Source organism: Myotis daubentonii, chromosome 3 (genome assembly GCF_963259705.1).
Source record: "Myotis daubentonii chromosome 3, mMyoDau2.1, whole genome shotgun sequence".
In the NCBI taxonomy this organism is placed as follows: Eukaryota; Metazoa; Chordata; class Mammalia; order Chiroptera; family Vespertilionidae; genus Myotis; species Myotis daubentonii.
The window spans coordinates 183,722,700-183,844,595 of NC_081842.1; the positions used below are offsets into that span (position 1 = coordinate 183,722,700).

General features: G+C 38.7%; 1 protein-coding gene and 1 long non-coding RNA gene across 14 annotated transcripts; one reads left to right on the forward strand and one right to left on the reverse strand.

The window, feature by feature from the left end:
* The first annotated feature begins 10,141 nt into the window (after positions 1-10,141).
* On the forward strand, positions 10,142-117,648 carry TUT4 (terminal uridylyl transferase 4). Of its 13 annotated transcripts, none has more exons than XM_059689567.1 (31): positions 10,142-10,158; positions 32,232-33,112; positions 41,651-41,814; positions 48,090-48,206; positions 50,662-50,839; positions 52,861-52,949; positions 55,963-56,014; positions 60,139-60,208; positions 61,525-61,651; positions 65,001-65,120; positions 65,275-65,487; positions 66,597-66,771; positions 69,590-70,287; positions 76,566-76,716; positions 80,942-81,028; positions 84,048-84,151; positions 90,631-90,688; positions 90,783-90,886; positions 91,163-91,252; positions 92,749-92,862; positions 97,422-97,499; positions 97,647-97,824; positions 98,098-98,145; positions 98,232-98,314; positions 103,485-103,586; positions 104,506-104,621; positions 105,483-105,706; positions 108,606-108,706; positions 112,482-112,929; positions 115,027-115,185; positions 116,996-117,648. In XM_059689567.1, the coding sequence occupies exons 2-31, from the start codon at positions 32,329-32,331 to the stop codon at positions 117,082-117,084; spliced, it is 5,121 nt and encodes a 1,706-aa protein (XP_059545550.1). In that variant the 5' UTR covers positions 10,142-10,158; positions 32,232-32,328; the 3' UTR covers positions 117,085-117,648. The 13 variants fall into 13 exon arrangements, with proteins under 13 accessions (XP_059545550.1, XP_059545549.1, XP_059545552.1 ...); XM_059689566.1 differs by lacking the exon at positions 10,142-10,158 and adding an exon at positions 10,515-10,695; XM_059689569.1 differs by lacking the exon at positions 10,142-10,158 and adding an exon at positions 10,515-10,695 and having other exon boundaries at positions 108,609-108,706.
* A 2,502-nt stretch (positions 117,649-120,150) lies between these two features.
* LOC132231084 (uncharacterized) lies at positions 120,151-121,598 on the reverse strand. The gene is made up of 2 exons (XR_009451984.1): positions 121,010-121,598; positions 120,151-120,774 (listed from the first exon to the last, which is right to left on the reverse strand). It is a non-coding gene; the product is annotated as an uncharacterized LOC132231084 (long non-coding RNA).
* Positions 121,599-121,896: the final 298 nt, after the last annotated feature.

The window sequence follows — 121,896 nt, forward strand, 5'->3', positions numbered from 1 at the left end:
AGAAAATATTTGCAAATAATATATCTGAAAAGGGATTAATATCCAGAATATATAACAACAACAAAACCTGATTCTTTTTTTATTTTCATGCAATAAACATTAATATTTCAAGAAAAAATATTTTAAATATAATGATATTGCATGCAATAAAAATTAATGTTTCAAGAAAAAATATTTTAAATATAATAATTTTACCAAAACAAAACCAATCAATGCCTCTCTCTCTCTCTCTCTCTCTCTCTCTCTCTCCCCCCACCTCCCCACTTCCTCTATCTCTAAAGAAAAAAGAAGAAAAAATAAAAAAATATCCTCAGGTGAGAACACTGTGTATTCTTTAAAACACACAGTACATTTTTATGTTTCCTCTGCCTGAGAATAGGAATGTTAAATATCTGTCCTGTTCTAGTGCTCTCCCATTCTGCATCCTTGGCAGAAATGACTAATTCATCATTCTGTCTTATTGCTTCTAGATTTATGCTCTTTTTATTAATTTATTTTTTAATCCTCACTCAAGGATCATTGATTGATTCTAGAGAGAAAGGAAAGGAGAGAGAGAGAGAGACAGACAGACAGACAGACAGACAGACAGACATTGATTGGTTGCCTCCCAAAAGTAATTGACTGGAGATCAAACCCAAAACCTGGATAAAATCCTGACCAGGAATCGGACCCACAACCCTTCATTACATAGGATGACACTCCAACCAACTGAGCCTCACTAGCCAGGGCTAGACTCCTTTTCTAAACTGCACACCAACCATTACTAATTGTTCAGAGTTGGCACTAATGAAAGCTCTCTGGACAAGAATGACCTCTTCCACATGAGAGCCTTCGTCTCTACCATGTACAACACATTTAATAAATCATTTGAGTCTTGTTGATTCTATCATTGTAACATCTCTCCAATCTGTTGCTTTTTCCATTCCCACTGTGTCTGCTTATTTCAAGCTATTATAATCTCTCATCTGATTTTCCACAACAATCCCATACTGTTTTGCTTGCCTTCAGTTTTGGCTCCTCTAGTCTTTTCTACACACTGCTGATTACTCTTTTAAAATATCTAAATATACTACATCAGCCTTTAAAAGACTGGTTAAGCCCAGGTGCTTAGCACTATATTTACTGTAGGCCTCATCTCTCCAGTATCATCGCCTATACTCTGCCCTCCAATATGCTAACTACTTGCAGGGCATGTCCTGAAACATGCCCTGTCCTTTTTCTCCTCTACATAGTAAATGCTCTTACTCTCCTCTAGTTAGTTGTCTAAGTCTCATTCGCCCTTCAAGGATATTTCATGGATATTTATTATCCAAACTTTTGTTGATCATTCTTCCCCTAACAAATGATTAGTGTCTCCCAGGGGAAATTAATGAATCCTTATTTGTGTCCGAATCATACTTTATACATATCCTTATTATGGCAATAATAATGTTGTATTGTTATCTGTTTACATTTCTGAGAGCTCATTGAGGAAAGAGAGCTTTGCAGCTCCAGAGTGCAGGACATTTATTTTTTAATTTAAAAAGATGTGGTAAAATACACATAAAATTTACTATCTTTACCATTTTAAATGTAGTTTAGTAGTATTAAGTCCACCCATATTGTTGTGCAATCATCACCACCATCCATCTCTAGAACTCTTTCTCTTACAAAACCAAAACTCTATACTTATTAAACAATAACTCCTAATTTTTCTCTCCTCTCAGCCCCTTCGCAACCACCATTCTACTCTCTGTCTATGAATTTGACTACTCTAAGTACCTTGTATAACTGGAATCATACAGTATTTGTCTTTTTGTGACTGGCTTATTTCATTGAGGATAATGTCTTCAAGGTTCATCCATGTTGTAGCCTGTGTCAGAATTTTCTTTCTTTTTAAGGCTAAACACTCCACTGTATGTATATATCACATTTTGCTTATCCATCTGTCAATGGAAACTTGAATTGCTTTTACTTTTTAGTTATTGTGAATGATGCTGTTATGAATATAGGTATACAAATATCTCTTTGAAACCCTGCTTTGAATTCTTTTGAATATATGCCCAGAAGTGTAATTGCTGGATCATATGGTAATTCAATGTTTAATTTTTTGAGGAACCACTGTACTGTTTTCCATAGCAGCTAAATCATTTTACATTCCTATCTACAGTGCATAATTTCTGCACATCCTCACCAACCCTTGTTATTTTCTAGGTTAAAAATATATAATTTTTGATCCATATGGGTGTGAGGTGATATCTCATTGTAGTTTCGATTTGTGTTTCCCTGATAATTGGTAATGTTGGGTATTTCTTGATGTATGTATGTATTAGCCATTTGTATACCTTCTTTAGAGAAATGTATATTCAAGCCTTTTGCCCATTTTTGAATCAGGTTTTGTTTTGGTAATATTATTATATTTAAAATATTTTTCTTGAAATATTTATGTTTATTTCATGAAAATAAAAAAGAATCAGGTTTTATTGTTGTTATATATTCTGGATATTAATCCCTTTTCAGGTATATTATTTGCAAATATTTTCTTCCATTCTGGTTGCCTTTTTTACTCTGTTGATGCTGTTCTTTGATGCATAGAAATGTAATTTTCATGAAGTGCAATTTGTCTATATGTTCTTTTGTTGCTGGTGCCTTCGGTAAGATATCCAAGAAATCATTGCAGAATCCAATATTGTGAAGTTTTTGCCCTACGTTTCCTTCTAATAATTTTATTGTTTTAGGTCTTACACTTTAGGTCATGAATCCATTTTGAGTTAATTTTTGTATTTGGTGTTAGGTAAGGATCCAACAGTATTCTTTTGCATGTGAATATACAGTTTTACCAGAACCATTTGTTGAAAAGACTGTCTTTCCCCCATTGAATGGCTTTAGCGCCTTTGTTGAAAATAATTTAACCATATATACAAAGGTTTATTTCTGGACAGAGTATATGACATTTTATAGGATACAAAGATGAATCAGAGTACAAACTGTCCTAATGCATTAGAATTGGTCATAGGGAAACCGTTAGAATGGAATTGAATCTCATTTTTGTTTTAGAGAAAGAAAAAGAGATAATTTGATCTAGAGGAAGGTAAAATAGCTAACTTAAAAAGAAGTTCATGTCAGAGTTATAGAATTTTAGACCTGTTTCCTGCCCTAGTTCATCTAATTCACATCCTTATTTTTATATGAAGAAAAAGAGGCCTGGTGTTACTTTTGAGGTCAGAATTACGCCCCCACCCCAATATTAAATAAAAATAGACATACAGAAGGAAGAATTCAGCTCAGAGAAGGAAAGAACTTTTAACATCTAGGTTAGATAGATCTGGGAAGGAATGAGCTCTCTATAATTACAAATATTCAAACAGAAGTTGGATGACCACCCATAAATTGTGCTGAAGAAGGCAGGTCTGGTCACCTCTCTGTCTTACTTGTGAATGTTCTGTAACTGCCCATTAACTTCAGAATAAAGGCCAGCTTTTAAAAATGGCATACATGGTTCTTATACTGTGATCCTCGTCTAGCTTTATAGTATCATCTCCTGCCATATATTTATGTTCTTGACGTACGCAACTATATGTGAATTCTGTCCTTTTTTTTAAAAAATTAAATCTTTATTGTTCAGATTATTACATTTGTTCCTCTTTTTTCCCCCCATAACTCCCCTCCTCCCAGTTCCCGCCCCATCCTCCGCCCTCACTCCCCACCCACTGTCCTCATCCATAGGTGCACGATTTTTGTCCAGTCTCTTCCCGCATCTCCCACACCCCTTTCCCCCCCAAGAATAGTCAGTCCATTCCCTTTCTATGTCCCTGATTCTATTATGATCACCAGATTATTTACTTGATTCTTAGATTCACTTGTTGATAGATGCATGTTTGTTGTTCATAATTTTTATCTTTACCTTTTTCTTCTTCTTCCTCTTCTTAAAGGATACCTTTCAGCATTTCATATAATACTGGTTTGGTGGTGATGAACTCCTTTAGCTTTTCCTTATCTGTGAAGCTCTTTATCTGACCTTCCATTCTGAATGATAGCTTTGCTGGATAAAGTAATCTTGGTTGTAGGTTCTTGGTATTCATCACTTTGAATATTTCTTGCCATTCCCTTCTGGCCTGCAAAGTTTCTGTTGAGAAATCAGCTGACAGTCGTATGGGTATTCCCTTGTAGGTAACTGAGTTTCTTTCTCTTGCTGCTTTTAAGATTCTCTCTTTGTCTTTTGCTCTTGGATTTTAATTATGATGTGTCTTGGTGTGGTCCTCTTTGGATTCCTTTTGTTTGGGGTTCTCCGTGCTTCCTGGAGTTATAAGTCTATTTCTTTCACCAGGTAGGGGAAGTTTTCTGTCATTATTTCTTCAAATAGGTTTTCAATATCTTGCTCTCTCTCATCTTCTGGCACCCCTATAATTCTGATGTTGGTACGCTTGAAGCTGTCCCAGAGGCTCCTTACCCTGTCTTCGTATTTTCAGATTCTTTTTTCATTTTGCTTTTCTGGTTGGGTGTTTTTTGCTTCTTCACATTTCAAATCTTTGCCTTGATTCTTGCGCTCCTCTGGTCTGCTGTTGGGAGTCTGTATAGTATTCGTTATTTCAGTCCGTGTATGCTTAATTTCTAGTTGGTTCTTTATCATAACATCTAGGGTCTCATTAGTTTTCTTGAGGATCTCACTACATTTATCGGTGGCTTCTAGACAGTTCTTAAGAGACCTTAAAAGTGTGGTTCTGAACTCAATATCCTCCATTGACAATTTTGTCCTGTTTCTTTGTCTCCGCATTTTTTATGCTTTCTTGGTACACCCCCTAGTGGTCTTTGTGCGCAGTCTGGTTGTAGTTAAGCCTTGATTGATGTCGGCAATACCGGGGGTGATTTGACCTCCAGGCTAACTGGCTATGAGAGTCCGCTGTGTCTGCAGTGGGAGAGCTTCTGTGCTGTATCTCTAGGGCGGTGCTAATCTAGTGTTTGCCCGAGGCTATTCGGCAAATGGCTCTGCGCAGGGCTTGGGCGGGGCGGGTCCCTGGGGATCTACAGTGCAGGCAGAGCAAGCAGTTATGGCTGCTCTCAGTTCCGTCCCTAGGGGCTCTGCCTCACAGAGTCCCAGCAACCGCTGCAAACCTCGGAGAAAAAGCTGCCTTCGAGTTCCGACCGAAGCCAGACAGTCCCGCTTCTCCTGTTTGAGTCTGGGTCCCTAGAGGCTTGCCAGGATCTGGAGCTCAGAGTCTGAAACTCCCTCCGGATTGAAAACAACAACCGCGCCCTCCGCCACCAGCCCACTCGTGTGCACTCCGCACCTGAGTATTTCACTTCAGCACTGCGCCTCCTCTGAGTCTGGGTATGATATTCTCTTTCCTCCTAGTTGTAGAATTTCCACTCAGCCAGCCTTCCTGTGGTTCTGGATGATGTCCGTTCCGTCTTTAGTTGTTTTTCTGAAGTGGTTGTTCGAGGCAGCAATCTCCGGCGTTAACCTATGCCGCCATCTTGGTTTTCTCCGAATTAATTAATCGAATTCTGTCCTTTTTACTCTTGGATTTTATTCACATTAAAATATGCTACCTTAAAAAAAGACACTTTCTAATGTTTAAAGGAAGTAAGCTAAAGGGTGTAGCTGTAGCTTAAAATTCCACACAAAGAATCCTCAGAACAAATTAAATAGAAGCAATGGGTAGCAAGTACATACATGTGCTAAGGTGAGTCTAAGGGCACATGAAATCTAAACTGGGGCAGAGGAGAAGAAACTCGACTTCTATGTAATAGGCATTTAACATATTTTAATTTATTTGAGAATGCAAAATATCAAAAATAGATCCCTTACAGTATCCTTGAGGTGAGCATATACCTTAGGAGCTTTGGTGTTGTATACTATTTGTAAGAATCACAAAAATTTTAAACGTTGAACAGATTATCTGCTCTATAGATAATGTAGAATGCCAACCAAGAATTCCTAGGTACTTTCTATGTGTCAGAATTGTTCTGGGTGCTGGAATACAACGGTGAAGAAGACATTGTTAGGACCCCATCATGGAGGTGATGCATTCTTTTAAACTTGAGCTCACAATCAGCTAGTGTCTATAAAAGGTATATGGGGGAAAAGGAGGCTCAGAAAAAATCTTCAGCAGATCCGATCATGTCTCTCTCTTGCTTAGAACTGTTCAGTGACTTCCTTTATAATCTACCAGCAGATCTACTTGGCTTGAGCACACTTATCTCTGAGATACCTTTCTTTTTCTTTTTTAAAAATATATTTTTATTGATTTCAGAGGAGCAGAAAGAAGGAGAGGGGGAGAGAGAGAGAGAGAGAAACATCAATGATGAAAGAGAATCACCGATTGGCTGCCCCCTGCACGCCCCCCACTGGGGACTGAGCCCACAACCCGAGCATGTGCCCCCGACCAGAATCGAGCCCGGGACCCTTCTATCCGCAGGCGGGTGCGCTATCCACTGAGCCAAACCAGCTAGGGCTGAGATACCTTTCTTGTTCTTATTTAATTTACCCACCACATCACCTTTTTATCCAATATGATTATATTTGGACTAGGTTTTCCTATCATTTAGGAAGAGAATAGAATATAAATATTGATCCACTGGGAAATTATATTTCCTATTATATATGATGTAATAAGATTTTCACTGTAAGTAATTTTGCCGGGAGCCGGTCCATCCTTGCTGTTTCAAGGGACCTGGCATATATGGCATACGGTTCTTAATATGTTTGCTCACCTTCTTGGTGCTGTGTTTTAACCAAGGTCACCTCTCCGAGAAAGGTTGTTTCTCCAGGTAGGAATTTTTCCCTGAAGTCAGGGAGGGGATGCCTCTCCTAGAAAGGTTGTTTCCCCAGGTAGGAATTTTTCCCTGAAGTCAGGGAGGGGATGAAACTACTTAACTAAGTGCCAGGCAGGTAGTTAATCACTACAAACAATCATGCTTAAGCTACATAATCTTTACTCCCTGGAATGGAGATAAGAAACGCCCTAACCTTTGTAATAGAGATTGATAGGATTGAATCAACTGGTATAAATACAGATGTAACAAGACAGCAAGAGACAGAACTCAGAACACAGAACTGAGAACACAGGGCTTGGAAGACAGGACCAAGAGAGACAGAGCCTAGGCACAGAACCTACACAGAACGTTCTCTAGGGACAGAAGAACTTCGCTGGAGAGAGCATGCCGGAGGATCCTGGACAGGGACTGGCCTCGGAGCCTAGAGACAGAGCCTAGCGGCAGAACATGGCAAAAGATCCTGGACAGAAACTGGCCTCAGAACCTAGAGACAGAACCTAGCGGGAGAACATGGCAAAAGATCCTGGACTGAACCTGACTACAGAAATTGGCAGGAGAACCTGACAAGAACCTGGTGACTGAACCTGTCTGGAGTACCTGGACAGAACCTGGCTGGAGATCCTAAGCAGAACCTCTCTGGAGATCGAGACCAGAACTTGGCTGGAGATCCTGGCTAGGCTGCTGATGAACTGAACACTGTCTCTGAGTCTTTCCCTCTTCGCCGACTCCGTCCACACCTTTGGGGACCCCTGGACCCACTGGGGCTGGACCCCGGCATAATTTTCACCTGAGTTTGGGTGAAATTGAGTTCCCACAACTTCCGTGAAAGGCTAAATTTGGAGGCAACCACAATCATGAGGTCTTTCTTGCAAGTATCAGATATAAGTCCTCAGTGTATTTTTACAAAGTAGTCAGACATTTCCCATTTTATTTCTCAGTAAGTTCTTTGTGATTCAATGGAAAGAACCGAGTCACACAGGACTGATATTCTAGTCCTGCCTGTGACTTACTGTGAATTACTGGCCACTAATTAAACCTCTTATTCCCAAAGTTTCCTCATTCTTAGGTAGAACTAATCCTTGCTCTATACATACTTTGTTGTGATAAGATTATACTTGCTAAAATTTTCAGCGCAACGTGTAGTTTTTACTAGTACATATACTAGAGTGAGCTCAGTGCATGAATTCATGCACAGGTGGGGTCCCCTGGTCTGGGGGGGTGGGGTGGGGTGGGAGGGGGAGGGACCGAAGGAGGTTGGCTGTGGGAGTGGACTGACCACCAGGGGGCAGCTCCTGCATTGAGCGTCTGCCTCCTGGTGGTCAGTGCATGTCATAGCTACCAGCTGGTCATCCGGTCATAACAGTAGCTTAGGCTTTTAAATATACAGATACACATACACACACACACACACACACACACACACACACACACATATGCTAAGGTCTATATTCTAATTGGGTCAGACTCATAAAAAAGTAACATGTAGAGGTTCAGAGAATCGAGTTATCACATTTCATGGAGTGGTGGTCAGGAAGATGTAATAAAGGAGGCAGGATTTGAGCTGGGACTTTAGGAATAGGAAAGGTGGTAGAAGAGAGTTATATGGAAGGGATGAGAGCAGAGAGTCACTGGGATTCTCAGTATAGCCTGGCTTTTGTTTTTGGGCACATTCTCTTCTGCACACTCCAGACTAAATTATGTTCTCTGAATCACATATATGTGTCTGGCACAGAGCAGGCAAGCCTGCAAGGTCCAGCTTCTACCTCTTCCCATTAAAGCCTCACTCAAGTAGAATTCATCACACTCTCCTCTGTATTAGCTCAGACTTTGTTCACATGACCTATTGCTTTTTATTGTAACTCAATAGAACCGCCTTCCTTGCTCATTGGTGAACTTTTGGAGACAGGAATCTGGTTTGCTTTTGTATCCCTAGGCACCTAACTCAATGCTTTGCTCTTAATCAGGAAATTTTATTCAACTGAGCTTGCTCCAAGGACACTGATATGACTCACTAAGGTGAAGGGCATGTTGGTATTATCTTAATGTCTCTATAGATTTTAACTTTTGTGTTCTGTTGTTTTCCTCACATCACCCTTGTGGGTTTTGTTTTTTTTTTCTTTCTTTCTTTAAAAACCTATGGATGAGGAAACTCAGAGGGTGCATTTGCCCAAAGTCATGCAGCTGATAAGTGCTGCAGCCAGACAGGGCTCTTTTGACTTGAAATACACTACTCTATGCTCTATACTGGGGCCCTGTGGCACCAGACAGGTTGGAGTAATGTGCACTTAAGCTCAGAACTCTAGTTTTCTCATTCGTAAATAGGAACAATAGTTCCGACTTCATGGGGTTGTGATGAGCATTAAATGATGAAGTACGTGAAGTACCTTCTAAAATGCTTAGCACCTAGTGGGCAATTCTCGGTCCCTTCTCACCAAGCTTCCCATTCCGATGGGCGTAAACGAACACATGAGGGATCCGGTTCTGGGGGAGAGTGGGGCGTAGAGGGACTGCGCAGAGAGCAAATGTCCTTCTCTAACCTCTTACAGGTTCGCCTCCGAGTCATCTTATAAGAAAACTTGCTAAGGCCTTATCTTGTAAATACTTAGGGCTTAGCATGCTCCAGCAGTCACTCCCCCGCTCCCCGCATCCTTGTCATACATATCCTTTTCCGGCCCAGCATTTGTCAAATGCAAGGATCCTAGTTGTGTGAGTTGTCCAGCTTTGTCGCCAGAGCTTGGTTGAATAATCTCCAAGGCTGGGGTCTTTTTTTTTTTTTTTTTTTTTTTAAAAAAAACCACGTACCAAACCATAGTTCTCTCGGATTGTGACTGAATAACTACGTGCAGGGAGCTAACATACTACAAACGAGGCAGGTAGGGCAGGCGGCCCAGGGACGGTAGTTGACTCCAAACCCACGTGAAACTAATGTCTGACTAGAACCTTTTCCTGGGGTGATGCTCCTGAGACTTCCCTGCTGAACGCCTTAACTCCCGAATGTCTTTGATACAGAAACGGATCCAGCTTTTTGGGGTGCTGGTGGCAAAGGTGAATCCCGAGTCTTCCAGTCGGGCTTCCCGCTGGAGCTCAGAGGGCCGCGGGGGAGCCCGGCCCGGGGTGCCCGCCCACGGCCGGGTTTCCTCTCGGGGACCACTCTCTGAACGAGGCGCGGGGTGGGCTTCGGGATCTTCTTCCCCTTTGGGGGGGGGGGGTCTCGGCGGCTGGAGCGAGACCTGAGCGGCGCGGCAGTGCGCGCGACCCCCGCCTCCTCGCGCCGCTCCCCCGCGCGGCCCCGGCGGGGGCCAGGCCTCCGGACCCCCGCTCCTAGGCCCCGCCTCTCCCCAGTGACCGCGACCCTCCCCCGGCCGCGAGCCTTCCCGCGCCCGTCCCGGCCCCGGCGTGAGGGTGAGTGCACCGCCCTCCCACCGCGCCCTCCTCCTTCCATTGTTTCCAGCCGCCGCCACGAGCCCCCGAGCGTCGCCCCTCCCCCACCGGCGCGCACAGCCCCCGCCCGGGTTTCGCTGTGCGCAGGGGCCCCCAGAACCCAGGGAGGGGGCCCCCCGAGCGCATTCCCCTGCATCTCATCCGCAGGCCTCCCCCCCACCCCCGGCGGCGTCGATCTCCTATCCCACCCCGGGGCGGGCGTCCACGCGGGGTTCCGTCTCTCTCCCCTCCCCCTCCCCATCTCCCGACTCTCCTTCCACGACCCCCTCCCTTCAGCGGGCCCTCCTCTCTCGCTCCCTCCCCCCTCCCTTCCCCTCCCCCCCACAATGCAGTTCGCGGCGCGGCGGACATGGCGGTGGAGCCCTGAGCTCGTCGTGTCCCGGCCTCCAGCGGCGGCGGCGGCGGCGACGGCTGCAGCGGCGGCACCCGCAGCGGGAGGCGGAGGGGGAGCGGGAGTCCTTGCGATGCGGAGGCGCCGCGCGCGCCTGTAGCTCGCAGGTACGGGGGTGCCCGCCGCGGCGGAGCCCGGGGCGCCGAGGGGGTGTGCTCGGGGAAGGCCGGGCCGCCCCCCGGGCGCCCTCAGGTGCCGTGCCTCGCAGGTGTCCGCGGCGCGGCCTGGCCCGAGCGCCTCTCGGCCGCTCCCCGGGGGCCCGACGCTTCTTTCCTGGCCGGAATGGGCTCCGGGTGCCCCGGGGGGAGGCAGAGAGGAGGGAGGTGGGGCGGCGGCCTGGGAGGCCTGGGCGGCCCGAGGAGGACATTGGGGCGCTCGGGGGCCAGACTCCACCGGGAGCCCCGGGCCCAAACCCCTAGACCCGGGAGGCGGCTGGTGGGTAACGGAATCGGCGTGAGCATTTTCCCGAGGCCGGTGCGACTCCTTTTCCTCTCGGCTGTGCCGATGGACGCCCGTACATAACAAATACCCGCGCACAACATCCTACATATTCTCCCTGGGCTCGCCCTGGTCGGCAGCAGGGTCTGTATTTCGTTCCTCGCCCGCCCGCCCGCCTTCTCTCTCCCGCGCCCCCGGACCCCGTGGAATGGTGGTCGTGGACGCTTTTGACGTGGGAAACGGCGAGATTCGTATTTGTAAACACACAGCCCTCGCCGAGGGTGCTGCGCGCCTCCACGAGAGGGTTCAGGTCCTCTTGGTACAGGGATTGCAAAAGAAGGAGACATTTAGATCGGAAAGCAGCACATTGTCGGGATTCCAGGTCGTACCGGCATGGGATGAATTACTGTTATGTTAACAACGTTGATTAAACGTTTTCTTTGCAGAAAAAAATTTTTTTTTAATCAGATGAATTTTGTACCTTGCACGAGATCTTAGTTTCGGTATAACACGTTTCTTCATTTTTGATCTATTTTGACGTTCCACTCATTTGGTAAACTTCTTAGTGAACTGAAAGGCTATTAGAATTGTGTATTGTTGGCATCCAGTAATTAATTAGCTGGAGTGGATCACATTACCTTTTGTTTCCAAAGACTGACACCCCCCCCCCCCCCCCCCCCCCGGTCTTGTAGTAGATGGGTAACACTTGGTGAAACAGAACCTATCCTGTTTCTGATTTTAAAGTGATGAGAACTATTAGCTAATAAAGTTGGATAACCCCAATCGGATATTATAACTTAGAGAGAATGCCCTACCAAGGTGGCGAATTGTGAGGCGTTTCTTTAAAAGTTGACTTTTTGGAGGGTTAGTATCAGTGGCATATTTTGTATGTGAGTCAGTTGTGTGCCAAAGTTTTCTTTGGGCCCAGAACTCGTCTATATCTCCTTAGAAATTGCTGCACTACACTGCATCCTAGTACTGATTAGTCACAACTTGTAAAATGATGAACTATTGATTCATTTAGAAAGCCGCGCTTAAGGTAATGAATGCACTAGTGTTTAGTGTGCTGTAATGCTTTTGTAAACAAAATTTAACGAGGGCTTTTTAAAAACCGTATACTTTGGAGCCCTGGCCAGGTAGTGGAGTTGGTTAGAGCATCATCCCCAGGTGCTAAGTTTCAGGGTTCTATCCCAAGTCAGGACACATACAAGAAGCAACCAATGAAAGCATAAATAAGTGGAATAACAAATCAATGTTTCTCTTTCTCTCAAGCCAATAAACAAACAAAACAACCATATACTTTGGGGAAGATAAGAATTTTAAGTCATTTATGCTTTAAAATGTATGTAAAATAAAAGAAAGCTATTTTTTAAAAAGAGCTCATTTAGATAAGTTTTCCTGCTGTTAGCAATTTTTCATTTGACTAGTGTGGAAAATGAAAAAAAATAAAGCTTCTTTGAAATAATACAATAGTCTTTTCATTGAACTAGGTTAAGTTGTTAGTAATACAGATAAATTAACAAGTCATTAACATGCACTAAAATTTAGTTCAATTTTGTAAATTCTAAATCACACCTAGAAGTACATTTATTTTTAGATAAGTTAGCTAGGACAGTACAGTGTCTACATTATAATTTTAGACCTTTTAAAGTAAAACTTTGTAATTGTAATTTTAAATATCTCTGATTAATAAAAAGCTGTTTAAAGAGAATTTTTATTCTCAGAGCAGATTTATTTTAATAATAGTAATTAGAGAACTTTTTTTGACCTCAAAGTTAACCTTGACATGCATAATAAGCACCATTAACTGTGTTCTTTATAGAAGATAAAATCAGGATCTGTGGGTAGAGATAGGTGTTTGAATTTGTTTTCTACAGAACGTTTCTAGTTTCAGGGAAAGATTAAGCAAGACGTACCTTTAAATTTTGTTTATCCTTAAAAACAAATCAGATCACTTTGCTATAACAATTCAGTGAGATGTATTACTTTCTAAAGTAAACTACAACTGCTTGAATTTATAAAATAATGTTACAAAATTCAGTTGGAGTCATTACTGTAGATTTATGTTCTAAAAAAAAAAGAACAGTTCTAGAAGGACCTAAAACAGACAAGGGAAAAGGACACTAGATTGAAGCTGAATATGTAGATATTGTTCTTAATTTTAGACAAATTAGGATTATTTACACTAAACTAAGTTTTAATTTTAGAATCCTAGATAATTGCATAATTTGGGGAAATGTTCAAAAATCAGCGTAATGTTTCCAAGTGTTTCTTAGAATTCAAAAATAAGAAAAGGTATATAAATGCAAAGATGAACAATTTAGATTTCCCCCCCTTAAATGAGAGATTTAATTTGTGTGATGTGTTACAGTTTCCAGATTGTTTTCATATCAAATTATCTGATTGAATGCCCATAATTATCCTGTGAGTTAATAGGGGAGAGAAAAGGGAACTATCATGTATTTGAGTACATGTTTTGTTCCAGGCACTATTGGAAATTTAGGTTTTTGGTTTTTTTCACTTGCTCATTGTAACAACCCTATGAAACCTGTTTTGTAGATGAAGAATGTCTGACTTAGAGGTTAAGTAATTTGCTGAAGATCATAGCGTTAGATTCAAAGCAGCTCTGTGTGCTCTTAAAATTATATAGGCCATTTTACTTCTCAATATGTATCAAGTATTTTCTTAATTTTATAGGAGAAACTGTTTAAGGTTGCTCATTCATTCATCATTTAATTATTAATTTCATCAAACTTGCATTTCATTTATACTTCATGCTAGATGTTGCTAGGCTGTAGAAATACAGAATTATTGGAGACAGTTTCTCCTTTCAGAAAACTCAATCTACATATAATACAGATAAATCACAGCACACTACATCAGCAGTTTTCAACCTTTAAAAAAATTCTCATAGCACACATAAACTAATTAGTAAAATTCTGCAGCACACCAAAAAATATATTTTTTGCTGTTGTGACCAAAAAAAAAAAAAAAAAAGTATAATTTTGATTCATCCACACTGGACGACTATTGTGTTGGCTGTTATCATTTTTTAATTTGCTAATGTAAGGGAAAAGAGGTCAGTGCCCCTAACTAGTCAGGTATTGCATGTTTTAAAAATTCTTGCAGTACACTAGTGTGCCTGCACTGGTTGAAAATCACTGCCCTAGATAGTGGGAGTTCAGAGGGAAGAAGCTGGCATTTGAGGGATGTATAGGAGTTTGCTGGGTGAAGAAGGGGATAGACGAGATCATTCTGGAGATAAGGAATAATATATGCAAAGATAAGTTGTTACGGGGCTTGGTGTATATATAGGAAAAAGTGAGAAATTCATTGTGTCAGGAATTGAGGATTTATGGATAGAGCAGTTGAGAGAAATGGTTGGAAGTAGCAGTCAGATTATTGTGTATGTTAAATTAAGGCATTTGGATTTTTTTTAGATTGGGATCATCAAGTGAGATAATGGTTGAGCTGTGATCAGAGATATGCATTATGACTCCTAGTTTAGTATTTCTTTCTCCTTGGCTTCCTTATCAACAGCTTTTACCTGTTTTCAGTGGATAGTAATGCCATCTTTTCCATGTCACTCTCCTGTCTTCTCTATAGTTACTGTGTTCCAGACTGTTTGTTTTGAGAATCCTGAATTCAAATCTTACTGTCTAAGAATGTTTACTATTTTAGAAGGTTCTTTTGAGATAATAATGCCTTTGGGAGAAATCAGCTTGTTATAGTTACTCAGGAAGTTTTTTCACTCCTTGGTCTGGGTTCCTAGAAAGCAACCTAGATAAGGCATTGGGGCGTGTGAGCTGGAAAGGAGGAGAAACATTCATGCAAGTGCAACAGTCATCAATAAAGATGAGCAAAGTCCTAATCTTTACACAAAGTAGCCTGTACTATCAGAAATAAGTAGGTATGTTTGTAAGCACATAATAGTCTGGTAATTTTAAATAGATATTTGATTTACAATGCCAATAGGTAATTTACTTCATAGTTGCTTTGTGCTAATCCTATATAATACAAAACTAATATACAAATTGACTGAACAGCGGAATGACTGGTCGCTATGACACACACTGACCACCAGGGGCAGATGCTCAATAAGGAGCTGCCCCCTGGTGGTCAGTGTGCTCCCACAGGGGGAGCGCTGCTCAGCCAGAAGCTGGGCTCATGGCGGGGGAGCGGGCCTAAGCTGTCAGTTGGATATCCCCTGAGGGCTCCCGGACTGCAAGAGGGCGCAGGCATTCCCCCCCCCCCCCCTGCCGCCAGTGCATAAATTTCATGCACTGGGCCTCTAGTTTCTTTCTGAAGGTCTTAGAAGCATTAACTCAGTCCTCACAAAACCTTTTTTATGTTAACTTTATTTACAGGTGAGGAAAGTAGGGGTAGAAGGGTTTAGGACCTTGGACAAGATTTCACAGCTAGTTTGAATTTGAATTCCAGGTTTCTGATTCATAGCTCTTAATCACTATACTGTGTTGCACCTCAATTTTAGGTTGTCAGAATTTAGTATGCAGAGGGTGTTAAATTTAGTATAATCATATGGATTGTCAAAAAAATATTTTTCAAATTTTTAACAATAAAGATTTAAAAATATTTTTTAAGAATCTAAAGTAGCCCTGGCCGGTTTGGCCCAGTGGATAGAGCGTTGGCCTGCAGACTCAAGGGTCCCGGGTTCGATTCTGGTCAAGGGCATGTACCTTGGTTGCAGGCACATCCCAAGTGGGGGTTGTGCAGGAGGCAGCTGGTTGATGTTTCTCATCGATGTTTCTAACTCTCTATCCCTCTCCCTTCCTCTCTGTAAAAAATCAATAAAATATATTTAAAAAAAAGAACAGGTTCCTCAGCCTTTTCTGTAACAAAAAAAAAGATTATAAAAGAATCTAAAGTAGAATTAAATTGTACATAATGAAACCTGATTGCATTTTTGTCAGTCTGAGCTATACATTGTAATTTAAATAATTATCATTAACCCTTTGAGTGCCAACCAATATCCTAGAAACTATGCTAAAATTGCCAAGGCATTTTTGCTGATTTTACAGCAGTTTAGGGAAAAAATTATGAATCGCAAGAAAATGAAGTTACATACTCAAAAACTTAAGGAAACCTTTACTACATTTGTTTTCATCTTTGACATATATTGTTTGCTGATTGTATTATAAAGTACTAGTAGAATAAAAAGTTTGAACAAAACATATAATGTTAAAATAGAGGGACACCCTTCTCCAATATCTTCCACAAAATCGTCATCTTCACAGCAAGAATTGACATATTTAGCAATATCATCATCACTAATAAAAGCAGACTTAGAACTGGACGCCATTTCGAAACTTTAGGGCAGTGATGGCAAACCTTTTGAGCTCGGCATGTCATCATTTTGAAAAACCCTAACTTAACTCTGGTGCCATGTCACATATAGAAATTTTTTGATATTTGCAACCATAGTAAAACAAAGACTTATATTTTTGATATTTATTTTATATATTTAAATGCCATTTAACAAAGAAAAATCAACCAAAAAAATGAGTTCACGTGTCACCTCTGACACGCGTGTCATAGGTTCGCCGTCACTTCTGTAGGGGTTAAAAATTGATTAGTCATTAAGTGTTTAAGCTCCAATCTTGTGCTTAGTTTAGGCCAGTGGTATTCAAACTATGGGGACTTTATAGGGGGGCGGTGGTCTCTGAGTTACAACTGTTTTTGTAGTAATAATAAGACAATAGTTGCCTTTTCCCCTCTTCTCTCATCTGGAATGTAGAGTAATGCCTACACAATATGTGAAAACATTGCTTTGGTGGCTAATGGAAAGTGTTACCATGTATGCTTTCTGTCTCTTTTTCTTTGAGATGTAATTTATAATATCATAAAACTCACCCTTTTAGCCCAGCCCGTATGGCTCAGTGGTTGAGCATTGACCTATGAACCAGGAGGTCATGGTTCGTTTGATTCCCTTTCAGGGCACATGCCCGGGTTACTGGCTCGATACCCAGTAGTGGGTGTGCAGGAGACAGCCAATCAATGTTTCTTTCTCATCATTGTTGTTTCTATCTCTTTCTCCCTCTCCCAAATCAATAAAAAAAATATTTAAAAAACTAACCCTTAAAAAGTATACAGTTCAGTGTATATTTGTAAGGTTATGTAATCATCACAAGTATCTAATTTCAGAACATTTTCTTTTTTAAAAAATTGAATTTATTGGGGTTACATTGGTAAATAAAATTATATAGGTATTAGGAGGACAGTTCTATAATACATCATCTGTATACTGTATTGTGTGTTCACCACCCCAAGTCAAATCACCATACCATTGTCTGTCTGTGAGGATATGTTTTTCTTAAGCCCTTTACCTTTTTCACCCAGACTCACAACCTCCCTCCCTTTTGACAGCTGTCAGTCTGATAATTCCAGAACATTTTCATCTTAACAAAAAGAAACCCTGTGCCCATTAGCAATCACTCCTTCGCCCCCACTCCCCTAGTCTTTGGCAATCACTAAATTACTTTCTATCTATGGATTTGCCTATTCTGGACATTTCATTTAAATAGAATCATACAACATGCTTTGTTCCTGGCTTCTTTCACTAAGCATGTAATGTTTTTAAGGTTCATCCATATTGTATCACATATTAGCACTTCATTCCTTTTTATGACCGAACTAGTGGCCCAGTGCACGGATTCTTGTACATTGAAAGAACGTCACATTCAGAATGTTAACAAAAACAATAAAATTCACGACCCACAATGACAGATCGAAACACATGTGTGATTGGCATCAGCGAGAGCTTTATATGTATCGCGCATACAAGAGTCAATGTTTATTTTTATTTATTTATTTTTTTAAAATTAAATCTTTATTGTTCAGATTATTACAGTTGTTCCTCTTTTTCCCCCCATAGCTCCCCTGGACCCGTTTCCCACCCTGCCCTCCACCCTCACCCCCATCCCCCACTGTCCTATCCATAGGTGCACGATTTTTGTTCAGTCCCTTCCTGCATCCCCCACACCCCTTTCCCCCCTGAGAATAGTCAGTCCACTCCCTTTCTATGCCCCTGATTCTATTATAATCACCAGTTTATTCTGTTCATCAGATTATTTATTCACTTGATTTTTAGATTTACTTATTGATAGATGTGTATTTGTTGTTCATAGTTTGTATCTTTACCATTTTCTTCTGCCGGGGTCCAACCCCAGCGGGTCCAGGGGTCCCCAAAGGTGTGGACGGAGTCGGCGAAGAAGGAATGACACGGAGGCAGCCTTCGGGTGATCATCATAGCCAGGTTCCTCTAGCCAGGATCTCCAGCCAAGTTCTGGTCTGGATCTCCAGGGAAGTTCTGTGGCCATGTTCCCTCGCTAGGTTCTCCAGCCAGGTTCTGTCCAGGCTCTCCAGTCAGGTTCAGTGTCCAGGTTCCAGTCAGGTTCTCCTGCCAATCTCTGTAGTCAGGTTCAGTCCAGGATCCCTTGCCATGTTCTCCCGCTAGGCTCTGTCTCTAGGCTCCGAGGCCAGTCCCTCTCCAGGATCCTCCGGCATGCTCTCGCCAGCGAAGTTCTTCTGTCTCTAGAGAACGTTCTGTGTAGGTTCTGTGCCTAGGCTCTGTCTCTCTTGGTCCTGTCTTCCAAGCCCTGTCTTCTTGGTTCTGTGTTCTGAGTTCTGAGTGTTTCTGTCTTGTTACAACTGTATTTATACCAGTTGATTCAATCCTATCAATCTCTATTACAAAGGTTAGGGCGTTTCTTATCTCCATTCCAGGGAGAAAAGATTATGTAGTTTAAGCATGATTGTTCGTAGTTAAAGGGATTAATTACCCGCCTGGCACTTAATTGAGGGGTTTTATTCCCTCCCTAACTTCAGGGGAAAATCCCTACCTGGGGAAAACAACCTTTCTCAGAGACCTTGGTTAAAACACATAGTGCCAAGAAGGTGAGCAAACATATTAAGAACAGTATGCCATATATGCCAGGTCCCTTGAAACAGCAAGCATGGACCGGCTCCCGGCATTCTTCTTCCTCTTCTTAAAGGATACCTTTCAGCATTTCTTATAATACTGGTTTGGTGGTGATGAAATCCTTTAGCTTTTTCTTATCAGTGAAGCTCTTTATCTGACCTTCAATTCTGAATGATAGCTTTGCTGGATAAAGTAGTCTTGGTTGTAGGTTCTTGGTATTCATCACTTTGAATATTTCTTGCTGCTCCCTTCTGGCCTGCAAAGTTTCTGTTGAGAAATCAGCTGACAGTCGTATGGGTACTCCCTTGTAGGTAACTGATTTTCTTTCTCTTGCTGCTTTTAAGATTCTCTCTTTGTCTTTTGCTCTTGGCATTTTAATTATGATGTGTCTTGGTGTGGTCCTCTTTGGATTCCTTTTGTTTGGGGTTCTCTGCGCTTCCTGGACTTGTAAGTCTATTTCTTTCACCAGGAAGGGGAAGTTTTCTGTCATTATTTCTTCAAATAGGTTTTCAATATCTTGCTCTCTCTCATCTTCTGGCACCCCTATAATTCTGATGTTGGTATGCTTGAAGCTGTCCCAGAGGCTCCTTACACTGTCTTCATATTTTTGGATTCTTTTTTCATTTTGCTTTTCTGGTTGGGTGTTTTTTGTTTCTTCGCATTTCAAATCTTTGCCTTGATTCTTGCGCTCCTCTGGTCTGCTGTTGGGAGTCTGTATAATATTCTTTATTTCAGTCAGTTTATGCTTAATTTCTAGTTGGTCCTTTATCACAACATCAAGGGTCTCATTAGATTTCTTGAGGGTCTCATTAAGGTTATCGGCGGTTTCTAGAAAATTCTTGAAAAACCTTAAAAGCGTGGTTTTGAACTCTATATCCAGTAGTTTGCTTTCCTCCATTTCTTTCATTTGTGTCCTGTTTCTTTGTCTCTGCATTTTTTTATGCTTCGCTGTGTCGATAGAGTGGCTTTCTGCGCTAGGTGTCCTATAGGGCCCAGTGGCTCAGCCTCCGCAATTACCTGAGGTGGACACTCTTGGTGCACCCCTGTGTGGGCTTTGTGCACAGTCTTGTTGTAGTTAAGCCTTGATTGTTGTAGGTAACACTGGGAGGGATTGACCTCCAGGCCAAATTGGCTGTGAGAATCAGCTGTGTCTGCAGTGGGAGAACTTCTGTGCTGGAGACACCCCTCCGGTGCAAGACTTGCTTCAGTGGGGCTTTGGTGCTCACTGCCCCCTGAGTGTGTCCTTTATGAATCCGAGTAGCTGCAATCTGGATGGTCCCACTCCGACCACCCAGCACACTGGCTCCTGGATCTCTAAGGAGGTGCTAATCTAGCCTCTGCATGAGGCTATCCAGCAGGAGCCAGCTGTGAAGCAATGCAAGTTGCCCTGGGGCCTTGGGCCAGCTACAGTTTGTTAGGTAATTATCAGATTGCAAAGGGCCAGGTCTTTCATATGCAAAAGCCTCATGGCTTGGGTGGGGCAGCGTCCCAGAGGATCAACAGGGCGGAGCAAGCAGTATGGCTGCTCTCAGTCCTGCCCTCAAAGGCCCTGCTTCTCAGTGTCCAGGTAATCACTGCAAGCACCCCGGAGAGAAAGCTGCCCTCGAGTTCCGACTGATGCCAGACAGCCCAGTTTCTCCCGTATGAGTCTGGGTCCCCAGAGACTCACCTGGAATTGGAGCTCAGAGCTTGAGACTCCCTCCCGATTGAAAAAAACAACCGTGTCCTCAGCCGCCAACCCTCTCCGCATGCGCCTCTGTACCTCTGTATTTTACTTCTGCACTGCACCTCCTCTGAGTCTTGGTATGCTTTTCTCTTTCCTTCTAGTTGTAGAATTTCCACTCAGCCAGCCTTCCTGTGGTTCTGGATGATGTCCGTTTTTTCTTTTAGTTGTATTTTTGAAGTGGTTGTGCGAGGCAGCAATCTCCAGTGTTTACCTATGCCGCCATCTTGGTTTATCCTCAATGTTTATTTTTAAATTGCCAGTGTGCATCATATGTACTGGCTGGTTGGTCGGACTTACATATGGTCAGTCACTTAGCCTTTCATATATGTGGAAGATAATATTACATTCTATGGAATGTATTCTATAGAGATACCACATTTTGCTTATTCATTCATCATTTGATAGACATTTGGGTTGTTTCCACTTTAGCTGTTATGAGTATTGTTGCTATGAGTATTCATGTAAAAGTAATTGTGTAAATGTATGCTTTCATTTCTTTTGAGTATATACCCAGGAGTGGAATTGATGGGTGTTTTGATAAATTTATGCTTTCCCTTATGAGGATCTGTCAAACTATTTTCTAAGAGTTTGCTGCACCAGTTTCTATTCCAACTAGTAATGTATGAGGGTTCTAATTTTTCCATATCCTTATCAACACTTGTTATTATCCATCTTTTAAATTTTAGTCATCCTGCCCTGGCTATTGTGGTTCAGCAGTGAGAGCGACAGCCTGCGCACTGGAGGGTTGGGGATTCCATTCTCAGGTCAATTGCAAGTTCCATCCCCAGCCCAGTTGGGGCATATGCTGGAGTCAATCAATTGATATGTCTCTCTCACATCCATGTTTCTCTTTTCTCCCCTCTCCCCCACTTCCACTCTCTAAAAAATCACTGGAAAAATATCCTTGGATGAGGATTAACAAAAAATTGTAGCTATTCTAGCAGGTGAAGTGGGTATTGTGTTGTGATTTTGATTTGCTTTTTCCTAATGACTAATGAATATTGAACACCTCTTCATATTCCTATTGGCCATTTGTGTATCTTTTGTTTTGAAGATATTTTTAAATTGAATTTTTAGAGAAGAGAAGGGAGAGGGAGAGAGAGAAAGAAGCATTAAAGTGAGAGCAAACATCAATCAGCTGCCTCCTGCATGCCCCCTGCCTGCAACCTGGGCATGTGCCTTGACTGGGAATCCAACTGGCAACCTTTTGGTGCAGGGGACTACACCCAAACAACTGAGCCACACAGGCCAGGGCATCATTTGTGTATCTTATTTAGAGACATGTTTATTCACCCTCCTTTGCCCAAATCAGAAATACATGTCTAAAATGAGGAAGCAAAGAGCAAGAATGCAAAGGATGGGGAGGTTCAAGAGTACGTGTAGGGAAGTTCTTTTTGTGGGTTTATTGTGAGGCTGAGTGTAGTTGTTTAAAGTGCTGGGCTGAAGAGTTTTAATCTTAATTATTTTGACCTGTTTTCATTTAACCTTAAAAAATAAGCATTTCTCGTGTTGTTATATAGTCTTCATAACCACTTGTGTTTTACTAAAATAAAAATAAGTATTTTAAAACGTGTTTTATTTTATTCCTTTAACAATTTTGTTTTCGTTCCCTTAGCATGTTTTTTACAACTTCTAAATCTTTTGTAAAATTATTTTTACTAAATTACTTTTATGTTAATAAACATTTAGTTCCCTGATTTTTCAGATACTTAAAAATAAACATTTCCTGATTATAATAGTATTATATGCACTTTGTAAAAAATCATAGAAAATATAGGAAAATATAAAGACTATAATAACAGTAACAATAGACCACAACCTCACTATTTTAAGATTATTAATAGAAAAAACTTTTTGGCATGTTTCCTTTAACGCATTTTTTAATTTATCTTTACTGTTGGAAGTATTACAGATGTCCCCCCTTTTCCCCATTGAGCCTTCTAGCCCACACCCACCTCCCACCCTAGGCCTTTTACCATAGTTGTAGTCACACTTTGTGTATAACTTTTTACTTAATGTTTTATAAGTATTTGGCCACATCATTAAGAATTATTTGTAAATGTAGTTTTAGAAGCTGCAAAATAGCACACAAGAGAAGGTGCCAGAGTTTGCTTAACCAGTTCCTTATTGTTAGGCATTTAATTAGATTGGGCATTTAATTTTTTACTGTTATAAATAATGCTTTTTGCATAAATGCATAAAGCACTATAACTTCCCACTCTGGATGCCTTTTATTTCTTTTAATTGTCTAATTTTCCTGGTTAGTACAATCTATAATAATAAAAGGGTAATATGCTAATTAGAATGAACATCCTTCCAGGTGTCATTCCAGATGTCCTTGCAGATGAAGCCAGGGCTGGAGGGAAGCATCCCGGGTTCCGGGTGCCAGAGGGAAGCTGGTGCCGGCAGCCAGGGGAAGGAAGGCCTACTCTTGAATGAATTTTTGTGCATCAGGCCTCTAGTGTTGAATAAAAGTGAAAACAGCAGACGTTTTTGTCTTGGTTCTGCCCTTAGAAGAGAAAACATTTAGTCTTTCACCTTAATGGTGAAATAAACTGGTGGGTTTTTCTTATTAGATGCCCTTTGTCAGGCTGAGAAGATTACTTTCTCTTCCTAGTTTGTTGAGTATTTTTTATCATAGATGGGTGTTAGGTTAATTTTATCAAATGCTTTTTTGGTTTATTGAGATGACTACGTGATTTTTGTTTTTTATTCTTTTAGCATGGTGTATACATCAATTGATTTTCATATGTTGAGCCAACCTTGCATTTCCTGGAATAGATACCCCTTATTCCTGGCATATAATCCTTTTGTTGCTGGATTTGGTTGGTTAGTATTTTGTTGAGGATTTTTACATTTATATTCATAAGAGACTTTAGTCTATAATTTTTTGTGATATCTTGTCTGGTTTTGGCATTAGGGTAATATTGGAATCATAGAATAAGTTAATATATTCTTGTATTTGAGAAAATTCTCCGTTTTAAAATCTAGTGACATAAATCTCAATAGCAATAACCCACACATACACAAAAGTTCTTTGGATTCTGGGTAATTTTTTAAGAGGATAAATATCCTGAGATCAAAAAGTTTGAGAACCACTGGTTTAGGCTAAGAGACGTGCTCTAGGACCAAAAATTGGGACTTTTGTTTCTTGTTAGTCATAAACCAGTCCCATTTGTGTCATTTCATGCAAGTCATAAACTCAGGGTGCCTCAATCTTACATAATAAAAGCCTAATATGCTAAGTGTCAGGTCATCCGGTTGGCCATTCAACCAAAGTGTATTATGCTAATGATATGCTAAGGCTGCTCAACCGCTCACTATGACATGCACTGACCACCAGGGGGCAGACGTAGACTGGTTGACCAGTTGCTATGATGTGCAGTTACCACCAGGGACGCAGACACTCTGACTGGCAGGTTAGCTTGCTGCTGGAGTCCAGCCTATTTTTTTTTTAATATATTTTATTGATTTTTTACAGAGAGGAAGGGAGAGAGAGAGAGCTAGAAACATCGATGAGAGAGAAACATCGATTAGCCGCCTCCAGCACATCTCCCACTGGGGATGTGCCCACAACCCAGGCACACGCCCTTGACCGGAATCGAACCTGGGACCCTTCAGCCCGCAGGCCGACGCTCTATCCACTGAGCCAAACCGGTCTCGGTGGAGTCCAGCCTATTGGGACTGAGTGAGATGGGCCTGACACGCCCTGGAGCCTCCCACGGTCCCTCTCCGGCTGCTCAACCTCCCGCATCCCTTCCCAGCCCCGATCATGCACCAGTGGGGTCCTTGGCTTGGCCTGCACCCTCTGACAATCCAGGACCCCTTGTGGGATGTCAGAGAGGTGGTTTTGGCCTGATCCCACAGGCCAGGCCAAGGGACCCCACTGGTGCAGGAATTCGTGCACCGGGCCTCTAGTAATATATAAAATGGAAACACAACAAGACTGTGTTAACTTCGCAGATGCATAAAATAAATGAATACTAGATATATATTAGCTGATGCTGAATCATAAAAATATATTTTTAAATTGAAATATTTATAAGAGCTTATGTAGGAGCTTGTGGTATTGTTATGTGACAGTATCTTGAATTATGTCATATAGATAAAAATTTGTACAGTGGGGCCTTGACTTACAAGTTTAATTCGTTCCAAGACCGAGCTCATTAAGGAGCTCGTTAACTCAAATTACTCTATCAACTCAATGCAAAAAATCAGCCGAGAGACAGCTGGTATCTCAAAAAACTCGTTAGTTGGGACACTCATAAGTTAAGGCCCCACTGTATTTGGAACTTGTATTTAAGCTTTATGTGACAGTACCAGTTTTCAACCAGTGATTTTTATACTTCTTTAGGAAGGTATTTCATAATCACTCTGTAAAGCCTTATAAACCACTCACCAGATATCCTCTCTCCCCTCATTCTTGTGTTCCGTTTTATATTTTTGGGAGGCTATAAACCACTCACAGTTACCCTCTTTATATTTATTTTTCAGAGGTATTGGAATAGAAAATAGGTTGAGAACCACTCTAAATCTTCTCAGGGATGTACCTTATTTTCCTCACACCTGTTTCCTCAAGGCCAGGAAACCAGACCCATATTTTTCTACATATTGTCTGTTTATTCTTCTGTTCTCCTGTAAAGTTCCTCTTTTTTTTAAAAAAAAAATGTATTTTTATTGATTTCAGAGAGAGGAAGGAAGAGGGAGAGAGAGAAACATCAGTAATGAGAGAGAATCATTGTCTCCAACATGCTCCCCACTGTGGATCGAGCACATAACCCGGACATGTGTCCTGACCAGGACTCGAACTTTGACCTCTTGGTTCATAGGTTGATGCTCAACCACTGAACTACATTTGCTGGGCTGAAATTCCTCTTTTTTAAAAACTGGTTCCCTGCTGTCTGTATATCTAATGCTGTTTGTTTAGTTTAGGAATCTGTAGATCACTCTTCTTTACTCACTGATACTTTGGTGTAATTCTTGACATCATATTGGGCAGTTGGGATCGTTACATTTGAACCTCATCTAGCACCTTAACTTTATTTTTTCTTAATTTTTGTATTGCAGTGATACTCAAGTATACTTTTCTGGACATACCTAATCATATGGTTTGAAAATGGTTCTACTTCCAACCAAAATCTGCTAAATATCTATATGAGCATTTTTCTTGTTTCTTTAGTTTTCTGATTTATTCTTTATCTCTCTATATGTCGTCTCTCTTTGGCTTTATCCTTCCCCCAACCAGTACCATTACTGTTGTGTTTCCTTACCCTATTGAAATATTCATTGTCAATTTCCTGCTTACTATGAATTTAAATAGCTGCAAATTGTATAAGCTAGTAGACTGGTGTTTTATATTTAGTTAGCTTCTTATCACAGCTTGAAAGCGTTTTAGATTTCTTTCCTGCTCCTTGCATTTGCTGTTGTTTTACCTCTGTCTTAAGCCCTCTGCTGCCCTCTGCTTTTCTCACTCAGTTTCGTAGAACAGTGTTATAAAATCTGTTTTCCTTACGCTTCTTTGAGATGTGTATCGATAGGTGGTCTTGGCAAAAGAGGCTTCTTCTAGGCAAATGTTGTAAATTATATCTGTCAGATTTATCATGCTCATTAGCATATTGAGAGTCTGAAAGTTCCTCTGGAAAGCAACCCATTTAACTTTAATACAGCTTCTCCCTCTCCCCAACTTAACCGAAATTGCTTGTGATAAGGCCCTAAATAACCTCCTAATGCTTTTTACTATTATTGGGAATTACTGTCATTTACTTTACTAACTCATCTCCTTTTCTTCACCACTCTGTGCTTCTGTTTTACTGACGTTAACCTAAAACATAAATTATGCCACTCTTCTGCTTATAAATAAACTAGAGGCCCAGTGCACAAAATTCATACACTAGGGGGTGGGGGGAAGGGTCCTTCAGCCCAGCCTGTACCCTTTCACAGTCCAGGAGCCCTTGGGGGATGTCTGACTGACAGTGCCACAGGGAGCAACCTAAGCCGGCAGTCGGGACATCCTTAGTGCTGCTGTGGAGGTGGAAGAAGCTCCCACCACCACACCACTGCTGTGTTCGCCAGCTGTGAGCCCTGCTTCTGGATGAGCAGTGCTCCCCCTGTGGGAGCGCACTGACCACCAGGGGTCAGCTCCTGCATTGAGCATCTGACCCCTGTTGGACAGTGTGCATCAGAGCAACCTGTTGTTCTGCCGTTGGGCCGAAACCAGCTCTCCGACATCCCCGAGGAGTCCCAGATTGTGAGAGGGCGCAGGCCAGGCCGAGGGACCCCACCGGTGCACAATCGGGGCCAGGGAGGGATGTGGGAGGTCGGCCAGCTGCGAAGCGACTGAGGGAGGGCTGCAGGGCATGTCTGGCCCATCTCACTCAGTCCTGTTCGGCTCACTCAGTCCCAATCTGCCCCAGCAACAAGCTAACCTACTGGTTGGAGCATCTGCCCCCTGGTGGTCAGTGCATGTCATAGCAAGCAGTTGAGGGGCCTTAGCATACATATCATTAGCATATTACTCCTTGATTGGTGGCTTTGGTATTTTAGGAATCAAGATTAATCTCTGCATCTCATTGGAATAAAAACAAAAAACAACTGGCAATCTGAGGCTGTTTTAACCAATAAATTGCTTATGAAAAAAGTATTATTTATACTTCCTTTGACTACTGCTGTTGAAGATCCTAATGTATAATAAAATGGCCAAAAAGGCTTACCAAATGAACAAAGAAGGAAAAGGCTTGAATAATCAAGGAAACCTAGATAATCAGGTTGTGGGTTAGTATCTAGGTAATTAAGTTTAGAAATCTCATTTATTCACAAAACTGGCTTTGAAAGGGGAGGAACAGTTCCACTTGCCTTTGTTCATAAAAAATTCTGTCTGTTGATTTACCCATATAAAAAGTTATATTCTCTAAAACCTTTAGCTATTTTCAAGAGTGATTAATGTTTAAAATATGACATCCATGATACTTTTTATATAATCTTAATGCACATTATTTTGATTAGAATGTTTTTGAGTTTAAATTTTTTTTTATTGTGGTAAAATATACATAATATAAAGTTTACCTTTTTAACCCTTTTTTAGTGTACAATTCAGTGGCCTTAGTACATTAACAATGTTGTGTAACCGTCATCACTATCTAGAGAACAAGTCTATCATCCCAAACAGAAACTTTGTACCTGTTAAGCAATAACTCCCAATTTCCCTCTGCCCCCCAGCCCCTGATACCATCTGTTTTACTTTGTCTCTATGAATTTGCTTATTCTAAATATTTATGTATTAAACCTTTGTTGTTGAGAGTATTATAGATATTCTCCCTTTTCCCCCATTGCCCCCCTCCACCGGTTCCCACCCCATCTCAGGCCTTCACCACCCTATAGTGTATATCCATAGGTAATGGATATACCAGGTGTACCGGTTAATAGTGTGGCTTTTGTAATCAAAGAAAACATGATAGTTTCAAGAGTAACATCAAAAGTGCTTTATTAAAAGTAATGTCCACCATTAGCTACACATTTCCCCATCTTTCAGGTAATTTGTGGGTACCGTCCCAATAGAACTTTTCTTGTTTTGAGGCAAACCATTCAGAGACCCAATTTTCCACTTTTTTGTATGTTTTGAAGTGCTGCTCAGAAAGTTCGTGTGCCATCGATCGGAACAAGTGGTAATCTGAAGGAGCAAGGTCTGGTGAATACAGCGGGTGGGTTAATACTTCCCAGGCAAGATCTTTTAACGTGTCTTTAACTGGTTTTGAAGTGTGTGATGGTGTGTCATCATGAAGCAAAATTAATTTGCTGTGTCTTCTGGAGCATTCTGGTCTTTTCACGATCAAAGCATGGTTCACATTGATTATTTGTTGTCGGTAGCAATCAGAATTAACTGTTTCACCTGGTTTTAGAAGCTCATAATACACCACACCTCCCTGATCCCACCAAACACAGAGCATTATCTTCTTTCGAAGCGATTTGGCCTTGCAGTTGATGTTGATGGTTGACCTGGATCAACCTATGATTTTGTGCATCTGGGATTCTCAAAATAAATCCACTTTTCATCGCCAGTCACAATTAGATGCAAAAAAGACTTTCTTTCGTGCTGTTGACTTTTCGGTTTTCCATTTGTCTTTTTTACTCATGACTTTTCAGTTTTTCATTTGTCTTTCATTCAGTTGATGTGGCACCCATTTTCCTTCCTTTAAAATCTTTCCCATTCTTTAAATGATCGGAAATTGTTTGCTGAGCAACGTTTAATCTTTCTGCAAGTTGTTTTTGAGTTTGACAGGCATCTTCATCCAATAATGCTTGTAATTGTTGGTCTTCAAACTTTTTCGGTTGACCTGGATGTTCTTTGTCTTTCCCTTAAAGTGAAACCTGGCAATTTTCTGAATCTTGAATTCCCCACTAGTATTTACGTACTTTTATTAATTAAGTATATATTGATTTTTAAAAAGCTTTGTAGTTTTTATTTATATATGCAATCTTAAGATGTAGAGTTTTTTTTTTTAATAAATATATTTTATTGATTTTTTTATAGAGAGGAAGGGAGAGAGATAGAGAGCCAGAAACATTGATGAGAGAGAAACATCGATCAGCTGCCTCCTGCACATCTCCCACTGGGGATATGCCCGCAACCCAGGCACATGCCCTTGACCGGAATTGAACCTAGGACCCTTCAGTCTGCAGGCCGACGCTCTATCCACTGAGCCAAACCGGCTTCGGCATGTAGAGTTTTTTTAATTGAGTGGAGGAATAGTGTGTCCATAAAGATTTATTAAACAGAATTGTGGATCAGTGTTGCTGTAGCAAATCTTTATTATTTATGGTCTTTGTCAGTAAGATGACAGCTACAAAATTATTAAAGAGTCTTTATTGTAGAATAGTATTAGACAATTTAAAATATTTCAGTTATTGTATTAGGTAAAACTAATCTTTTAGAAATAGTACCCATTTTTATTTTTAAAATTAGGAACCTGAAGCAGTTTCTATAAGAATTTAGGCATAATTAAATATTTGACAACTGTTTGACAGTAAAACAGCTTACCAAAAATAATGAAAGAGCCCTGGCAGGGTTGCTCAGTTGGTTAGAGTTTCCTCCTGATAATACCAAGATTGCAGGTTTGGTCTCTGCTTGGGGAATATAAAAGAATCAACCAATGATTGCATAAATAGGTGGAATAACAAATCTACGTTTCTCTCTCTTTCACTCTCTCCCTCCACCTCTCTCCCTTCCTCCCTCTGTCTCTAAAAATCAGTAAATAAAAATTTAAAAAATAATGAAAGAAAATGCATTAATTAAATAAATTCAAATGTCCAAAACCCAGGATATTTATTGTATAAAAGTGCTATAGCTTTTTATTGGAAAATAATGTTAGTTCAACAAAAAAGTAATGGTGAAATCTAGTATGGTTTTGGCTTAAATTTTAATTGTCATATTTTGAAATATTACTTTATAAAATAATTTAGAAAAACTAATAAGCTTTTTTTTTTAAAAAAAGGATGATAATCTAGACAGAGATTATGACAGAGGATGTAGAGAACTGTATTACAAATAGGAATTATAAAAATTGGCTCCAAGTCGAATAAGATGTTTCAGTGGAGACAACTAGATAGTTTATTTTCTATTTATTTATTTTTGAAATATGCTTTGGCATAAATATAGGTAATTGGGAGTAAACAAACTATGTTCTGAGCTTTTTATTTTAGGTAATATTTTTGTGTTTATATGATGTGTAATTATATTATTAGAGGTATTCTATTGCCCCAAAATGTAATTTAATAAATTAACCAAGTAAAATCAAAAGTGCTACACATGCTGTTTGTTTTTGCTGACTCTAATTTTTCCTTATGTTATTAATCTTTGTTTAGAGGCATAGGTCTGAATTTAAGGCATAAAGGGCAAAGTGAACAGCAAAAATCCTGATTTCCATATGATATAGTATACAAAATAGTTCTAATATTGGAATATTTTAACAAAATGTAGTCTTTTAATTTGTTTATAGTTTGTATTCTCTGGTAAATGCAAAATTGTTTCTATTATATTTTAGAACAAAATACAGAGCTCTGATATTAGTGTTCTTACTATCATCTTTTTGTAAAAACATTTTTTAGAGCTGTTTTTGTTTCATAGCAAAACTGAACAGAAAGTACAGAGTACCTATCATACTCCCTTTCTCCCCAAAATATAGCTTCCCCACTGTCAACATCCCTGCAGCAGAGTAGTACATTTGTTACAGACAGGAACATACATTAACACATAATTATTACCCAAAGTCTATAGTTTGGGTCTCACTTTTTGTGGAATATATTCTATGCATTTTGACAAATGTATACTGACATGTACCCATCATTATAATATACAAAATTTTACTGTCATTTTTTAACTCTGGGTTTATATAGGTTTTTAATTTTTTTTTTAACCTCGAAGAATTTAAAGTCCTTTATACTTTGGAGGTGGAGAAAATATCTTGAATTGTATCTCCATGTTTAGAGAGTCAAGTTAGAAGGTTAGTAATATAAATATGTAGCGTTTAGTAGAAAAGACATGTGGACAAGATCTTACCACTTAGGCTTTATAAACTGACTAGAGACCCGGTGCACAAAATTTGTGCACGGGGGGGGGGGAACCCCTCAGTCCGGCCGGCACCCTATCCAATCCGGGACCCCTTGAGGGATGTCCAGCTGCTGGTTTAGGCCCGATGCCTGCAGGATCAGGCCTAAACCAGCAGTCGGACATCCCTCTTACAATCTGGGACTGCTGGCTCCTTAACCGCTCACCTGCCTGCCTGCCTGATCACCCCTAACCACTCTGCCTGCCTGCCTGCCTGATCACCCCTAACTGCCTCTGCCTGCCTGATAACCCTAACTGCTCTCCCCTGCCTGCCTGATCACCCTAACTGTTCTCCCCTGCCAGCCTGATCCTCCTAACTGTTCTCCCCTGCTGGCCTGATGCCCCTAACTGCTCTCCCCTGCCAGCCTGATCCCCCTAACTGCTCTCCCCTGTCAGCCTTATCCCCCTAACAGCTCTCTCCTGCCGGCCTGATCGCCCCTAACTGCCTCTGCCTCAGCCCCGCCACCGTGGCTTTGTCCGGAAGGATGTCTGGAAGGTCATCCGGAAGATGTCCAGTCTAATTAGCATATTACCCTTTTATTAGTATAGATTTCCTATGTTGCGTATAGATTGGAATTCTTGTATTTTCTTTGTTTCATTTTCTTTTATACTAACTGGTACATCACAATCATTTTCCTGTTAGTTGAAATTCTTATTGAGTAATATGTTTTACTTCTAAAATTCCCTTGTTTTGAGACTTACTGCCATAATTACATTAGAACCTCCTCAACGAGCATTTGGCTATTATTTACTAAGTGGGCTTTAATTCTTTCTCATAGAGTTTTCAGAGCCTAAACATTTTTTTACTATTATTTCAGTTTGAGAACAAATTTTAAAAGTTTTTTTAATGTCTCATCAAATTTTAAAAAGTGACTTTGCATTTTAAAAAACAGGTTTTTTTTTGGTTTGTTTGTTTATTTGTTTGTTTTTAATTCAATAGATTGGTTGCTTGCCTAAACTGGACTTGAAGCAATTCAAACTACTGGAGATCTGCTATTTTACAATATCACAATTGGAAAGAAGCAGCTTTTCAAATAATGGAAGAGTCTAAGACCTCTAAAAATGAAAATCATGAACCAAAGAAGAATGCTTGGGCTCTTTCTGAAGAAAGCAAAACAGTTAAAGTTATAACTAATCAAACTTTGAAAGCCAGAAATGATAAATCCATAAAAGAAATTGGGATCAGCTCCCCAAATAGGAATAGTAGTAAAAAAAATAAGCAAAATGATATTTGTATAGAAAAAACAGAAGTTAAATCATGTAAAGTAAATGTTGCCAATATTCCAGGCCCCAAAGATTTGGGGTTAGTCCTTCGAGATCAAAGTCATTGCAAAGCCAAAAAGTCACCTAATTCACCTGTGAGAACTGAAAAGGTACCTGTTTCACAGGCAAAAGTAGAAAAAGCATCCAGTTTACAGGCAAAAACAGAAAAATTGACAAAGTCACCTAATTCACCAGTGAAAACAGAAAAGGCACCCAGTTCACAGGCAGCAATAGCAGAAAAGGCACTTAGTTCACAGAAGAAAGAAAAAGCACCTAGTTCTCAGATGAAATCAGAAAAAGTTCCCAGCTCACCAGCAGAAGCAGAGAAGGTGCCCAGCTCACTGTTGAAAGAAAACATAAGGCAGACAGAATTACAGCAAATTGGAAAAAAAAATCCAAGCTCTTGTACTTCTCTTGACAAGGTGAATATTGATGTAGAGGGAGAAAAATCTGCTCCAGAAAACTCACCACGATCTCAGAAGCAGCAAACATCTACAGATAATACTGGTGATTCTGATGATAGTGCATCAGGAATTGAAGACATATCGGATGATTTGAGTAAGTACAAATTAGATTATTCCACAAGTCTTTTTTTGGGGGGTGGGGGAGGGATTTTCCTATATTAACGTTCTTTAAATTATCCCCATTTTTATTTTAACCACTTTGAAATTCAGAAGAACATTAATAATATGGTCCTTTAAGCTAAAACAAGAACTTTACATTTATTATAGTAGGTAAAAAGCTTGTGCAAATATACATTTAGTGACTCCTGTAGTCAATATAGTATGTTTCCTCCCCTCCCCTCCCGTCACCCTTCCTTTCCCTCCTCTCTTTCCCTGTCCCCCCCCCCCCCCCTCTTCTCATACTCTTTTTAGATGATCCTGGTAATATATTGCTCATTTATTTATCAAACATGTGATGTATTGAGTTTTTATTATGTGACAAGCATGTGTTTACAATGGAAAACCAAAAATACCAACCAAAAAAGAACAATTCTTCCCCCTGTCACAGCCCCAGATCTCAAGAAAGCTTCTAGTTAGATGGGGGTAATACAGATAAAGTGGTAATTTAGTTGTGTCAAAAACTTGAGTTGAGAATGCACATGATTTAATAGAGATTTGGACTTTGGGTTAAAAAAATGCATGATATAAATGTGAGATTGCAATGTGACTAGAACAGTGAATTGAGGGGGAAAGCTTAAAAGTTGCATCTGAAAAGTACACAAGAATTGGAGATAAGGGTCTTTTAGGACATTATAAAGAGTTTGGACTTTATTAATGAACTAGAGGCCTGGTGCACAAAATCGTGTGCGGGTACAGTTCCTAGGCCTAACCTGCGATCAGGGCCATCTTCCCCAGCTGCCGGCAGCTGGTCTTGCTCCCCGCCGCCATCCACCTGGGTTCCTAGTTTGCCACTGGGCGATGGGAGCCTAACGGCCAGTGGGGAGGAACTGAGAGGCCGGCCGTTCCCGCCTGCTCACCAGTCCCACCCCCACCGCGGGTCGGCCTCTGTGTGTGGGGCGACCGGTGGGGCGGGGGCCTTGGCCTGGTGCCACCCTGGTTCCCCATTTGCCATCCAGCGATCGGAGCCTGCGTGCCAAGGGAAGGGACCAAGAGGTTGGCCATTCTGCCCACTCGCCAGTCCTGCCCCCCCACTGCCACCCACCCCGGTTTCCTGTTTGCCATCCGGCGATTGGAGCCTGCCGGCCATGGGGAGAAACCAAGAGGTGGTCAGTGCATCTCATAGTGACTGGTCGAGCGGTCGTTCTGCCGTTATGGTCGCTGGACTTTTATTATATAGGATGTTTTGAGAAGCCATTGAATAGTTTTAAGAAAGATAGTGCTATGTATATATTTGGCTACAGTACAGCAAATTCTTTGACAGGAACAGGGCTGGAAGCAGAGATTGATTAGAACACTATTGCAATTTACTTGAGAATTATCATTGTAAAATTCATTTTCTTCTGGGATTTTAATCTGAGTTTTAATTAATTGTAAACATTATCCTTGTCTTTTGAGTGCTTTAATTCTGATTTTGTCTAATGATTTTTCTTTGGCAGTCTTTTGTAATACTTCTGTGGCTAAAAGAATAAAGCCTTTTCTTGATGTATAGACAAAAAAGAAAAAGCTACTTCTAAATCATTATTTGCCACACTTTATGAAAGACTGGTAAAGAGTTCAGAAAGAGCTTCTTTTTATTTATGGTAGTATACACATAATGTTATATTGATAGACCATTTAGAAAAACTTATTAGTATCTTTAGGTGTATAAGAAAAAATAAGAGAGAACCAAGATGGCAGCATAGTTAAATGCCAGTACGCGCCGCCTCCCACAACCACATCAGAATTACAACTAAAATACAGAACAACCATCATTCAGCACTGCCTGAAGCTGGAGAAGTAAAGAAGAAAGCACATTGAGACTGGAGGCTGGGCGGAGGTGCGGAATGGGCTGGTCTGACATTCGCGTGTGCCGTTTTTTAATCGGGAGGGAGATAGTCTCTGTGGAGGCTGCCTGTGAGAAGCAGGTGATCCCAGCTGCACGCCAGACCCCCAGGCTAGGGTTTCAGAGCTGGGAAGAGAAGAGTCCATAATTTCGGGCTGTAAAAACCAGCGGGGATTGTGGCTGAGTGACATGGAGGCTGCTGGAGACCCAGGTGTTCCTGTTAAAGGGCCAGCACATGAACTTACTCGGACTTGATCTCTCTGAGCCAAAGCGCCAGGCTGCTTTTGGGGGCCCAGACACATATGGGGAGGAATTAGACTGGCATCGGGGCAGGAACTCGGGTGGCTTTTTCCCAATGGAGATGCTCATAGGGGTCATTGTTCCTGTGCTAGGACATCCCCCATCACAGAGCTGGCTGGCAGCCATATCTGAGTTCAGTCAGCATGGTGGTCAGTGCGCTCCCACAGGGAGAGTGCTGCTCAGCCAGAAGCCCTGAGCTGGGTTCACGGCTGGCAAGTGCAGTGGGGGTGGCGGGAGCCTCTCCTGCCTCCACAGCAGTGCTAAGGATGTCCGACTGACAGCATAGGCCTGCTCATCGCGTTGGTTCACCGCGGGCCTATGCCATCAGTCAGATATCCCCCAAGGGCTCCCGGACTGTGAGAGGGTGGCCAGGCCAGGCTGAGGGATTCCCGCGCGCCACCCCCCCCCCCCCAGTGCACAAATTTCATGCACTGGGCCTCTAGTTTTATATCAATGGAATCATACAACATGTGGCCTTTTGTGTCTGTTTTTTTTTATTTAGCACAATGTTTTCAAGATTCATCCATGTTGTAGCATGTATTAATACATCATTACTTTTTATTGTGGCCCGGTGTATAGATTCATGCACATTGAAAGGAAATTAATTAGAAGAAATATTTTAATATCGCTATTTGCCCTTTCTCTATAATAGAAGTTTCAGAGATGAAAGAAAATTAGTAAAATGTATATGAAAATAATATATAAGTTGATTAATAAGCAATAACAACATGATATAACAACAAAGACATCATATAAAAACATTGAGAAAAGCAATGACTGTTAAATTGATTAAATTTATTCTAATATCTTCCTGTATACCACATTAAGAGTAAAAACACTTTCAGAGTGCTTGACTAAAATTTCCCTTTTGTTGAAGTATTTACAACTTTAATGTCAAACGCTCTTTGAAATTAAGAGAAAGCAACATATAACTGACCATGTCTGAAAATGGGTTCAAGTAGGAATATTCCTACTCTGTTTATAGTTTGTCCTGGTGATTTATTAATAGTCATTTATTAATGAAAAAGTTCTGCAATTAGATGCTGGCATCACGGGAAACTGTCTTCGAATTAATTTAAATGGGAGGCCAGTGTCATATGGGGACAAATCAATCCTTGGAATCAGAACAACCCCTCCTTCCACAGATCTCGTTAATACTTCAGCTTTGATTATCTTAGGTTGAAATCTTTTGATAATAAATCTAGCACCATTACAAAGACCCCATTTATTATTAAGATTTCTCAGCATGATGATTGCATCTACTTACAGTTTTAATTTATGGCACAGCATTCCTGAAGGAATAATACTATTAAGAAATTCCATGGGAAAATTTCCCTTTCCGGCATCATCCATTGAATCGCTGAAATCATCACTCACATAGGTGTGAAAATCTCCATTGAGTATATCCAAAATTTCTTCATTTAATTTATGAATGTGTTCATTTTTTGGACAAAGAATCGCTCATTTATATATATATATATATATATATATATATATATATATATATATATATATATATGTATGTACTTTTTTTTTTTTTATATGTATGTACTTTTAATATATTTTATTGATTTTTTTACAGAGAGGAAGGGAGAGAGATAGAGAGTTAGAAACATCGATGAGAGAGAAACATCGATCAGCCGCCTCCTGCACATCTCCTACTGGGGATGTGCCCACAACCTAGGTACATGCCCTTGACCGCAATCGAACCTGGGACCCTTCAGTCCGCAGGCCGACGCTCTATCCACTGAGCCAAACCGGTTTCGGCTAGATATATTTTTAATATTATCTATAGATACACTACTTCCAAAGGTAGCTTCAACAATAGATCCGTTACAAATCATTTCAATAATATCCATTCCGAGAGCTTTATACGTATTGCACATGCGTGAGTCAGCATTTATTTTTAAATTGCCAGTGTGCATCATATGTACTGGCTGGTCAGTCGAACGGTCGGACAGACATACGGTTTGTCACTTAGCCTTTTATATATAGAGATAATATTCCATTGTATGGCTATATCACATTTTGTTTATCCTTGAATTGATTCCATCTTTTGGCTGTTATGAATAATGCTGCTATGAACATTTGTTTAATCGTTTTTATGTGGATCTATGTTTTCATTTCTCCTTGATATATAGGTTGGAGTCGAATTACTGAGTCAGTGTTAACTCTCTGTTTAACTTTTTTGTGTATGGTATAATATGTAAGATTTACCATTTTAATTATTTTATTTTTTAATATATTCTTATTGATTTTAGAGAGGAAAGGAGAGGGAGAGAGATAAAAACATCAATGATAAGAGAGAATCATTGATTGGCTGCCTCCTGCACGCCCCCTACTGGGGATTGAGCCTGCAACCTGGGCATGTGCCCTTGACCGAAATTGAAGCCGAGACCCTGAGCCAAACCAGTGAGGGACCATTTTAACTATTTTAAAGGTACAGTTTAGTGTAATTAAGTACATTTACAGTGTTATACAACCATCACCACTACCTAATTGCAGAAATTTTTCATCACCCCGAAAGGAAATCCATTTCCCCCTTGCTGCAGCCTTAGACAACCAATAATTGGCTTTTTGTTTCTGTGTATTTTCCTATTCTAAATATTTCATAGAAATGGAATCCTACAATATGTGTTGTTTGTCTGGCTTCCTTCATTAAACATCACGTTTTTGGGTGTTTGTTTTGTTTTGTTTTTTTAAATATATTTTTACTGGTTTTTTACAGAGAGGAAGGGGGAGGGATAGAGAGCTAGAAACATCGATGAGAGAGAAACATCGACCAGCTGCCTCCTGCACACCTCCTACTCGGGATGTACCTGCAACCAAGGTACATGCCCTCGTCTGGAATCGAACCTGGGACCCTTCAGTCTGCAGGCCGATGCTCTATCCACTGAGCCAAACCGGTTTTGGCAAAAACATCACGTTTTAAAAATTCATTCATGTAGTTATAGCAGTACTTCTTTCCTTTTAATGCTGATACTATAAACTGCATTGGTTCCTCTCAAAATTCCCATGTTGAGGACCTAATTCCCAATGTGATTGTATTTGGAGATAAGAGCTTTTATGAGGTAGTTAAGATTAAATGAGGTCATAAAGGTGGGGTCCTAAGCCGATAAATCATGAGGCCTTATAAGAAGAGGAAGAGGAAGATCTTTCTCAGTGTATGCACCAAAGAAAGGCCATGTGAGGTGACTGTCTACAGTTCAAGGAGGGAGTTTTCATCAAACACCAATCCTGTTGGCACCTTGATCTTGACCTTCCTGCCTCCAGAACTGTGAGAACACAAATTCCTGTTGTTTAATTCCATCAGTTTGTGGAATTTTGTTTTGGCAGCCTAAACTATGACGAAGATAGCTGAATAATATTCCATCGTGTAGATATGTCACATTTTATTTCTTCATTTATTTAGTGACTAGAGGCCCAGTGCACGAAATTCATGCACTCAGGTGAGCACTGGCCTGTGCTCTCTCTCAGTGCGGGAGCCCATGATCGATTGCCCCAAAGAGGTAGGCCCTGCCCACCCATCCGGGGCTCCTCGATGGATTGCCCCAAAGAGGTAGGCTGGAGTCAGGGTCCTGCCTTTGCGCCGCACAGAGCCGCGGGACCTCCAGCCTCACCACGCAGAGCTGCGGGACCCCCAGGCCTCGCCGCACGGAGCCGCAGGCTCTGCCTCCACACCACGTATGCAGCGTCAAGCCCCCGCTCACCCGTGCACGCCCGCTGCGCACGCAGCCTTCTGGTAATTTCTCGTTGTGGCGTGAGGGCGTCATGGCATGAGGGCATGACGACCACATAGGCTTTTATTAATAGGATGGACATTGGGTTGTTTCTACCTTTGACTGTTGTAAATAGTGTTACTATGAACATTCATGTGCAGGTTTTAGTTTGAATACCTGTTTTCAACTCTTCTTTTGTAAGAGTGTTAATACCTTAAAAAACTAGTGTTCTGTGAAACACAGTTTGGGAAATTATGCCTGATGTTATTTAATTTTGATGTTGATTTCAGGAAATTAATTAATTTGATTTATTTTTGACTTTTAAAGAAAGATAGCTTTCTCTAATGCTTCATATTGGTAAAAGTGATAATTATGCAGGATTTGCTGGTGTGACTTTGGAGATGATGTGTCTCCTACCACAAAAGCAGAGAATAGGAAGGCAAACTCTTTCATAAAGATGTTACAAAAAGTGATTCAAACATTAGAAGTGTCACTAGGTTAAACTAAGTGTTTCTTAAATTATTGTCATACAGGGCAAGTTGTACATATAGAGAAGAAGGTTAGAATATTATATTCCTTGCTGTTATCCTTTTTCATGAAATCTTGAAATAAGACTAGGATTTTACCTTTTCTTTTACATTTCCATCATAACATAATTACTAAAAGACTAAATTATTTTTCCAAATATTAGGTCACAGTTGCAAATTGCATCATTGTTCACCTGACAATAATTTGTTTTTATTGATTGAATCTTTTCAAAAGATAGAAAAAGAGAGAAACATTGATTTGTTGTCCTACTTATTTATGCATTCATTGGTTGATTCTTGTATGTGTCCTAATAAGGGATTGAACCCGCAACCTTGATGTATTGGAACTACACCGTAACCAGTTCAGCTTCCTGGACAGTAATAATTTAAAAAACAATAATTTAAAAAACACTTAGCTAACCTAGTGAGACTTGTAGTGTTTGAAGCTAGAATTTGCCTTCCTGTTCTCTGCTCTTATGGTAGGAGATATAGCACCTCCAGAGGCATACTATTTCTTCTTTGTCCAGAAAATCAGTGCTGTCAGAAGGTAAAATTGACCACCAGAGTTCTTGTATCTGGCATGTAGTTGGCATTTGAGAGCAGAATGGAGAGATTTGTTGATTATCTATAATCATTTACTTTTAGGAGTGCTTTTAGTACATCCAAATTAGTTTATTTAGCACACTTTAATTAAGTGTCATCTCTGGTGTAGGCATTGTATTAAAATACTAGAGGCCTGGTGCACAACATTTGTGCACTGGGGGAGTGGGGGGTCCTGGGCCTGGCCTGCGTCCTCTTGCAGCCTGGGACCCCTCACTCCTTACCGCCCGTCTGCAGTGGAGGCGAGAGAGGCTCCCGCCACCGCCACTGCGCTCGCCTGCTGTGAGCCTGGCTTCTGGCTGAGCAGCACTCCCCCTGTGGGAACGTACTGACCACCAGGGGGCAGCTCCTGCGTTGAGCATCTGCCCCCTGATGGTCAGTGAGCATCATAGCGACTGGTCGTTCCGCCCTTTGTTGATTTGCATATTAGCCTTTTATTATATAGGATAAAGAATATCAACTGTTTTCTGAAACAGGTGACAAGCTGAATTTTTCAGGACAGGTAAACATTACTAGTTGAAGTGGAGAGGGCCTTGATGGTGGAGTGAAAAGCGTATGTAAAGATATTGAGACTTGAAGTAGCAGTGATCCATTCTAGCATACGTGGTATGAATGAAGTAAAAAATGTTAGGGTAGGATATAAGGTTAGAGATAGAGATAGCAGCACTCTCTTTCTTGAGGTCTTAGCTTAACATTTCAAAGACACTTTCCCTGACTCTCATATTTAAAGTTGGTCTCCCTTTCAATTACATGCTTTTTTCCTTTATAGCACTTACTACAGCTTGGAATTACTGTATACTGTTTACTGCTTTCATGAGTGTAAGGACTGTGTATAATATGCTAAAGAGTTTGTTTATTCTGAATGCTTTGAGAAAGTATTTTAAGCAAGAGAATAACATGACGCAATTAGTATTTTAAAAAATCAGACTTGTGGTGGAACCTACTGTGTATGTCAGATACATACATATCGCTAGGTGCTGGAAATTCAAAGATAAAATCACATAACCTATGCCTTAAAGAGATTACAATCTAGTTAGGAGACTAATAAGAAAAATATATATCAGTGGGTTTAGTGAAAGCAACGAAAGAGGAGCCTGGTGTGGGGGTGTGGTCTGGAGTATGTATGTTCTTTTAGCTGCTAGTGTATAGTGCTAAAGTTGCTAAGGTGACTTAGTTCAATGACTAAACTTTGGTATTTAAAAGAGCTTTTTATTATATTAGCCTTAAACACTAAGTCTCAGTCACATTTGTCTCTTTTGATAGGTAGGTTTGAAGAACAAGATAGGATAGGCATTTGACCCATGAAGTTGATTTTTCTTTGTGAATTTCTATGCCATGTATTACATCTCTTACTTACATTTTACATAGGTATGCCAATTTGTACAACTAAGGAAAGAATATTTTTTCTGTATGTGTATAAATTGAATGTCTGTTTCGCATTCTTTTTTTTTTTTTTAATTGACCAGTTCTAATGATGACAACTAAGTGATTGCTTCCTTTTCTAGGTAAAATGAAGAATGATGAATCTAATAAAGAAACTTCTTCAGAGATGGACTATTTAGAAAATGCCACTGTTATAGATGAGTCTACATTGACACCTGAGCAGAGGCTAGGCTTGAAACAAGCAGAAGAACGCTTAGAAAGAGATCACATCTTTCGACTTGAAAAAGTATACTATGTTGTTTCAGTTATTTGAAGGAAATGCATGGTTCATAACTTTTCTTTGCTAAGTATAGCTCTTGTTATTTTTCTTCTATTCCTAAGGCAGAAATAACATTCATCTTTCCGTACTTTTTTCCTTTCTTCTTATCTCCTCTCTTTTCTCTCTTCCCTCCCTTTGTTTAGCAAATCTTACATCTGTGAGTCTGACTTTATTTATTCATCCCCAGAGGTTGATGAACTGTGGCCTACCCTCTTATTTTTGTTTTGTTTTTTGGTGTGTTTTGTATTTTTAAATTGTGGTAAAATACATTTAGCCCCTTGTTGTTTTATGTGTTTATTTTTAGGAGGGGAGGGGATGCAATCATGCCCATTTGTTTACCTATTGTCTATGGCTACTTTTGTGCTACCATGGCAGGTTGAGTTGAGAGTTGCTGCAAAGAATATATGCCCTGCAAAGCATAAAATACCTACTTTTTAAAGAAATCATCACCTGAGGATATTTTTTTCATTGCTTTTCAGAGAGAGAGAGATAGTGGGAGGGAGGGAAGGGAGGAGGGAGGAAGGAGGGGGGAGAGAGAGTGAAAGAAACATCAATGTGAGAGAGACACATTGATTGGTTGCTTTAAGGCAAGGACCAGGTATGGGCCCTTGACGGGAAATCGAACCTGAGACCCTGAGCAACACTGGCCAGGGCAAAATATCTCCTTTTTACTAAAGCATAAAATTTACCATAATATTACTTTGTCTCTTTCTGAAAGAAGTTTGCTGACCCTTGATTTATGTACTCATCAAATAGATACTGAGTGCTTGTTATGTTCTAGGTAATGAGCTAGGCATTGGGAATTTATTTGTGAAAATGGCATAGTTTCTGTCCATTCAAAGTTAATACTTTATTTGAAGTGACAGAAACGAATTAGAAAATACTACATGATGTTCTAGACTTCCTCCATTTCCTCTTGCTTTTATTCCCCTCCATATTTATTGAACATCTATCTATCAGGAGTTATTCTAGCCATTGGTATCTTGTTCCTGAGTACTAATTAACTTCTTAACCTAAAAATACACATTCCTAGCCTTAATAAAAATACTGCTAGGTATTACAGGAATGAATAGTAAACTAATCTGTTCACAAATTGATGCTTGGGGCATTGTGAGTATGTATACAAGGAAATAGGTCTTCCTTGATAAATAAAAAAGAAATGGTGTGATTTTGTATAGTTTAGAAAAATTAGGTCATAGCTAAATTGAAGAAGGCAATTCTGAGTTATTAATAAACTTATGACGGAGCAGTCACCCTATGAAAATAAAAAAAAAAATTTAAGGAGTAGAGTTTAGGCTGTGCAGCTAGTCTCACCATATCCTAGTTAGAATTATTTTTTTGCAATTTGCTGTTTTACTTAGTTCTATCTTTACTCTTTCTCTTTCCTAAGCCTAGATTTAGTATCAATTCTGGCTCTGCATTGTCAAGATAAACATTGAGTGCCTTTCATATGCTATGATATGGTGATAAAAAGTTGAAATGGGGTATTGTGACATTTTTAAAAACATGATACTGCTCCTCTAGGAGTTTACTAATTAGAGAAAGACATATAAGCAAACCATAATAATAGTAATAATAACAGTATTGTTTGCAAATGGGATCTTGGACAAAGGAGTGACCAATTTGAGTTGGGATATAGAGGTATAAAATTGGGGAATGCTTTATAAGAAGGTGACATTTGGGTGATTAGGAGTTGACCCGATGGGTTGGGGAAGGGTGGTGTAGGTAAATTATATGGAATGTGTAAAGGAAATGTGAAAAATGTGTTTTCAAGAAAAATAAACAGGACTGGATGGGAAGATACATAGGATACAAAGCGGAAAAAATCAGTTCTTTGTAGAAGGAAGAAGTTGGGGTGGAATGGATATTTGATGATAGTAAGAAAGAATGGTGTGGGGTGAAAGAAAAGCTTGAGCATGAAAACATTTTATTTGTTGTTGAGTTTAAACAGCAATGATGTAAAATCATTGTGCCAATATCAGCAGAGATGTCTATAATCCCTTTTCTTTCTGACACCTTTGTTTCTCAAGCCTCCAAAACCTTTTGTTTTCAATATAGTATACTCTTTTTTTAAAACAAAAACAAAAACATTTTTTATTGATTTCAGAGAGGAACGGAAGAGGGAAAGAGATAGAAACATCAATGATAAGAGAGAATCATAGATCGTCTGCCTCCTGCACACCCCCAATTGGGGAACAAGCCTGCAACTGGGGCATGTGCCTGTGATTGGAATCGAACCTGGAACACTTGGGTCATCAGGCTGACATTCTATCCATTGAGCCAAATCAGCTAGGGCAATACAGTATACTCTTAGTTAACATTTTTCTCTACCAGCTTTAGACACTCATTAAGAACTAGAGGCCCAATGCACGAAGATTCGTGCAAGAATGGGCCTTCCTTCCCCTGGCTGCCAGCACTGCCTTCACTCTGGCCCAGAGCCACCTTTCTGCCTTCACTCCAGCTCAGAGCCACCTTTCTGTGTTCCCATGCCGCCCAGAGGCCTGGAGTGGCTGGGGCAGTGCAGAACGCCTGCATCGTTGCAAGTGTCCCGCCCCCTGCTACTCAGCGCCTGTGTATGCAAATTAACCTGCCATCTTTGTTGGGTTAATTTGCATACTCACTCCTGATTGGCTGGTGGGTGTTGTGAAGGTACGGTCAATTTGCATCTTTCTCTTTTATTAGTGTGGATATTCTTACCAACTTTTTTTTATTTCATCAGGTCCTTTTGTTCACAGTATACTCATAGATTATCTAATTGAGGAGTAAAGATGTGATTTTTAAAAAATATGTTTCTATTGATTTTTAGAAAGGAAGGGAGAGGGAGTGAGAGAGAAACATCAATAAGAGAGAGACATTGTTCAGCTGCCTCTTGCATATCCCCTGCTAGGGATGGAGCCCACAACTTGGGCATGTGCCCTGACCAGTAATCGAACTGGTGACCTCTTGGTGCATGGGTTGACACTCAACCACTGAACAACACTGGCTGGGCAAAGTGTAGTTTTTAACCTGTACCAAAGAAGGAGTAAATTCAAACAATTAGATTGGAAGGGTAAAATTCCCTATAGCAAATATTAAATATTGACTAGGAAATACTTAGAGTCTCCATGCCCAGCAATTATTATTTCAGTTGGTCTGCAGAAACTTTAAGAAGGTTTATTAGTGTGTTTGTTTAATGGTTAAATAAAATATAACTATAATAAAGGAATTTTTTCATTTGTCTCTTCTGTGAAACTAGAAGCTTCCTGGTGGTGAGAACATTTTTGTGTTATTTACTGTTGTGCCTAATACAGTACATTGTACATAATTGGTCAGTAATTAGAGGTAGTTTGCTTAGTGATTAAGTGTATGGGATTTGAAATCAATGGTTCTATCTAGCTTTGTCACTTACTGATTTAATATTATTGGATAAGTTATTTAATCTCTTTAAACCTCAAATTCATTATCATTAAAATAGGTTTGATGAAAATAATGACACCTAGCTCATTGGGCTGTTATGAGGATTAAATAAGATAATATAAGTAAAGTTCTTGGCACAGTGCTGGTATGTGGTAAGCACTAAACAAAGTTTAGCTACTGAGGAATTTAGTTATCATGCCCTATAGGGCAGTTTTTACTATTTCATTTTAAGGACCTATATAGAAGCAGGCTCCAGGGTTAGAGTATTATCCAAGGCTAATTGAGATGTCATCCCAAGCCTGCTGACTCCCCATTCAAGTTTCTGTCAAGCTTTTCTTACTAAAAGAATCCAGATGTGTCCTTGTCTGTTAGCATTTATAATTGAAAAATTCATATGATGAGTGATTATATGACTTCTTCAGAGACCTCATCAATATTCATGCATTTAGATATTCTTTGTTTATGCTTTCAACTCCTAAATCTAACTCTTCCAGTCACTTCCACCACTCTTAAACCTTGAGCCAAGCCAACATCATCTCTCTTCTCTATTATTGCAGTATATGCATCCCAGCAATAAGCTCTTCCTGCTTCTATTCTTAATATAGAAGACAAGTGATTCCTTTAAAATATTGATTAGATCTTGTAATTCTTTGCTCAAAAACCTTCAATGCCTTCCCCTTACACTTAGAATAAAAGCCAGAGTCCTTACAGGGGGCCTTATAATCTAGACTCCATTACCTTTCTGTTCCAGTCATGCTAGTTTTTTTGCAATTTTTCAAACATATTAGGCATATTCTTACTTCAGGGCCTTAGCATTCATATTTTTACTCTGTTTGGAATGTCTCCAAATATCCACACAGCTAATCCTTCACTTTAAGTCAGTTTATCAATAAGGTCTTAAGTGATGACCCTATTTTTCAAAAGCAATTAACACCTCTTCCCATATTCCTGTTTGCTTATTTATACATTTGTCTATTTAATACATGTTTCCCTACAGTTGAATGTAAATTCATAAGGACAGGAATTTTGGTTTCTTTTGTTTACATTACCCAGCTCCTAGAAAAATGTTTGATACGTAGTATGAGCTCAAAAAAATAGTTGGTTGCCCAGCTGGCATTGCTCAGTGACTGAGCATCAACCTATGAACCAGGAGGTCAGGGTTCGATTCCGGTCAGGGCACATGCCTGAGTTGTGGACTTGATCCCTGAGGGGTGTGCAGGAGGCAGCCAATCAATGATTCTCTCTTATCATTGATGTTTCTATCTCTCCCTCTCCTTTTCTCTCTGAAATCAATAAAAATATATTTTTAAAAAATAGTTGGTGAATTAAGAAGTAGTTGTAGGAAATTTAAGAGGTAGAAGTCTCTGTGAAGGCTTAATTCATTCTCCAATAAGGACAGATTTGAAAGAATTCCTTATATTAAAGAATTGGAATGATTATGTTGAGCTGAATTTTCTTATTTGCTTGTTGCCTTGGGCAGTTATTTAATTCTTGAGATTTAGTTGCTTTGTCAGTAAAATGGGGAATCCTCATAGAGTTGTTTTAAGGTTAGTAGATACTGAATACATGATGGCTATATTTAGTTTTTAGTCTGTGGCAGGACTGTTGCTATATTTAGGGCAGATTTCCCATTTAAAGAAAATCATATACATAATATTCTGAAGTGAGAATTTTTTTGTCAGGAGTTACAGCCTTTTGAAGATCAGTCAGATAAAAATTGAGCATTGCTGGAATTTCAGACGAGATCGGGCGCGTTCAGGGTGGTATGGCCGTAGACCATTGCTGGAATTTCAGTGTAAGACAGTAGAAACAATATTTTTAAATTCAGCACATATTTAATATTTTTGTAATATTTTATTGTGTAATCTTATGGGTAGAGAGTTGGCTTTGGATTCAGTAATACATGAATTTAAATTCAGCATCTTCCACTTAATGTATCCTTGTGGAAGTTGCAAGCTACTTGAGCTTTTGTTTTCACATCCATAAAAGAAGATAATGTCAGTCTAAAATGTCACATTATATGTGAAGCACCTAGCAAGGAACCTGGCACATAAGTACTTTGGAATTATGTTTTTTATTATTTCAAGAATATATATATGACTAAAGTACTGTGACTGATACTTTTCATGTGTCAGTTGTTCAGAGTAATAACTTCAAGAGGTTATCCATTTATTCCCATGAGATTGTGATTAATTGGAGTGTTTTTGGAACTCAGCTTTTGGAATTGTTTCCCATATTTGATTCATTCTTTTGAATATCTTATTTGAGGGTGGATCTTAATCAAAAACACTGAAAGTTTGAAATCAGTTTTGGGAGTAGCATTGGAATAAGACTTAGTAAGAGACTGCTGTTCTCATTTCACATTGGATTCTAAAGACTATATTAGATAAGTACCAAACATATTTAGTACTTTTTAAAATATATTTTTATTGATTTCAGAGAGTAAGGGAGAGGGAAAGAGATAGAAACATCAGTGATGAGAGAGAATCGTTGATTGGCTGCCTCCTGCACGCCCCCTACTGGGGATGGAGCCAACAACCTGGGCATGTGCCCTGACTGGAATTGAATAGTGACCTCCTGGGTCATAGGTCGACACTCAACCACTGAGCCATACTGGCCGGGCCATATTTAGTATTTTCATGGTATTGTTTGAAATTAGTATATGATCTATGATGACTATTTTGAAAAGGACAACTATCTTGGTTTTATAAGTACTGATTTGTTTATTAAAAACATTCCTATAATGCTTATTTTTGTCCCTTATATTTACATAATTGTATCACTCACATATATAATAAAAAATTTACTTCTCTGTTCTTTGAAAATGTCATTTTTTAATTTTTCAGCGCTCACCAGAATATACCAATTGCCGGTATCTATGCAAACTTTGCTTAATTCACATTGAAAATATCCAGGGAGCTCATAAACATATAAAAGAGAAACGACATAAGAAAAACATTTTGGTAAGTTCTTATGAAATGTTTTATTTATTTTTGAAAGTAAAAATGCAGTATTTATCCAGTCTTGTATTAGTAATTGAAGTGACATTGCTGAAAACTGTGATTGCCCTCCTTACCTTAGTCAGGAGGGGAATCTTCTCAGAGTCCAGTTTGCTCATCTTAAAGTACATTGATTCCTAAGTTTAAAACTGTCAGGTGTAGTTAGTCCAACAGATATTTATTGAGCTCCTATGTGTTTAGGTCTAGGAGTGATGAATAAGGTAGTTGTAGTTTCTGCCCTCAGAGTTTCTAAAGTGTTGATGAAGGCATCCAATGAATAGGATTTAAGTATCATGAGTTTTATTAAAGGGGGAAATGTAGTGCTAAAGAGTATACAAGAATATTTTACTTAGTCTAGAACAGGGACAGTTTTTCTGAGAAAGTGAACATTTGAGTTGAACCTCGAAATAAAAGTTTAAAAGGCAAAAAGTGAGTGGTGTGGAGGGGCAAGCTGAGAGCATTTTACACAAAAAAGCAGAATGAATAAAGATCTCTCTAAGTCAAGAAAGGATATGGCATTTGAGGAACTGAAAGAGTGTAGTATGAGTGGAGCAAACAAAGCTAGGAGGAAAATGATGTGAGATGAAGTTGGAGAAGTCCAGACCATGCAGGGCCTTATAAACCAGAGACTTTGAGAATTCTTGATTCTACAGGGTTTTCTTATTGTTGTTTTTTATTGATTTTTTACAGAGAGGAAGGGAGAGAGATAGAGAGTTAGAAACATCGATGAGAGAGAAACATCGATCAGCTGCCACCTGCACATCTCCTACTGGGGATGTGCGCGCAACCAAGGTACATGCCCTTGACCGAAATCGAACCTGGGACCCTTCAGTCCGCAGGCCGACACTCTATCCACTGAGCCAAACCGGTTACGGCTCTACAGTTATTTTTATTAGAGCATTTCATAGACTTAGATATGAACAGAGTGCTTTTTTCTTTTTAGAGTGTATTAGTATTTTATCTATTTAATCTTTTTCTCTTCAAAGTTATAATAATAGATAACTTCTTATCTAATTTTGTGCTTGTATATCCTCTCTGTGAAATACTCTTTCACCTGACCTTCCCAACAAGTCTGTGTTAGGTATTCCTTTTCTGCCCCTGCAGCGCTTGATCAGAAAACCTAACACATGTTTGCCTTCTCTCCTTTTCTAGATTTCAGTATTTAATATTCAAGAGGGCAGGTTATTTTCTTATTTATTGTTGTTTCTGCATCGCTTAGGACAGTATCTGACATATATTAGGTGCTCAATACATTTTTCTTAAAAAAAAAAAAAGATACATTGAAGAAAATCAAGAACTTAGAAGGAAAAGAAGTCATTCAGATTTAACGAGCCTATGATTTTTTTTTTTTCTTTTTTGGTTAATTTTCACTTCAGGATATTTCTCCCATTGATTTTTAGAAAGACTAGAAGGGGGGGTTGGGAAGAGAGAGAGAGAAAGAAACATTGATGTGAGAGAGAGAGACACATCAATTGGTTGCCTCCTGCACTGGAGATCAAACCTGCAACCTAGGTACGTGCCCTTGACCAGGAGTCAAACCTGCAACCCTTGGATGCATGGGCTAACACTATAACCACTAAACCATACCGTCCAAGTCCCAGCACAGACAGTAGTGTGGTGAAGGCCTGGGAGGGGCGGGAGTGGGATGGAGAGGGTCAGTGGGTAAAAACAAGGACACATCTGTAATACTTTCAACAATAAAGATAAATTTAAAAAAAACTATTTTAGGTCAAGATGGCAGCGCATACATAAATGCGGTACTTGCATCCTCCCACAACCACATCAAAATTACACGCCCTGGCTGGTGTAACTAAGTGGTTAAGGCGTTGGCCTGGCACCAAAGGGTCTTGGGTTTGATTCCTGGTCAAGGGCATGCACCTTGGTTTTGGGTTCAATCTCCAGTCCTGGTCAGGGCGTGTGCTGGAGGCAACTAATGGATGTGTCTCTTTCATATTTTTTTTTGTCTCTTTCATATTGATGTCTCTCTCTCTCTCTCCCCCCTTCTCTTTCTCTTCCCCTTCTCCCTCCCTTCCACTCTTTCTAAAAATCAATGGAAAAAATATCCTCAGCTGAGGATTAACAACAACAAAAAATTATAACTAAACTGCAGAACAACCATCCTGACTTTGATGAAGCATTTCAGAATTTATGCAGTCAATAAAGTATAACAAATTTTATTTTTTAATGTTTAATAGCAACCTCCCCCACAGTACTTCTCAGTCTTTCAAATCTGCTTCACAAAGGCAGGGATCTCTGTCTCTTTTGTTCTCTTCCATATCCTAGATGCCTTAAGTCTGGTACATAGAAGTTGATTATATTTATCTTTTTCTCTTAAAAAAATCTATTTCTCATTAAAAGAGTAATCTTTTATATGTATATGTATATATATATATATTGTTGTTAAATGTTTCACTAACAGGAAAAACAGGAAGAAAGTGAGCTTCGTTCTCTGCCACCTCCTTCTCCTGCCCACTTGGCCGCTTTAAGTGTTGCAGTTACTGAATTAGCAAAAGAACAAGGAATAACAGATGATGACCTCAGAGTTCGTCAGGAGGTTGTGGAGGAAATGTCAAAGGTTATAACAACATTTTTACCAGGTACAAGTGTATTTTATACTTATTTTTAAAAATTACACAACTCTCTCTCTTGAATTAGGGTAAATATTATTTAAAAAAATATTTTTATTGATTTCGGAGAGGACAGGAGAGGAGGAGAGAGATAGAAACATCAGTGATGAGAGAGGTTCATTGTTTGGCTGCCTCCTGCACACCCCCTACTGGGGATGGAGCCTGCAACCCAGGCATGTGCCCTGACTGGGAATCTAACCGTGACCTCCTGGTTCATAGGTCAATGCTCAACCACCGAGCCATGCCAGCCAGGCTGAACTTACACTTTCTAAGAAACTAAACTTGCCTGATAAGTTCCAGTTATGGTTTTTTCAACTTGCCCTCTGATGAGATCCTTTTAAAATTTGCCTTATTATGACTTTTGAAGTCAAATATTTGATAGTCTGAGAAAGATACTTGTAGTATGTTATTGTTTTCATTAACTTGTTCTATGAACTCTTGAAAGCCACAGAGTTTTTTTTTGTTTTAGGCTTGCAATATTAATTGGTGGCTTCACTTTGTATTTTTAAAGAGCATTGTCATTGAAGGTCTGCGATTCCTTCCCCATGTAAAGTGTTATCTCTTATGTAAATACTAGGGGCCCGGTGCACGAAATTCGTGCACTGGGTGTGTGTGGGGAGGGGAGTGTCCCTCAGGCCAGCCTGCCCCCTCTCACATACTGGGAGCCCTCAGGCGTTGACCCCCATCACCCTCTGATCGCCTGATCGGCCCCTTGCCCAGGCCTGACGCCCCTGCCAGAGGTGTCAGGCTTGGACAGGGGACCCCCATCTCCCCCTGATCACTGGCTCTGGCCCCCGCCCAGGCCTGAGGCCTCTGGCCCAGGAATCATGCCTGGGCAGGGGACCCCCATCTCCCTCTGATCGCTTGCTCCACCCCCTGCCCAAGCCTGACGCCTCTGACCCAGGATTCAGGCCTGGGCAAGGGAACCATCATATCCCCCCAATCCCCGGCTCAGCCCCCGACCCAGGCCTGATGCCTCGGCCAGAGGAGTTGACCCTCATCACCCTCCGATCACCAATCACCGGATCGGCCCCTTGACCAGGCCTGAGGCCTCTGGCAGAGGTGTCAGGCCTGGGCAGGGGACCCCCAGCTCCCCGTGGTTGCAGGCTCCGCCCCTCCCCAGGCCTAACCCCTCTGGCCTAGGCGTCCGGCCCGGGCAGCGGGGACCCGCAGCTGCAGCGGCCCCGCGATCGTGGGCTCCGCTTTAGGCCCAGGCAAGGGACCCCTAGCTCCCGGGACTGCCAGCTTCGACCGTGCCCAGCTCCCATCGCTGGCTCCACCCCTACTTCCTGCTATCACTGGCCAGGGCGGAAAAGGCGCCTGATTCTCCAATCATGGCTGGGGGGCAGGGCAAAGGCGGCCCCAGGGCCGCCTTTGCCCTGCCCCCCAGCTCTTAGCTCCCCCCTGGGTTTCCGATCACTGTCAGTGGCAGGGGGCTTCTTCCTGCTTTCCCTTTCGCCTCCCTGCATTGTGCCTACATATGCAAATTAACCGCCATCCTGTTGGCAGTTAACTGCCAATCTTAGTTGGCAGTTAACTGCCAATCTTAGTTGGCAGTTAATTTGCATATAGCCCTGATTAGCCAATGAAAAGGGTATCGTCGTACGCCAATTACCATTTTTCTCTTTTATTAGATAGGATATATAAATAAATGCAGTTTGTGGCAGTAGCTATAACTGAGTTGCACATTCTTTACTGTTACATATTAAATCTTAAACATACTTGTAGTCATTCCTTAGTGAACTATTACTAAAATTTTGTTTAAACATTGAACTTTTATGAGCAATTTCTCTCTTCTGTCTTTGTCCCTGAACCCTCTGAGAAACATTTTTATTTTATAAATCAGTTAAAAAGGATATAATTCTTCTATAATTGTTGTATTTGAATTGAAAGACATAGAATTGAGATATATGCAGTTTTCCTACCACTGTTGTTTAAGATCCCGTATTTACATGCTATTTCATGCTTTTATTTTTTTTATTTTTTTCCAGAGTGTTCACTTAGGTTGTATGGCTCATCTCTGACTAAGTTTGCTCTGAAAAGTAGTGATGTTAATATAGATATAAAATTTCCTCCCAAGGTAAGTAATTAGAAAAGAATGTCTCCTATGTGGTTCTTAATTAGTACTTGATATTTTTTATTGATTATCTTTTTAGTGGAGGTGCAGGGGACTATAAAATTCTGCCTTATGGAAGTTACTGTCATGATTAAACAGTGCTTTTGGAAACTACTAGTAGGTGTCAGACTTAAATAAAATAAAAGAAATAAGGGACAGGGAAAAAAGAGGAAGGCAGTCATTACAAAAAAGGAAAGTCGGCTCTCTCTCTGGAGCAGGCCCTTGCCTTTCCCTACCCGCTTCTTTCTCCAGGGTGTTCTCTTTCTCTCTCTGGAGCACACCTCTCCTCCCGTTTTGGTCCCTCAAGGTGTGCATTCTCTCTTCCTCTCTCTGCTAACCTCCAAGGACCTTCTTTAGCTGTAAGTTGTTTCCTGAACCCATTTCTTCTAAAAAAAAAAGGAAAAATGGGAGGACCCAAGATGATGGTAGAGTAGGTGGAAGTTACACTCACCTCCTCCCAGGACCAAACTGAAATTAAAACTAAAATATAGAACAGTCATCTTGAATAACCAACTGAAGACTAGCTGAACAGAAATCTTATAACCAAGGATTTACAGAAGAAGCCACACTGAAACTGGACTTGGTAACGATGAAGGTTCTCATCCTTGCCTGCCTGGTGGTGCTTGCTCTTGGAAGGGAGAAGGAAGATCTCAGCATATCCAGTGAGACTGTAGAAAGCCTTTCGAGCAGTGAGGAATCTATTACACACATCAACAAGAAACCTGAGCAGTTTGAACATGAGAAACAGCAGCAAAGAGAGGATGAATACCAGGATAAAATTCACCTCTGTTTAGCCACAGCCTCTAATCCAGCCGTGGGCAAACTACGGCCCGCTTGAAATGAATAAAACTAAAAAAAAAAAGACCGTACCCTTTTATGTAATGATGTTTACTTTGAATTTATATTAGTTCACACAAACACTCTATCCATGCTTTTGTTCCGGCCCTCCGGTCCAGTTTAAGAACCCATTGTGGCCCTCGAGTCAAAAAGTTTGCCCACCCCTGCTCTAATCTGTCCTTACTTTGAGCCTGTCCCTTCCACTGTCCTTCCACAAAACGTCCTGCCTCTTGTTCAGCCAGTTATGGTGCTGCCTATCCTTCAGCCTGAAGTAAGGGAAGCCCCCAATACTAAAGAGACCATCTTTCCTAAGTGCAATGCAATGCTCTTTTTTGAACACTAAATCCCAAATCTTAATAATCTCGAGAATCCATACCTTCTTCTGTCTCTGCTCCAGCCCTTGATGCAGGACCCCAAGCTGCTGCTTCAGATTCCCATGTTTCTTAGGCCCTGTTCTTCCTTCCTCAGCCCAAAGCCATGTTTCTTCTCCAGCAGGTGATGGCCTACCCCAGAGAGAGATGCCCATTCAAGCCCTTCTACTGTACTTAAAGCCTCTATTTGATCCTACCTGGGAGTTCTCCCCTGTTACTTAATCTAGTGACCCAGTTTACAACTTAGAACAAGTCTAACAGGATTTCAAAGTTAATGTTCCACTCCTCATTTTTGAATTGATTGTGACTGGAAATGTGACATATTTTCATCTTTGTATCATGCCATCAAAAATCGCCAATTTTTAAATGTCTCTACATGGAAAGAATGAAAATGCATTTCTTTCTTTATCTTATGTATTATGTAGCACTTGTCTGAATTTGAATGCAACTCATAACCTCTGTTTTCCAAATTTTAATTAAAAAAGTACCACAAAATTTCAATTTTGAATTGGAAGTACCATAACCATATCAAAATATGTGTATAAATGAAAAAAAAGAAAAAATGTATAAAAATAGTTTTTGGAATTGTGCTTATTATTATTTCCAAACAAGCCCTTTCAATAAATTAATCTTTTATGCATAAAAAAAGGAAAAGTGATTGTATTTGAGCATGTTGAACAGTTACTGCTTATGGAAGTAGTATAGGAAGTGGAAAGAACTTTGAAACCATACATCAGTGTTCAAATCTTGGTTGCAATGAGCAGGTTAATTACTTGACCTGTCTGAGCCTCAGTTTCCTAATTTCCAAAACAGGGATAATAACTTTTATATTAAATAAGATTATATACCCCAGGTATTTTTGTATAGTGCCTGGTACATTATGGGTACTTTTAATAAGTAGCGTCTAGTACCATTTGCAAAAGTACCAATATTATTTAGCACTGCTAACATTGCTCATCTATTGACATATCAGACACTTAAAATAATTGAAATTTTATGTGTTTTTAATTTTTTTAATAAGTTATGCTCAAGGAGGTTTGATTTGGGTGAACATTTGATGTTTAATTTTTAATCTGACAGTCATTTACATAATGTATTATTACTAAATACTTTTAAGTAGCAGTAAAATACACATTAAGTTAAACATTTGACAAGCTTGTTATTTATTTTATTATTATTTTAATATATTTTTATTGATTTTGAGAGGAGAAAAGAGGGAGAGAGATAGAAATATCAATGATGAGAGAGAATCATTGATTGGCTTCCTCCTGCATGCCCCACAGTGGGGATCAAGCTGGCACCCCAGGCATGTGCCCTGACTGGGAATTGAGCCATTCATAGGTTAATGCTCCACCATTGAGCTACATCAGCCGGGTAACAAGCTTGTTATTTAAAGTAGTGTTTTAATCTAAGTCTTTTGGCCATTTGGCCAGTTACCAGTGTATCTTAAATTTATCTCAACAACTTCTCTTTAACAATTATTTGGTAAAGTAATTTTTTTCCATTTGTTTCGTGAAATTCCAGAATCTTTCTCACCTAAGAACTCATTAATTCAAGGAATGTTGCTGGAATCATAGCACTATATGATTTATTAGATTTTATTTCCATGAACAAAAGATGTGTTAACATAAAAGTAAAACACTCTTCTGTTTCCATTATTTTAAAATAGCATGATTTTATTTAAATGTTTAATGAAATTTAATTCCCTCTAAAGTTCTACAACTTAAACTTTGAAATTAGTATATTGATTTAATTTGAAACTTTTTTAGATGAACCATCCAGATCTTCTGATACAAGTGCTTGGGATTTTAAAAAAAAGTGGTGAGTTTCTTTTTTAATTTGTCTTTCTAAAGAAAATTCTTTAAAGGTACATGCACTGTGTAGGTTATATATGGCTAACCAAATTAAACTAAAATCCCTATCATGTTTTAGTCATTGTATTATATGTATGTATATACATATATTTGTTTATGTATTTAATAGGTATACTTGAAAATTTACATGTCTGTAAGATCAAAAGTGTATTTAAAATTGATATGTAAAATCTGCATTTTGAATAATTTAAATATGTTAGCTTTGAAATTATGAGCATTTCTTATGTAAAAGAAGAGAAAGACAAAATCTATCCTTGGAAGGTTATCGATGAAGAAAGACTTAGGGAGAGACTTGGGGGAAAATTTTGTGCATTTTTAAAGCAATATCAGCCTAATTTAATCATTTATATTACACCAACCAAAATCATACTTAGTAAGCTTTTCATATGTGCCTCATATGTCTGGATTATTTTTGTGTGTGATGTAAAAAGGATATTTATATAGGTAAAAACACATTTAAAATAAAAAATTTTAAAATTACAACTGTCTCAAACCAGGCTATAGCATGTAATACAACCTATAATATTATTTTGTTTTTGTTCTTATTTACTGCTTTTCTTGTTACGAAGCAAATGCTTGAGAGCTCAAGATCTGCCAGACTTTCTAGGCACAAAATTTTGTTTTGCCACTTGATGGCTGTATGTTTTTTGACGAATTATTTAATGTTCATGTTTCAGTTTTCTCATCTGTAAAATGGCAATAATACAATATCTTTTTGATGAGGAAGTTGTGAGAATGAAATGGGTTAAGCAATAGCTTAGAAAAGTGCCTGGTATATATAGGAACTTATGAAATTTCTGCAGCTGTGATTTTATTATTACTTTTGTCATCTTAGATTTTATGAATTACAAGTACCTGGCAAAAATATTTGCAGTTTGGCTTAGAACAGATAGCTTATTGACTTTAATCTTATCTTCATACTAGAGGCCCAGTGCATGAAATTCGTGTATGGAGGGGGTGGTGTCCCCTCAGCCAAGCCTGCACCCTCTCCAATCCGGGACTCCTCGGGGATGTCCTGGGGATTGGGCCTACACTGGCAGTCAGACATCTCTCTCACAATCCTGAACTGCTGGCTCCTAATCACTCACCTGCCTGCCTGCCTGGTCGCTCCTAACTGCCCCCCCACCCCGGCTGGCCTGATCACCCCTCACTGCCTCTGCGTGCCGGCCTGATTGCCCCTAACTCCCCCCCCTCTGCTGGCCTGGTCACCCCTAACTGCCCCCTGCTGCTGGCCAGGTTGCCCCCAACTGCCCCCTTCCTGCAGGCCTGGTTGCTCCTAACTCACCCCCCTGCCAGCCTGGTCACCACTTACTGCCCCCCCTGCCAGCCTGGTCGCCCCCAACTGCCCCCTGCTGCTGGCCAGGTCACCCCAAATTGCCCACTCCCTGCCGGCCTGGTCACCCTAACTGCCCCCCTCTGCCGGCCTGGTCACCCCTAACTGCCCCCCTGCCGGCCTGGTTGCCCCACGCAGTCTGCTGTTCAGTCATTTGGTCATCCCTCAATAACCCCCTGCCAGTCTGGTCGTAGGCAGCCATCTTGTGATGGTCAATTTGCATATTACCTCTTTATTATATAAGATTGGCTCTAATATCAGTTCTTAATTTCCTATTCCTCTCCATCTGCTCCATTAGCTCTCCATTATCAGTTTATTGTTGGCTATTTCTCTGGGAAGTTATTTTTAAGAGATTAATTTGGTCCATTTATCTTGTAAAGCAGCGGTTTTCAACTGGTGTGCTACAAGAATTTTTAAAACATGCAATACCTGACTATTTAGTCAGGGGCTCTGACCTCTTTTCCCTTAGATTGTCAAATAAAAAAATGACACAGCCATTTGGTGTGAATGCCTTGTCTTAAACATAAATACATAGGTCATACTAGAGGCCCGGTGCATGAAATTTGTGCACTGTGGGGGGGGGGGGGTTTGTCCCTCAGCTCAGCCTGCACCCTCTCCTATCTGGGACCCCTCGGGGGACGTCTGACTGCTGTTTTAACAGGGATCAGGCCTAAACTGGCAGTTGGACATCCCTCTCACAATCCGGAACTGCTGGCTCCCAACCGCTTGCCTACCTGCCTGCCAGCCTGATCACCCCTAACCACTCCCCTGCCAGCCTGATCGACGCCTAACTGCCCTCCCCTACCAGCCCGGTTGCCCCCAACTGCTCTCCCTTGCTGGCCCAATCGCCCCCAAATGCCCTCTGCAGGCCCAGTCGCCCCCAGCTGCCCTCCCCTGCCAGCCATCTTGTGGCTGTGGGTGTCGCCATCTTTGAGGGTGTGGCAGTCAATTAGCATATTCCCTCTTTATTGGCTGTGGGTGCCGCCATCTTTGAGGGCAGGGCAGTCAATTAGCATATTCCCTCATTGGCTTTGGGTGCTCTTTGAGGGCGGGGAAGTCAATTAGCATATTTCCTCCTTATTGGCTGTGGATGCCGCCATCTTTGTGACAGTGTGAGAGTCAATTAGCATATTCCCTCTTTATTAGATAGGATAATAGAGTTGCATCTTATTGGTCATGTTGCATAATAAGGTTGTGTCTGATTGGTTAATTCCTGGCACCAGAAATCCTTAGATAGAAATAGAGGCACCTGATTTTTTAAAAAGTCACTTTGGAGCAAAATGGGTAGGTAGTTACTTACTATTACTATTTTTTTAAATAAAAATTAAACCTATTTTTTTGTCAGTTTGCCACATAATTTTAGTAATTAGTTTAGTAATTAGTTTAGCAATTAGTTCTGTGAAAAAGGTTGAAAACCGCTGTTGTAAAGGGATTTTAATATCATTTTTTCTTAATAAATATTTGTCTCTAATTGCACAAAAATTTTAAAACATATTACAGATAGGAGGTAAACACAGAGCTTTTACCTCTTTAGAGTCACTGGAGAGTATTAACCTAGCAAAAAGATTTTAAATAGGTCTTTTCCACTAAAATATACAAATAGATCATCTTGAGTCATATAACATAGGTGTATAAAATGCAGTCTGATTATAAAATTGATTGTTTTCTTTTTATTCCCTCACTTTAAAGACCTGTACTCTTTTAAGACCTCTATCCTGTCACCTATAGGATTTATTTGTTTAAGTATTTGTTTTCCAAACCCCTGATTGAGCTCTTCGTGTCTTATTCATTGTTATATCCACCAAGTATAATTCAACTCCTGACATAGAGATTTTTAGCACATGGTTTTTAATCACTTAATAATTCCAACAAGTATTACTAAGAGATTTTCTTTAAACTTCAAATGAAATAATGTTAATGCATCTATTTTTTAAAAATACGTCTTTATTAATTTCAGAGAGGAAGGGAGAGGAAGAGAGAAACATCAATGATGAGAGAGAATCATTGATCGGCTGCCTCCTGCATGCCTGATCCTGCAACCCGGGCATGTGCCCTTGACCAGAATCGAACCTAGGACCCTTCAGTCCTCAGGCGGATGCTCTATCCACTGAGCCAAACCAGCTAGGGCTAGTGCAGCTATTTTTATTTAGATTAGACATTTATGGCATGGGGCCTACCTTGGAGATACAGAGATGGACTTAAGAGTGGAAATGTGCTTTATCTGTTAGTCCATCCTTAGGAGCTTTAGTTGGGCAGACTCTTCATAGGTTTATGGGAAATGAAGCCAGCAGAGTTAGCCTTTTACTTCCACAGATATTTTTAAAAGAACCAAATTTTCAAAGCATTGTAGGTTCTCATTTTAGGACTCCTGTGGAAATAGCCCTCGAAGTAAGTGGTGCCTTCTCTTGGCCATATCTATGAAGGTTTAACAGCTTTGACTAAATTATATACTTACTTGGCTATATTCAAACTCTTAGGGATGTTAAAACTTTTTTTCTTAAGGTGATTATAATTTTCAGATAGTTGGGACTGTGCCTATGGTTTGTGATATGCAGCAAATGGTACCAAGAGAGATAAGGGATCCTGTGGGGTTGATTCTCATAATGAGAAGAGTGGATTATCCCACAGAAGCAATGAGAGTGATATTTAGAAGGAAACTATTAATGTTTACCATAGAGTAAGCATTTTAGAGATGTTGACATTAGCTTACTTGTTTTGTTTTTTCCCCCCCTTATTAGTATTATATGTAGATGTGGAATCTGATTTTCATGCTAAAGTTCCTGTTGTGGTGTGCAAAGATCGGAAAAGGTTGGTAACAATGAAGAAAAAATAAACTTTTTAAAAATAACGACAACATCCAATTGTGCAGTGAACATCTGTAAGAGAGAAAAGTTTTGTTTTCGATTTCCCCTTGGGTTAATATGACTAGGCTAGTTTCTACTTATTCAAATTAGCCGGCTTACTAAAAGCATGTGAACAAGAAATAGAACAGATAAAAATAACATACTCAGAGGCAGAACTTTTCATTTTTTTTTAAAGTTCATTCACCCAACAGTATTGAACGTTTACTATATGTTAACTAATGCTTTCCTTTAGGGATACAAACATAAATAAGAAATAGTCTTTATTCTCAAGGAGCTCACAGTCTATCAGACTCTAATTTTTAGTTCACTGAAATTGAATGAGTCATTGAAGACTAATCTTGCTTTTCTAGTCATATCTATAGGATTAAGAAAGTAAAATACTTTTGAAAAAAGAAACTAAAATAATTCTATTTTAGTTCAATGTAGGAGATATGGAGACAATACAGAAATAATAGTGTTCTTTTATTGATTATTAACCTATATATCATATTTTAAGATTGCTATATTTTCTTATTCAAAACTAGAAGGATCTATGGAGATCTAGTTCAATTTCCTTTTTTTCTAAATTAGAAGATTGAGACCTGGAGGACAAATAGGTAATTTGTCCAAATTCACATCATTTAGGGAAAAATGAGAATTGGAATGGAGGTATTCTGATGTCTGGTATTTTTGCCATCACATCATGTCTAATTGTCTCTGTGTGGCAACCTCAGATACGTTCTTCTCCCTGCCACCAAAATATCTCTTCTATAATTCTGTTAGCCCATTTACAGTAGTTCCTATTTTCACTTACATGTAAGCATTACTTGTGGGTTAATATATAAATCCTTTCTAATCTCTCAGTCAAGAAGTACAGCTAATCAGTTCAGAATTTCTTTTTTAATTTGTGCAAAGCAAAAAGAATGTACTAGGAAGTTATGTTGCATTATTTGACATTGATAAGATCAATGTCTTTTCTCATATAAATCAAATTTTGGTGATTCATAATGCTGCTTTTGAAATTAATTTCTCATGAACTTAAATACTAAAGTTGAAACTTATTTCTGAAGTACAAATGAACATTTAAAACATCTTTAATTTATATGGAACTCTAGTGATGGAACTGATACATAGTTTTCAGTAAGCTCTAAGTTTATTAAAATATTTTTTATTGTGCCTTCTTAAGTATTAAAATACAGTGACTGGAAGGGATAGCCACAGGATTTGAAATATTATGTTTTTGAAAGTATTAATGCAGTGAAATTTCTTTCTCATTCACAGTGGCTTACTTTGTAGAGTGAGTGCAGGAAATGATATGGCATGCCTCACTACTGATTTACTTGCTGCTATTGGCAAAATGGAACCTGTCTTTATTCCCTTGGCGTTAGCCTTTCGTTATTGGGCTAAGGTGAGTGGAACAGAGGAAAAAAACACCTAATCTGTAATAGAAATCATAATATGTAGGAACAAAATAGTTATGAATAACTATAGTAAGTTTAGAGTGGATTTGAAGCAAAGTAAACAGATTTAGGATAAATTTTGGAGGAAGGACTTGATATGAGAGTTGAGAGGAAGTGAGTAATTGACAACTTAATTTTTGGAAAATGCAAAGATACCAAGTTCTTGGATAAGGAGATGGTATTCTTAAACTGTAAGAGTGCATTAAGTTAATTTTTAAATGTTCAGTAATTTTAATTCTAATTACCAGGAGTTTTTAAAATGTTGATAAAATGATCTTAAAGTTAGTATGGAAGAATCTTTGAGAATAGCCAGAAGAACTCAGACTAGTAAAGGGGGACCCACTTTACCACTACGAAACTGATTTAGTTAAGTGTATACCGTTGGCATAGGAATAGACAAGTAGATCTGTGGAACAGAAAAGAAAGCTTGAAAGTAGATCCTAGTGTAAATGAAATTTTTATTTTAAAAAATAAAAGATTATTTTAGTGATAAAACATGTTGGACCCTTAGCACGCCAAGTGCAAAAATAAATTGCACTTGAATGAAAAATAAAAAATTTAGAAGACAATTTAAGAATATATATCGGCCCACACCTCAAAGGGTCAGGGTTTGATTCCGGTCAAGGGCACATACCTGAGTTTCAGGTTTGTCCATGGCCCAGTTGGGGTGCGTGCAGTAGGGCAACTGATCGATGTCTCCATCTCCCTCTTCCTCTCCCCCTCTCCCCCTCTCTCCCTTTCTCCCTCTCCCCCTCTCCTCCCCTCCTCCCCTCTCTCTCTCCCCCTCCCCCTCTCCTTTCCCCTCCCCCTCCCCCTCTCCTTCTTTCCCCCTACCCCTCCCCCTTTCCCTCTCCCTCTCCCTCTCCCTCTCCCCTCTCTCTACCACTCTCTAAAAATGAGTTGGGGGGGAATATCCTTGGATGAGGATTGACAAAAAAAACAAAACAGCAACAACAAAAGAATATATATCTATTATGAGTGTGTGTGTGTGTGTGTGTGTATTTACACACACTATTGGAGAAACCTTTTGACCATGATAGGAAACCTAAAAGCTGTATAAGATAAGCATATTTAGCTATATAAACATGAATACATTTTATATGGTAAAAGGTATCATAAATAATGCCAAAAGAAAAGCAGATTGGGAAAAATAACATTTTTTTCAAATTCATGTATCAGATATAAAGGGTCATTATCTATAATGAAAAAGAATACATACAAATTGATATGTAATGTGTAAAAATAGAAAGACTGGCACAAGATTTAAGAGGCTATTCAGAAAAGAACAAATCCAAATGGTTAGTAAACATGAGACATTGCACCCATTTCGTTGACTAAGCATATCAAACTTGTGGCCCACAACGAATATTTTTGCAGCCCAGCCAATATAACAGTATGGAAGAAACGTTCTAAAAACTTTGTAACTTGTTATGCATAATTATTAATAATGACTGATTACTATAATCATGTTGCATTCATTTCCCTTATGCGCCTTATGCACAGGTGCACCATTTCTCTCCACTAATACTAGCAGTGAATATTTTAGCAGTTGATTGCCACATCGTTAGTCTTGGACTGACTTGTTTGGTGTGCGCAACAGGAAATATTTTGCTTTCGGAGAACAAGAAAAATAGGTTTATTTGCGTTATGCTTATTAATTTGCGCAGTTATTCAGTGTCTGATAAGTTAATGTTCAAGAAAAAAATACTAATTTTAATTAAAATGCTCTATGTATGTTAATGGTTACTCATTTATTTCAGCCCTTTGTATTCAGCATGTCTCTATCAAAATAAACTAATGTTTCTATGAAAATTGAAGCTTTTGTTTTTTTGCTGTCCACATAAACTTAAACCTTCTTTATTTGGCCCGTGTTAGCCTCTGAGTTTGACATGCTTGCCGTTGACAATTTTTAAAATCTTACATTTGCTTGAATTGAAATATATCATATTTTTAAATCCAGCAAATATGTTCCTAGGACTATAGCTTATAAACAAGCACCAGTACTTAGGAAATCTGTATAAGGACAAATATTACAGTATTGTTTAAAGTAGCAAAAACTGAGAACAAAGTCTGAATATCCTTGGGTGGGGGAATTATTGACTAACCATCCAGATCATAGACTATAATTTAACCGTTTGAAGGAATGTTAGATCTGTACTAATTGACCTTGAGGGGCATTTCTTGGTGCATTGTTAAGGGAGAAGAGTAATATATAGAGAGATATCTATAATAAAAATTTTGGTAAAAGTGACAAAAATCAAAATCTCCCCTGTTTTTATATAGAATATAGAAATGTATGTATATTTGTGTATGGTTATTTGAATAGAGAAGAAGGCATGGAGTACATAGAAGATTATTAACATGAGGCAGCAGTGGAAGCAAAATAAGAAAATATTTTTAAAAGGTTTCTACAATAAAAGCACATTGTATGATATGGTTCCATTTAACTAAAAATACACATGTCTTTATATGCAATAAAAAATGAATGGAAAGATGATCACCAATATGTTAATAGTTATTTCAGGTGGGCGAGATTTCAGATCATATATTTTTTTGTTTGTTTTGTTTTTTGTTTTTAATATATTTTATTGATTTTTTTACAGAGAGAGAGGGAGAGGGATAGAGAGTTAGAAACATCGATGAGAGAGAAACATCGAACAGCTGCCTCCTGCACAGCCCCTACTGGGGATGTGCCCACAACCAAGGTACATGCCCTTGACCGGAATCGAACCTGGGACCTTTCAGTCCGCAGGCCAACACTCTATCCACTGAGCCAAACCGGTTAGGCCAGATCATATATTTTATATATATATTACATTTATACTAGAGGCCTGGTGCACGGATTCATGAACTGGTGGGGTCCCTCAGCCTGGCCTGTGCCCTTCCACAATCCAGGACCCCTTGGGGGATGTTGGATTGCCGGTTTTGGCCCGATCCCCGCAGGCCAGGCCGAGGGACCCTACCAGTGCACGAATCTGTGCACCGGGCCTCAAGTATGCATATAAGATCTTTGGTTAATCTTTTCCTGTCCTCCCCCCTCCCCTCTTCCCTCTGAGATTCATCAGTCTGTTCCATGTTTCTATGCCTGTGGTTGAGCGTCTGCCTTCTTGTGGTCAGTGTGCATCATAGTTACCAGTCAAACGGTTGCTTAGGCTTTTATATATATATAGATAATTACATTTTATGCTTTTTACAATGATTATGGTTGCAGGGGGAGCTACTTTTGTTGTGAAAGGAAGAAAGAAAATTACAGAAAGCTAAAATAAATGGTGGTACTTTTCCCCTGTCATTTTGCAGTTGTGCTATATTGATTCTCAAACTGATGGCGGAATTCCTTCTTACTGTTTTGCTTTAATGGTGATGTTTTTTCTACAACAAAGAAAACCCCCTCTTCTTCCTTGTTTACTTGGAAGTTGGGTAAGCATGAGTTTGTGACGTGTATGTACATATATAGTTTGCTCTTGCAGAGTATTCTGTTCAGTTTAAACTGGAATTCTGATTTGTCTGTTTGTCCATTTTTTTAAAAAAAAATAATTTTTCCACTACCAATTTGGAATGCTTTTTTATATAGATTGAAGGCTTTGACTCAAAAAGAATGGATGACTTTCAGCTGAAGGGCATAATAGAAGAGAAGTTTGTGAAGTGGGAACATAATTCAAGTAGTGCAACTGAGAAAAACTCAATTGCTGAGGAAAACAAAGCTAAGGCAGACCAACTAAAAGTTGATACCAAGAGGACAGAAAAAGACAACCAAAGTAATGCCTTAAAGGGAAAACATGGCAAAGTAAGCTTTTTTTTTTTGTTTCTTTGACTTTTCTATTTATGGTATTTGTGATGACTTCTATTGAAGCTATTTTATTAGTAGGTTAACTGACTAATCTTGAATAAACCTCCTGGCCTCATTTTCCTCATCTGTAATGTAAAGGGTTGATCTGGTTTAGTTTTTCAGTACCAAGATTCCCTGATGAATTTACAACTCATTTTGTGAGACTTCTGTTGTTTGAATCATGTCAAAGTAATTCTGTATATATTTTTCATTTAGACAAGGAAAATTTCCTTCAGGAATTGGGCTGTAACCAAAACTTTAGCATATGGGAGTTATGTTGGCAGATTGGTGGAGAAATAAAGGCCCGATGGTCCTTTCGGGTGTGGCTTGCTTATTTAATCACTCAGCATTCATTTATTGAGGGCCTGCTACATACCAAGCATTTTCTTAAGTGCTAGAGAACGAAAGTTGAATATCCATGGATTGTGTCCTCTAGAAGGATAGTCTTTCTGGACTTCCAGTTCTGAACTAGACTAGAGAAATGTGAACAATACTGAAATGTTCATGTTGTTCTCTTTTTTTTTTTTAATATCCCCAGCAAAATGCCAGGGACATAGTAAGATTTAAATAAATTTTTGTCAAATGAAGGAATTAGCTTTTGCAAGCCCAGGACATTTACTTAGATTTTAGAAGTAATTACTGCAGTGAGGAGCTGTGGTGATTGTTATACAGTGGTTTGCAACCTTGGCTGCACCTGGGAATCACTTGGGAAGCTTTAAAAATCTCAGTACCCAGTCCATAGTCCATGTCAGTTAAATCGGAATCTTGGGAAACGTATGGGAGGTGAGAGTGGTGTGTAACTCAGATATTAGTGTATTTTAGTATTTCCACTGTGATTCTAATGTGCAGCAAAGGTTGAGAATTTCTGGTCTAGTGGAAAGAACACAAAATTCTAGGAGTTAGTAAACTGGCACTCTGTTCCCAGCTATGCCATAAACTGCTTTTTGGCAGGTTGCTCCTTTATGCTTAGTTTTTGAAAAAGTGATCTCTAAGGATTTTTTAAAGTGAAAAGTAAATGATTCATTAGTTTGTGAAGTGTAAATGGAAAGTATTTTTTTCTTTTCCAGTCTGCTTTAACATTGGAAACACCAAATCAGGTATCCCTGGGACAATTATGGTTAGAGCTGCTAAAATTTTACACACTGGATTTTGCTTTGGAGGAATATGTCATATGTGTACGGATAAAAGATATTTTAACAAGAGAAAACAAAAACTGGCCTAAGAGGCGAATAGCCATTGAAGGTACAATATATTTCATTTGGAGAATAATTTGTGTGTGTTACTCATCATCTGTGTCTAATTCAATGTTACAAATTTTACCCTTGACTTTGTAGCACTATCTATGCCACTAGGTTGTCATATATTTTAGATAAATTCTTTTTCAAGTCCATTATTGTTTATAGGATTAATGCTCATTTTAATATTTCCAATCTGTAAATATTAGATTGGTTTGGGATATTAGCTTACATACATGTCTTTATTTAATTTTTAATTATAAAAAATTTCAAAAATATAGAAAAATAGAAGTTATATTAATTCTACAAGATCATTTTGAAGAACTTTGTGTCATAAAATTGTTGAACTATAATTTTAAAATCCAGTTTTTATTGTCTTCTAAATGATCTCATCTGTTAAATGTGACTTCACTAAAGAAAAAAAGAACAGTTGATGTTGACAACTCAGGTTTCACATCAAATCCCAAGAATATTAAGATTTTTTTTTATTATTGTCTAAAGTTTTATGTATGCCTTCTTTTTCCCCAGTTGACCCCTCCCCCCAACATTAAGAGCTTTAGAGGTATAGGAATTAATAGAATGGCTTGTAAATTAAAATTAAATAAAAAAAATATATATATATGTATTGATTTCAGAGAGGAAGGGAGAGGGAGAGAGAGATAGAAACATCAATGATGACAGAGAATCATTTATTGGCTGCCTCCAACATGCCCTCTACTGGGGATCGATCCTGCAACCTGGACATATTCCCTTGACTAGAATTGAACCCAAGACTTCAGTTCGTAGGCCACCAAGACAAACCAGCTAGTGCTACAAAAGGACAAAAGCGTGAATTTTTTGGAGCTAATAAGGAAAAACTTGATGCCACCATCAATGAATTAGTTTAATCAGGTTTTCTGAAAACAACCAGCTATCAGTTCTTGTAATTTTTTTATTTACATAAAAGAAAGATCAAGCATAGAGACTTATATACTCCACTGCCATCTGATTGTAAATGACAACAAAATGCTGATTATACCATTTAAAAAAATAAGTGGAGAATAGGGTTTCATGGGGCAGGACATGATGGGGGGAGGGGCAGTTTTATTATTGGAAAGGGGACCTGGCCCTGAGCTTGCCTGCCTTGGGCCACCTGGTAGTGTGTGGATTCTTGACTTTGTACAGGAAAGATTTCACAGCACAAGTCCAGGTGATTTTTAGAGTATGTTTGTTAAAATGGGACAGTGAAACTAGGAAGGGTCTAGGATAGAAGAAGCACTAGGAGAGACCGGACAGTGAAATGAGCCTAGGCTAGGCTGCTTTGGCTGACTAAGTCAGAAAAAAGGGGGCCCTTGGGACAAGTCAGGGCCCATTGCTCCCTGGATGCAAGTCTTGTGGGAGTCCCTTAGAGTTAGGAACTGCATACCTTTGGGGGAGAAGAGAGGGAAGGGCAAGGCGAAGGTGTGCTCCCTGGAGGGATAGTGCACTTGCTTCTAAATTCTTAATACAAATTTACGTTCACAATATTTCACTTTTTATAGGTAGGAAATTGAATTTCTGTGCATCATTTTAGTTTAGCCTTTAGTTTGTTTAACATTCTTCTGTCCCCTCAATCCACTTTTGGCCTCCTAGTGTGAATTGAACCCCACATATTCTCATACACTCAAGCATGTCCTCACATTTTATACTTCTTACATATAGTAAATAAATGAGCTCTCAAACCCGCAGCCATCATAATTTCTCTTCTTCCTTTTTCTTCTAGAAGGGGAAAAGAGGCTAGGAAAAGCTTTTTAAACCCTTTATTTAGATAACAGCAAAAAGTAACAGATGCTTCAACCATAGCAGTCCTGTCCTATTAATCTTTTTACTTAATGATTTTCAGTAGTGGAGAAAGAAATATGGATTGTTTTTTGGGGTGGTACTGTTCTTTTTTCCTTGACATATTTGTATTTAAGGCTTATAAAATCCAAAAACCTATAAACATTTTCAGAAGTATGAGTTGATACAAGCCTTTTCAACATAGTCATTTTAGATTGGATCAACATTTAAATTTTGTTTTCATTTTTACTTTCTTAGGTCTCTTCCTACTTTTGTTTCTACACTTTCTCTCTTTAATTTTCTGATCTCACTAAAGTTAAATCTTAAAGTCAGTATTTTTTTAACTTGAAGCTTTGAGAGTTTAGGTTATGTTTTATTTGTTTAAATTGCACGGAGTATGTAACTAAAGAATACTATGAAAATTAAAATTATTAATGGGTTCCAGAACTTGAAAATTTTCATTCAGTGACACTATTGGGAGGCGTATTGACATAGTTGTTTTCAGCAGTTTCATCATTGAAACTTTGTAATTACTGAGTTGGGCTCCTTAGCCATCCTCTCATTAATTATCTTATTGTTATTTTCTAAAAGTTTTTTTTTTATGTTAAGACAGAAACAGAGGAAACAAAGTTGCTATTGTATTTTTTTTATATATATTTTATTTATTTTTAACAGAGATGAAGGGAGAGGGAGAGTTAGAAACATCGATGAGAGAGAAGCATCGATCAGCTGCCTCCTGCACGCCCCCTACTGGGGATGTGCCTGTAACCAAGGTACATGCCCTTGACCGAATCGAACCCAGGACCCTTCAGTCCGTAGGCCGACGCTCTATCCACTGAGCCAAACCAGTCAGGGCGCTATTGTATTTTTCCTACTAAGTTTTCAAGGACTCTCATTGGGACTTTAGTTTAGAAAAACTGGGAAAATGTACTCTGCTTACAGTCCAGCAGTTAAGATCTGTTTGTATAAACTTGAAAATGTAGTTAGTTAGTAAATACTTAGCAACTGACCATTTTCTTTTTTATTAGATCCATTTTCAGTCAAGAGGAACGTTGCACGGAGCTTAAACAGCCAGCTTGTTTATGAATATGTTGTGGAGAGATTCAGGGCAGCTTATCGGTATTTTGCCTGTCCTCAGAGGAAGGATGCAGATAAATCTACAGTGGATTCCATGAAAAAAGAAAAAGGGAAAATAAGCAATAAGAAACCAGTGAAGACTGACAATAAGACATCTAATTGTTGCATTCAACTTGGGAAAAGCACAGAAAAAATAAATGCAGAAAGAGGTCAGCCTGGTAAATATGATGAAATGAAATGTACATCACGGAGATGTATTACTGAAGATGACAATTTGTTGGTAACTGAACTAGTTTTGGCTGAACATGGCCAGGAATCTTCATCTCTTTCTACCAGTGAAGGCAGAGAAGTAGAGCCAAAATCAATTAAGAAACAAGATGATTTAGTTCCTTCAGAAACTTGTTTAAAAAAGGATCTCAGCCAATGTTATTGCATTGATTGTAAATCCTCTGACCTAAATGAGTCTGTTGGTACAGACTGCAGGTCAAATTTAGAATCAGAGAGTTCACATCAGAGTATGTGTACCGACACATCTGCTACCTCTTGCAACTGCAAAGCTACAGAAGATGCTTCTGACCTTGATGATGATAACCACCCCACCCAGGAGTTACATTATGTGTTTGATAAGTTTATTTTAACCTCTGGCAAGGTAGGATACAGTTTGTAAACAATCTGTAAGATGTGGTGGTTTTTTTGCTCTGTATTTATAGTTTTTAGATATAGAAATATAAAAATAGTTGGTTTGGAATAATATTTTAGTGTATTTTTAAATTTTACTTACTGCATTTTTGCTAATAGTTCCTTTTAAAGAAATGTAAAACCCCAAAAGGTTTCAGCACTTTATTATTAGTTGATTTGCTTCGCTTTCTTATATATGAAAATCATTTATCAGATATTTTATGAAAATAAATTTGGCAAAGGCACATATATTTTAAATTTTGCCTATTTTTTTATATGCAATGATTATTTTTTCTTCCACAAATGAGAATACAAGGTTTGTGAATTATAATGGTATTCTATTTTAAAAGTTTTTTTGTTTTGTTAATCCTTAGCCGAGGATATTTTTTTCCATTGATTTTTATAGAGAGTGGAAGGGAGGGGGAGAGACAGAGAGAAACATCAATGTGAGAGAGAGACATTGATTGGTTGCCTCCAGCACACACCTCAAATGGTGCTGGGGATCATACCTGCAACCTGAGACCCTTTGGTACACGGGCCAATCTCCAACCAATGAGCCACACCGACCAGGGCATTAACTTTCCTACTTTTATTTTTTTATTTTTTTTTTTTATATTTTACTGATTTTTTTACAGAGAGGAAGGGAGAAAGATAGAGAGCTAGAAACATCGATGAGAGAGAAACATCGACCAGCTGCCTCCTGCACACTCCCCACTGGGGATGTGCCCGCAACCCAGGTACATGCCCTTGACCGGAATCGAACCCGGGACCCCTCAGCCCGCAGGCCGACGCTCTGTCCACTGAGCCAAACTGGTTTCCGCAACTTTCTTACTTTTAAAGAGGCATAGTCTGAACTTTAACTTGATAAATTACAGAAAATAAGATACCCCAATGAACAGAAAATAAGCAGTAACTACTTTGTTAATAAAAGAAAGTTTTAGCTAAGTCACGTTGCTTCAAGTATAGTATATAAAATTTAAATGTTATTAGAACCCAGGGTGCTGATTATATAGACTATGTGTAAACCACGTGGAATATTATAAAAACAACAACTGGAATTATCCAGTTTTATTGTTTTATCAGTAATTAATTATCCACAGCTTATTTTTTTTTATTTTTGTTTTTTTATTATTTTTTAATTTTTATTAAATCTTTATTATTCAGATTATTACAGTTGTTCCTCTTTTTTTCCCCCCATAGCTTCCCTCCACTCGGTTCCCACCCCACCTTCGGCCCTTACCCCCGCCACTGTCCTCATCCATAGGTGTGCGATTTTTGTCCAGTCTCTTCCTGCACCCCCACACCCCTTTACCCCCCTGAGAATAGTCAGTCCACTCCCTTTCTATGCCCCTGATTCTATTATATTCACCAGTTTATTTTGTTCATCAGATTATTTATTCACTTGATTTTTAGATTCACTTGTTGATAGATGTGTATTTGTTGTTCATGATTTGTATCTTTACCTTTTTCATCTTCCTCTTCTTAAAGGATACCTTTCAGCATTTCATATAATACTGGTTTGGTGGTGATGAACTCCTTTAGCTTTTTATTGTCTGTGAAACTCTTTATCTGACCTTCAATTCTGAATGATAGCTTTGCTGGATAAAGTAATCTTGGTTGTAGGTTCTTGGTATTCATTACTTTGAATATTTCTTGCCACTCCCTTTTGGCCTGGATAGTTTCTGTTGAGAAATCAGCTGACAGTCGTATGGGTACTCCCTTGTCGGTAACTGACTGTTTTTCTCTTGCTGCTTTTAAGATTCTCTCTTTGTCTTTTGCTCTTGGCATTTTAATTATGATGTGTCCTGGTGTGGTCCTCTTTGGATTCCTTTTGTTTGGGGTTCTCCGTGCTTCCTGGACTTGTAAGTCTATTTCTTTCACCAGGTAGGGGAAATTTTCTGTCATTATTTCTTCAAATAGGTTTTCAGTATCTTGCTCTCTCTCTTCTTCTGGCACCTCTATAATTCGGATGTTAGTACGCTTGAAGTTGTGACAGAGGTTCCTTACACTATCTTCATATTTTTAGATTCTTTTTTCTTTTTGTTTTTCCGGTTGGGTGTTTTTTGCTTCTTCGTATTTCAAATCTTTTACTTGATTCTTGCGATCCTCCAGTCTGCTGTTGGAACTCTGTATAATATTCTTTATTTCAGTCAGTGTATGCTTAATTTCTAGTTGGTCCTTTTTCATAACTTCGAGGGTCTCACTAGATTTATTGAGGGTCTCACTAAATTTATTGGTGGTTTCTAGAAAATTCTTGAAAAACCTTAAAAGCATGTTTTTGAACTCTATATCCAGTAGTTTGCTTTCCTCCATTTCTGTCATTTGTGACCTGTTTCTTTGTCTCCACATTTTTTATGCTGGCTTTCTATGCTAGGTGTCCTATAGGTCCCAGTAGCTCAGCCTCCCCAATTACCTGAGGTGGACACTCTTGGTGCATCCCTTTGTGGGCTTTGTCCACAGTCTTGATGTAGTTAAGCCTTGATTGTTGTAGGTATCACTGGGAGGAATTTACCTCCAGGCCAATTGTCTGTGAGAATCAGCTGTGTCTACAGTGGGAGAAATTCTATGCTGGAGACACCCTTATGGGGCAAGACTTGCTTCAGTGGGGCTTTGGTGCTCACTGAGTCTGCCCCCTGAGTGTGTCCCTTATGGATCTGAGGAGTCGTAATCTGGAAGGTCCCACTCTGACCACTGGGTACACTGGCTCTTGGATCTCTAAGGAGGTGCTAATTTAGCCTCTGCCTGAGGCTACCCAGCAGGAGCTATGGAGAGATCTGCAGATTCCTCTTCTTTGTTTGGGGTTTGGAGGTGCCCAGATGTTGCCTAGCTGTGAAGCAATGCAAGCTGCTGTGGGGCCTTGGGCCTTCTTTTGGAAGTTCTGGGTTTCTCTGACCCACCTGCAGTTTGTTAGGTAATTTTAGATTGCAAAGGGCCAGGGCATTCATATGCAAAAGCCTCTGTGCACAGCTTGGGTGGGGCGGGGTCTCAGGGGATCAACAGGGCGGAGCAAGCAGCTATGGCTGCTCCTCAGTCCTACCCTAAGAGGCCCCACTTCTCAGTGTCCCGGTAATCGCTGCAAGCACCTCTGAGACTCCCTCCCGATTGAAAAAGTCAACCGTGCCCTCAGTTGCCAGCCCTTTCTGTGTGTGCCGCCGTACCTCTGCACTTTACTTCCGCACCTCCTCTGAGTCTCGGTGTGCTTTTCTATTTCTTTCTAGTTGTAGAATTTCCACTCAGCCAGCCTTCCTGTGGTTCTGGGTGAAGTCTGTTTTGTCTTTTAGTTGTATTTTTGAAGTGGTTGTGTGAGGCAGCAATTTCCAGTGTTTACCTACGCCACCATCTTGGTTTCTCCCTTCACAGCTTAAATTTTTTAACATAATTACTAAGTTGTGTTTTTTCATTCTTTGTAAGGATACATCTATTGCTTTTGTTTAGGTTGCAGTATTTAGGGTATATGGACTATTAAAAGGATGAAATAAATGGCAGAGTTTTAGAAAAGCCTCTTAATTACATACCTATAGTTTATTTTTCTTCTATTTTATAGATTTTTCTCCCTGGAAACTTATATTAAGGTAGCTATTTCTCTAATTTTAATTTTTTCTAGTTATCTATAACTTACTTCTAGAACTTACTGATAAACATTTCGTTTTAAAAAGCTTTTCAGGGGAGGAGGACTCAGGGGCGGGCTGAAGGGGGCCAATGGGGGGAAAAATGGACATATGTAATATTTTCAGCAATAAAGAATTATTAAAAAAAAAAAAGCTATGCAAAGCTGATAGAAATTCCTATGGTACTACTGTTAATTAGCCCACAGCACAGCATTCCTACAAATAGAGGTTTCTATATATAATTTTCATCAGAGTTCATAGCTAGGTACCTGTCCAGGCTAATCCTAGAGGAAGAAGCTAACTCTAGGATCTAGGCATCCTATATAATAAAAGCCTAATATGCAAATTGACCAAAAGTGGAACAACCGGAACTCCTGCGGCCCCTCGGCCCACCCCTCAGTGAGCACCCGATCAGGGACTGGGCTGGCTGGCAAACAGCCCATGGCCCCTCACCCCAGCTGGCCCCGCCCCTGAGCACCACTCCAATTGGGGACAAGGCTGGCTGGAAAAAACCACCCGCGGCCCCTCGCCCCGGCCGGCTCCACCCATGGCCCCTCGCCCCAGTCAGCCCACCCTTATTAGTCCCCATCAAGGCGGACTGGCTGCACCCCACTAGTGCACGAATTCGTGCACCGGGCCTCTAGTATTACAATAAAGAAAAAAGTTGTGCTTTTCCTTTACCATATGTTTGTTTTGTTTTTTAAATAGTTGGGGAAAATTTCACTGTTTTAGCTACCTCTCTGTCTGATAGTGTGTTGGAATAAATTTTAAATTGTGGCATAGGGTTTGAAGTTACATTTGTGGCTATAATGTAAGAGTTGTTCCTTGTATGAAGCGGATTTATTTTTAGAGTTCAGCTCTACAGTTTGGTTTCTTGAATACCTTGCTAATGTAATAAATTGAACCAGCTAGACAAGCAGGAGTTCTAGGATTGATTAGTTCTGAAGGTAGAAAATGTTTAGAGTGAAATGAAAGGTGCCACTTGAAATTTTTTTTATATAATCATGCCCTGCATAGTGATATTTTTGGTCAACAATGGACTGCCTATACAATGGTGATCCCGTAAGATTATAATAAATGATAAACAAGAAAAGTTTGTTTTTGATGTGGAAAGAAAAGGTTGTCCTGACTATAGTATGAATTTACTGCTAGCTCTGGGTGATTTAGGCGAGGCTCAGCTTGCTGTCCACCAGCTATGTGCCTAGCCACTGCTGTGTCTGGAGTTGATAAGGGAGTAAGAGCTGGGGAGGAGGGAGCCCATAGTGCCCTGCCCTAGCACCTATGCGGTGTGCCCTTGTGAGCACGAGTGCGCGCACACACCACAATATCCTGCACACACTCACAGTCTGTTTCCTCCCTTCTTATCTTTCTCCCCTTCCCTCTCCTTCTCCTCCCCCTCTTATGATTTCTCATCTCAGTTTTTATCTCTGTAGTTCTTTTGTTCTTTGCTCTCTCTTTTTCTCCCCTTCTCTTCCTTCCCTCTATCCCAGCCGTGGGCAAACTACGGCCCCGCAGGCTGGATACGGCCAGCTTGAAATGAATAAAACTAAAAAAAAAAAAAGACCGTACCCTTTTATGTAATGATGTTTACTTTGAATTTATATTAGTTCACACAAACACTCCATCCATGCTTTTGTTCCGGCCCTCCGGTCCAGTTTAAGAACCCATTGTGGCCCTTGAGTCAAAAAGTTTGCCCACCCCTGCATCCCTCCTTCCTCCGTCCTCCTGATGTCTACTCCCCCTCCAATGTTGTCCCATCCACAGCCCTTACTCTGCCCTGCAAATGTGCACACACACTTTTATACCATATTTTTACTCTTATCTTTTTTATGATTAGATATGCAAATACTTAGCAAATTGTTACAGTTGCCTGCAGTATTCAGTACATTAATGTATAGGCTTGTAGCCTAGAAACAATAGGCTATATAGCCTTCATGTATAGTAGGTTATACTATACATCTAGGGCAGTGATGGCGAATCTTCTGGGCTTGCATGTCAGCATTTTGAAAAACCCTAACTTAACTCTGGTGCCGTGTCACATATAGAAATTTTTTGATATTTACAACCATAGTAAAACAAAGATTTATATTTTTTATATTTATTTTATATATTTAAATGCCATTTAACAAAGAAAAATCAACCAAAAAAATGAGTTTGCATGTTATAGGTTCGCCATCACTGATCTAGGTTTATGTAAGTGCACTCTGTGATGTTCACAAAACTACAAAATCACCTGATGATGCATTTCTCAGAACATACCCCTATCGTTAAGTGACATACAACTGTAATCTACTTTGTTAAAGATCTTAGTAGATTAAATAGTAATGCATGTATTTCATTTGGGGACTGATAAAACTGTTTGAATTAATCTATATCTTTTGCATCTCCTGGTATTTTATTTTACATCATTAGGTAAAGCTAATCCTTGACAATACCATTTTAGTGGGGAAGAAAGTTAAAGTGGTTGGCTCAAAATATGTTTTTTATATTTAACAGTGCATTTCATTAACATGCTTTTCTGAAAGCACAGGTTATCAGAACTGAGTTACATAAAATATTCTGTTTGGACCTGCTTTCTAAGTAATGATGAAGTTCCTTAATAGTTTATTAGATTAGATTAATTTTTTTTGCCTTTGTTTAGCCACCAACGATAGTATGCAGCATCTGCAAAAAGGATGGCCATTCAAAAAATGATTGCCCGGAGGATTTCAGGAAAATTGACCTAAAGCCTCTGCCACCAATGACAAATCGATTTCGGGAAATACTTGATTTAGTATGTAAAAGATGTTTTGGTAAGTCTTTTCTTATTAGAACTGAGACTAATTTGTTTTTTAGCTTTTGATATTTATTTATTTGTTTTCTTATTTCAAAACCGTTTGCTTACATTTGTTTTGGTAGAGGTTTTTGAATAGTTTAGAGACCCAACTAGAAATATTTATTAAATGTCTACTGTGTGCAAGGCACTGTGATAAATGCCAAGGGGAATATAGAGACCCTATGTGTTGCTTTTAAGAAGTTTAGACTCTGTATCTGTGTTAGCTAATATGGCTATCTGTGGCTATTTAAATTTAAATTAATTAAAATGACCTGAAATGAACAGTTAAGCTCCTCAGTTATATCAGCCACATCTCAAGTACTGAATAGCTACATGTGTCTAGTACAGGGGTGGGCAAACTTTTTGACTCGAGGGCCACAGTGGGTTCTTAAACTGGACCGGAGGGCCGGAACAAAAGCATGGATGGAGTGTTTGTGTGAACTAATATAAATTCAAAGTAAACATCATTACATAAAAGGGTATGGTCTTTATTTTTTTTAGTTTTATTCATTTCAAACGGGCCGGATCCGGCCCGCGGGCCGTAGTTTGCCCACGGCTGGTCTAGTAACTACTGTATTGGACAGTCTAGATAGAGAACTTTATTTTTTTTAATCCTCACCTGAGGATTTTTTCCCCCAAGGGAACAAGGGGGTTGGGGAGAGAGAAACATCAGTGTAAGAGAGGCACATCGATTGGTTGCTTCCCCCATGCGCCCCGACTGAGGCTATGGTTCGAACCTGCAACCCAGTTACATGCCCTTGACTGGGAATTGAACCTGAGGCCTTTTGGTGTGCAGGCTGACACTAACACCACTGAGAAACACTGGCCAGGGCTAGATAGAGAACATTTTTATCATTGCAGTGTTCTTGCACAGTGCTGTTCTAGATGAATGTGCAAGACATGTATGAACATTGCCATAACTGGAAGCATAATGTGTTACTTGTTATAGTATTGGTAAAGAAAATGCAATGCAAACACAATTTTAACTGGGGTGGATCAGAGGAATTGGAATTAATGATGTGACATTTGAGTTGGACCTTGACTGCATTTTCAGATATAGAGAATATGCATAAAACCAAAGGGTGTTTAATTTGTCTGAGAGAATAACTACCGTAGGTTTGGTAGAATATAAGAAAGGCAATAGAGGGAGATAAGGATAAAGTTATTTTGAGGAAATCCTTACATACGGGGGTGGGCAAACATAGGTTTACAGTTGTTTGTGTGGAAAAATATGTAATACAAGAAGAATAATACTGTTTTGCATGCTCACAACTGTAAACCTATGTTTGCCCACCCCTATACCTTATTCAACACACATTTATATCTGGGATGAATCTTCACTCAGTAAACACTTTTTAAAAATTAATTTTTTAAAATTAAAGTTATTGGGGTGCCATAGCAAATATTTCTAAATTATTTACTGTGTCCAGGTAAAATAAAATTTATGATGTAACATTTTATCCTTCCTTATCTTCATTTCCGGCCAGGCAACCACTTACCTGCTTTTTGTTACTGTAGATTAGTTTGCATTTTCTGTTTTGTATTCTTTTTTAAATACATTTTTATTGAGCTTAGAGAGGAAGGGAGAGGGAGAGAGATAGAAACATCAATGATGAGAGAAAGTCATTAACTGGCTGCCTCCTGCATAATTGGGGCTCTAGCCCGCAACCAGGGCATATGCCCTGACTTCCTGGTTCTAGGTCCACTGAACCACTATGGTCGGGCAGTTTGCATTTTCTAGAGTTCTACATAAATAGAATCACAAAGTACTTACTCTTTTTTTTTTTTTGTGCGGGGAGGGGAAGAGGTCTGACTTCTTTTACTTAGCATAATTATTTTGAGATTCATCCATATTGTGTGTATCAATGATGATTCATTCCTTTTTATTGCTGAGTTATGTTCCATTATATGGATGTACCACAATTTGTTTATCCATTCACCTGTTGATGAATACTTGTTTTTTTTCTAAATTTTATTACAAATAAATCTGCAGTGTACTTTCATGTGTAAGTATGGGTATATACATGTGCTTTACTTTCTCTTGGGTAAATACCTAAGAGTTGAATGGTTCAATCATCGCACATTGTTTATAATGTAATATAACTCATTACATTTGTTTTTATTTATTTAGTTACTTATCTCAATATGGACTCATGGATATTTTATACTTTGGGTTTTAATCCAATAACACTTTATTTTGTTGCTCAAATTGTTACAGATTTGGCTGTTGGGAGCTCTTTCAGTTGATTCATGTGTCCCTTTAATAAACCCCCATCAGTGTATGGGTTTTGGTGGTTGTTTTTTTTAGCACTTTCTTACTTTTCTGGCATTACGAATGTTCCAGGTCATCATGTATATATTTCTTGCATTTCTCCCAAGAGCTCTGGTTCCTTTTATTGGATAATGGTATTAGAAACCAAGGGTGCCTGTTATTACTGGGTATTGTTGCTTCTAGGCCCTCTGAGCAAGAAAATGTGTGTATACTAACATATATATGTGTATGTATATGTATATGTACACACATCTACGAATATTTTTATATGTAACCATCTTATCTACATTAAGCTAAACATGACTTTCTACTGATGTCTCCAACTCTAATTCATTATTACATGGCTTTTTCTAGCCTCTTACCTATAAATTTCCACTCCAATAGTGAGAAATCTAGCTCCCACCATCTGCCACATATTTATTTAGTTGTTCCATTTAAGTACATATCTATAGCATTATTGGAACTGTTATCCGGTACCCCTGTGGAAAACAACTTTATTAATTAGAGTACAGTGCTTATATGCAATTCCTTTTGCTTTTAGTCTTACAGACTCCACTAATTTATAAAGTTACTTAGGTTAGCACCTTTTCCTCCACTCCCTTGAGTGAAGTTGTCTTATCTATATATGTAAAAGCCCAGCAACTGAATGGCGGAACGACCAGAACAACCACCAGGAGCTGCCCCCTGGTGGTCAGTGCGCTCCCACAGTGGAGCGCCCCTGGGCTGACCAGGATTAGCAGTGCTCCTACAGCGGAAGCAGCCACTCAGAAGGCGGGTCTACAGTTGCTCAGCTGACCGGGATGAGCAGCGTTCCCACAGCAGGCCGATCCCCGCAGGCCATGCCCCCAACCAGTGCACGAATCTGTGTACTGGGTCTCTAGTACATTTATAACACTTAGATTTTTTAGTTATAGCCTGCATTCCATCCTGAGATTGCCTGACCTCCTAAATGAGTTTTTAAAATTTGCATTTTGTAAAGTTCACTCTTTGTGCTGCAGAGTTTTATGGGTTTTGACAAGTGCATCATATCGTGTTACCATAAGAGTATCATATAAAATAGTTCACTACTCTAAGAAAACAATAATCACATGTATTTCAGCTAATCAAGTTGCAAGTGCTGATACTACATTTGTTTTTCAAAAGCTGAGTATTAGTTTAATTCATTACAGTAAATTACTGCTTTGTTCCTATTACCCTATTAACTCCTGGGGATACATCTGGAGCAGGAGATAGGAAAAAAGACTATTCTTAAGGAATACAAGGTGGGGCAAAAGTAGGCTTACAATTGAGAGTACTCGAAACACAGAGTTTATTCTTATATTCTTATTTATTATTTTCCATATGAACAACTGCAAACCTACTTTTGCCCCATCCTCTATATGGTCTTATTTAGAAAAATAAGGTGAATATAAATGAAACAACTAGAAAACTAAAAGGATAGTGTAAATTAAACTGACAAGTAGTTTGGAGAGCTAAGGAAATTTAGTTAAGGAAAGGTCTTTGAAGACTCATTGAGTAAAGCAACTTATAGGGAAGATGTGACTCTTGACCAGGCATTTGTGGCAACTGTTAGATTTGAAGGTCAGGTACCTAGTTTAACAACAGGAGTGTAGTCTTACAAGGAGGGAAGAACAAGCAAGTGTATGGGAGAGTAGAATGTCTGAAAAAAATGATTTTAAATAATTTGTAGAAGTAAATATATTTTGTAGATATATCATAAGGAAAATGATCATGTGAAATGAACATAAATCTAGATCTATAAAAATTATCTTTTTGCTGTTGTCTGCCCCTTCCTTCCCTTGTAGCATTTATGACTTTATATTCATAGATGCTAACAAATAATAAAGAAATGTTAAGTAAGTTTTTAGGTAAAAAAATTGAAGATATTTTCAGATTTTATTTTTCTTACTTTTTTCTTTTTTCAATTTAGATGAATTGTCACCACCTTTCTCTGAACAACACAATAGGGAACAAATTTTAATGGGCTTGGAAAAGTTTATTCAAAAAGAATATGATGGTATGTCATATTTTAAAAATTGATGTTTGTTTGTTTTTTTACTATAGTCACTTGATCTGAGTTTCATTCATTTTTTTAAAAAGTGTTTATTGAATGTTATGTGTTAGATACTCTTCTAGGTGCTGGGGATACAGTGCTAATAAAAGGTGAAACCTGCTCTCATGAAGCTTATATTAAGAGGGGGAGACATAGTCAAGTGAAAAAAATATGTATGTAATATAAAATTAGGAAATAAATGCTATTAAAGTTCAGGAGTTAAAAGGATAGTAATGGGGTATTATAGTAGTTCTTTCTGATAAAGTGACATTTGAGCAGAGCCATAAATAATATGAGGGAGCAACTAATATGAATATCTAAGGAGAGAACATTCTAGAAAGAAAGAGTAACAAATATAAACACTCCACGATTGGGTTATGTTTGGTATGTTTGAAGACCAGCCAGGAAGTCAGTATGGCTGGAGTGGAGTCAATGAAGTGACTGTACTAGAAAGATGAGGTTAGAGAGGTAGGCTAGAGACTGGATCATTAGGGCCTTATAGATGTTGATAGAAGGACTTTGAATTTTATTTTGAGTATCTAATGAGAAGCTTCTGGAGGATTTTGACTCTTAAGTGATATTATCTGAGAGAACAGAGTATAGATTCATAAGAATAGAAGCAAGCAGAATATTTAAGAGGCTGCTGCATAGGTTCAGATGAGACATAACAGTGATTTGAAAGAATAGATGAGAAATGGTCAGAGTTAAGATATATCTTGAATATAGAGCCAGCGGGATTCGCTGATGCATTACATGTTAGATGTGAGGAAAAGGAGTCAGGGATGGTTTCAAAGTATTTACCTTAATAGTTGGGTGGTGCTATTTAACTGAGATGGCAAAAATAGCAGAAGGAGCAGGTTTTGAGTATAGGGGTGAAAAATCAAGAGTTCTATAGCCAAGTATTTTAGAAAAGAATAAAGAATTGATTTATAATCAGAATGAAGTAGTACTTTTAAAAGATAATCTGTTATGTGCTATAAGATTCCATATTTGAATTATATTTGCTATTATGTAAAATACTTGAGGCCGGTGCACAAAAATTTGTGCACTTGGGGTGGGGAGAGGAGGTCCCTCAGCCCGGCCTGTGCCCTCTCGCAGTCTGGGACCCATCGGGAGATAACGACCTGCTGGCTTAGCCCTGCTCCTGGGTGGCAGAGGGCAGGCCCAATCCCTAGGTGCAGCCCCTGGTCGGGCTCAGATTGGGGAGTTGGGGCGCCGCCCCCTGTCATGCACAGAGCAGGGCGGATCGGGAGGTTGCGATGCCACCCTCAGTCACGCTCAGGGTAGGGCCGATTGGGGGGTTGGTGCACCGCCCCCTGTCACACTCAAGGCAGGGTCGATAGGGAGGTTGCGGCACCACCCCCTGTCACACACACAGCAGGGCCCATCAGGGGGGTTGGGGCTCCGTACCCTGTCACACACAGAGCAGGGCCCATCAGGGGGTTGGGGAGCTCCCCCGTCACACACAGAGCAGGACCGATCAGAGGGTTGGGGCTCCGCACCCTGTCACACCCAGAGCCCGCAGGGCGATCAGGGGTTTGGTCGCTGCCCCCTGTCACACTGATCACGGTGCTGGGAGGCCTGCTGCTCTGCTGATCCGGGGCCAGGACGCCTCTCGGCTCCGCTGATCCAGGGGTCCTGAGGCCTCGAGGCTCCGCTGATCCCGGGGCCGGGAGGCCTCTCGGCTCCACTGATCCCAGGGTCCTGAGGCCTCTCGGCTCCGCTGATCGCGGGGCTGGGTCGCCTCTCGGCTCCGTTGATCCGGGGGCCGGGAGGCCTTGCAGCTCCGCTGATCCCGGGTCCCTGAGGCCTCTCTGCCCTGCCGCTTCAGGGCTGTTTGGCTTCGCTGTGCTTGGAGCCTGAGTATGCAATTTAACCGCCATCTTTTAGCTTCTATAATTGAAACATTGTATCTTTTGGAGTTGTTGCTTCAGGAGCTCAGAGCCCCGCAGCTGCAGAAGGGGAACCTTGGCTTCCTCCATCGCTGGGGCAACCAAGCCTCCTGTTCTCAGCTGCCTGGCTGCCGGCCAGTTAATTTGCATATCTCGCTGATTAGCCAATGGGAAGGGTAGCGGTCGTACACCAATTACCATGTTTCTCTTTTATTAGTGTAGATTGACCAAATCAAAAGTCCCTGTTAAATTAAACTGATGCACATTTTTATTTGCTCATGAACATAACTTCTTTTATATCTCAGTTATCGTTGAAATTTCAAGTTAGGGTATCAGAACTGAAAGGGAGGATTAAGTTTTGAAAATATAGAGTTTGTTATCTAAATGTATAGTCTATAAGAATTAATAGGGAGAAAAACCTGATCCTGTTAAGTCACAGCTTGTTTGAAGTGGCATCTGTAACGAATGATACTGAGAATGAGAAGATAGTCCTATCATAATTTATATCAAATGGATTACTGTCTCACTTTTGGAGGAAAATTAATTCTATTTACTAAGGTGATATTTATAGGACTACTTGAATTGTGCCTTAAGAAAACTAGTTTTATTTCCAAGACATAAATCTCTAAGTATTGGTCTTAACTATTGGTAGTGATGTTGAGGATGAATTTATGAGATAGTTAAGTTGGAAGAAGCTAAAGACTTGGTGGTTTTTTTTGATGTGGAGGAGTTAAGAATCACACATATATTTCTGACTTGGGCAACTGAGTCAATGATGATACTGTTTTCTGAGAAGGATTTTAGAAATAATAGTAGGTTGGAGATGAAGTTGATAGTTTAGTTTTGACTTGTTGAATTTATGATCTCTGGAAAAATGGAAGAAGCAGTTAGATACATGGATGTGGGAACTTGAGCAAAAGATCTGCATTTTAGATGAGTGTTTTATATTGGAATTTCTCAGTATATCTGTCAATGGTAGGTAATTTAGGGCATAAAATGTGGACGAGATCATTTGTGTTAGGTCATAGGTAGGTAATAGAAGACTCCTCTTTCCTGCTAATTATAAAACTTTTGACTTTTTTTTTGCTTAGAAAAGGCAAGATTGTGCTTATTTGGCTCTTCTAAGAATGGATTTGGATTTCGTGATAGTGATCTGGATATTTGTATGACCCTAGAAGGCCACGAAAATGCAGAGGTAAGAGTTAGTGTTTGGAAAGAGGTATGGAAGTTTATTTTCTTCCAGTGATTAATCTATTTTTAATTTGTCTGTAGTATTGATAAAAATATATGGTGTCATTATTTGTGTAAATATATTAGCAATAGCAGTGTTTGAAATGTAAGGTCATATAATTTTCAGAGACATTAAAATATTTAAATAAGTAACTTTACCGTTTGAGTAATTTTATAATGCAAAAATCATGGCACTGAGAGTTACAAGTGCTTGTAATAAATTGTTGGAGGAGGAACCAAGATGGCGGCGTAAGGTACAGACCTGTGTGTGCTGCCTCCCACAATAACATTGAAAATACCAACTATAAGACAAAACAGCTATCATTCAGAACCATGGGAAAGCTGGCCCAGTGGAAGTTCTACAACTGGAAGGAAAGAAAGAAGAGCATTGAGACTGAGTAGGATATGCAGAGGTGCCAAGAACAGAGGTACGGAGTTGCGCACCAGGTGGGCTGCAACTGGATGCGCGGTTTTTTTCAATCGAAAGGGGTTACAAACTCTTGAATCCACTGAGCTTATTTGGGGCGGGATTCTGAGGTCCCCAACCCCTATGGGGAGAGGCGGGACAGCCTTGCAGCAGGTCGGAAAGCGAGGGTGGCTTTCTCGCAGAGCTGCTTGCTGGCACTCAGTGACATAGACACATGGAGTCGCGGAGTGGCGAGGAGTCACGGATACGCCATTGCTGTTTGCTCTGCCCTGGTGACTCCCTGAGACCCCGCCCTACTCAATTTACGTCCCCACCCAAGCTGTGCCAGTGGCACAAAAGGAACCACCTGCGCATTTGCAGCTTAACCCAACACACTGCAGATTTCAACTCCTCGCACCCATAAGGGACACACTCAAGAAGCAGAATCAGGTTTGGAGGAAGCTGGAACCGGACCCAGCTGGGCTGGCAACATGGAACCACTGTACCAGCAAACGCACAAACAGGTCCACCAGATCCAGTCTCTCATGGGATGCCAGGAGACGGCAGACAAGCAGTCTGTGCACTTAGTAGAAAATGAAATCCAAGCAAACATACCAGATATTCAGCCAGCAAGAACACCTGGAGATTTTGTCCAGCAAGGCGCCGCCCAACAAAAGACAGAATACCAAACTTCGTGTTGACCCGTTAAAGTATGATGTCCAGCACCTGCAGATGGCTCTCAGAAACTTCCAGCATTGGCGATACGCAAGGGAGCAGCAGGAGAGAAAGCGAGAGGAGCTTCTGTCTCCCACCTTCACCCCCAACGTGGGATGCAGCGCCCCCTGGGAGGCTGCGACGGCCCCTGGGAGGCTGCGACAGCCCCTGGGAGGCTGAGACGGTTCCTGTGAGGCCGAACACAGGGACACGTTGCGGATGGAAATAGCTACATTTTCCATGTGTATGACCCGGCAACAAAAAGCATACACCTATGGATGAGGACAGTGTGGGAGGAAGGGCAGAAGGTGGGGTGGGAACTGGGTTGAGGGGAGCTATGGGGGGAAAAAGTGGGAACAACTAATAATCTAAACAATAAAGATTTATTTAAAAACAATTTTAAAATTGTTGGAAAAAGTTAATGTACCATAGAGTTGGAATTTTTTTCTTTAGAATCAATGAGAAGTTGGTGCTTCAGTTCGGTAGTGTTGATCTCACTCTCTTTTCATACCTCTTCCATTAGGTCATGTCTTTGTATTGCTAAAGATAGAATAGAAAGGTAGACATATAACTTATAACTTGTTTGTGTTCTACAAGTTCATTGCAATTTTGGGGTACTTAGAACACTTTTTTTTCTATGGAAGCAATGTTATAAATTATTTGTACTAATATAGCTTTACAGTGAGAAAGGCTGATAGGAAAAAAATTGATTTGAAATATGGTGTTAGAGGAGAGCTCTATTAATACCCTTGGACTACCAGAAAGACAAAAGGGGGTCCTAGAACAAATTCAACCTAAAACATTGCTGGGGGCAAAAATGATGAAACTGAAGCTTTCCTACTTTGGGCATATCATAAGAAGTCAGGGTTCTTTAGATATGTCAAAAATGCTGTGAGAAATAAAAGTCAGCAGGAAAAGAGGAAGACCAAATATGAGATGGATTGACTTTATAGAAGAAGCCCATAGGCATGAGTCTACAGGAGCTGAGTAGGGCTATTGAGGTCAGGACATTGTGGACATTCATAGGGTCTCCAGGATTTGTAGCCAACTCAGTAGCACATAATATATAGGATAGCTTTTAGAAACTCATTTTGAATGAGGAGGGAAATTAAAATCTGTTGAGTCCCTTGTATACACTTTTACAGAATCTCGTTTCACTCTTACAACCACCTTTGAGGTCGAAAATTTCCCCCATTTTACAGATGAGGAAACTGAGGCTTTGAAAGATAAACGTACTTGCCCAAGTTCACAGCTAATAAATGATGGAGCTGGCATTCATACCCATGTCTGTCTGACTCCAGAGTTCATGTTCTTTTCATTGTATCTCACTGCTTCTCTGTAATTTATTTAACCTAAAATGTAGTTGAAATACAGTACTAATGATTCTGTAGACCTTAGCCACTACTTTCTGAAATTGAAAGCTTTCTTAGTTCCACCTTGAGATGCCAGGAGCAGACCTTCCCCCAGAGCACTTTCATCAGTGGGAGTGGGTAGTTAGGCCTTTCTTCTTTGTGTACCAGGCCTCAACATTGGGAACAAGATTATCCAAGCTCCAGTAAAGAAAGGGGCTGATGGGACAAGAAAAAGTATCCCAGGCCTTCCTAGCAGCAACTAGAAAAGGAAGGGATCCCTATAGTTGCTCATTCCCTTACTAGCATAGTTATTGCTATTTATAGTTATTACTTGCAAGATTGGGGCGAGGCCAAGCTTCTGGCTATCTGTAGTGGTGTCAGTATAGCCTCTGTTGTATTATAAAAGAATTCAGCAGAATAGTGAACTGTGTGTTTCTGAAATAGTTTTTTCAAAAAGTGGTTTTAGAATTGTTAGAACCAGAGTAGAGATGGCAGTGATATTTGGTAGATTCTTATTTCTGGCTCTAAGAAATAGCTTCAGGTGTTTATTAACATCTTATTCTATAATGAAACTGAAAAGTTGTAAAATATTTTAGTTCTTTTTTTTTTATATATTAAATCTTTATTGTTCAGATTATTACATTTGTTCCTCTTTTTCCCCCCCCATAACTCCCCTCCTCCCAGTTCCTGCCCCACCCTCCGCCCTCACTCCCCACCCACTGTCCTCTTCCATAGGTGCACGATTTTTGTCCAGTCTCTTCCCGCATCTCCCACACCCCTTTACCCCCCAAGAATAATCAGTCCATTCCCTTTCTATGTCCCTGATTCTATTATAATCAACAGTTCATTCTGTTCATCAGATTATTTATTCACTTGATTCTTAGATTCACTTGTTGATAGATGCGTATTTATTGTTCATAATTTGTATCTTTACTACCTTTTTCTTCTTCTTCCTCTTCTTAAAGGATACTGCCGGGGTCCAACCCCGGCAGGATACCTTTCAGCATTTCATATAATCCTGGTTTGGTGGTGATGAACTCCTTTAGCTTTTCCTTATCTGTGAAGCTCTTTATCTGACCTTCAATTCTGAATGATAGCTTTGCTGGATAAAGTAATCTTGGTTGTAGGTTCTTGGCATTCTCACTTTGAATATTTCTTGCCACTCCCTTCTGGCCTGCAAAGTTTCTGTTGAGAAATCAGCTGACAGTCGTATGGGTATTCCCTTGTAGGTAACTGAGTTTCTTTCTATTGCTGCTTTTAAGATTCTCTCTTTGTCTTTTGCTCTTGGCATTTTAATTATGATGTGTCTTGGTGTGATCCTTTTTGGATTCCTTTTGTTTGGGGTTCTCTGCACTTCCTGGACTTGTAAGTCTATTTCTTTCACCAGGAAGGGGAAGTTTTCTGTCATTATTTCTTCAAATAGGTTTTCAATATCTTGCTCTCTCTCATCTTCTGGCACCCCTATAATTCTGATGTTGGTACGCTTGAAGCTGTCCCAGATGCTCCTTACACTATGTTAGTATTTTCGGATTCTTTTTTCATTTTGCTTTTCCAGTTGGGTGTCTTTTGCTTCTTCGCATTTCAAATCTTTGACTTGATTCTTGCGCTCCTCTGGTCTGCTGTTGGGTGTCTGTATAATATTCTTTGTTTCAGTCAGTGTCTGCTTAATTTCTAGTTGGTTCTTTATCACAACATCGAGGGTCTCATTAGGTTTCTTGTAGATCTCAATAAGTTTATCGGCGGCTTCTAGACAGTTCTTGAGAGACCTTAAAAGTGTGGTTCTGAACTCAATATCCTCCATTGACAATTTTGTCCTGTTTCTTTGTCTCCGCATTTTTTATGCTTTCTTGGTGCACCCCCTAGTGGTCTTTGTGCGCAGTCTTGTTGTAGTTAAGCCTTGATTGTTGTAGTTAATACTGGGGGGATTTGACCTCCAGGCCAACTGGCTGTGAGAATCAGCTGTGTCTGCAGTGGGAAAACTTCTGTCCTCTGGGGAAGTGCTAATCTAGCCTTTGCCTGAGGCTATCCGGCAAATGCCTCTGTGCAGGGCTTGGGTGGGGCGGGTCACACGGGATCAAACAGGGTGGGCGGTGCGAGCAGTTATGGCTGCTCTCAGTCCCGTCCCCAGAGGCTCTGCCTCTCAGAGTCCCAGCAACCGCTGCAAACCTCGGAGAGAAAGCTGCCCTGGAGTTCCGACCGATGCCAGACAGTCGCGCTTCTCTCTGGGTCCCCAGAGACTCGCCCAGAACTGGAGCTCAGAGCCTGAGCCTCCCTCCTGATTGAAAACGACAACCGCGCCCTCAGCCACCAGCCTGCTCTGCACGCACCTCCGCACCTTTGTATTTTCCGCACTGCGCCTCCTCTGAGTCTCGGTATGCCGTTCTCTTTCCTTCTAGTTGAAGAATTTCCCCTCAGCCAGCTTTCCTGTGGTTCTGGGTGATGTCCGTTCAGTCTTTTAGTTGTATTTTTGAAGTGGTTGTTCGAGGCAGCAAACTCTGGTGTTTACCTATGCCGCCATCTTGGTTTCTCCTTAGTTCTTTTTAACTAACTTCTATTAAGGTGGCATCTACCTGGAGAGTTGCCCCTTTCCATTTTGAAGATCAAGAATTGAGGGAATTGAAAATAATTTTTATCTAGGGAAGAGGTTAGAGTTTTAGGTATCTCCTATATAAAATTTAATAATCAGACTTCTAATTACTAAGGATTTATGTATTACATGTAATCTGTGGAAGGTTGAAACAGGGAAAAAGAATAATTTTTTTTCAGATGAGCCATAATTGAAAACTTAAAATTTATCGTACATTTACATTCTTGCATAATAAGAGGAAAATAACCTCTTATTTTATTGTGTGTTAATTAGTAAAGAAAGTTTCCCTTGAAATCCCCTAGTTAAGCTGCAATGGCTACTGCTTTCTTGAAGCTAAAAAGAGCATGTTGGGTTGCCGAAACCGGTTTGGCTCAGTGGATAGAGCGTCGGCCTGTGGACTGAAAGGTCCCAGGTTCAATTCCGGTCAAGGGCATGTACCTGGGTTGCGGGCACATCCCCAGTGGGGGATGTGCAGGAGGCGGCTGATCGATGTTTCTGACTCTCTCTCTCTCTCTCCCTTCCTCTCTGTAAAAAATCAATAAAATATATTTTTTTAAAAAAAAGAGCATGTTGGGGATATGCAAAAGTGATTTTAATAGTAAGTGTGGGCATTGATGTAAGTACCCTTTAACTCAGTGCAGTTAATGTATAATGCCATTATCTTTCCTGTTTCTTATATCATGGATAGCATTACCATAGCAACTCTGCTGTCTAGGTTTTAAAAAGTCAACATTTAAAAATGCAGAGGTAAGAATTTCCTTGAAGAAGTAGATGCTGGTTACAATAAGATTATTTTTCTTTTATTGGTCAACATAATAATAAAAAGCCCACAGACTTAAAATACTTATTTTGCGCCAAGCATGCTGATGAATGCTTTACATACATGTCTCATGTAATCTCTCTAATTACATGAGAGATTATAATTATCTCAATTTTATAGAATAGTAGCATGAAGCTCAGAGGGGTTAAGAATCTGGACAGTCACATAGCTACTCAGTACTGTACTTAATTTAGGATTTGAATTCAAATTTGTCTAAGTTGAGAGCCTATGTTCTTAATCACTAAATCAAGCCCACCTGTAGTTGTTCCTTCACATATTTGAAAACATTGTCCTCTTGTCTTTGTGCTTCTCAAACTTTAATGTGGACGTGAATTATTTGGGGATCTTGATAAAATGTGAATTATATTCAGTAGATTGAGGTGGGGCCTGAGATTCTGCATTTCTTATGTTTCCAGATGATGCTGACAGGTCCTTGGACCATATACTTAAGTAGAAGGTTACATAGAGCTTATTTTAAATGCTAGTATTAAGTGCCTAGTGGAATTTGTACAAGACCCAATTGAGTCAGACAAATTTTATTATTTCTTTGTTTCTTTTTTTTTAGAAATTAAATTGTAAGGAAATAATAGAAAATTTGGCAAAAATTCTTAAGAGACATCCAGGTATGAACTTTAAATTATAACTTTAAAACAACAGAAAATATTTTTTAGCATTGTAAAAATTATTTAACTTAGTGAAGTTTTATTTTTTAATCAGGTTTAAGAAATATTTTGCCTATAACTACTGCCAAAGTGCCTATAGTAAAATTCGAACACAGACGAAGTGGTTTAGAAGGTGATATCAGTTTGTATAATACATTGGTAAGTTTTTCTTTCTTTATAGACCTAGATATGTTTACACTTGTCATTGAAAAAGTTTATAGATTGTTGACTATACGTTTATATTTAAAGCTTTCAAATGTGAGTGGTTTAAGGGAAAAAATTAATCATCTTGATATTTCAGATTGAAAATTAGTTTTTGACTTACTTATACATATTTTAAGTTTACATTTATATGTTCCCTTTAGAGTGTATTCTCTTGTTTTATCTAATTTTTAATAAATTTGAAGTGATTTCAAATATGTAATTATTTTTCAGGCTCAACATAACACAAGAATGCTAGCTACTTATGCAGCTATTGATCCTAGAGTGCAGTACTTGGGATATACTATGAAAGTGTTTGCTAAGGTATGTATTAAAAAATTAATGATCTGCTTTATTGTAAGACTCATGGTTGTTCAAATGAAACATACTGATGTCACACTTGTGAAAAATAATTTCTGATTTTTGTTTACCTGAAATTTTAAAAAGAAGCCCTCAATGTTAATGGTTTAATTTATACCTATTTGAGTAGGGTAATTCTTAGTTTTTTCCTGTGCGTGCTCCAGTTCCATATGTAACTGGGAAATTTGTCATTGACAAAATTTCTCAACATGATAATGATTTTCATCCCCAACATGAGATTTCCTAACCCAGAGATTCTTAACTAGATGGTAAGCCAACTCCCATGCCTACAAATCATATTTGATAGAGCTACTTTTCTGGATTCACCTCATAAACTATCTCCAACATGACAGTTCGGTACTCCCATGGAACTTTAGTAATAAAACCAAGTGATTCGTGTCAAGGAAATCATTCCTCTCCCTTAAAATAATATCAGCTAAAGCTTTACTCGAGGGAAGTCTCTGAGGGTTCATTTTGTGTGTTTTTATTAATTTTTTTAAAACCATGTGGTTCAGAATTCAAAACGTCTAAAGGGGTTTATGGTGGAGCCCTAGCTGGTTTGGTTCAGTGGATAGAGCTTTGACCTGTGGACTGAAGGGTCCTAGGTTCGATTCCTGTCAAGGGCACATGCCTAGGTAGCAGGATAAATCCCCAGTAGGAGGCGTGCAGGAGGCAGCCAATCAATGATTCTCTCTCATCATTGATGTTTCTATTTCTCCCTCTTCCTTTCTCTCTGAAATCAATACAAATATATTTTTAAAAAACAAAGGGGTTTATGGTGGAAAATCTACCTTCCACAGCTATCTCCTAGCCTATCAGTGCCTCTTGCTGAAGGCACCCATTGTCAAAAGTTCTTCTTCGTTCTTCCCGAAATATACCAGTACCGAAATTTCGTACTTCATTCTTATTACAGGTATTGACATTGAAAACACTGTTTTGCGCTCTGCTTTTTTTACTGAGCAATAGATATTGGAGATTATTTTATATGAGTATATAATAGCTTCTTTGTTCTTTTTTAATGATTATGTATTATTCCACTATGTGGATTCTCATTAGTTTTTAAAATCTGTGCTATACTGATACCTTAAGTTGTTTGTGATTTTTTGCTATTAAAACAGTGTCACAATGAAAAAACACTTCTTATTTAGTCATTTTACATTGTGTTTTTTTTATTGCATATTTGCTGGATAAATTATTAGAACAGAATGGCTAGGTTAAACGAAATTGCCCTTGTAATTTTGATATTGCCAAACTATTCTTCATAGAATTTATGCTAACTTATACATCTGTATGTATAAATACCTGTTTACCCATACCTTCTATGGCAGTTTGTTATTGAACTTTTGGATATTTGCCAGTTTGATGAGTTGAGAAAAAATAGTGTCTCAAACTAGTCAGTATTCTGCATGGAATAAGATTCTGAAGTTTTTTTTTTTTTAATCACTGTTATGTTTCTTTAGCGATGTGATATTGGAGATGCTTCCAGGGGAAGTTTGTCTTCATATGCTTATATCCTTATGGTGCTGTACTTCCTGCAGCAGAGAAAACCACCTGTTATCCCAGTTCTACAAGAGGTAGGCGTTTAAGTAAATTATAAAGGAGTTTCTTGTGAAAACAGTCCATCTAAACACATAGATCTTGCTCAGTTCATGAGATTATAAAGGATTTTTTTCATCATGACATCCTAAGTTTTCTTCTTCTATTACTGGTATAATCAAACAATGAACCTTTAAAAAAGTTTATTATGGGAGAATATAGACGACCAAAAAAATAATAGATGAACAGTACTATTGAATATCTTTTGTAACATTTTTGTATTTTACCGTCAGAATGCTGCAGATCATTATTAAATTTACATAGCCATCTATGAACTCATGTATTAGTCTCAGATGCAAATACATAAGTTTTTTCTCTTCAGAGTATTCTCTTTCCTTTTGCTTGGCAAGGAAGTTTGATTTATTCCTGTTTATATTTTGGTCAACTTTGTGAATTTTGGTTGAGAGAAAACCCAAGGGAATTCTTCCTCATCTCTGTAGGGTCATGTTAATTGCATTAAACATAGGAATATGCATCAAAAGAAACAGATTTTACTCATATTCACTCAGACTTGGTGACTCAGAGTCCCTTTTTATAGCCAATTTATATTCTCTGAAATAGCTACAAAGGAATTCTTTTAAAAAAGAAATGTTTTTTATTGATTTTAGAGATAGAGGAAGGGAAAGGGAGAGAGAGAGAGAGAGAAACATTGATTAGCTGCCTCCTGCACACTCCCTGCTAGGGATTGAGCCCACAATCCCGGGCATGTGTCCTGACTGGGAATTGAACTGGCATCTTCTCAGTGCATGGGACAATGCTCAACTGAGCCACGCTGACTGGGGCAAGTACAGAGGAGTTCTTAATCATCTATCTGTTCCTCCTCATTTTTGTCACAAAATGGATTTGCAAACATTAGGGAGGATCCAGATCTAATTTCTTAGAAAGGTCATTATTTTGAGGAAGGAGAGAAGCATCAGAATTGCCTGGTAAATCACATATTCTAATTTCACATAAACTTTGGTAGTCATGTCAAAGAAGAAAATTACAAAATAGCAAGCCATATGGTGGGTGTCAGATGGTCTTAGTAAGCTTTTAGAAGTTCTAATGAATGTCCTGGTTTTAGAAGCATTTCCTTCCCTCTTTTAAACAGTGGAAGAGAAATAAAGATTTTAAATGTCATTTTCCAGCAGAAAATTTTAAGTTGCTGAATCTATGTTGAGTGATGTGTGTGTTTTTTAAACAAAATTGTTCTCTGAAGGATATTTAAAATTTATCATGAATTTATTAGGCCTGCCAGGGTCAAGATCATTCTCTGTATTAGTATAATTGTTATTAAGGCCTTATATTGGCGATATTTTGCATATTTGCCCAGTGCAGCCATTTGCTATGATTTTCTATGACTTCGACAGAATACTCTGCTTTACTAAAATGGAATATAAATTATGGTGGTTTGTCTGTGTTCTCGAATTATATTACCTATGGATGAGGAGCCACTGAGGCAGCATGATACAATGGAAAGAGCAGGGCATGATTTTGGAGCCAGAAATAACTGGTTTGAATCCTAATTCTGTCATTGTGGCCTTCAAAAAGGTGTCTGACCACCACTAGTCTTGAGTGAAATGTAATAATAGTATTTCGGTATTAATATAGGGAATAGAGACAATGAATTATTTTGAATGTTATAGGTGCTAATAAAATAGGTGTTCATAAATGGTGGTTGTTTTTGTTATTATCATTAGCAGCTTTACTAATATTATTATTGGAAAAATGTAGGTAGGATTGCCATAGCCAACTTCAAGAACTCTCCCATTATCTGCTTAACAGACAATGATTGATGAAATGAGACAGTCCATGGAATGTTTTCCATCATAATGAGCTGTGATTATGGGGGGCTTTGTGATATGAACTGATGATATATGGATTTTTGCTTCTGGCCTTTTTTGCTTGTCATATGGGACCCCATTGTCCATTGCTCTGGCATCATTTAAGTATTGGTCATTGGCATCGATCAACTTTTAAGGGTAAGGATATGTTTAATGAAGCTGATGATCTTTGACTCCATTTGTGATTGAACCTAGACTTTAAGTGACTGGGTATAAATAAGGCCCTGCAAAAGCTGTTCTTAATGGTCAACAATACAAAATTCTTTAGGTCAAAAGGAGCTTTTCTAAGTAGAATGATTTTGCTGTATTCTAGCAGATCATCTTAAGTAAAAGTAAATTTTCACTTAAAATAGGAGTGTTATTCAAACTTGATATTATGACTGCTATGTTTTCGTAGTTTATATCAGCTTAAAAATTGCTGTTGAATGGGTGAGCCTGTGCTAAATGAAACAAACCAGTCACAAAAGGACAAATACCGTACCATTTCACTTATATGAGGTACTTAGAGTAGTCAACTTCATAGACAGAAAGTAGAATGCTGGTTGCCAGAGGCTGTGGGGAGACAGGAATGGGCAATTATTATTTAATAGGTTCACAGTTTTATTTTTGTAAGATGAAAATAATTCTGTGGATAGGTGAGCACAACAATGGGAATGTACTTAATGCCACTGAATTGTACACTTAAAATGTTTAAGATGGGTAATTTTATATGTATTTTACCACAACTAAGAAATTGCAATTTAAAAATAGCAGTAAATACTAAAATATTACAATAAGAAAGTAAATATGGAAATGTACAGGGATACTCTTCATTCAAATATGATTGAATTGTTTGGTGAGGTTTCAGAGGGAGGACTGAGTGCTTGAGTGGAGAATAATTGGTGTTAAAAGATAAGAAAGAGTGTGTGTGTGTGTGTGTGTGTGTGTGTGTGTGTGTGTGTGTGTGTGTAAGAGTAAGAGAAGATACCATTAGTGTTTCTAAGGGCTGAATCGGAGTGGAAAGTTAGGCATTGTAAAATAAGATAGTTTATAAAAACAGACAAATCAGTGGTTACCCTCTAAGGCCTACAGGTCCACTTTACTGTGTTATCAACCAACATAGTTGGGTTTGGATCATAGTTGTTACTCAAAAAGTAAGAATCTTCTTAAAAAAAGAATCAAAGTCTAAAGAGGTATCTTGTGTCATTCCCCTGTGATAAATATAAAAGCATCAAATATTTTGGCCTCTTTAAAACCTGCATTTCATTTTTGAGGGCAGGATCCCATGTATTTTGTTTTAGATATTAATAGCTGTAATTTCTACCTTTTTTGTTCTATAAAAGTCTGAATTTATGCTAGATGATTCTTGGTAACTGTATTTGTTTAAGTTATATGTAAATATAAAAAACAATTTATTAGCTTAAGTCCCTTGAAATCATCTTTATGTATATGTGCTTACAGAGTAGAAATATTCATTCAGTAAACATATATTAATTATTCTCTATATGGCAGGCTTTGATGTAATAGTCGGAATTTTTAGTGGATAATTATACCCACAAAGAACTTAAACCTGAGAGTGAATTAGAGGGACCAGACATGTAGTTAATTTTATAATTCATTGTCCCATCTAAAATGCAAGGGACCTTGGGGACCACCTTATCTAGTGGTTTTAAAGTATACATTCTGGTAAACTCTTAGGAGCTCATTAGGGTATGTATGGGGTAAGGAAAATGGGATATGTTTTCTCCACTCTGGCTTCTATCAGAGTGCCTTTGCTTTTATCTGTTTTACACTTCTGAACTTCAGGGAACATTGCATTTTAGAAAAGAGTTTTACAGCTTAACAGAAAGATAAAATTTGAAAACAACTGACCTAATTAATCTCATCTCTCATTTTCATTGGGAAAATGGAGGATTTAGGAACATAATTATATTGCTCAGAATCACTACTCGGCAAGACTAAGACTAAAAATAAGGTCTGCTGACTCTTAACTTACTGTAACTTTCTAATTGATTATATCTGTTAAAATGCCTTTAGAGAATGAGTCTCAAAAAACTGCTTGTAGAGGTTAGGTTAGTTGTGCCTATACAATCATCTTCTGGGGTAGTTTTCTTCTAGTAAATTAGCATTACCCCTCCCCCCTCTTTAGGACAGTGTATTATTATAATTAATCATGAAGATTTTATAATCTTTATCAACATGTCAGAGAAAGTTTCCTGATTTTCGTTTTTTTTAAAATTTATTTTGTTTTGGTTTTTAAATCGATGTCCAGGGGGCTTTTTAGCCTCATGTGATAAAGAGTAAAGGTACTCTAGACCCTTCCCCAAAACAAATAATTCCATTGATTTCCTTTGGGAGCATAATCAATAGATATTATGTATTTCTACATCCATGATTCTTGGATGAAAATGCTGTTTTCATTTGATTTACCTTAGTTTTATTTTATTAATTTTGGACTGGATGTGTTTTGACAGGTCAATAGGTAACATCAAATAATATCAAATGTGTTATTTGGAGAGTCTTATGCTCTTAAGATATTGTTTCCCAGCTTTGGTCTTTCAGATACATTTTATTCATTAATAACTTGACATCAAATTATACCATCCTGATATACTCATTTTGGAAGAAATATTTCAGTATGTCTATTATAGCTAAATTTTAAAATGAGGTGAGGGTATTTAGGATGTTGGGTTGGATGACTTAAAATCTAATAATAAAATTAATTTTTTATGCAGATCTTTGATGGAAAACAGATTCCACAGAGAATGGTTGATGGATGGAATGCTTTTTTCTTTGATAAAACAGAAGAACTGGTAATTTTTAAGTAATCTTTATGTATGGAATGCTGATTGATAAATGTTAAGATTGGCATAATTTAATTTAATAATTTTACTTGGATTTAGAGTCTATATTTTGGATAGTTTAGATATTTCTCTTTCTTTCTTTTTTCTCACCTGTAGAAAAAACGTTTACCTTCACTTGGAAAGAATACAGAGACATTAGGAGAGCTTTGGTTGGGATTGCTTCGCTTCTATACTGAAGAGTTTGATTTCAAGGAATATGTAATTAGCATTCGGCAGAAAAAGCTGTTAACAACTTTTGAAAAGCAGTGGACGTCCAAATGCATTGCAATCGAAGGTAATCATTTAACTGATATTCATTAAGAAACAAAATAAAATGAAAAGCCAATTTCATGTGGAAAAGGGAAATGAGGGGAAAACTGAAACATTAGATTTTGGAATATTCTTTTGATTTTTATCAGTTTCCATCCTTTAATTTATAATTTAAAAAATAATTTGCTGCTTGGGTGATCTGATTTACATAGTATTAGGTTGCAATCATGACTACTAAGTATACTTAATGTTACAGTGAACGTAATTCTCAATTAAAAATAAAATTTTTCTTTTCTAGATCCTTTTGACTTGAATCATAATCTTGGTGCTGGAGTTTCTAGAAAAAGTAAGTTTTAAATATAGAAATTCCCTGCTCTTAAAGCTCTTACACATTAAGATCTATATCTTTATTGTTGTTTCTTTCTTCAATAGTGACCAATTTCATCATGAAGGCATTTATCAATGGAAGGAAACTTTTTGGTACTCCCTTTTATCCACTCATTGGCAGAGAAGCTGTAAGTTGACATAATTTGAATTCTGAATCTTCTCTTTTTTCTTATATAAGTTTTTTTTTTAATAGTACAAGAACCTACTCTTATTTCTAAATTGGTGTTAGACATAGGGACAGAGACAATTGCACTTATCATAGTCCATAATGAGATACCCATTTGCTAAATTTTGTTTATCTATTTGTTTATTTGTTAAATTCTATCTTCCCCACTAGACTATATTTCCATGAGGACGGTCCATATCCATAAAATTTATCATCATAGCTCCAATGCCTATCATAGTGTCTGACAAAAAGCATGTATCAAATAAGCATTTGTTGAATGACTAAGGGAGGATAGTCAAGACTCAGAATCCTTAAACTTTAAATTTGAGGTGCTACCCACTGCAACTCTTGATCTCTTGAAATATTTATGAAAATATAAACAGAGAGGACAACACCAAAAAATACTTTATTTGCTGAGGCGCTTCTAATTTTGATGTAGCATTAGTAAGCTGAATTAGATAGCATGGGTTAAGAGGATACCTTTTGCCTGAACTGGGTAGCATAGTATCCGCCATTCCTCTTGATCTCACTTTGGCTTTTTTTTTTTAGAGATTGAAGTACTTCCTAACTCATATTTTTAAAAAATTGACTTTAAAAAGAGGAAGGGGGTTATAGGAAGGAGAGAAATAAAGAGAAACATCAGTGTGAGTGAGAAACATCAATCAGTTGCCTACTGTAGGGCTCCGACTTGGGATCCAACTAGGTATGTGCCCTGACTGGGAATTGAACCTGCCACCTTTTGGTATACAGGGCAACGTTCCAACCAACTGAGCCAAGGCGATCTCACCCTGGTTTTTGTTTGCTTTCCAATGGAAGAGATCTTAGTTTCACAGAGAAAGAAACTCCCAAGAGAAGTAATCTCAAGAGAGAAACCATGTTTCTACTATTCATAATGAATATCCTTGATTTTGTTCAGTCCACTTTTAGGACTTTTTCTTAGGGGTATGGGATGAGGAAAGCAGAGAAGTCTGAGCTTTTTTCCCCTGGGGCATTCGTTCTTAGACCTGTTTGTTTCTTTTTCTTTTTTTCTTTTGTTTTGTTTGTTTTTTCTTTCAGAGAGGAAGAGGGAGAGAGAGAAAAAGAGAGAGAAAGAAACATCAATGATGAAGAGAATAATTGATCGGCTGCTTCCTGCATACCCCACACTGGGGATCGTGCCTGCAACCTGGGCATGTGCCCTTCATTGGAATCGAACCCGGGACCCATCAGTCTGCAGGCCAACACTCTATCCACTGAGCCATACAAGCTAAGGCTCAGACAATTTTTTGTTTTGTTTTACCTCTTGGGGTAAAAATGATTACAAGGGAGAGACGAAAAATGACAATAAATTTTGAAAGAATACAAAAGTCATACATGAACAAAATGTCTAATAAAAGGGAAATCCAATAAGTTTATTAAAATACTAGAGGCCCACCGTGCAAAATCACAGGAGACCCAGTGTCAAGTCCCTGCCCACCCGCACATGCAGCCCCGACCACCTGCGTGCACCGTGCACGCAGTCCCGCCAACCTTGAAGACAGTTGTGGACGAGATAAGAATAGTTTCCTGCCCTAACCTTTCCTTCTCAGGAGCACTTAAATTGACCTTCATTGGAAGATGAGAATTGAACAGAGCAACACTTACTTGTTCCCATGAAGAAATCATATGACGTTAAGCAGGTGCCTTTTGGCATTTGGTTGTGATGGCGTGATGGCCACGGGGTTTTTTATAATAGAGATTAATTAAAAAAGCAATAGATGAAAAGCATAGTTAAAACAAATATGATGCACTGATAAGGCATTTTACCCGAAAATTACGGGAATTCCAACTATTAGTGTGAACACATCTTTAGTGGGAACCTAGCAATTTCATGCAGTCAGACTTTTTTAAATAAATAAATAAATAAATAAATAAAAGTCCTTAGTAAACTGGAAATGTGCTCATTTTAGTCTGTGATAACAAAGTGTCAGTAACTCTTAATAACTAAATGTTATAAGTAGTTCTAATAAATATTAGTGTCTGTGATTTTGACTCATTTGGTGTAAGAGCCAGACATCAGTTTGGGGCCTATCAATAGAGGCCTGTGGATCTGCTAACCATTTTGTTGTTGTTGTTAATCCTCACCCGAGGATATTTTTTCCATTGATTTTTAGAGAGTGGAATGGAGGGAAGAAGTGGGGGAGAAAAAGAGAAACATCTATGTGAAAGAGATATATCGACTGGTTGCTTCCCGTTCGCACCCCAACTGGGGTTGGGGGTCAAAACTGCAACCCAGGTTTGTGTTGTGACCGGAATCGAACCCACAACCTTTTGGTCTGAGGGCCGACGCTCTAACCATTAAGCAACACCCCCCGGCCAGGGCTGCTAACCATTTTTTGATCCTCTTTATTCTATTTTAAAGGACAATACGTAGTATTCTGTAGCTTGCATCTATCAGTTTAATATTTTTCTTTGATGGACATTAAGTTTTTATTATATCAGTATTATAACGGATATTATAACAAATATCCTTGTTTAATAGTCTTTCATGCTTATATTTTCCATAGTAAAGTTTATTCTTTCAATAGATGTTGATTGAATTTCTACTTTGTAACTGTTTTTCTATGTACAAGGATTATAACAGCATACAAAATAGATGTGTCTCATTCCTTAGACACTAGTGAAAATGAAGACAAGTATATTTTCTTTCACCTTTCTTGCTCACTTAAATATTTCTACTTCAACTATTCTACATCATTAGGTCTTCTGATATATTGACCCATTTTCTCTCATTCTGTCAGTTTTCTGTCTTCATTTTTCTCCCCTTTTAACTTATATTCCTGGTGTACTTTTTGGCATATCCTTTTAATTCCTTTGTTCCATTGTCCTTTTGTACATGATGTGTTCAACCTGACATGAATTTAACCATCCACCATCTGTCTTGCTTGGACTGCTAAGCACTGGTGGAAAAAAGTCATAAACTTAGGTAGTTTTACTTATATAATACAATTATAAATTAATGTTCACCACTCTCACCTGGGCTTCTGATATTATCTGACTTTTAAATTTTATTTTATATTTCAAGGATAGTTGACATTTAGTATTATCTTGTATTAGTTTCAAGTGTACAGCATAGTGGTTAGACAATCATATACTTTACAAAATGATACCCCTGATATTTCAAGTACTCAACTGGCACCATATGTAGTTATATATAGTATTATTGACTATATTCCCTATGCTGTACTTTTACATCCTCATGACCATTTTGTAACCGCCAATTTGTACTTCTTAATCCATTCACCTTTTTTACCCAGTTCCCCAATCTCCCTTCCCTCTGGGTCTGTTTCTGTTCTGTTTGTTCATTTTGTTCTTTAGATTCCAGATATAAGTGAAATCATATCATGTCTTTCTCTCTCTGACTTATTTCACTTAGCATAATATCCTCCAGGTCCATCCATGCTGTCGCAAATGGTAAGATTTCATTCTTTTTTGGGCATTATCTGACATTCTTATTAGATTTCTTTAGTTACCTGTATTTCCTATTCAATAAGAACTATTTGAAATTTCATTTATTTTACTCAAAAGTCAATACCCATTGCATTTTGTCCCACGTTTCACCTCTGCCATTCTCACTCTTAGATGTTTTCCCTCTGAGACAAAAAGTATCAGAGCAATTCCTTCAACAGTCGGCTACCAGATCTATAATTCTGCCTGCAGCTGCAGATCTCTCTCCTTTATCAGAGACTGGTCCTTCCATATGCACTTCCATAGATCCATTTATTATTCTCTTGAGTCTTCAGCCTCTTTATCTGTGAAGATATTTTCAAAGATGAAATACATAAAATGTAATTGCAGATTAGCATTTTACAGGGGGGTGGGGAACCTTTTTTCTGCCAAGGGCCATTTGGATATTTATAACATCATTCGAGAGCCATACAAAATTATCAACTTAAAAATTATCCTGATATATTTGGTCAAGCATTTAATTAACTCACCCCTAATGTCTTGGCAGGGCCTGACCAAATGATTTCCCTGGTCTTATATGGCCTATGGGTCAGACGTTCCCCACACCTGATTTAATAGATGAACATTTGCCATTGATTTTAATTATAGGGAATACTAACTTTAAACTTCAACTAAGAGAAATGTCTCTTTCTGAGGGACATTAGTTAATTAGTAAACTTGGATTACAAAAAATTCTATTCAATCAGTATATTTTGCAATTTTTTAATACAAATTTTTGAGGAAATTTGCTTTCTCTTTTGTTATGTAAGCACCTAACCTACATACTATCTTCAATTTTGCCACAACACCTAAAATATTTACCATTTGGCTCTTTATAGAAAAAGTTGCTGACCCCAGGTCTAGGTTACCTTAAGTGGGTGGATTAAAGAGATTCAGGAATAAAATGGATGCAATTTGGTGATTAACTACAGGTTATGGTGCAGGAGAAGAAGTTGAGGATGACTCCTAGGTTTTTGCCTTAGGCAACTGAGTGAATTAAGAAAGGCCTTCATTTTGTCCTGGAAAAAATATGATGATTTTATTTAGCTACATTGGTTTCATCAGTTGTAAATGTGAGGAATTTTTAAAAATACTACTTTATTGAAATATAATTCACATTCTGTATAATTCATCCATATAAAGTGAGCAATACAGTGTTTTTTGGTATAGTTGCAGGATTGTGCAACTGCCACCACAATCTAATTTTAGAACATTTTCATCCTCTCTCAAGGAAACTCCTGTTCCCATTAATAGTCAATCCCCATTCGTTCTCTCTCCCACTCCTCAAACCACTAGTCTACTTTTTGTTTCTGTAAATTTGTTTATCGTGTATATTTCATATAAATGGAATCATAGAATGTGTAGCCTTTTGTTACTGACTTCTTTCATTTAGTGTAATCTCTTTAGAGCTTCTTCATGTTGTAGCATGTATCAAAATTTCATTCCTTCATTCCTTTTTATGATTGAATGGATATATATCGCATTTTATCCATCCATTCACTTGGCCATTTGTGTATTTTATAGTTTTTGGCAATTATGAGTAACACTGCTGTGAATATTTCTGTACAAATTTTTGTCTGGATGGATGTTTTCATTTTAGGGGTATGTATATACCTAACAGTGGACTTGCTGGGTCGTTTTGACAAATTTATGTTAACTTTTCTTAGGAACTGCCAAACTGTTTTATAAAGCAGCTGTGCTATTTTATGTTTCCACCATCAATATATGTGTGTTCTAGTTTTTCTGCATCCTCACCAATACTTATTATTGTGAGTATGTCTCCTACTTTTATCCTTGACTTTAGATAGATTTGAAGAACACCAAGGAGATATCTTTTCTTGCTTTCCAGAGATATGTGTACTGTCAGAACAAGCTAGTCTTTGTGATAGTGCCAGATGGAGCTAAAGCTTAGAAGGTACTCTCATAAAACAAAAGTGAGCTTGGTTCGCCCAGCCGGTGAGCATCGACCCATGCACCAAGAGGTCACCAGTTCGATGATTCCTGGTCAGGACACATGACTTAGGTTATGGGCTTGATCCCCAGCTGGGGGAATGCAGGAGGCAGCAGATTGATGTTGATATTTTCTCTCATTGATGATTCTCTCTCTCTCTTTCTTCCCCTTCCTCTTTCTCTAAAATTAATTTTAAAAATACTAAAAACATCAAAAGATTTTTTTATTTACATAGAGCTCTTTTATACAGAGAATAATTCCTTTCCAGAAGTAGCCTGCTATAGCAATAAGCATGAGCTTTGGAGTCAAATAGCCTTAGCTTTAAATCCTTTCTTTATCTGCTACTTATCAGCTTTTTTACTATGGGCAAATGACTTTTCTGAAGGTAAGTTTCCTCAAGTATGAAATAAAAATGAATATAGTATCTTCTATATTGAGATATTATGCAGAGATGCTGCAGATGAATGAGAAAACTGTGTGGATGTAAAGTGTTTGTTAGCAACTGAGATATTGATGGTGATAATTCTGAATCTCATTTTTTTTGTTAGTTTTTTTTTTTGGTGTTTTCATTTTGTTTCCTATGAATCTCATTTTTATGTCATTTTAATTGCAGTGAAATATTTGTTATTATTTATTTTATTTTTTTGAAAAGCCACTTTTGCATCTTGGTCTCCTTTCCATTTGTTTTAAAAAGTTTATAGTGATTTTTTTCTAATAAAGTTGTATTTTCTCCCTAGGAGTACTTCTTTGATTCCAGAGTATTAACAGATGGAGAACTGGCTCCCAATGATCGATGTTGCCGTGTTTGTGGAAAAATAGGCCACTACATGAAAGACTGTCCTAAAAGGAGAAGGTTGGCAAATGATTTTGTATCAATGTTACAGGGAAATTAAAGTTAAGGTCAATTGTAGCTATAACTGTGTTCAGATATCTTTAAGTGAGAAAGTTCAGGGCTTTATTTGTGATACCATGGTGTCTCATAATGTTCATTCATTTATTTAATGTTTTGTTTTTTTAATTGAATAAGCATTTATTGACACCTACTGTATGCTGGGAACTGTGCTAGGAGCCAAGAAAAAAAAAAAAAAAGACCAAGTCATGGGATTCTGGCTGAGGACCTCACAGTCTTACTGATAATTAAAATATAATTAACTGAATTTTTTTGGTATATGCTGTGAGGTATATAACATTTACTTTAAGGAACATGCATTTTATGTACCCCTTAAAAATATAACTATGAAAAATACTTTCCTGCATTATATATATATACTGTGTTTAATAGGCCAGGAAAATCCCTTCTTTAGTTACCATGTCTTTCCTAATTATAAAGGCTTAGCACTTTTCAGGGAGAACAGGCTCTCTAGTTTTTATCACTGCTATTTTATTTGCTAAGTTTAGGCAAGATACTTATCTTCTCTAAACCCCAGTTTCTTCTTCTGTAAAATGAAGATAATAAATACCAATCTCTAAGGATTGTTACAAGATTAAACTTAGATGTTTTAAAAATGTTTTTAATTTGATATTTTATTATAAAAGTACTGGAATACCCAGTTTTTGCCATATGAGTAGGTGTGCTATAAATGTGAATTCCTTTGCCTTCAAAAAGATGCATGAAACGTGGGCATGTTCTTTTAATTGTGAGACTCTTGTATAGTTTAGTTGTTCTGTGACTCCCTCAGTTTACAAGTCCCTAGCCCCACATTATTGGTATCAGCAGTTTACTGTTTAGAGTAAAGAAGAAAGACAGCGAAGAAGAGAAGGAAGGGAATGAAGAAGAGAAAGACTCTCGAGACCTTCTGGACCCTCGAGACCTCCATGAAACTCGAGACTTCAGAGAACCACGAGACCTCAGATGTTTCATATGTGGAGATGCGGGACATGTAAGAAGGGAGTGCCCAGAGGTCAAGCTTGCCCGTCAGAGGAATAGCAGTGTGGCAGGTAAATAGAAAAGATTAATAGTTTCTGGTGAAAATGAAGTAATTTATATTGATGTCATTCTAAGGACTCTAATTCTTCTCTGTTCCAAACCTAGCTGCATGATATTGGACCTTATGATTTCTTAAAAAGATAAAATTTAGACAGGCTTTTATCTTGAATGAACAGTATTTGGATATGTTCACTTTCTTTTTTTTTTTTTTAATTAAATCTTTATTGTTCAGATTATTACATTTGTTCCTCTTTTTTTCCCCCCCATAACTCCCCTCCTCCCAGTTCCCGGCCCACCCTCCGCCCTCACTCCCCACCCACTGTCCTCATCCATAGGTGCACGATTTTTGTCCAGTCTCTTCCCACATCTCCCACACCCCTTTCCCCCCCAAGAATAGTCAGTCCATTCCCTTTCTATGTCCCTGATTCTATTATAATCACCAGTTCATTCTGTTCATCAGATTATTTATTCACTTGATTCTTAGATTCACTTGTTGATAGATGCATATTTGTTGTTCATAATTTGTATCTTTACCTTTTTCTTCCTCTTCCTCTTCTTAAAGGATACCTTTCAGCATTTCATATAATCCTGGTTTGGTGGTGATGAACTCCTTTAGCTTTTCCTTATCTGTGAAGCTCTTTATCTGACCTTCAATTCTGAATGATAGCTTTGCTGGATAAAGTAATCTTGGTTGTAGGTTCTTGGTATTCATCACTTTGAATATTTCTTGCCACTCCCTTCTGGCCTGCAAAGTTTCTGTTGAGAAATCAGCTGACAGTCGTATGGGTATTCCCTTGTAGGTAACTGAGTTTCTTTCTCTTGCTGTTTTTAAGATTCTCTCTTTATCTTTTGCTCTTGGCATTTTAATTATGATGTGTCTTGGTGTGGTCCTCTTTGGATTCCTTTTGTTTGGGGTTCTCCGCGCTTCTTGGACCTGTAAGTCCATTTCTTTCACCAGGTGGGGGAAGTTTTCTGTCATTATTTCTTCAAATAGGTTTTCAATATCTTGCTCTCTCTCATCTTCTGGCACCCCTATAATTCTGATGTTGGTACGCTTGAAGCTGTCCCAGAGGCTCCTTACACTATCCTCGCATTTTTGGATTCTTTTTTCATTTTGCTTTTCCGGTTGGATGTTTTTTGCTTCCTCGCATTTCAAATCATTGACTTGATTCTTGCGCTCCTCTGGTCTGCTGTCGGGCGTCTGTATAATATTCGTTATTTCAGTCTGTGTGTGCTTAATTTCTAGTTGGTTCCCCAATATAAGATCGAGGGTCTTATTAGTTTTCGTGTAGATCTCATTAAGTTTATCGGCAGCTTCTAAACAGTTCTTGAGAGACCTTAAAAGTGTGGTTCTGAACTCTATATCTTCCTTTGACAATTTTGTCCTGTTTCTTTGTCTCCGCATTTTGTTATGCTTCCTTGGTGCACCCCCTAGTGGTCTTTGTTCGCAGTCTTATAGTTAAATCTTGATTGTTGTAGCTAATTCCAGGGAGGGTTTGACCTCCAGGCCAAGTGGCTATGAGAATCAGCTGTGTCAGCAGTGAGAGAACTTCTGTCCTCTAGGGAGGTGCTAATCTAGCCTTTGCCTGAGGCTATCCGGCAAATGCCTCTGTGCAGGGCTTGGGCGGGGCGGGTCGCACAGGATCAACAGGGTGGGCCGGAGAGAGCAGTTATGGCGGCTCTCAGTCCTGTCCCCAGGGGCTCTGCCTCTCTGAGTCCCAGCACCCGCTGCAAAGCTCGGAGAGAAAGCTGCACTCGCTCTGACCGAAGCCAGACAGTCCCGCTTCTCCCGTTTGAGTCTGGGTCCCTAAAGACTCGCCCGGATCCGGTGCTCAGAGTCTGCGACTCCCTCCCGATTGAAAACAACAACCGCGCCCTCCGCCGCCAGCCCGCTCCGTGCACTCCGCACCTCAGAATTTGACTTCACCACTGCGCCTCCTCTGAGTGTCCGTGTGCGTTTCTCTTTCCTCCTAGTTGTAGGACTTCCACTCAGCCAGCGTTCCTGTGGTTCTGGGTGATGTCCCTTCCGTTTTTTGGTTTCACTTTTGAAGTAGTTGTTCAAGGCAGCAAACTCCGGCGTTAGCCTATGCCGCCATCTTGGTTCTCGGGAACCAGGATATGTTCACTTTCTAGGTCTTAGCAGTCTGTTGTATTCAGTCAATTCCCTCTAAGTATTTTTTAGATTTTAGTCACACTCTATTTCTCTCAATATAAAAGTTAACAGTCCAGCTGGTGTGGCTCAGTGGTTGAGTGTTGACCCATGAACCAGGGGTTACAGTTTGATTCCGGTCAGGGCAAATGCTTGTGAGCTTGATCTCTTGTAGGTGGGCATGCAGGAGGCAGCCAATTGATATTTCTCATCATTGATGTTTGTATCTTTCCCTCTCCCTTCCTTCCTCTCTCTGAATTAAAAAAAAAGTTAACAGAAAGTAACTCTCTCACGCCCCTCCCCCCCTCAAATTAATGAGAAGTTTTCTTCTGGGAATGAATATATATATGAGAAATTATGTCTCTTCCCACTGCTGTTATGAGAGGGAGATCTGTTCTTTTTATATTTCATAAGGAATTTTAAGAATTAAAAACCCAAATGAGAGTGTATTGAAAGAAAAAAATAAAATATTTTAGAAGTGATGATTTTCAGTTATTCAGATTCTTCCTACAGAAGGTAATTTCTCAAATATATTGTCCCCGTAAGAGAAACAGTGTGACATTTGTTCTGGTTTCTAGGACCATTGTATTTTCTAATGATCAGGATTGAAAAATGGCTTTAAAAAATAGTTGTTGTAAGTCCTTCGCTAACATTTCATAGTTTAAAAGTCCAAGTTTATAAAATCTTAAACTTGAGACTCTAGATTGTCATTTCTCTGCTATTTTCTTTCTTTTGATTTTCTTTCTAATGTTTTCTCTTAGCAGCCCAGCTGGTTCGCAACCTTGTAAATGCCCAACAAGTGGCTAATTCATCCCAGCAACAGGGTGATCAATCCATAAGGACTAGACAGTCCTCAGAATGTGTAAGTACTCTGCCTGCAAAGGGGTTAGTCTTGGCCAGGAGATAGTACTATTTTGGCTGGGTGACAGTGTTGATCTTTGCAGACTGGTAAATGCAGTCTTCCAGATTACATAGTGCTTTTTATTTTTTAATATATTTTATTGATTTTTTTTTTTTTTCAGAGAGGAAGGGAGAGGAATAGAGAGTCAGAAACATCGATGAGAGAGAAACATCGATCAGCTGCCTCCTGCACACCCCCTACTGGGGATGTGCCTGTAACCAAGGTATATGCCCTTGACCAGAATCGAACCTGGGACCTTTCAGTCCGCAGGCCGATGCTCTATCCACTGAGCCAAACCGGTTACGGCTACATAATGCTTTTTAGAGGGTCCTTGCTAAGCATATGAAGTGGAAAGGAGCATTATTTTGGGGGTAATGCAGATTTATGTTTATACCTATGAGCAAGCTCCTTAACTTCATTAAGCCTGCTTCCTTATTTGTAAAATAAGATAACTACCTAATAAGGTTGTTGGCTAGATTAAAATAAGTTAATGACTTTGAAGTTGCAGGTTTTGTCCAATGTGAAGATATCTGTACCATTAATAAAAATAGACCCAAAAATTGAGCTATATTAGGGGTTTGGTATGTTGGAGCAATACACACATGGCATTTCACTTGCTTGAAACTTTTGTTTGTCTTCTTATAGCTGTTATGGATACCTAGTGAAATATACCCTGTAAAAGACAGAGTATTGAATTAGAGTCCAGATTCACAGGTTTCATATTAACTTTGTTGAATTATTGTTAACCTTTGTCTGAATCTGTATTTACCTTGCACTTCGTATATTAATTCAATATTAATTGGATGTTTATTATAAACCTGACATTGTGCTTTAGTGCTTCACACTTATCAAATTTAATACTTTCAGTGGCCATGTGAAATGGTAGGTAATTAGTATTGTCGAATTTTACAAATTGGGAAGCTGAGAACAAGAAATTAAAAGATTCAAACCTAGGTCTATGTAGTTTCAAAGCTGTTAACTCTTAAATATGTTAAAGCTGATGTGATCTGCATTTTAGAAAAAATAGAGCATTTGAAAACTAGTAATAGGGAGAGTCTTGGAAGAACATTTAGGAGCCCACTAAAATGTATCTACTATCCTGAATTTGGTGTTTATGTTTTCTACATGTATTGTTTAATCTTCACAAAAACTTTTGAGGTAGATTGTTACTTTTATTTTATTATTTTTTAAATATATTTTATTGATTTTTTACACAGAGGAAGGGAGAGGGATAGAGAGCCAGAAACATTGATGAGAGAGAAACATTTTTTTTTAAAATTCTATTTTATTGATTTTTTTACAGAGAGGAAGGGAGAGGGATAGAGACTTAGAAACATCGATGGGAGAGAAACACTGATCAGCTGCCTCCTGCACACCTCCTACTGGGTGTGTGCCCGCAACCAAGGTACATGCCCTTGACCAGAATCGAACCTGAGACCCTTCAGTCCGCAGGCCGACATTCTATCCCAGCCGTGGGCAAACTACGGCCCGCGGGCCGGATCCGGCCCGTTTGAAATGAATAAAACTAAAAAAAAAAAAAAGACGGTACCCTTTTATGTAATGATGTTTACTTTGAATTTATATTCGTTCACACAAGCACTCCATCCATGCTTTTGTTCCGGCCCTCCGGTCCAGTTTAAGAACCCATTGTGGCCCTCGAGTCAAAAAGTTTGCCCACCCCTGCCACTGAGCCAAACCGGTCAGGGCAAGAGAGAGAAACATCGATCAGCTGCTTCCTACACACCCCCTACTGGGGATGTGCCCGAAACCAAGGCACATGCCCTTGACCGGAATCGAACCTGGGACCCTTCAATCCGCAGGCCGACGCTCTATCCACTGAGCCAAACTGGTTAGGGCTGTTATTTATATTTTAGAGGTGAAGAAACTGAGGTTTGAGTTTCTTGCCTGAGGTCAACAGATACTTGGAACCAGAACTTAAACCCTCAAGCTGTCTCCAAAACCTATGCTCTAAGCCACTTTCCTATACTGTCTCTAATTTTCATTCTCTGCTTCTAGCACTTTTCTGTCAGCTGAGATTTGGGAAGAGTCTAATGGATGTTATTATTCTGATGTCTCACAAAGCACTTCAACCTCAACATGTCTAGAATGTAGCTTATGTTCTTTCCAACTCCCCTCTTTCTCTTATGTTCACCCTTTCATTAACTGATCCCACTATCTAGTTTCCAGAACTACTCCCTGCCACTTAACCCTCACATCCATTCAGTCACCAAGTTCTAGTATTTGTGCATATTAAAATAATCAGCTCTCCGTGGCCAGGTGGCTCAATTGGTTGGAGCGTCATCCTGTATACCAAAAAGGTAGCAGGTTTAATTGCCTGTCAGGGTACATACCTAGGTTGTGGGTTGGATCCCCAGTTGGAGCACATGTGGGAAGCAACTGATCAATGTTTCTCTCTCCTCAAGTTGATGTCTCTCTCTCTCTCTCTCTCTCTCTCTCTCTCTCTCTCTCTCTCTCTCTCTCTCTCTCTCTCTCCCCTCCCTCCCTCCTTCCCTCCCTCCTTCTCTCTTTCTCTCCCTCCCTCTACCCTCTTCTCCTCTCTCCTTCTCTCAAAATCAATTAAAAATCATATCCTTGTGTGAGGATTTAAAAAAAAAAAAAAGTTGGCTCAGCCATTTGCTTCCCTTTGTCCCTATATTGTATTTCCTTGGCATAGGCTACCATCTTCTCAGGACTTCCGTATTTATTACAGCAGCTTTTTAAACAGTCTCAACAGTCTTTTATTTAAAATATTCTCTATTCATTCCTATTGAGCCAGAACATTTTTTCTAAAATGCAGATTGATCATGTTTCTGATGTGTTTGAAACCCTTCAGTGGTTTCCCAATGCCCTCAGAATGGAGTCTAAACTATAGCGCCTATAGGAACGAGCCTTCATTATTTACCCCTGTGTAGTTCTTCAGTCTCAGATCTGCCATTCCTCTTCCCTTATAATAAACTTCTTTTAGGTTCCAATTACTTGAAAAGCCACATGTTTTTTTGCTTACAGATTTTCAGTCATGTTGTTACCTCTGCTGAAACACTCTGTATTCCTACCCTTTTAAATCAGATGGGTTTCTACTTACCCTGGAGTCTCAACTTAGGGTCATTTTTTCTGTGAAGCTTTCCTTGGTTTCCTCTTTCTTCCATCTTACCTTCCCTCTTCTTCCAAAGTTGGTTTAAGTGTCACTCTGTGATTTCAGTATACACTGTACACTATTACATTCTTTTTCATAGTAATAATTGTACTTTGTTGTGATTGCTTATGTAATCGTGATCTGCTCCTTCTCCTTTCCCCACAAATTTTAAGCTCCATGAGAGCATACCTATGAATATTGTATTTTTAATTTCTGAACAATGCTTAGTATATAATTGTTGACACTTAGTAAATACTTGTTGAAGGATGGAATGAAAGTGACTGTGAGATATTTAGATGTAAGTTTCTAGTTATAATTGGAAATGTGGGTTCTACATGATGAGAATGATTTCCGGGTTCTCCTTTGGGCAGTAAAAAGGTTTATGAGGTAATACCTATCGGAGGGTGGGTTTGAGAACCTTGCGAAAAATTCTACCTTCATGTAATCTGGGATTCTGCTATTTGTTATGTGCATCATAGAGCTCTGTTTTTTAATGTTCTAATGAAATAACTCCATAATTTTCTATTTTGATAATCTCTGCTTTTATAAAATTAAGATGTTTATAAATTAATTTAAAAATGTATCTTTTTTTTTCCTTTGCAGTCTGATTCACCATCTTATTCTCCCCAGCCCCAACCATTTCCACAGAACCCTTCCCAATCAGCTGCCATTACCCAGGCTTCATCCCAGCCAGGATCCCAACCCAAACTTGGCCCACCTCAGCAGGGAGCCCAGCCCCCCCATCAGGTCCAGATGCCTATGTATAACTTTCCCCAGTCACCACCAGCTCAGTATTCTCCCATGCACAATATGGGATTGTTGCCAATGCATCCCCTCCAGATCCCTGCCCCATCCTGGCCTATCCATGGCCCAGTGATCCACTCTGCACCAGGCAGTGCCCCCAGCAATATTGGCCTGAACGATCCCAGCATCATCTTTGCACAGCCTGCTGCCAGACCTGTGGCAATCCCTAACTCCTCTCATGATGGACACTGGCCTCGTACTGTGGCTCCAAATTCCCTGGTGAACAATGGTGCAGTGGGGAATTCGGGTAATCCTTTTTTTCTTCTTTTGTGTCTGTCTGTAGAAAAGTTTGGGTGATTAGTATTACTAGTTGAACTTGGGGAAATAAATGTGAAGAAAAGGATGACAAGCAATATTTGTGGAGGGACCATTTATTATGTGGCATTGGGCAGTTGCTTAATTTCTTTGTGCATTGGTTTCATCTGTAAAATAGGGATTGAATAGTATCTAACTCACAGAAATGTTATGAATACTAAATGTAATATACATAAATGTTAGCTTTTTCGTATTTGAAATTTTGACTGCAACACTGCTTTGTGTATGTATTATTAGCACTTATTTTACAGTTGAAGAAATTGAAGGGGTAAGTAACTTAACTATCATCTTACCATAATAAATCATAGTAGATCCAAAATTTAATCCAATTTTTTTCTTCAAAACCTGTGTTCTTTGCCCTAGATTCTTACTATCTCCCAATAAGAAGCAAGTCTTTGGAAAGAAAGAGATATTGGTAGCATTTTGTAGCATTAAAATATTTTTTTCTGATAGTTAAGTAATAGATATTCATTATAGGACATTTGAAAAAGAAAATCATTCATAATCTTAATTCCTATACATAATTGCTAGGTAATATTTTGGTTTATTGCCACCCATTCATTGTCTAATACTTGCATATTTATAAATAGTTCATATATGCCATAAATCTAGTTTTGTATCCAGCTTTTTAGTAATTATTTTTATTTTAAAAATTATTATGGAAAATTTGAAATGTACACAAAAGGAGAGAGTAAAATATAATGAATTCTCCCTACCCCTGTAGCAGCTTTAATAGTTACCAACATTTGCTGTTCTTTTATCTGACCCCTTCTTGCCATTAAAAAAATTGGGGGCTTGATTATTTAATCAAATATGAGACATTGTATCAAATTTTCTTGTAAACTTTATCTCTTAAAAACAATCAAGACCATACCCAGGATTATCTAATACCCAGCCCTTGTTCCTTTTCCCCTATTTCTCTAAAATTACTATTTTTTACTTATTTGAATCGATATTCAAGCAAAGCCCATTCATTGTATGCAGCTAGTATGGATTTTAGTTTTCTTGCTCCTTACTCCTCCATAGACTATATCTCCTAATTTAAGTTTCTGATACGATATTTAATGAATAAGGGTAGCGTCTTTCAGTTATTTCTTGCCTCATTGTGACCCTAAATGAGAAAAACTACCAATAATAATCCAGAAGATACAGGGGATACTACACTTAAAGATCATCTCAAAGGGAAGTAGATTGGTGGGTATAGTTTGCCAGAGAAAGTATAGGAGTCATATTTTTTTGAGTGCCTACTTATATACCAGAACTTGTACAAGCCACTTTTATTTTTGTTATCTAATTTAATACTCACAACAACCTGAGGTTCATAATTGAGACTTAGTAATTTTTGTAACTATGATTTGAACTTATTAGACCTGTTGGCTCTAAAACCCTAGTTCTCAAGTATTATACAACAGTGCTTCAGCTTCTAATAAATACAATCGCTTTTCAGGCCAAGATATAATTAGGATAGTTGGTATTGTCTTTGGATAAAATGTAAACTCCTCAATGATGTACTAAGGTTTTATTGAAATACAAATCCTACCTACCTATTCAGCCTTTTCTGTTACCACTTCCTCCCTTTACCCCTATTTCTATTTTGTCAGTTATTTTGAAGCTTCCCAAAGTTACTGTGCTTTTCTGCATTCTGACTTTTAAACATGCTATTCCTTATGTCTAAAATGCCATCCTTGCCCCGTTTTACATAACTTGTTCCTTTAATTTAAAATTTGATTTTAGTCAGTTATCTTAGGGAAAACTTTATCCTTGAACAACTTGTTTAGCCCTGTCTTTGAACACCTTCTACTGATGTTATAGCAATTGCAACATATTATTGCACATATATTCTATATGTCTCCTGTATAAGTAAATTGAGCACAATGACAGTGTTTGATTTTTTAAAAAAAAAATGTTTTGGTATCCTTTGCATTTAGCATAGTTCTTGCCAGTCATAGGTATTCTTTGTGAAATGAAGAACCATATGAGTGAACAAACTGATGTTTTAAAATGTCTTTTCTTTCTTATTGAAATGCAGAACCAGGCTTTCCAGGACTAAATCCTCCAATTCCTTGGGAACATGCACCACGCCCCCATTTTCCTCTTGTCCCAGCTTCGTGGCCTTATGGTTTGCATCAAAACTTCATGCATCAGGGAAATGCCAGATTTCAGCCCAACAAACCTTTCTATACCCAAGGTACTGTTGCTTACCAATTTATTAATGTGCTGGGTGGGTTCTGAGACAAGGAGCCTTTGTGAAGGTCAGGATCTGGGAGTGAGAATTCATGCATTCAGTAAACATTTGAGAAAACATACTGTTTGTCAGACTATGATAGGTGCTTATTGCTCAAGCAAGAATTAAATAAGACTCCCATACTTAATGCATACCGGTATTTTATTAGGAGAGCCAGACATGTAAAATAGAAAAGAATAGGAGCGTAGAGGAATCATATGACGTTGCTTTAGCAGTGAGAGCAGAATATGGGCACCAGGGATCAAATCACACAAGATTTTTACATTTGAACTGGACCTTGAAAGAGGCACAGGATTTTTTTTTCCTAGATATAATAGGACTAGAGCAGGGGTGGGCAAACTTTTTGACTCGAGGGCCACAATGGGTTCTTAAACTGGACCGGAGGGCCGGAACAAAAGCATGGATGGAGTGTTTGTGTGAACTAATATAAATTCAAAGTAAACATCATTACATAAAAGGGTACAGTCTTTTTTTTTTTTTTTTTTTTTTTAGTTTTATTCATTTCAAATGGGCCGGATCCGGCCTGCGGGCCGTAGTTTGCCCACGGCTGGACTAGAGGATGGTAAATGGGAAAGACTGTATAGGTGAAGAGACTAGAGAAGGTAGACTGGGGCCATATCATGAGAGTTTGGACTCAGTTTATTCGGAAGTCAGGATCTAATAGAAGTTTGTTTTTTAAAATATATTTTTATTGATTTCAGAGAGGAAGCGGAGAGCAAGAGAAAGAGAGAAACATCAATGATGAGAGAGAATCACTGAGGGGCTGCCCCCTGCATGCTCCCCACTGGGGATTGAGCCTGCAACCCGGGCATGTACCCTGACTGGGAATTGAACTATGACCTTTCTGATTTATAGGTCAGTGCTCAACCACTGTGCCACACTGGCTGGGCTCTAATAGAAGTTTTTGAGTTGAGCAGTGACACGGTCAGATTTGATTAGTAAAGCTAAGATTTGAATGACATTAGAATTCGTTATATTCTCTTGGTACTAATGTACCAGTAATGGCTTTAATCTAAGTAATGAATATTATAAACTAAGGAGAAAACCAAGGAACTTAGATGATTTTATCTAGCCTACTTGCCTCAGAGGTATCTCAATCCTAGTAGGGAATGTTCAGCTCTTCGTTAAGCTAGTTCAAAAAATTAGAATCAGAGTTATTACAGTTAAACTTAGGAGTTCAAGAAATTAAAGAAATACACTCAGGAAATATTGACTGAATGAAATGATAATTTTAAGGGGAAGCCACTGGTATGACTGTCAGGCTTCCTAAACTATCCATGTTTTGCTGGGGCATCCCAGTATTATAGATTGGCAGAACCTTGATGATGACTGCTTTTCTTCTTCTGAGCAAAGATCTAGGGCTGAGGGAAGTTTCATTGGTCATACAAGCCTTTTTAGGAATAGAGTCTGAAGTTCTTCCCTGGTGGGTTTGTTTCCCTTGATTCCTCCGCTCCATCCCTCTTTTGTCTTCTTTCTTTGCTTTCACATACCTACATTTTCTTTTTCTCCCCCCTCCCGGCCCCCCCGGCCCAATGCTTTGACATGCTTAGTCACTTCTTCACTGTCTAAATAGAAAAAAAAGAATAGCTGCAAGTTAATTCTAGGGGATTACCAGATAAATAGGCACAAGCCTTTCAGTTTCCTGTCTGTGTTGTGTCCAACAGACAGATGTGCCACCCGTCGGTGTAGAGAGCGTTGTCCCCACCCACCAAGAGGAAACGTGTCGGAGTAATGCGAGTCCGTTTTCTTTCAGCTGGTCTACCGATGCACAGCAACCAGCCAGTCCTGCTGTCTCAAGGGTATCCGTACCTCAGTGTCAGTTACATTCAGCAGAAAAAGTGACATTTAATGGAAAGCAAAACAAATCAGGTCCTGATTTAAAATTTTAACACGTTTAGATAGCTTATTTAAATTCTAAGACTGTTTTTAAGAACTGTATTATTTGTATATAAATATGAACTATAGTTTTTACTAGTATCACCAAATTGAGTGATACAAATTTCATCTATTTTATTACCCTATTTTTAAGGGAATTTTATGTTTTGTTTAACCTTGATGAATTGTATAAAGAGAGAATTTAAAAAATTACATTCTTTATTTTCTATTAGCTGTATTCATACTTTGGTTGCTTCAGACTTTATATATATTGTTCTTAAGAATTAGAAAGACTTTCATGTGTTTTAAATTTGTCACTTCTATTCTTTACAGAACCTTGTAGTGCCAAAAACTTTTTAAAAGGTAAAAAAAAATAATAAAATAAAACTACAACATGAAGATTCAGAATTTTTTTCTTTTACATTCTTGTACAGTATATTGAAAATATTCAGACGTGAACAGAAAGTTGCTTTTATCTGTATTTGAAGCATTTCTATTTTAAGTTAATAAATCTTTTTGACAAGAGTCAAATTTGGTTAATTCATCTGGTTGTTTAGATGATGGAGGTATAATGTAACAATTCAGAGACTTGTTTTATTCTCAGAGAATTTAGTATTGTAACTCACAGACATAGTTTTAGAAATCCAAGGATTTTTTCATGGTCCTTATTTTATTGGATCCTCACACCTATATGCTGTAGATAGAAGCAAATGCTATCTCCATTTTATCACTGAGAAAATTTAGGTGCAAAACAATAAAGTGAGTTTCAAAGGTAACACATTTAAACATGTCGGAAATAAAATTGAAACATCTTTTGAAGGAGAATTTTTAAACACTGAGACTGGTACTGGCAATGAGAGTGAAAGGAAGGTAATTCTTTACTGAGGAACACTAGTCAGACTATCCATTCTGAGTCCTGTACTGCTACCTGGAAAGCACACTTGCCAGGTTGGTGTTTACCAATAATACTTGTGGTCCATAATTATAGTAGGAATTCAAACTTGTGTCACTGTTGGTAGATTGTTTTAGCCGTTTTTGATACTAATACATTGAGGTAAAGTCATTTTGTTTAAATCCCTCAAAGAAATTTGCCAGATTTGCTAAATGATGCTATAGATTTCTTTGGAAATGTACAGAATAAGTAAAAAGAATTGTATTTTATGGACAGTGAGTGTGTTATCTTTGTTCTGCTTCCTCAGATATGCATTACTTAAAATAGGAGAGACTACCTGGGCTTTTGCCATATTTTCCAACATGGAAGATGCTTGAAATCTATTGCAGGAGGTTGAGGGCTTTCCTGCCATATTTACAGTCCTGAAAAGGTATTTATTAAATGTTAAGATCAGGTGTATTTACTGTTACTTTTTCATATTAAAGCTTTGGCATCCCTCAGAATCCTACTAAGTGGTGGAGTTAACTCATTTGTTAATGAGATATCTGGCCCAATGTAATGCTTTTGTGTTAAAAATGTTACTTGGGACAGTCAAGATTTTCTTTAAAGTTTTAGTGTTCAAGTATTTCACCTCCTTTTCAGGTTTTAGAGAACAGGTTATGAGGTATACTTGTTCAACTTGTTCTTTTGTATATATTTGAAATTTTCATCAAAAAGAAAATAATATTCAACAAGAGACTGCTACCAGCTCAGCCTTCCCTCCTAAAGGAAATGACTATATGACCTGGCAAAAAGTATTTAAGGGCAATAAACCCCAGTAACCTAGGTTTTCTTTATATGAAAGTTATATACTGTAGAGTAATTTTCAGCATCTCACTTGTCCCTCCTTCAGCAATTGCCAGTGTTCAATAACTGGCAAACTGTTCCTAGTTGAAAAATAGAAGACACTTTTTGTAATTTATAGTTTGTAAGTTTGCAAACATTTAATGGAAGTTGTAACCTTAAAAAGTTTTTATTCAGATTTATTGTAGAGCAATTGAAAAGGGCAAATTATTCAACCTTATGTAGAGAACACACAAACACACACTTAAATTTATGTAGTTTTGAAATTTTTTTGCATAATTACATGGAGACATTAATATTTTCCCTTGCCATTAAATATAATTCAAAGATATGTCAATGAACTATGTGATCTATTTGTTCAGTCCCTAAGACAGACATTTTTGCTATTTTTTTTTCTCATTTATATTTAAAAAAGTAAAAATGATGGGATAATTGAAAATTTACTTTTCAGTTATAGTTGACATACAGTATTAGTTTCAGGTGTAAAATGTAGACAGACATTTATATACCTTATGAAGTGATCACCATAAGTCTAGCACTTATACATAGTTACTACATTATTGACTGTATTCCCTATCCTGTATTTTATATCCCATGACTATTTTTATAATTGGCCATTTGTATTTCTTAATTCCTCCCCCTCCAGTGCCATCTGACAACCCTTAATTTGTTCTCTGTATCTATGAGTTTGTTTTTGTTGAGTTTATGGTTTTTTGTTTTTTTAGATTCCACATATAAGTGAAATTATATGGTATTCGTCTTTCTCTTCTGATTTATTTCACTTTGTAGTAATATCCTCTAGGTCCATCTGTGTTGTCCCAAATGGCAAGATTTCATTCTTTTTTATGACTGAGCAAAATATTCCATTGTATATACGTACTACATCTTCTGTATCCATTCATCTATCAATAGACACCTAGGTTGCTTCCATTTCTGGCTATTATAAATAATACTTCAATGAATAGAGGGGTGCATATATCTTTTTTAGTGTTTTGGATTTCTTCAGATAAATACCCAGAAGTGAAAGAATTGCTGGGTCATGTGGCAGCTCTATTTTAAATTTTTTGAGGAACTTTCTTTTTTTTTTTTAAAATATATTTTATTGATTTTTTACAGAGAGGAAGGGAGAGAGATAGTCAGAAACATCGATGAGAGAGAAACATCGATCAGCCGCCTCCTGCACATCCCCCACTGGGGATGTGCCCGCAACCGAGGCACATGCCCTTGACCGGAATCGAACCTGGGATCTTTCAGTCCGCAGGCCGACGCTCTATCCACTGAGCCAAACCGGTTTCGGCGAGGAACTTTCATACTGTATTCATAATTGGTGCACCAATTTATAATCTCTCCAACACAGTACACAAGGGTTCCCTTTTCTCCACATCCTTGTTTGTTGATTTATTTTTACTATTTTTAAAAAATGTTTTTTATTAATTTCAGAGAGAGGAAGGGTAGAAAGGGATAGAAACATCAATGATAGAGATTCACTGATCAGCTGCCTCCTGCACAGCCCCTACTGGGGTTTGAGCCTGCAGCTCCAGTATGTGCCATTGACCAAGGATCAAACCGTGACCTGGTTTGTGGGTTGACGCTTAACCACTGAGGCACACCTGCCTGGCTGATTTATTGGTAATAGTCATTCTGACTGGTGTGAGGTCATCTCTCTTTGTGGTTTTGATTTGCATTTCCCTAATGATCAGTGATGTTGAGCATCTTTCCATGTGTCTGTCAACCACCTCTATGTCCTCTTTGGAGAAATATTTATATTCATGTCCTCTGTCCATTTTTTATCTAATTGTTTCTTTGATGCCAAGCTGTATGAATTCTTCATATATTTTGGATATTAACCCCTTATTGGATATATTATTTGCAAATAATTTCTCCAGTTCAGTAGGTTGCCTTTGTTTCTTCTGTGGTATAAGCTTTTGTTTGTTGTAGTTCCATCTGTTCATTTTTTATATATATATATATATATATATTATTGATTTTTTACAGACAGGAAGGGAGAGAGATAGTTAGAAACATCAATGAGAGAGAAACATCAATCAGCTGCCTCCTGCACACCTCCCCACTGAGGATGTGCCCCCAACCAAGGTAATGCCCTTGACCGGAATTGAACCTGGGACCCCTCAGTCCGCAGTCCGACGCTCTATCCACTGAGCCAAACTGGTTTTGGCTCATCTGTTCATTTTTGCTTTTATTATCTTTGCCCTAGGAGACTTATTGCTAAGACCAATGTCCAAAATTTATTGCCTGTGTTTTCTTACGGTTTTATGATTTTAGGCCTGACATTTCAATTTTGTCTTTTAATCCATTTTTAAATTTTTGTATATGATGTAAGTGGTCTATTTTCATTTCTGGGATAAGATGTTTTTGTGTATGTTTCTATATTATGGTGAATTTCTATAAATGGAATTAGGATAGAAATTCTAAGGTTCCTCTGACATACTGCCAAATTACCACCCAGAAAAGTGATTACCAATTTGCATTTCTGGAAAACTATATGAAGTATGTTGGTAAGCTTATAAAAAAGCTTTCTCCAAAGATCTCACATTTTCCTTGTAAAGAATTTAAATGTCGCCGAAACCGGTTTGGCTCAGTGGATAGAGCGTCGGCCTGCGGACTGAAGGGTCCCGGGTTCGATTTTGGTCAAGGGCATGTACCTGGGTTGCGGGCACATCCCCAGTGGGAGATGTGCAGGAGGCAGCTGATCGATGTTTCTCTCTCATCGATGTTTCTGACTATCTCTCTCTCCCTTCCTCTCTCTGTAAAAAATCAATAAAATATATTTAAAAAAAAAAAAAGAATTTAAATGTCTATAAAAAAAAAAGTATTAAAGGATTCAAAAGCCCATCAACCAGAAATAAATACTGTTATCTGGTGAACTTCATTCATTCCAACCATCTCTTGTAGACATATGTGTACATACAACTTTACAAAAATGGGCTCATAGGCTGTATTTAGTTTATAGCAAATTAATTTTATTTAGATTTAACAGGATGAAAAAATGTGAAAGTGAAGAAATGCCCAACTTAAAAATTTTC

Excerpts from the sequence above, each read along its gene's own strand:
- TUT4 (XM_059689567.1), top strand. The coding sequence starts at position 32,329 with ATGGAAGAGTCTAAGACCTCTAAAAATGAAAATCATGAACCAAAGAAG. Across the intron at positions 105,707-108,605 it reads GAGGAATAGCAGTGTGGCAG|CAGCCCAGCTGGTTCGCAAC; the intron begins GTAAATAGAAAA and ends GTTTTCTCTTAG. Across the intron at positions 108,707-112,481 it reads CTAGACAGTCCTCAGAATGT|TCTGATTCACCATCTTATTC; the intron begins GTAAGTACTCTG and ends TTTCCTTTGCAG.